Raw genomic sequence first — 142,364 nt, 5'->3', positions numbered from 1 at the left:
AACGGTCCAGAGGCAACCATGACAGAGACGTGCCTGCCTGAGAAGGCTGATGTTTTGATCGAACCTCGTGGCTTCCAGAGATCTCTTTATCCCAAAGATATGTGTTTGGCCAACAAAAACACTGAATGAAATCCATCGTGTTTCTGGAGCCAAGTCTAATCCTGCTGGGGTTGGGGGGTGGACAGAGTCAGACCCTGTGACGCTGCTTTGCTAGTGATTGTCCTGGGAGCGAAGCAGTGGACACAGTGCTGAGTCCTGGGATGAGAAGGAACAGAGGGACAGACTGACCAGTTGTGACCCCGCCACCCCCCCGTGTCCCACTTCACTGCGTGTGTGCTGAATTCTGGCCCGGCCTCTGATTTGCGGAGGGAGATGGTTCGAGGCCCCAGGGAGACAGGGAGTCCCGGGAAGGAGGGGACTGGCCAGCTGAAGGCCACCGTGGAGTAGGGCAGAAGGGGCTGCCAAGGGGGGACGAACAGGAGAGGGTGGGAGTGGGAGGAAAGGGGGCTTTTCCCTCACCTAAATTCCAGGTACGGCCCTTCCAGGCCCCTCCCTTCCGGGGGCTTCTCAGGGAGAGCCTTCTAGACGGAGCCAGCTCATACCCCGTGTTCCTCAAGGCCACAAGCCCCCTGCCCTGGTGACCCAAAAGGGATCTAGCCCAGGCGTTGGGCTGAATGCTCTACACAATCCCTCAGCCTGGCCTCCTATGTTATTTTCTTTCTGGCAACGACATTTTGGATCATTAAAAGTGTCTTTGAAATGCAACCTTCTAATTACAGGAGGAAGAGCGCCCTGGGAGGGGGCCTTTCCCCACATGCTCTGGGAACTCCAAGCAGGATACGCTTCAGGAGGAAGCACAGCCCAGAGTGCTGAGGCTGTGACCAGACTCGGGTGTCCTGTCGAAGCAGGAGCCTGGGACGGGGGCGCCATGGGCAGGAACGGGGGCCCCTGCAGGGAAGAGCAGGGGTCCCTGAGGCAGAAGTCCGTCCACTCCCCTGAATGGGCCCGACTTAGGACAACGCTCACCAGCTGTCCAGCACCCAGGTCCCCCGGGGGTTCCAAGGCCATAAGCCAAGGGATTCAAGCTCCGTGGACATAACCTCCCCACGTCAGAGTCCTCCCTCCACTGCGTGCAAATGGCCCTGTGCTCCCGGAGCTTCAGGGCCGGCGGGGTCAGCGACGGCTTTCCCACATGTCAGGCCGCTGTGCACAGCCTGTCTCTTTGTTTTCAGAAACCAGACAGAGCCAGGCAGGCCAAGGCCGGGGAAGGAAGCTTCCGGGAGACACCTGGGGCCGCTGGGCAGAGGTGAGGTGTGGCCCTGGCTCTCGGAGGAGCCCGTGGCCTGTGATGGCCAGCCTGCCCCAGGCTCCTGAGAACGCCACCGCCTAGATCTTCCCGGGGTGCCGCTTCCTCTCCCGCCCGGGAGTGTAGGCGTCTATTTTAACATCCAGGAATGCAAACTGAGATCAAAGTGACTGAAGCTCAAGGGTGTTTCCAACACAGCCCTCGTCAGCCCTTGCTGGAGCCAGCTGCAGGGGCTTCCCGCGAGGAATGAGCCACACCTTGATCTACCTTGGGCAGGAGAGTGGCCAGGACGGTTAATAATGGTGTCTCGTTATTTAGACATGTTCTCAAATTCTCAAATAAGTGTGGCGGAGACACTCCTAGTCTCGCTTTTCCAGTCTGCTGTACCTGCGGAGCCAGGTGTGGCAGGCGCCAGGTTCGGGGAGCTCAGCCGTGGGAGGAGCTTTGGGCTTCGTTTCTGTCCCACCTGAGGGTCCCAGACTCCTTGAGGGCAGCGAAGTTCTCCCAGCCCGGGCCCTCAGGATGCCTTCAATGTGACTGTCACAAGGTAACTGTCTTTTCCGGGCTGCGCCAGGATGTCCCAGCTCACTAAAGTTCAAGTATTTCTATCCTCAATCTGCACATCCCTCCTGAAACTCTGTGGTCTCTTCTCAAGCAATTTTCCAGTAAAAACAGTTTCCTGTTTGTCCCGTCCATGGTTTTGTTAGCACCAATTCAGACGGCGACCGCTGGCCCAGCAGATTTTCAGGACCAAGCAGGTGGACGGACAGGCAAGAGGGCTGGGCTCTCGCTAACCGCCGAAACGCCCTGAGACCCGGAGAACGGCCGCACAGGGCGTCAACGTCTGTCCCCTCCTTCACCGCACGCTGGCCAGTGTTGCTTCCCACTCGAGTCACACCAGAGAGCAGCTGTTAGTTTTTAGGGAAAGTCAAACTCTATTTTTGATCAAACTGTGTTCATGCAAACACTCTTCTGCCTGTCCCATTTTGATGACATGGTTACATTTTGGGAAATATTTGCCAAGTTTTATGGTTTTCCCAGCTTCCAGGATCCGGGCGCTTCCCGTGGAGGACCAAGTGTGGGTCCCCTCCTGGGCGGCCGGCAGTGACAGCTCCACTCTCTTCTTAACCTTTACCCATCAGCCTCCTGTAAGATAAGCTTCCTGGTTTTCACGTCGCAACATAAACCAAACCACAGAGGTCATGACTTCTTTGTGTTTCTCCTTTCCCGCCCCACCAGGCAGTGCAGCAAGCCCTGCCCACTTCCTGTTCACGTGCCCGGCCTGCAACGACCATTTAGTTCAGGATGTGGAGTCAAAAGCGAAGCCCAGACAATAGCGAGGCCCCTCCCGAGTCAGACTTTCCAGCCCTGCCAACCTGTCTTCAAAGTGAACTGTTACAGCTTATGTAACACGTTCCAGCCAACTTCACAGACTCCAGGCCTTCAAAATTAAATATGGGCCCACTCGACATTGACACATGATGTCAGTTTGTCATCTGTGGTATTTATTTCATTTTTATTTCTTTTGTGGTATAGCCGAGGTTCGCAGGAGAGCTGTTAAGAAAAGGATTTTGTGATAGAACTGAGAGTTGGGAGCTGGGTTTCTGTGAAGTCAGATACCCCTAGAGGGGCCTGGTTTTTAATTATTACAAAGAATATACAAAGTGTCTTAAAAGGACAACTGGCCAAACAGCAACGGGCTGATTGTGCGCATTCAGCACAACATGTGCGCAGCCCCGGGCTGGCACAAAGGGGACATTGAGGTCACCTGTGACAAGACTTGCTCTCATCGTGCTAACGGGTTAGGAGGCGGCAGCCACATTAAGCAACCCCCAGCACTGGCACATACCCAGGGGTCCCCAGGGGAAGGGGCAGACACTTCCCACCACAGAGACAACTCTTTGGGACCCAGGCGGGATTCCAGCCGGGACAGTCCTCCATACGCCGCACACCGGGGGCCCTGAGTCACGGGCCTCTGGTCTCGACCCAGCTTACCCACCCACTGCCCGGGTCATCTAGGGCCAGTCATTCAACCATCCTTTCAGTTTCTTCATCTACAAAGTGGGGATAAATGTACCTACCTCACGGGGTATTGGAAGGACGACTAGAGCTATTGCATGCGAAGTGCTGGCACCTGGTGTTTTAATAAGTGTCAGGTAATATCGGGCATCTCCGTGTTCCCAGACACCGGCTGCCTGCAGAGGCTGCAGCGTCGCCTTGGGCAGGGCCAAGCGTTGACACCTCCTCACATGTCCTTATTTTTCTGTCTCCTCTATTACATCCTTTCTACACAGTCATGCCGGGATGTGTGACACAACTCCTGTCCCGCCTGGAGCACTCCTGGGGGTGCCCTGGCTGAGATCCCGGCTTCCCAGGGGAGTTCTCTGTCACCTCCCTCCCCAGGTGAGGTCACAGCACGCCCCAGGGGAGTGCCACTGGGCAGGGACGCAGGCAGACCCTGATAGGGGACAGTCCTGTACCTCCCTGGACATGTCCCCATAACCACAGCAACTAGGTCACCCCTAAAAGGTGATGTTTTCTTTCTCTGTTCTTCCTCTTTCTTACCCTTCGTCGTTCCCCCGTGTGTGTGTTTTATCCGCCCAATAAATCTTTATTGGCGTATACCATGACAAGGACACAGAGACCACTGAGGCGAGGAAATAGCGCCTGAATTCAGTTTACAGTGAGAGCCGGCACGCATGTGTCACACAGACGTGGTGATACCGGTCACGTGGGGGACATGTCACCTGTCTTTGTTAGCCCGGCTGTGGCCTGCGGGCCGGGGCCACCCTTGGAGGGCTCCCGACAGGACGCCGTCTGCTCCCGAGGCCATCGTGGTCCAGGGCCGTCCCCTGCCCGGGAGCCTCAGGGTAAAGCTGTTGCCTAGATCGTTGTTGTCGTGCTCCTGTCCTGCCTGGGGTGATTCCCGTGTGAATCTAGCTTTTTCTTTTTCCATTTAAAAAATTTTCCTGTTTAGAAATTTGAAACAGAAAAAAAAAGGACGGGTCCAGATATTATTTTATTCTCTCTGAACTCCTTCAGGTGCAGAACAAACGGAAAGGCTTCCAGCCCCTTTGCTTTCGGTTTTACCTGCTCACAGAGATGAAGTTCTGGAAGGATTTCTGAGCGGCACCATCGGTCCATGCCCGGAGCAGGGCAGGCAATCCCGACACCTGCCTGGGAAGTACAAGACCTGCCCGGGACAGTTCACCGACTTTTAGCTACTTTAAAACAATCCTCTGTTCTTTGTGGCTTTCCTTCATCGTCTCTGTTTGTGGATTATAAATTGCTCTTTTCTTGAAAGAAATATAAACAGAAATATCCCCTGCTGCAGCTGCCAGAGGCAGGGCCAGTAGAGGGAGCTCAGCGTTGTCATCAGTGATTAATTCATGAATTCACAGTTTCTAACGACGGGCACCTGGGAGCAAAACTTGTCATAAGACGTTCTGGAGCCTGTGGCCAGACGGGGCAAGTTCATTTCAGCAAGGGCACAGGGGCTGCCTCTTGCCCAAGCATCTAATCGTGCTGCAGCCACGTGGATCCTTGTTGGAAAGCCTTGTTCACATAATTCCTCAAAAACAGGGCCCTTCATCGTTCCCCTCATTAACCTACACCCTATTTGGGTAAACATGAAAATCCCCAGGCACTCCGGGAATTTGTTTAAAAATGTGTTCTAAATTTTGTTTTCAAATTTCTTCCGCTGTAAGAGTTTCATACTTGTTTGCTATGTTAGTGTCTGTTCAAATCTTTATAGGCTGAGGGTGAAGCCCAGCTGAGAAGAGGCTCAGAGGAGCCTGGCTGGAGCCTGGCCGGGAAGAGGATCATCAGCAGTATCTGTGGACATTGTTGAGTAGGTGTCAAGGAGCAAAGTATTTTCAAAGTAACTGACAGGGATTTATGTCGTCCTTTGAATGTAATAAAGATTTATTATTAGTAGGAATCCCAGTTTGACTTTACAAATTGAATTGACAACGTTAAGAAAGGCACTGCATCCTGTTAGGTTCATGGTCAGAGCTGTAGAATTCTTCCATAAGCTCAGACATTGTCCAGCAGGCATATGGACAGCAAAAGCATGTTTAAGGATGGGCCACTTCTTTTTATTTGATATTATATTATTTTATTTTTTTGAGACAGAGTCTTGTTCTGTGGCTTGGGCTAGAGTGCCGTGGCGTCAGCCTCGCTCACAGCAACCTCAAACTCCTGGGCTCACGAGATCCTCCTGCTTCAGCCTCCCGAGTAGCTGGGACTGGGACTACAGACGTGTGCCACCATGCCCGGGGCCATTTCTTTGTAAAAAAAGAGCACAACAGGATCTGCCTGCCTTGGCCGGTGGGAGGAGCCCTGTCCAGACGCAAAGCACAGCTGGGAACCAGGCGTCTCACCTGGTCAGGGTGGGAGTCCTGGCCTTGACTTCCAGAGCAATAGCAGTTCTCTCTAGGGCTAGGAAAATGAGCACAGAGAACATCAGAAACAGTAAAATAGGAAAAAGAAGTGAAAATTTTTAGAAGAGGAGGAGCTATGTATTTGCAGAAATGACATTTTTGAAGTGTATTGCTATAATGCTACTTTGTAGATTAGTGCTATGGGATTAATAGCATTAATCTCGTACTCAGAGTTTTACCCATGGAATCTTTTTTTGATGACTTAAGATAAATCTGCCTTTTTTATATTACTTAGGGAAAATGTTATTTTACTGAGATTTGAGAAATCTAAGCATCCTTGTTTGGTGTTGCCATAACAGAATACCACAGGCTAGGTAATTTATTAATATAATGAGCAAAAATTTATTAGCTCACAGTTCTGGAGGCTGAGTAGTCCAATATTCAAGGTGCCAGCATCTGGCAAGAGCTTTCTTTCTTTCTTTCTTTCTTTTTTTTTTTTGAGGCAGAGTCTGACTCTGTTCCCCGGGCTAGAGTGAGTGCCGTGGCGTCAGCCTGGCTCACAGCAACCTCAAATTCCTCGGCTCAAGCGATCCTCCTGCCTCAGCCTCCCGAGTAGCTGGGACTATAGGCATGTGCCACCATGCCTGGCTAATTTTTTCTATATAGATTTTTAGTTGGCCAGATAATTTCTTTCTATTTTTAGTAGAGATAGGGTCTCGCTCTTGCTCAGGCGGGCCTCGAACTCCTGACCTCGAGCAATCCACCCGCCTCAGCCTCCCAGAGTGCTAGGATGACAGGTGTGAGCCACCCTGCCCGGCCCACAGTATGCTTCAAAAAGAAACAGTTACACATTCTGCATTTAGAGAGATGATGGCAAAGGCGAGGTGAGAGAAGGGCGTTTAGCACAGTTAAGGGCAGAGTCCCTGCCAGGGGCAGCAGTGGGTGGCAGGGGGCAAGACAGACACCCGAAGTTGGCCTCCCCCTCCACTCCGGCTGGTGGAAAGGTTAGTGCCACGAAGGTTCCACTGCTTCTTGCCTTCTTCATCCAGCCTGGCGGCAGCTCAGCAACAAGACCAAGAGGGAGACAGTTTACTACAGCCTGGCTTTTAGGAGAACACGTATGACTTAAATTCATGATTAACTAATCCATTCATTTACTTAACAGGGAGAGATACAAAGAGAAATAAAATATGCTTCCTGCCTTCCAGGAGTGCGGATGCCTTTAATGTGGGAACACAGTGACAGATGGTCGTGGGGAATCCCAAAGAGAACGATCCAGGAAATGTGTACCTCAAGGGAAACCCAATGAAGTGTTGGTTCCGGGTGGAACACATGAGAATAGAATAATGTAGCGCCAGTTGGCTACTAGGAATGGTATTTATCTCAGGTCCCATAGACCTGGTGTAGCGCCTTCATTTCTGTCATTTACTGCAAAACTCTGAGGCAAGGCTAATACTATCCTACCTTAAGGGTTAAGGCCACTGAGGCTGGGGGTTTGCCACCACCTAGATTTTCTGACTTTGCGTGCTATGTGCATTTCTGTAGCACAGAGTTCACCCAGGGCAAACTCGGTGACAATGATGACAATTCCATGTCAGAACTTGTCCCCACGAAATCTCTGATGAACTTGTTCACACTGGATATGAATGACTGGGAAAGTCCAATGTATTCACTTTTTTTTTTTTTTTTTTAAAGTAGTAAACCTGGGTGTTTTGTAATTATTACTGTAAGTGTGAGAAATGAGAGCTTTGGGCACTTGAAAGCTGGGATATAAATGAAAAATCCTATTTATTATTATAACTATTGTAATTTAACAGATAGGGCTTCCACAATAGAAATTCGCTTACATTTACCTAGCAGGGGTGTTAAGAAACACTTTGATTAAAACCACATTGCAAAATGGGGAACTTCAATGCTTTCAATTCTCGACCTCAGAGGAAGGAAACCAACTAACCGATAATGATAACTTGCAGGGGAAAAAAACAAAACCCGAAAAGGTTTAGGAGCCGTAACAGATTCTGAGTGAACAACGCAATGATTCAGCGTTTTGAGGGTCAACTAAAGCCCGGCGCCTCTCGGTCCCTGCTCCGCGTCGCCGAGCCCCTTCCACCTGTCCCCCGCGGCAACCTTCCACCTGTCCCCAGGGCACCTTCCACCTGTCCCTGCGGCACCTTCCACCTGTCCCCGCGGCACCTTCCACCTGTCCCCAGGGCACCTTCCACCTGTCCCCGCGGCACCTTCCACCTGTCCCCGCGGCACCTTCCACCTGTCCCCGCGGCACCTTCCACCTGTCCCTGCGGCACCTTCCACCTGTCCCCGAGGCAGTGCGCGAGGGACCCCGCGGGTCGCCGTCCCCGCCCCTGCCCGGCCCGTCGCGGGTCCAGGGCGGCTTCCGCCCCGCGAAGCGACCCCCGGGCGAAGGGCCCTGCTCGCCCGCGGGGTCCGGAGGCTGCTGCGGGGTTTTAAACACGCCGGGGAGAGCGCTCAGAACGTTCTAGAAAGAAGCATTTTCTGGCTCGGATATTTATCACTTTGCGAATTTATTATTATTATTGTTGTTATTTTCAATCTCTCTGCCCAAGCACCTTGTACCCCAAGCCCGCTCAGGCGAATCGCCAGGAGGGAAAGGGCGGGGGCCCGCCGGGCCGAGGAGATAAGGCGGCGGCCAACGCGGGTCTCCCGGCGCCGCCCGCCGCGGCTTCCCTCGTTCCCCCAGCCTCGCCGCGGGGCGGGAGGACGCGCCACCGCGCGCGGCCAATCGGCAGCGCCGAGGCGATTCAAAAGGCCGAGGAGCCAATGGGAGCCCGGGACGCAGGGGCGGGGCGGGGCGAGGGGCGGGGCCTGGGAGGCGCGCGTCCGGGCCGCGGCGTCGGGGGCGCGAGAGCGCGGCCGGCAGCGTCGCGCGCGCGGAACGCCCGCCTGGTGCAGCCGCCTCGCCTCCCGGCGCCGCTCGTGTTCCCGCGGGAGACCCGCGCAGGTGAGCGCCGCCCGCCCGCCCGCTCCCGGCTCTCCGCGGCGGCGGCGCCTCCGAGGGGCGGCGGCAGGGCGGGGGCGGACGCGGCGGGCGGGCCGGGGTCCCGGGCGCGGGCCTGGCGCGGCGGCCCCGCTCTCCCCTCCTCGCCCCGCTCCTCGCCCCCTGCCGGCCGGGCGGTCGCCGCGGCCGCTGCGGAAACGGAGCTGCGGGTTTGAAACTGCGCACGTTTCCCTCCGTGTGGACGCGGCGAGCGGCGGCGGCGGCACCGCGGGGGGCGTGCGGCCTTTGTCCCGCCCGCCCGGCCCGGCCCGGCCGACGGGGAAGCGGGCGGCCCTGCGGGGCGGGAGGCAGGAAACGCGCGGCGGCCCGGCCCGGCGGGGCGGGGACGCGGGCGCACGGGTCGCCTTTAATGCGCGCGGGTTGTTGTCACTGGCGTGGCGGGTCGTGGTCGCCGCGGTCTGTGTGACTGCTCGGCTGGCCGTGTCGGACTCTGTCGCCCGGAGGGTCTCAGAGCGCGGGCGCGGAGGCAGGTTCGCGCGCTCCTGCTGCGGCGCCGTCCCGTGTTTTCGCCTTTTGAAGGCTTGAAAACACGTTTCCTAATGACAGCGCGCCTCGCGCTCGGCAGCCTCGAGGGGCGCTTGGCAAGCGCTCGATGGCACGGGGCCTTGTTCCCGGAGCTCCGCCAGGTGGCCGGAGTTGAGAGCGGGACACGGCAGGTGGACGGGACCGCGCGTGGACAGCCCGGGGCTCGGGCCGCTCACCTGCCGCCGGGCCTCGCGCCTGGGCAGAGCCGGCTGGACACGGACCCCCGGGGACCTTGCCGTCAACGCGTGTAGCCTCGCGGTTTCCCAGGCGGTCACTGCTCTGCAGCAGGGGGGGGGGGGTGTCCTGATTTAGACCCGGCGACGAGTCCAATTTAAGTTTTGTTTCCGAGAGGGAAAGAGCGAGTAGGAGGGGAAGGATGAGTTGCCTTAGGTTGTTTATAAAGGCCCTTCTGCCTCTGCCTTTGCGGCCAGAAAGGTGGGGTGTCCGCTGCCCCGTGTGGGGGGCACCGGGTTTCTGCGTGCTTTGTGCCAGTCAGGCCCACCGCGGGCTCGGGTGTTGAAGGGAAGCTGTCAGACTGCATTTGAGTTGCTTGTTCTCTCCCACTTTTAATTAATTTGGAGAAGTGAAAGAAAGATGACCAAAGACTCTGGTAACACCGATGAGCAGGGAACTGTCATGTTGATGAACAGTGACATGGTGGAGCCGAAACGTGTGAGGGTTCCAGTGCCAGTTGACGCTGATGTCTTCGTAGAGAAAAGCCTGAGGGTCCCCATGTTTTTCTCTTTGTGGGGAATGAGGACACCGTGTTCAGTAAACACAGTTTTTCCTTACGCACTTGACTGAAACACTCCTTCTAAGGAGAGCCTGTGCGTGTTTGTCTGGCTCCTTTCGGTGAGCGTGTAATGACATGCACAAACGTGGGCTTCTGCATGCTGGCCTGGCCCGCTCACGCCTGCGGGAAGTTGTATTAGGATGTGATTGCACCACATCCTCACGTTGGACAACTGCGTGTGGATCTTGTGCAAAGTGCGGTGCGCATCCTGTTGGCTTCATCCTTTGGCACATTGTATATAAGGTGGTGGTCTCCTAAGGAGGGGGCTGGGATTGTTTCGTTTTTCAGCTCTTAATTTTTTTTCTTAAAATTAAGTTTAGAGGCCTAACAGATACCCCCAGATATCTTAATTGGTTTAACCCCAAATATTTTATTTAGTTGATAACAAAAAAATCTTCTTGACTCTGTCCTGTGTTCAGGGTTGCACAGATGCTGTGTGCGTGATGTGTAAACATACCGAATCTGTTCAAGGGCCTTTTAAAGCCGCAACTGGCCCCTAAGACCTGAAGAGCTTGTGTTTCAAAAGTTTATAAGGAGTTGTTGGAAACCTGAGTGTGTTTGTGTAGAAAGACGTAATTGCCTTTTTTTTTTTTTTTTTGAGACAGAGTGTCACTTTGTTGCCCTGGCTAGAGTGAGTGCCGTGACATCAGCCTAGCTCACAGCAACCTCAAACTCCTGGGCTTAAGTGATCCTCCTGCCTCAGCCTCCCGAGTAGCTGGGACTACAGGCATGCGCCACCGTGCCCGGCTAATTTTTTCTATATATAGTTTAGTTGGCCAGCTAATTTGTTTCTATTTTTAGTAGAGACGGGGTCTTGCTCTTGCTCAGGCTGGTCTCGAACTGCTGACCTCGAGCGATCCACCCGCCTCGGCCTCCCAGAGTGCTGGGATTACAGGCGTGAGCCACCGCGCCCGGCCAATAGCGTAATTGCCTTCTTCAAGCCCTGGCAGAACAATGTAGAAGAGCGAGTACTAGTAACAGTGGTTTGGTTTGGGGGGAGTCCAGGGAGGAGGAGGGGGTGCAAAAGAAGGGAGAGGAGGGTATATTTCCTTCCTCTTTCCTTGTACTTGGAGGCTCAGAGCTAAGTGTTGAAATAGGCAAAGCTGTTGTCACCTTCCCTTTTTGTGCCCCTCCTCATCCGGAGGTGTCCACTGCCCCCCCACTCACCCAGGGCCCCTCAGGTGACTCAGCCAGGCCTGACTTCATCCCCAGGCATGTGGGCTCTTCCCCACTATTCCCAGCCCCGACCCATTCATTACCCTGGTGATGCTGTCCCAGGTGGATGCTGAGAAGAAAGCAGGCTCTTTGACCTAATGTGTTAATTGACTGACATCCTCTAATCATCAGATAAGTACTGTTTGCTTTCATCTACCGTGATCTCTCTAAACAAGTGAAGCTTGTTAAGTGCTTTCTCAGGCCATTAGCAGTGAAGACCAGTGGTGTTTAGTTGACTTTTTTATGGGAGGAGTAGGTAATGCAACTTTCTCCTTAATTCCACAGTCTTCAAAAGTATTTAAATGTTGCTGTTGTTGTATCTTCAGCTCTTGATAGGAGCTGGTGAGGGTTTCGTTTGCTTGGACAATATATCAGGAATTGTTTAGTTGGTGAGATGAAGGTGATTTAGGGAGAGAACACATCAGTCGTACGGTATCTACCTGAACGAGGCCCAGCTGGCCGGTCCGTACGGTGTGGGAGGAGGTTGGCGGCACTGGTGGGGTAGTGTGGAGTCAGTGCGGGGAGAGCCGTTCCTACCTAGCGCTGGAAGCACCCAGCAATGGATTGATATTTCAAAAAGGGTGGCAGGCAGGCCTCATGTAAGTGGCAATTTTTGCGGATTGTTTGTGGCTTCTTTGAGTGCTGTAAGCTTCGCGGGCCATGTTTCAAATCCGTGGAAAGAACGCTATCATTGGGGGTTGACGCCTGCTGTGTGCTCGAGAGAAGTGAACCAGGTACGAGCTAGCCTGGGCGGCGGTTGGCAGAGTTGTCTGGTGTGCATTTGGGCTCCTTAGCTGGAATAATTAACCCCCAGATTTGCTATTCATTGTAGATTTGGAATTATTTTTTTGCGTGTTGGTGGGTGGTAATAATCGTAATGGTATATCCTTGATTTTCCCAGTTTGTTTCATAGTTTGTTTTTAATAAATGTGATCAGTTAAAAATATAATTAAATGCATCTTTAAAGGTTTTGTAAGATGATATGCAAATTTACACATTAGAAAATGTGTCCTTTATAAGATTATGCTTGCTTTTTTGATTAGCAAAAAATACGATCACTGTAGGTGAGTAGCATTTTGCTCTGTGCAAACTTAAATAAGTGCTGCCTATGGATGTTGTCATAATCCTTAGTGTCACATATGTGTGTAGAGTGGCTAAAGTGATTCCAAACGAGATACAGTGTAGCAGAACAGTTTCAGTTCTGTCCTGGTTCTGCCATTTCATGCCATCTATTTTTATGCCCTTGAACAAAATAGTTAACTTTAAGTTTTAGTTTTTTCATCTTTCAAATAAGCTCTCCTCCAGAGGCCTTTCTGGCCCTAAAATCTTGACTGGTTAATTCAGGTGAGTTGTATTTTAGTGATTAACCTGTGATAAACGACAAATACATAAGTGTGTATGTATATTGACTCAACTTTTTTTCTTTAAAACTGTTCAGACTAATTGTAGAAAATGCCGAGTAGGAAATTTGCTGATGGTGAAGTGGTGAGAGGTCGATGGCCTGGGAGCTCACTGTATTATGAAGTAGAAATTCTGAGCCATGACAGTGGCTCCCAGCTTTACACTGTAAAATACAAAGATGGAACCGAACTTGAATTGAAGGAGAATGACATCAAGGTAAGAGCTCCTTTGGTTGATCAGAATATCAGCTTACAGTAAGGGGGAAATGACTATGATTTGGAAGCTCAGTATTGTCAGCTCTGGCTCTATTTGGAGGCACGGGTTGAGCTCCTGCTTTGGGTCAGATACTGTTTTGGCTCTGGGGATGCATGAATGAGGCCTAGGGCTTTGTTCCCAGTGAGCTTGCAGTTTCAGGGAAAGACAGACGTTTATACCTGTTGTTTCCCTGGGTTCAATACATTCTGTGACTGGAGTTCGCGGTGGGTGGTATCGAGTATATCAAGGGTAGGGAAGGACCCTGGGTTTCACGGGAGGCTTTCAGAGGTGCGGACACCTGAAGCCAAGTAGTGAGGACAAATAGGAAAAACTCAGTTGACGCTGGGGCTGCTTCCGCAGAGAGGGCCTCGTGCCTAAGGCATGGGGGTTGGGTGACACAGCCAGCCAGGTGCTGGAAGGGTGGTGGGCAAGGGCCAGCAGAGGGTAAGCAGGAGCCAGACTGGAGGGTTTGACTTGCCAAGTCCTGGCTTGGTCCTGAACACCGGGGTTTAGTCAGGAGAGTGAATCTAACCCAATGTTTCTTAACCTATCCAGTTGGGGCCTGGGTTTTAAACTATCTGATCCATGGTGTACAAATACTTACATAAAATGCCATGAAAATGAATTACCAGAAAAATGAAAAAGAAAAAAAAAAGACAACATAAAAGCTTCACATTTTTATCATCAGATTCATAGACATAAAATTACTATGTCAAATGCTATAAAAATTTACATACACCTCTTCTCAATTTTGGTATTTGTTGCAGATCAGTGACAAACGGTTCCTGGACTCATAGCATATGGACCACGTTTTGAGTGTTTTAGACCAGGAGTTGGCAAATTATTTGATTAAAGGGACAGATAGTAAATATTTTAGGCGGTATGGGCCATATAGCCTCTGTAGCTTGGGAGCAGCTCCAGGCTGTATGGAAGGGAACGGACATGGCTGTGTTCCAATAAAACTTTATTTATGGGCACTGAAATTTGAATTTCAGGTAACTTCCAGGTGTCAGGAGATATTATTCTTTTGATTTTGTTTACAGTCAATGAAGAAATGTGAAAGCTCAAGGGCCACACAAAGACTGGGGCTGGGAGGACTTGGCCTGTGGCCTAGTTTGCTTTCCCCAGGTCTAGATGCCTGGAAGCAGTAGCACGAGTGATTTGGGCTGGGTGAGGTCATGGTAAAACAGTTTCCGGGAATCCAAACTCAGACTTTGTTTTCAAGATGTGCTTGTATGTTTTGTTCAGAGTGAAACTGTGGAACTCATTTTTTTAATTGTTTGTGTGCTGATTTCTATTGTCTTATCTCAGCTTTAATCAATGTTAATTATACCCCTTCTTGCATGTGTTCCTGGGAATATGTACAGCTAATTGGGTTAGACACATCCAGTTTATGGAAATATCTTCGAAGAATATTTAGGAATGGAAAGGCTGCATGTGTCTCAGGAGAGATGGGTCATTATTGCAGTGTTTTTCGTTGGCTTCACCTGGTCGGGTTCAGATCCTGTCGTTTCCCATGATGGTTTCAGAGTTAGGGTAGCAGTTCCCGCTTGTGGTGCCCTCGTCTCGTTTGGGTCTGTGCGTGCTATGATTTTAGTAAAGCTTTTTGCCTTTTTCCTTCCTTCTAGCCTTTAACTTCCTTTAGGCAAAGGAAAAGTGGCTCAACTTCCAGTTCTCCTTCCAGACGCCGAGGGAGCCGGTCACGCTCCCGCTCCCGCTCCCGGTCCCCTGGTCGGCCACCGAGGGGCTCCCGTCGTTCTGCGTCCGCGTCCCACCAGGCCGACATTAAGGAAGCAAGGAAGGAAGTGCTGGCAGTTAAACTGACTCCGCTTATATTGGTGCTTGTCTTCATCTTTGTACAGTATTTTGTCTTCCCCTTTATGTGCATATTTCCTCAGATTATTTGCAGTTAATAATATTAAAATGTCAGTGAAACATCGAATCTAACTTTGGAAGATTACATAAAAAATAAATGTTTGGAATAGCAAATGTAGTTGTTTTAAATATCAATGAAAAAAAATGTTCTTAATTTACCAGAAGTGCTAGTTAATATTGTAGTTTAAAAAAAAAGCAGTGTTTAAATTTGAAGTAGATGTAGCTTGTAGGTTGAACTAAGTAAGTTTTTATAGTGTATAAAAGATCATGTAGGAAATGAGACATACCTGTTATAGAAACATATTCTTGCTATCTGAGTATCATTATATTTGATCCCTTTACCTATTTGAAGATGATAATTTTAATGGAATTACGTTCAAAGTGCAAGGTTGGAAATACTAGGGTATGTGGAGCCTATAGACTTTGTACGGTGAGTATTTTAAATAGTAGACCAAATAGAAAATATTTTAAATAAAAAGAATTATAATAAAAGTCATCTTTTATCCTATTCACTTAATATTTAATTATCTCTTTTCTGGATAAAATACGCACAGACTTTTAATAACCTAAAAAACCTGTGTCATGTACATTACTGTTTTATAGTCAGCTTTTTAAAATGTTAAAACATTGGGAATAACCTTTTATTGCATATTTTTCTGCATCATTTTGTTGTATAGCATGGAAACGCCATCAATTATGTAGATATAACTTGTTAAAAGGCAGCTCCCTCATTGATAGACATTTAGTGTTTTTCCTTCTAAATTCCCACTATTATAAACAAGCATTTTTATGCAACATCTGATTATTTCCTTAGGATAGATTCTTACAAGTGGAGCTGCTAGGTTAGATATATAATACAGATTGGAGGCTTTGAATATATATTGCCAGGTTATATCAAGAAAGTTTATACTAGTGTCAGTAGTGTATGGATGTGTTTTCTCATTCTAAGTATTGTAGTAGTTTTTTTTGCCAGTGTGATTGTCAAAGATTTTCAGCTGACTTGCATTTTGGTAATTACTACTGAGTCTGAACACTTGAACTATTAGTGGCTCTCTTTACCAGCCAGTGACTCAGGATAAGGAACAGATGCTGCATGAGACTTTCTGTTACACTTTCATTTTTAATATTTAGGGACCGTTATAATTTTACAGTGTAAATCTCCTTACAGTCTTGTTGACACAAGAGCCAAGACTGGCTTTAGCTTCTTACCACAGAGCCCTGAGCCTGCCACATACTGCATAAGTCCCACTGTTTCTTAATTTGCCATTATTGGCTATTTTGGGGCAGTGAGTGTCTTTTCCTCTTTTTTTTTAGCCAGATAATGTACTGATTTATCAATTTTTACTTTACCTGCTTCTCATTGCAAATATTAATAGAGTGTCAGTGAAATGAAATTATAAACCCGTCTGCTTATATTACATGAGAGATGAAAGGTTTTATGTAGACATCTACATTAATAAAATTGGGAAATTCTAGTCAATGTTATTCTTTTTCTTTTTTAACAAAATGAGGCTGAAAAAGTCTTCAGAATTAAGGCTGTGAAAATCTTTGGCTGATTTTATTGATTGATTTCACAGTAGTACATTTTTATCGTGTTCCTTTTTAATAAGCTACAGTTCTTTTGATTAAAGTGTTTATATTCTTCAATTTAGAAGCCATTTGGAAACAGCATCAGCATATACAACGGGGAGCCCGAGCGTGTCCAGCCGAATGACATGCCTCCCAGACACACGCAGGTATGAGCTGTTCCGCGCTCATCTGCCGTGATTTTTTTTCTTTTGTTGAAGTGACTCTTCCTCCGGAAACACATTGCAAATCGTAATATTTAATAATCTGTTCTAAAGTTCTGTCCTTAAATTAAGACTGAATATAACTTAAGAAATGTATTAGCGTACGACTGTATTGAGACGCTGAATTAGTTAATGTGGTGGCATTAGTGGCAATTTTTGACTACAGATACTTACTACTTTTTAAAATTTCCAATTAGGAACAATTCCACTTGTCACAAGAAAGTAGTCACGTATCTACACAGCACAGCCTTCGTCCAAGACGAGAAGAGATCAAACTAAAAGAACTAGACTCTAAGGCAGAAAAACTTGTGACAAAAGGACCTGCATCGTTGCGAACCTCTGAAGTGACCCCCCCACCGACGGAGGACCTGGAGTTCGGAGGCGTGCCTGGTAGGCCCCGGGCCGGCGGGCGAGGCGGTGGGGGGCTCGCGGTAGTGGCATTAGGTGGACTGGAGAGGCCTCTGCGGAAATCTGAGGGAGGCGCGGGAGGAGCCAGGTGGGAACCCGGGAAAGAGCCTTCTGGAGAAGGAATAGTGCGTACAAAGGCCAGAGGTGGGGGCATTTTGGGGAATATGGAGTAGAAAGGATGCCCTTGCGGCTGTGTTGAAACTTGTGGCATCTGTTTGTCGGTTTTAAGCAGAGAAGTTGAAGAAGGTGGTAACGGAAGGGAGTCGTGCGTAGTGAGGCTGGTGACCCGGGAGGGGCAGGGGGATCTGCTCCTAAGCAGACGCCAGACGGCAGGGCCCGGTTTAGGCAGGACCCGTGGCACTACGCTGCCTGCACAAAGTGGGGTCAGGGTATCTGCTCTACCTGCTGGGCAGGTTGATTGTATGTGAGGGTCAAAGATCTGAAGTGTGCAAAGCCTTGGCGTGATTTAGTGGGTGGAATTGATGAAATTTTATGAGCTAGTAAAAGAAAATACTTCCTGCCTAAATGCCTCAAAATCCTGCTTAAATGCTTTGTGTTTTGTAAATTATAACCCTTGGCTAGCTGGTCTGTTACAGATAGTGTCCGGCATCACCTCAAATCTTTGCCCATGTTACACGAATGTGATGCTGTTTCAGTTCGTGGAAGCTTAAGAATATAATGTTTTTTGTTAAGATTGGAGTGGTAATTTTTAGATGTTCTGATCTTCGGTTTGCTGGAGTTTCAACACTTCTGCTCCTCAGTGATTGGAGGTTAAGTGTTGTAGAGCCCGGTTGCTGAGGTAGGACGTGGCTGTTCAGTGCTGGACTTGTCACTTACTCTCCAGATGCCCACCGTGGCTCGCTCCCTGCGGTGCCAGGTAGAGACAGGAGTTTTGGATGGTGCATTAGAAATTGGTCCTAGACAGCTAGGCAGACCTGAGCTCTGACCTTAAAGAAAAATCAGATGATTCTTAAAATAAATAACTAACTACATAGACTGGATCGGAGTTTGAGCCGTGAGTGTTCGTGTGTTGTTCGCAGGTGTGTTTCTCATCATGCTCGGCCTGCCCGTCTTCCTCTTCCTGCTGCTGCTGATGTGCAGACAGCAAGACCCCAGTCTTCTGAACTTCCCTCCTCACCTGCCGGCTTTGTATGATTTATGGGAAACCAGAGTTTTTGGGGTCTACCTCCTCTGGTTTTTTATTCAAGCTCTGTTCTACCTGCTGCCGCTTGGGAAGGTAAGTTTTTGTTACAGGGCGTGGTATTATGAGATTTTCCTCCCCTCTCTGCCACGTTTTACGGTTAGAAGCTGTTGGCTTTAATTCCCAAAACTTAGTTTGCTAAGCTATTTCTCCTGTGTCCTGTAGCACTTGTTTATTAGGCAGGACGTTAAAAGTCTGGTTGATATTTCTTGTGTAACTTTCCAAACCAAACAGAAAAGAGTAAGCTATTTTGCGAAGTAGCCTGACTCTCGGTAGAGGTTGCTTGGGGGAAAAAAGTTCCCCCTCAGTATGTGTCATTTCAGATACAGGATTTTAAATGGTTAATGGATAGGCTACTGAGCTCAATGGACTGTTTATCTTTTACTTTTTTAAAAAATGTGAGTTTATAATTTTCATCTCTTTCAAAAATGTGTTGTCAGGAACATTTTATGTTCTTTTCATATTCATACAATATCTTCACATTTGTCTCTATTGCTAAGTATAGTTTTTCCTTCTTTCAGTAGAATACTTTCCTTGGATATATTTAAAGAAACATGAGATTCTCTAAGCAATGAATAGTTTATTTAAAGATCTTATTCTTAGGGCTCTGCAAGTTTGCCAACTGTCTGTAAACCAAAGGGTCAGTTTTGCTGGGCGTGGCCAGTGCCGGTGCCGGGCGGGCAGAGCTGCAGGCTCCAACACTGGGGGTTTCGCCATCGCTTTAGCAGCTCCAGCAGGGTTTTGTTTTGTTTTGTAATATGGGCCTTGGTCATTTTTCTGGCAAGGCTCTATAGTTAAGTTCAGATTAAGTTAGGTTAAGGGTATTTAGCTAATACTTATTAAAAAAAGCAGTTTTGCTTGTTAAAAATCATATATGTATATATTCACAAAGTGACTAAAAATGTAGATATAAATATATATTATACAGTTTTCTCTTGCTATCCTTGGGGGCTTCGTTCCAGGACCTCCTGCAGGTGACAGGGTCTGAGGATGCTTAAATCCCTGATATAAGATGGTATAGTATTTGCATATAACCTATACACATCATCTTTGTACACTTTAAATCACCTCTAGATTACTTAGAATACCTAATACAGGCTGTGCAAGGTGGCTCATGCCTGTAATCCTAGCACTTTGGGAGGCAGAAGAGGGAGGATCACTTGAGCTCAGGAGTTTGAGACCAGCCTGAGCCAGAGCGAAACCTTGTCTCTACTAAAGATAGAAAAATTAGCTGGGCAAGGTGGCAGGAGCCCATAGATCCAGCTACTGGGGAGGCTGAGGCAGGAGGATCGCTTGAGCCCAGGAGGTCAAGGTTGCAGTGAGCTGTGATGGTGCCACTGCACTCTAGCCCAGGTGGGAGATGGAACGAGACTGTGTCTCAGGAAAAAAACCCCGAAAAACCTAATACAATGTAAATGCTATGTAAATAGTTATTACACTGCATTGGCATTGTTTAGGGGAATAATGACAAGGAAAAAAGTCTGTGCATGTTCGGTACAGGTACAATCTGGAGTATTTTTGATGTGTGATTGAATCCCTGGAGGTAGAACCCAGGGATGTGGAGGGCTGGCTGTGTATACGACGTACCTGTGTATTTACAGGCTAAGGTCCAGCAGAGTATTTTCCAGACGCCTTTACTAGATAAGGATCATTTGAAGTTGGCATGTGGGATTTTGCTAATCCTGTGATCTCAAACAGGTTTTACAGTTCTCCTCGGAGAGGAGAAAGTGCTGGCTAATGAAAGGATAAAGTCGTTTAGTCCAAGGCAGATGATACTGTGTTAGTATTTTACAGTTCAGAATGAATTGCTACATTTCTAAGTAGTTATCTTGGCGAGTAAAGTGTGGCTGTCATTGGGCAAGTGGACTTTTACTCAGCTAGTTCAGGTCTATGTTTCTTGAGGACTTTTCCTATGGGTATCACGGCTAAATGCTGTGGGTGAGGCCGGCTGAAGAGGTGACGTGGTTCTGATCCATGAAGCTGTCTCACATTCTCTTGCTGGAGGTAAAAGAATCCCCCGAAATGGTCAAACACCAGATGAGCATGTATGTGTAAATGCAGAGCGAGCACGTACTCGGGTGCAGGTCATCAGACAGCACGTGGCCTTGTAGATTGGGTAAGTGGGTGGAGCCCGATGGAGGAGGACCTGGTACGTGGAGGACAGCAGAGTCACACTCTGCAAGCAGCGGGAAGCCACTGCAGAGTTTTGAGCTGGGGATCCGTTAGGTACAAAGGTATTTTAAGCACGTTTAGTTTGGTGGTGGTACCTGGGAGGTTGGGAGGGAGGGCGGCTGTTGCAACAGTCTCAGGACTATACCGAGAAGTTATTACCAGATTTGTATTTAAGATAAATTCCTGAAGGTGGAATTGCTTCATCAAAGGGCTTGCAATTAAGATTTTTGAAACATGTTACTAAATTTCCCTACTTCAAGAGATCCTCCTCCTTGGGCATGTTGAAATTTAAATGATGTTAGACGATATTTATATATGAAATGGTGATGTGTTTTTTACATTAAAATTTTTTTTTCTTTTAAGGTTGTAGAAGGAATGCCTCTTATTGATGGAAGAAGACTCAAGTATAGATTAAATGGTAACCTTTTTTTGTTTATTCTTATATGAATAACAGCTACCTCTTTTCTGTGTTTGGCTGTTTGTTTATTCCGATGTGATCTGACGACTCACTTGGAGCTCTGTAGGCAAAACTATTTCTGCAGCCAAAAGAAAAAATGGGTGGTCCACTGAGCCTCTGTCTGTGTTGGTTGGTGGCAGCAGGACTGGCTGGGGACAAGAGCTCCGCCCTTGGAGCCTGTCGTGGTGCTTTTCAACTTGGCAGTGCCTGCGTGTTCCCACAGCCCCCGCCTGTCCCCGGGCTTTTGTACTGTGGCCTCTGCTCCGAGGTTGGGGTCTTGAGGTCTAGGTTCTGGATGGTAGAGTGTGACTAGAATCTTGAAACCATTATGGACAAGTCAGTTCGAGTATAAATATTTATAACTATGGCTACCTAGTTTACTCCATCATGAGGTAATAGCATTAGACTTTAAAATGTGCACTTGGCCCAGCTCGTTAACAATTAGTTATTTGACTTTGCCCCGAGAGTTTGCATTATGTAAATTTTGAGGTTCTTTTCAGTTTTTTAACAGTGAATTTCTATGTATATCCTTTCAGCTTTCCCTTAATTAAAAGCAGATAATGACCATTTGAACTGAAAAACAGTAACTTAAGTGACTTAAAATATTTGAAAAATTACATAAGAGACACGGTATCTGTATTGAAAATTATACATCGGGGCGTTGCTTATTTGCATATGCATGTGTATTTAATCTGAGTAATGAAACTAAGACTGTAAGAGTAACATTGCATTGTTCTGTAATGGTACAAGCCTCATGTGAGCCCTGGGTTAATGTTAATCCTCCCTCCTTTTTTTTGTTGTTTTACAGGGTTCTATGCCTTTATCCTGACGTTGGCAGTCGTGGGAACAGCTCTCTTCTGGGGCGTAGAACTGTCCTACGTGTACAGTCACTTTCTGCAGTTTGCGCTTGCAGCCACTGTCTTTGCTGTGGTCTTGAGTGGTTACCTCTACGCACGTTCTTCGAAAGCTCCCAGGAGTGAGCTGTCGCCCGCCAGCTCTGGTGAGCAGTGGTAAATCGCAGGCTGGACGAAGGCATCCCAGAGCCCTCCCGCACCATCTCCAGACTTGAGTAGATTGCTTTTTTCCTAACTTCATTTTATGGGAAATGAAGAGAGAGAAGAAAAAAAGATGAAGAAAAAAGTTAAAGAAAAATTAGTTTGTTTTTTTTTTTTTTGAGACAGAGTCTCACTCTGTTGCCTGGGCTAGAGTACTGTGGTGTCAGCCTAGCTCACAGCAACCTCAAACTCCTGGGCTCAAGCGATCCTCCTGCCTCAACCTCCAGCGTAGCTGGGACTACAGGCGTGCGCCACCATGCCCGGCTAATTTTTTCTATATATATATTTTTAGTTGTCCATATAATTTCTTTCTATTTTTAGTGGAGATGGAGTCTCGCTCTTGCTCAGGCTGGTCTTGAACTCCTGACCGCTAGCAATCCTTCCGCTTCGGCCTCCCAGAGTGCTAGGATTACAGGCGTGAGCCACCACACCTGGACAAAAAATGAGTTTAAAGGAAGAAAATATTTTTGATTTTTCCTTCATACTTTTCCTGTTTGTGTCTGTTCCTTTTTTAGTCACTTGATGACAGTCAGACATTTAGTAAACTTTACAGGCACCATGATTTATGACAAATAGTATTTTTTTGTCCAAAATAGCAAACACCTTTTAAAATACAAAAGCAAAACAAATTGGTTGATTCTGACCTGAAGTATTTAAACATTTAAAAAAAGTAGTTACTTTAAAAAATTATGAGTGTAAAATTAAAAAAGACTCCAGTTCCCTTAAAACTGGGGGGTGTAGGCCTCTGGACCCCCAAAGGGTATGGCAGCTGCCTTTCCACTGGGGCGGGCACCCTGGGGACCCCAGTCTGTGCCGTTCCCTCTCACCCGTCCCCACCAGCACTGCCCGCAGGCCCTGGCAGGCAGGCGGACTGTAGCCGTGGACAGCAGGCAACAGTGCAGTGTGAAAGCCTCATTACTGGGTTTGGAACGCTGTTTGGGTAAAAACTTTTCCCTTCTCAGGAAATGCTGTGTATGATTTCTTCATTGGCCGTGAATTAAATCCTCGAATTGGTACTTTTGATCTCAAATACTTTTGTGAATTGCGCCCTGGATTGATTGGATGGGTATGTCTTTTTTTTTTTTTTTTTTAATTTCAATTTAGTAGTTCAAATTAATCTCTGGGAAGAAATGTAGACAATTTAAAAATAAAGCAGCGGGAGGTATATTTTTAGGGATAATAGTAGCTTTCCATAAATGTATTTAGTACAAAATATTTTCTTATTGTAAGTATTTTCCAGAGGTTTAAGATGCCCTGTTACAGGTTATAAAAAATGAAAGTTTTTTTCCTGGTTTTATTTTTATTATATCAGTTTATGTTTATGTAGGAGAGTGATAGTGTGGATGAATTAATGTAAGAAAAAATGTATTTTCCCTTTCTTTTTAAAAAACCTTATTTTTACCTAATTTTAGACTGCAGGAGAGTTACAAAAATAGAGCAGAGAGTCCCCTTACATCCCTCCTCCTGCTTCCTGCAGTGTGAACATCCGCCCTGCCCGCAGCAGTAGTACAATGACAGGAACAGCAGAGTAACGCGGCTGCGGTGCCGACTGAATGCAGCGACTGGGAGTTTCCCCGGTGTGTCCACTGCTGCCCTGTCTGTCGCAGGAGCCCACATGCATTTAATGATTTCTTCTCGGTCTCCTCTAGTCCGTTAGAGTTGTTTAGTCTTGTCTATCATGACCTTGACACTTTCTGAAGTGTCCCTCACTTTGGGGGGGTCCGCTGTGTTCCTGTGACGGGTGTGAGGCTGCGCACGGCTGGCAGGGACCCCACAGCAGGGACGTGCGTCCTCCGCAGGACGTCGGATCCAGCGGTTCCCGGGGTCGAGGGGTCTTATTCCTGGTGGGGGGTCTGGCAGCCGGGCGGCCCCTGCTTCCCCTGTGCAGTCTCATCGCTAGGGAGGTGCCTGGAGACCGTACTCCGTCCTGTTACTTCAGGTGGTCGTCAACCTGGTGATGCTTCTGGCCGAAATGAAAGTACAGGGACGCGCGGCCCCGTCCTTGGCCATGATTCTGGTTAACAGCTTCCAGCTCCTGTACGTGGTGGACGCGCTCTGGAACGAGGTAACTTCCTTTAAGAGCCAAGGCCCTGCCGTCAGCCAGCCCCGAGTGTGGGTGAGTGAGTGAGTGACGTGACCTCTCAGAGCCCCAGCTTCTTCACACAGAGCGGGCGACACGGCCTGCCCCCAAGGCGGGTCGTGCGGGGCATGTAGTGAGCACTGACAGGTGGGAAGTTTCTAGGCGTTTGCTAGTGCTTCCGTGTGTATCAGCAGCTTCTTTATTTAAAAGTAATATTCTAAAGATGTAAGATCGGTGGATCTTGGTGTTATTTTTGTGAGTGGTAACCAATTCATGTAAATGAAATTTAATTCCTTATTATGGCACATGAAACCGGGTAGATCATCAAATGAGGATGGTGTTTTGGGATTGTCAAGAGGCAGCTAGTTCTTGAATAATGGGGAGATCTTTTATTGTTAGTGTTTCAGAATCCAAAGAGTAGCTCTAATTAGATGAATGTAAAATCATAAATCAAGATAATGCTGAGGAAACCAGTTTAACTGGAGCTGAATTTCCAACTTACGGCTTTTCTCATATGTTGATAAGTTGTTAATGTTTTCTACTACCTGAAGACTGGTAAATATTTATTTTCTCTGCCTCAACTAAACATACTTTTAAAAGCCATTTCTTCTTCAAGCCTGTTTTACAACTATTTTATCATATTTACTGTTATCTCTGTAATCATCTCCAAATTCCAAATCCAGTTTTCTTGGAATTTTAAAAACCAACTTGGCAACTCTACATCATAGTGTTCCAAAACAAGTTTTTATGGTGGTCTCCTGAGACAGCCTGTTGACACTGTGAGAGAAGGCCCCTTTCCTTTGAGGCTGAGGCATTTTTAAAAAACTGTATTATTTGGTCACTTTCTCTCCTGTGCCCCACCAGGCTGCTGTTCTGTGCAAGACCACAGAGCATATTTAGTCAGAACACCTCTGAAAGTTTGATACTGATATTCCGGTGATCTTCCTATTCTTTAGGGGAATTAGGACCTCTTTGGGGTAAACAAACATCAATTTCGAGTAGCTGAGGTAGTGTCACCGCCGATCGTAGGTTCTTGTTGTCCTCCTGGCTCAGCTTGGAAGCTGTGGTGAGAACCCCTGATGTTGAAGTCCTTTAGAAATTCCACATCTACCCATAATTAAACATGCTTTTGAAATTAAAAGCCAGCTCTTCTGTAAATGAATGTAGCGGGCTTATCTGCTGTTCCTGAGGAGCATGTAGATTACGTTTTACAAGTGATATTTCACTGTTGTTTTATCACCTCAGAGACATTTTAAAAACCTTTTCTTCAGTAGCTTTCCAGTCATCCGTGATTATTCCTCCTGGTTTCTTCCTTCTAGCTTTCTTTCATGTGATAGTCAAGTTCCTATTTTGTGTAGATTTAGCCAAACACTGACTTCTGTTAACAGAAAATGTTTGTATCTTAAGGCAAAGCTCCAGGCAATAGTAACATAGCCCCACAGGTAGAGGATGGGAGTTGGGACGTTTTTCTGTCTAGTCAGTATCTCAACCATATTATAATCTTCTTGAGGAAGAGATTTGATTTTATGATTTTTTTTAATCATCTGGCATGGCACCGGGCAGCTCAGTAGATGCTTAATAACTTTCTGTTAGGTCCTGTGGTAGAAATGTCCTCTGTATTGAAGAATGTGAGATACCTAAGGAAACTGAGAAGGCCGGTTTAGCTAGGAATGACCCTTCCCCCGAGCCTGCCCTGCAGACACCTTGAGGCTCCAGGAGCTGGTGGGGCTGAGGGTCCTACCCCCACTTGGCACCAAATTCGGACACTTTGTCCCTTCTCCCGCCCCTTGCCCTTGCTGTTCACTCTGTTTCTGTTTCACCTGCTGCTTTCTATCACCTCTGTCCTGTTTTGGACCAGGAAATCAGATCACAGGTTTTAAGAATTTATGTGCGTAAGAATAAGCACTCTCAGGAGAACAGAAAGTTCTCATGCATATTTGGAAGCTAAAAAAAAGTTGGTGTCATAGAAGAAAAAATATAACAGGATACTAGAGGCTGGGAAGGTTGGGGGAGGGGCATGCTAATTATCCTGATCTGATGACTGTACATTGTGTGTATTGCAGCATCACTGTGTGCCCCAAATATGTATAATTATCCTGTGTCAGTATGTACAATTAGGAAAAATAAGGCGTGCTCTGTTGTCCAAGGAGTGTGAGCCTAAGGGCCTAGGTGTTGTGACATCAGTTTTTCTGTTCTGTGTTACATGTGGCATCTGGTTTTCTGTTCTGTTCCATGCTCTATTTGCTTTCTTTCTGGAAAAAAATACTCTGGAGGTACTAATCTTTTTCTTCAACCTAGAACTTTGATTCTTTACCAGAGCTTACACTAGCTGATTTTTCTCCATCAGTGGCATCCACTGAAGTCACAGGCAGTGTAGACTCCTTCAGTCCAGGTCTTACGAGTTTTGACCATTGAGGTGTCCCCATGTTCCAGAGTCCGGCTTGCAGAGGTCCAGGGGCACAGGTGATTGGCTCATGCTAACCAGATCACGAGAGGGTGAAGCACTTTTATTAATGTACACGAGAAGTGACGCAGTTTACCATGTTGCCAGGTAGCTTATTTTCTTCTGTGGAAAATCTACATGAAAAGCCAGAGTGTGATCAGAAATTAGGTTGGTGCACATGCAATTAAAACAAAGGGAGTTGGAGGCCTCATTCCTTCAGGAAACATACTTAGAACACTTCTCCCACGGCAGGCAGTGTGCTGGGGTCACAAGGGTGAGAACACACGGTCCCCGTCTTTCAGAGACGTTTAGTCCAGGGGAGCGAGACACAGTTTCTGTGAGCCGCTGCCGGGTGCTGGCGTCTGGGAAGGGCCCAGGCCCGAGGTGGGAGGGGGCGCCAGGCGCGGGAGGACGGCCCAGCGGGAGGCCTGAGGCCTGGGGAGGTCTGTTCTCCCGGGTGCGTGGGGCAAGGGGCTGGAGTGACGGGAGAATGTGACGCGGAGGACCCAGTGTGATACACAGGCCGGGGCAACCAGCTCTCCCCCTCTTTAAAAAAAAATGTTGGTTGGGGACCTGTCGGTAGCCCTTGTACATTTGCTTCTAAACTAGTGCTGTGTTTGAATACTTTAAAAATAGAAACTTTTCCTCCCTTTCCGTATTTGTCTTTACAGGAAGCGTTGTTGACGACCATGGACATCATCCACGATGGCTTTGGGTTCATGCTGGCGTTTGGAGATTTAGTGTGGGTTCCGTTTATCTACAGCATCCAAGCCTTCTACTTAGTCAATCACCCAAATGAAGTGTCTTGGCCGGTGGCTTCACTAATCATCGCTCTGAAACGTGCGTGTCCGTTTTGTCTCTGGGTGTGAATGTGACGTGCCGAGTCTGTTGTGCTCTGGTGCCCGCGTATTTGTAACCTGCCACTTTGAACTGTCATGAGATTAGCTCAAGTTGGACGTAATTTGTGATGAATGAGTAGCTCATACTTGGGTTCTCCAGTAGTTCTCTAAACAGATTATTTTAAACAAACCGTCTTGTTTTTAAATTTAATAAGTTTGTTTTAGTAACGGTCCATCTTTTCTACCGAGTGCCCGCTTTCTCTGGTAGGCAGCTCACACGGCAGGAGGGTTGGTGTTGCCTTCGCAGAGCTCGCCCGTGAGGAGTGTGGGCGCTGGCGGGGGACTGAGATGGTGGAGGTTGAGGCAGAGAGAGAACTTCTCTCTGGGGCATGTCGGTGTAAACTGACCGCAGGCCATGGTGTTGGATCTGAGTTTTAGTGGCACATATGGGATGGGGAGACACCCAAGTCAGGCACAGGGAACAGCTCGGCAAGGGCGAGTGGGACACAGGAAGTGAGGTTGGACGAGCGTGAGGGGTCCAGTGTGGCTGCAGTGAAAGTCCACCAGGGTCATTTGTGGATTTTGCTTCAGGATGATTTTTCTTTATCCTTTTGTCATCACGCTGTTCATTAAACACCACCAGAGGCTGGGTAGGGAAAATTCGCATTGAACTTCACATACAACTAGTTTTGCTTTACTAAGTAGTATTTGTGATAGAAGAAGAAATTCAAATCACTGGTTGAAATTAAGATTTAGTTTCACCATTGGTTATGTTATCCGTGTCAGCCGTGGTCGGGTGTTATTCAAGACAGTGTAACTTACAGTTCAGCTACAAGTCGGAGGGTCGTAGTCTGTTCTGTGCTGCTCAAATAATACCTGCCTGAGACTGAGTAATTTGTGATGAACAGAAATTTATTTGGCTCATGGACCTGGAGGCTGGGAAGGCCACGAACATGGTGGCGTCCCCCCATGCAGAAGGGCAAGGGGGTGGGGAAGGGAGGGAGAGCAAGAAGGGAGGGCACCGTTTTTATAACAAGCCCACTTTGGAGATGACAAGCCCACTCCCGTGACAGGGACATTAATCCCTTCTCTTAAAGGGCCCACCTCTCAACACTGCTGCGTTGGGGATTAAGTTTCCAACACGTGGACTTGGGGACACGTTCAAACCACAGCAGGGAGTAGCGTTATTACTTTACTGACGACTGACAATGTAATAGTTACTAGTCAGTGATACCTATGCCAGGGCTTGTTGATTTTGACATTTTGATATTTGAATAAAGTTACAAACTTACAGGCTTGCAGTGGGACTCGGCATATATTTAAAGTACGAGATGTTCCGGTACTGCTGCTAAGCTTGATTAATTCTAGGGTTGATTAATCCAGTATTGTGCCGTGGCCAGTAGGCATCATAAATAGCGGATGAGAGGAATAGCCTGTAACTTTTATTATGCTGAGCTCTAGGATTGATTTTTATTGTATTGTGGCCCGTATTTGATTTGATTTTTTGCACAGATGTAACTACATTTGTTAGTTTTGCCTTCAAGGTATTCCCTAGGTGGATGGTGAAAGTAGTATGATGATAGATTTCAGAAGAGTTATTATCTTTTTACATTCTAGAATTGAGAGTTTTTGAATTATTAAGAATTAGAAATTATTTCAGAGCACAGAATAGTCTAAGAAATTACTGATGCTGTTAAACATTGGATTGTCTCTAAATTATTCACATAAAAATATTTTAAAATTACAGTTTGTGGATATGTCATCTTCCGATGTGCAAATTCTCAGAAGAACGCATTCCGGAAAAATCCCAGTGATCCAAAGCTCGCACGTAAGTGTTGATTTGTATTTATGTTATATATATTACATGAAAATTTTAGGTCTTTCTTGGTTTAGAGATTAAAAATGTATTTTTATTATATAGATTTAAAAATCATTCCTACTTCAACGGGAAAAAGTCTTCTAGTTTCTGGATGGTGGGGCTTTGTTCGCCACCCCAATTACTTGGGAGATCTCATCATGGCTCTGGCGTGGTCCCTCCCGTGTGGTAAGCATTTCAGGACAGTGCTCGTGTCCTTCAGCCACCTGAAAGGTGTGTGTGTGGGTCCTCTGTCGCCCTGCTGGCTGCAGGTGGGGTTGGCCTCAGTGGAGGCCTCTCCTCATCTGGGGGCTGTTTGCTTGTGTGTGTGGCACCTCATCTGTCCAGCTTCAGAGGGCAACTGGGGATTCTCGGAGCCGGAAGTTTTACTTTAAAGTTTTCGACTGTGCCCGATAGCTTTTTTCTAAGTAGGATTTGTAGAAATGAATTTTTTATTCATAACTAAGTGTATTTAGATTCTGAAACCTTTGGTTCTCAATAGGAAGAGAAGGAAATTCTGTCCCACCCTGCAGTGGAGAATGGCAGTTTTTCTTCTTCACTGGGAGGGCAGAAGGACAAGAAATTTGCGTTCAATATGAGGACGGATGTTCTGATGGTGATGGATTGTTACAATGGACTTACTCTTGTCTGAATTGCTTTTAATTTAGATACTACCCTCTGCCACACACCAGTGGCTTTTTATGGGTCAGTTTAGTTGCTTTCCCCGTTATTGGAGAAAATGAAGTAGTCTTGTGGTTCATTTTTAGGGAATTTGGGGGAAAGCAGGAAGGAAATACTGTGTAGTGAAAATAAAAATACCTAATACTGCTTTCTGTTGTTACCCCCAGGTTTCAATCACATCCTGCCTTATTTCTATGTGATTTATTTCACCCTGCTGCTTGTGCACCGAGAGGCCCGAGACGAGCGCCGCTGCCGGCAGAAGTACGGCCGGGCCTGGGAGCAGTACTGCCGGCAGGTGCCCTGCCGCCTCCTTCCCTGCGTTTACTGACTCTGCCCGGCGTAGTGTTACAATACTCCTAGTGTTCTGGCTGCCCTTTGCAAAAACAAGAAAAAAATCCAAAACTAAATTTCTTTTGTGCACTGACAGGATCTGTACATTTTTTTTTCTTTTTGAGTCAGGACTAGAGAGCCAAGGAGTAGATTTTTTAATAGAGCCCTGTTTATTTTTATTAAATTATAATTAACATAAGGAAAAATACAAATAAGGATGTTAGATTTTTCATTTTAAGAGGAAATTTTCAGTCCTTAAAAATCTGAAAACAAAACCAGTGTTTAAAGAATACTATGGATGTATATGGCTTTTGATGACTTTGCAAATTTTGATTTTTTTTTTCTCTTTTGCCAGTTGTTTTCTTGAGTGAAAACACTGGTATATTTAAAATGCATTTGTGTTTTATTGCAGTAAGAGAATCTTCATTTGCTTCTCTTTAAATCATTTACTAGTTACATAATTTTGAAAGTAAAAACTAGGTCTATATTAAATGCTATATGTGAAGAGTGATGAAAGATTATTAGCAGACACTGTTTAAGGGAGACCATTAGCAGCAGTTGGCTTAACTTCACCTTCTTAAACTACATTTGAAAATGTAAATACATAAGTTTACTTCTATGTAATATATGATGACTTCAGATTTTTCTGTACAGTATTTTGAATGTGAGATGATTGTCAGGACTGTCTTTTTAACAAAACCATTTCCAGTATTTTAAATTAAGTTTTGTAAAGTAATACATGTGAATTAAAAATTTTGAAACAATTAGAATTCCTTTAATATTGTATAGACTATGCTGTTAAAACATAGGAAGGATATTTCTCTTAATCCAAAGTTTGTGAATTTGGCTTTGCTACCTCAGTTGCAGGTGTTTTTTTGCCTTTATAAACTATTGAAAATAGAAAACAATAGAATAAATATATATTTTTGGAGTAACAGCAGTATTTAAACATTTTTACAGTAACAGCAGTATTTAAACATTTTTACACAGATTGGTGTTTGAAAAAATTTGCCATTTCAGGCTAATATTTTTATATATTTTTGACTTTTAAAAAATTCAACGTTTTTACTACTGTTTAGCTCATGCAGTTTATCGTGTATTTTTTGTATATCTTTTATATTTACAAAACTTTACTCCCTGTAAAGGAGGGCTGTCTAAAAACAAGGTGTTAAAGTCATTTCTTTCAGTTTAATAAATGTGCATAAGGTAGCTTTAGCCATTAAATTCTAGTGAAGTTGATAAAAATCTCATTAATTGTCCTATGATGGAACAGTAAGCAAATTCAGTAAACTTTTATATTCAAAGTTAAATTGTTCTCAGTACCTTAAACATGGTGTTTTCATTATACATCTTCTCTCTGAGCCATTCAGCTACTCGGTGTTCGGTCTGCACTGCAGTTGGAAGTGTATGTAACTTACCTTGTGTTAATGTGATCATGAAGTTGGTTTGCTGTAGCATTCCTCATCCTGTAATCTGTAAACATCATTTAGTGAAATTGTCATTGTTAGTACTGATGTGTGCAAGCAGAGTTTTTAATTTTGCTTTTCTCCGGGCATCAGAAAGTGGTGTTCTAGCACATTCTGTACTAGATTCACCAAGGAAGCTTCGGGGGAGGAAGGAAGGACGTTTCGTTCTTTCCCTGGTAATGAAAAGAGCCTGTTATCAATACATTGCTGCAATTTCTGGATATCAGCTACAATTGGTTTTTAATTTTGTTTTTGGCAAGTTTTATAGTGAAGTTTAAAGTTGGAAATAAAGTTGAAAATGTTACTTGGATCTCTTTGGAGCCTTTTTTTTTTTTTTTTTTTAGTTTTTTTGCCTGCAACTCTGGGATTATTAGAACCAAGACAGGAGTCCTCAGATTACTACTCCCACCCAAGCTCCTATTTTTTAGGATCATTTTCCTGGGACCCTCCTGGACCAAGGGAGCCCAAAAGGCCCACTGGGACCCCCTGGCTACCTGCTGTGTATACTGGGCTGGAAGGGGTTAGTTTGGGAGTCCCAACTCCCAGAAAATGGTCATATATTTAGTATTTGCTTAGTATTTGCTATTTGAGAAAATATAGAAATGCTAAGAAAAACTTAGTTATTTTTAAAACTTTCAAAAATTATACTTTCAAATGAATTATTAATCACAGAAACATCTATGTGCATTTGAAAGATAGTATGTGTGTGAGAGACATTTTTATGTCTGCTGACAGTGTGTGGTGCTAGTTTATCCTTAAGTCTGAGCTGTGGGATGAGCTCAGATAGCTTCGTCTGAATTTCCCCTCCGGGCATGATGTTACATGGGGGCATTACATCGCAGAAGGTGGGTGTGTCAATACGCACCAACACCCAGCAGGCTAAAAATAGACGTGCTTTGTGCTACAAACTCTACTTAGAAAAAAGCTATCAGGCACAGTTGAAAACTTAAAATTTTGCTTTCAGAAGTTTAAAGTAAAACTTCCGGCTCCGAGAGTCCCCAGTTGCCCTCTGAAGCTGGACAGACGAGGTGCCGCACACACAAGCAAACAGCCCCCAGATGAGGAGAGGCCTCCACTGAGGCCAACCCCACCTGCAGCCAGCAGGGCGGCAGAGGACCCACACACACACCTTTCAGGTGGCTGAAGGACACGAGCACTGTCCTGAAATGCTTACCACACGGGAGGGACCACGCCAGAGCCATGATGAGATCCCCCAAGTAACTGGGGTGGTGAACAAAGCCCCACCATCCAGAAACTAGAAGACTTTTTCCCGTTGAAAAAGGAATGATTTTTAAATCTATATGAGAATAAAAATACATTTTTAATCTCTAAACCAAGAGAGACCTAAAATTTTCATGTAATATATATATCATAAATACAAATCAACACTTACGTGCGAGCTTTGGATCACTGGGATTTTTCCGGAATGCGTTCTTCTGAGAATTTGCACATCGGAAGATGACATATCCACAAACTGTAATTTTAAAATATTTTTATGTGAATAATTTAGAGACAATCCAATGCTTAACAGCATCAGTAATTTCTCTTAGACTATTCTGTGCTCTGAAATAATTTCTTATTCTTAATAATTTAAAAACTCTCAATTCTAGAATGTAAAAAGATAATAACTCTTCTGAAATCTATCATCATACTACTTTCACCATCCACCTAGGGAATACCTTGAAGGCAAAACTAACAAATGTAGTTACATCTGTGCAAAAAATCAAATCAAATACGGGCCACAATACAATAAAAATCAATCCTAGAGCTCAGCATAATAAAAGTTACAGGCTATTCCTCTCATCCGCTATTTATGATGCCTACTGGCCACGGCACAATACTGGATTAATCAACCCTAGAATTAATCAAGCTTAGCAGCAGTACGGGAACATCTCGTACTTTAACTATATGCCGAGTCCCACTGCAAGCCTGTAAGTTTGTAACTTTATTCAAATTTCAAAATGTCAAAATCAACAAGCCCTGGCATAGGTATCACTGACTAGTAACTATTACATTGTCAGTCGTCAGTAAAGTAATAACGCTACTCCCTGCTGTGGTTTGAACGTGTCCCCAAGTCCACGTGTTGGAAACTTAATCCCCAACGCAGCAGTGTTGAGAGGTGGGCCCTTTAAGAGAAGGGATTAATGTTCCTGTCACGGGAGTGGGCTTGTCATCTCCAAAGTGGGCTTGTTATAAAAACGGTGCCCTCCCTTCTTGCTCTCCCTCCCTTCCCCACCCCCTTGCCCTTCTGCATGGGGGGACGCCACCATGTTCGTGGCCTTCCCAGCCTCCAGGTGCATGAGCCAAATAAATTTCTGTTCATCACAAATTACTCAGTCTCAGGTATTTGAGCAGCACAGAACAGACTACGACACTCCGACTTGTAGCTGAACTGTAAATTACACTGTCTTGAATAACACCTGAGCACAGCTGACATGGATAACCTAACCAATGGTGAAACTAAATCTTAATATTCTTTTAGTTTTGTAGTGTTTGGAAAAACATGATGAAGTATAGAATTTTAACCAGAGATACAAGGTGGGTTCTTAGTGGGTGCGATGCACTTGCACATAGACAGCACAGTTTCCTACGAGTCTAGTTCCGGGTTTAAGGCTCCCCCATCCCCGACCCCCTGTACTAGAATGAACTATTCCATCTCCATTTGTGTTCCTGTTCCGGGTTGTGCTGACCTGTGCTAGAACCCAACCATAGGGACCTCGCATCACGTCAGGTCTCACGTGCTTAAGATAAAAAGCAGCTGGAAGATTCCCCTACAGCCTGAAGTTTTCACATACAGATGAAAGAAAGAGACTACCTGTCCAGTCTGGCTCAACACACGGATGTTTTTATGAAGGGTCAATATCTAACATATAAATTTGGTTCGAGTCAAAAACTAAAATGCTTTGGTGTGGGAATTCATTTTTCATTCTTCTCACACAGCAACGCAACCTGCATTGTGATCCAGTGACTAGGAGGTTTCTTCGTTGCTAAGTGCACTGATGTTAAACCGTTTGTTGATAAACCAGTAGTTGCCAAAATTCTTGACCTCTCAGGTGTCTGATAAACTGGGCATTCAAAGGTATAGAGGTCTGAATCTGTCTGCTTAGAAGCATCTGGTGTTTCAGTAGAAATATTTTTTAAAAAAAATCCAAGAGTTAAATTGCATAGTTCAAGCAAATCAGTAGCTCACATTTTGTATATGCTGGGTTTGGGGGATTTGTTATGAATTAGACACCTTTAAGGTTAGAGGGTTAATGTAACTGCACATGGAAATCATGCCTGGGGAATTTAAAGAGCAATTATGGCACATTCTTGAGAAATAACACTGCATCTTAGTATAGCACCTATTTTAGATTTAGCACTGTTTAGGGTTGTTGTAAATGTTTGTTGTCTGAAGTGCATCATCAAACCTCCCTTGTGAAATCGGAGGGAATGGAGATAGAACAAACGGTTTGTATTACTGAGGGAAAGCTCAGACATTTAGGATGTCGTGACAGATAGCTGGGTGCTTACCTTGCTGGGCACAGAGTATATGACGGGAAAATCACAACACATCTCGAGAGGCAGCGAGTCTTCGAGTATTTTTTGTTCACAATTCCACCTTGCTCCCTCGATGAATAAGCCGAAAATGTAAACTCCAGCGTGTGAGGGGTCCAAGCCCTAGGATGGAAGAGAGGTGGGGTCAGCGGTCCCCCAGGAGGACTGGCCAGGGGCTCCACCCAGGGCCAGCCCAGCCAGAGGCTGAGCAGATGGGAACCTGCGTGGGGCCATCCCTGCCCACCAAACGTTGTCCCAAGTTCTAAGGTGAATACTTAATTCTTACTCTGAGCACTTAGAAAAGTTTTTAGGCTTTGGTCTATCTATATAATGATGAGCTTGAATTGACAAATATTACCAAACATAATAAAAACCCAAACTTCTACAATTAGAATCCTGTGGCTGAGCTTTTTAGGAGAGAGCCGGGAGAGTTCCAAAACCGTTAAGAGTCTACTGTGCTCAAACTGTGTCACCTCCCTCTGCCATGGTGGCTACGGTTACTCATTTAGGCCACGGAAATTTAAAAAAGGCCGGGAAGGGTTCTGTATGTCTTTGAATGATACGGGTCAAATAAATGATTAAATTTAAATGACAAAAGGTTAAATGAGTTTCTAATGAGTTCCGTGAAGTGGGGACAATTGAGTTGCCAGCATCTGCGATTCCGGGAACTTTGCAGGGCCTCCCAGCTGGCCCCGCAAACTCGAGAACCCACGTCAAGCTCTCCGTGTGAGTTTTCTCTAGGTGCGTCCTTTGTCTGTGGCGTAGGGTGACGGATTGGCCCTCCCCCCTCAGTCCCCCCGGGTGGGCAGGGTGGTGCACACTGGCCGCTCTCTCCTGGCCTCCCGAACCACTCAGAGGATTCTTGTCCTTTCTTACGTACCTGCCCGGTGGCTGCTGAGCTAGGGGTCATGGCTGGTGTCACAATCCCTGCGTTTTTAGCAGGGCACCTGCTGTTCTTGGCCTCTCGTGCTTCTGATGAAGCGTTTAAGATGATAGGACAAGTTGTGTTTAACACCCTGTTACACAGGCATGACAAAAGAGATCTTGGTAAAAATAAGCAACTCAAAGATACAGAAGGGAGGAAAATAAAGTGATCCACGAGGCATCAGCATCAATGCCATTTGTTGGGCAGGTACTCTGTGCCAGGCTGCACAGCAGGTTCTCTGCACGGGCTGCATCATTTAAGCCTCACGTCAACCCTGGGGGGGGGGTGTAGGTTCTATTATCCCTGCCTGCAGCGTGCAATTTAACAGATGACAGGAATACAGTTAATACTTTTCTTCAGAACACAGGCCCACGCCCACACACTTAACCCTTGCACCACACAGCCTTCGAAGAAGCTGGGAGGGAGGAGGACGACTCTCTGGGAACCATTAAGAAGAGCTACCCAGCTGTCTCAGACCCGCGGAGAAGGGCGGGAGTCCCCACTGCCGTGCTGCCGATTCCGTAACAGACAGATCTGGCATCTTAGGAAACTGTCACATCAAGTCTAAACTCTTCTGCGGCCATTCCGGGTCCCACCAGTTATGCCATTCACCGTGTCCAACATGGGCCCCCCCACTCTCACCCAGACAATTGCTTTCTTGGCCAAGAATGCCAAGCTCACTTCTCAACGCAGAACTTTACTGTGTCACTCACTCCAGCCACAAGAGTTCAACCAATTCTCCTCCAGCAATCTATGCTTGTTATTTCATTCGAAGATCCAACTCAGAACTCAAATCTCAGGTTGGCTATGCCTGCTTCATCCCATCCTCAGCATTCATTCGTTTCTATCTGTCCCATTTTCCCCAATGACCAAGGATGCAGGAGGGAAAGGGGGCGCACAGCCTTGCAATTGGCTGTTGCTACCACTAGATGGGGATCTTACGATGGTAAGATGAACCCAGGAAACTGATAAATTAGAGGCTGAAGTTTAGTTTATAAATGTCTCTCTCTCTCTCTCTCTACACACACACACACACACAGAAAACTGAATGATTGAATAGGTGGAAATGCAAGTTTGCAAGAAGCCGGGACTGCCTACATTACGTTTGCATGATAGGATCTCCTGTGTAGGATCCCAGCAGGCTGGATTGATCACGTGCTCCATCATCATCCTCACGAAGCAACTAAAATATTTACGTCATTTTGGAATTGTTTTATGCTATTCCATTATAACTATGGTGTATGTACCTATGAGGACTAGAGGTGACAGTGGGCTGGCATTTAAATTTTCTGATTCATTTGAATCTCTCACATCTCCACAAAGTACCCAGGAACAACAATATCCCAGCCATGGCAACCGGTTTTGAGCACCTACTATGTGTTAAGCATCACTCTAGGTGATGCTTTACATAGTCAGACTCGTGCAGGCCTCAGAAGAGGTCTGTAGTGTCGTTGTTCCCATTTCTGAGTTGAGAAAGCAGAGGCTCAGGGATGTTACTAGCAGGCACGGGGCTGATGAGCAAAGGCGCAGGGTTTTGACATACGTGTACAATGTGGAATGGCTAAGTCAAGCTATTTAACATACGTATCACCTCACATACTTATTTTTTTGTGGTGAGAACACTTAAAATCGACTCTTAGCAATTTTCAAGTATGCACTATTGTTTTTGACTATAGTCGCCATGATGTACAATCGATCTCTTCAACGGACTCCTGCCTAATGGAAACTTTGTACGCTTTGACCAACTTCTCCCCTTTCTCCACCCTCCCAGCTGCCGCCTCAGCCCCTGGTGACAGCCATTCTACTCTCTGCTTCTACGAGTTCCACTTTCGCAGATTCCACATACAAGTGAGATCATGTAGTATTTGTTTTTCTATTTTTCTGTGGCTTATTTCACTTAACATAATATCTTCCAGGTTCATCTATGTTGTCACAGATGACAGAAATTCCTTTTTCATGGCTGCATAGTATTCCACGGTGTATGCACACCACATTTTCTTTATCCATCCAACTGCTGATGGACACTTGGGTTGAGTCCCTATGTCAGCTATTTCGAGTAGTGCTGCAATGAACATGGGAGAGCCCACGTCTCTTCAACATACTGCTTTTATTTGGGATATATACCCAGTCGTGGGATTGCTGGATCATATGTAGTTCTACTTTTAGCTTTTTGAGGAACTCATTCTCCTCCTTTTGAGACCCCCATCTGCAAGACAGTTAAGCAGGTTCTGACAAAAGCCCACATGTGCAACGTCTCCCCTAAGGTAGCAGGCCCTACTTGTGATCCTTTTTCGTACTTAGCATGACTAAGGAGCATCATGCCCGCCCTCTGAAATGTTCTTCAGAACTAGAACCGTGGGGGAAGCAGCATTATCCTAACGTGCCATCTGTGGGAAGCCTAAAGGGAGTTCCACTCTCGCATGGAATTAGCTGCTCCATCTAACCAGCCGCTGGGCACGGGTTGGGGGTCTCATATGACATTCAATTCAGATGCGAAGGAAGAACCAACTCATATTGTGAAAACTTCAGCCACACTGAAGCATGAATAAGCCAGAGTGAATGTTTTCTGCTGTTACGTGGCCGCCAGGCCCCCAGCTGTGAGGCCCTTCTGCATTATCCCAGGTGAGCACTCAAGGGAAGAGCTGATTACCGTGTGTGCTGAGGGACACCAAGGGACGCCATGCGTGGAAAGGTACAGCCGTGCTTCCTGACTTTGAACACTGTCGCAGACATGGGGAGCCACATAAAAAAATTGAGTTCTGCAAAAACAAATGATGTTTATAAAACAATTATGTATATAAAAACAACTTGATTTATCCAAATGCTAATAATCAATTAGTAACAAATTGGCAACGGAATGCTACAGATTAAAAGCCCTGAGACTTTATCAGGGTCACTATAGATCAGAGTGGCCTGGCTTGGCCTCACAGGTGACGCGGGGTGGCAGACAGCCTGTGACAGTGGACAGGCTGGGGAACTCCCAGCATCCTTTCATCCCACCTATTTAGCCACAAAGGCTGAGTTTTTGATACCCAGAGTCTGACTCCCCCTGACAGGGCTGGTGCTGCTTGTATTGTGACCAGGGCCAGTTTCCAAGCAGAATGGCCAAGCTGCATCTGATAAGAATGTGTTTTCTGGGTTCGTTAGTGCCCCCAGCAGTTTCAGCAGGGCTGTCTGGGCTGGTGGAGCCTCCACACTCCCGGCTTTCCCCAGGGGGCTGCTCAGGCCCCCGCTGCGGCGTCTCAGCCCAGGGTCTTCTGCCAAACAGCACGACTCTTTCTAATTCCGTCCCGGACAGCAAGGACGTGGGCTGGTGTGGGGGCTACAGGGATGATTGCGACATGGCCGTGGTGGCCTGGAGGGGCACACAGTCTTCCTGTGAATTCAGCCTCATGTAGAGAGTATGACCACAGTGACAAGCGAAGGGAGCTGAGGGAACAGGGAAGGAGTTAGTGACGGCTTCCTGGTAAACAAGGCCCAGGAAACCAAGCTTGAAAAGGTAACCAAGCCAAGGCAGGGAGCCGATGGGAAGGGCGTCAGGAGAGGGGACAACAGCACGAGCAAAGCCGCCGAGGTGAGAGACCTGGGGCAGGCTCCTTGCTGGAGCTGATTGCTAAATGCCAAAGAATCTTCTATTGCTAAACCTCCAGTAGCTTGAAATTGGCCACAGTGGGAGTGTATATGCCACAGAAATCAGCAAATGCTACAAAATAAGGATTTTTTGTTGTGTTCTTTGGAGAGCCAGTTGACCAGCACGCCATGGGACCATATACGTGAGAAACCAATAGCAACTTTTTAATTTTGGAGGTCATGAGACTCGTGGTTAGAAGTAACCGAAGTTGGTGCTGAGGATGCGGGCTCCCATGCACACCAAGGAGGCTGCCGGCCTTCAGAAATGGCCGCAACCAAGACCCGGGCACTGTCGGCATCTGCAGGCTTTCGGCTCTGCTTCCTCCTAAAATCTCTCCTTCTCTCTCTCTTTCCCCTATTTTTCTCTCCCTCCTTCTCACCCTCTCTTTCTCCTAACGTTGTCTCTGTTCCAGACGTCAGGAAACATACGCAAACTATTTCTGCACAGCCAGGCCTTGCAACCCGCCGTCGTTGCCTCCCTTGGTAAGAAGAGATTTTTGTCCCTCAGACCTCCAGAGTGCTGTCCCTCCAAAGATTTATCACAACAGCTTGGTACGCCTTATTTTATCTCATGTTAATAAAGAAGCAGCATAGAGCAGTGTGAAGAATATCAAATAAGGAGGAGGAGAAGGGGGTTGAAATAGGACGGAAAAGCAAGAGGGAGGCAGGGGCGCAGCCACTTGGGCCGTGTGGCCTGGAGCTCCGGGGTGAGCTGGGGGGGAGGAGGCTGAGCCTGGGTGGACGGGAGGCTCTGGGCAGAGCAGGGGGAGAGGGGAGAGGAGAGGAGAGAGAAGCCCAGAATTGTGTCTTAATTATTGTTGGGGTTTTGCTTCTATATCTTTGTGGAACTGCATTGGTTACCCAGACTCATTCATCTGGGGCCCTGGATGTATCATAGATCCCAATTTGCTAAGTCTCTTTGTGACAGTTATTGTTTAAAAATCCCTCCAGGGAAGTCTACGGATTTTTAATTGAAATAAAAAATTGAAATAGATACAGAAAAGAACACTGAAGTGAACAGCTCAATGAGCTTTCTTAAACTGAATACGCCTGTCCAACCAGCACCCAAGGCCGGAGATAAAATACTGTCTGCACTTAGGAAGAACCCCCGTCTGGGTCGCCACTAAGCTGCAACGATAAGCAAAACCCTCGCTTCCAACAGGAGAGATCAGTTGTGCCTGTTGTTGTTTTCCACGTCTGTCAACAGACTCCCGTGGTGGATTCTCTTTGGGGTCCAGCTCCTTTGGTTCAGCATTCTGTATGTGCTATTTACCCACTTTGCAGCAAGAAGTTGTAGATCGCTGGTGCTCATTGGTATGCAGAGTTCCACTGGATGAACATGCTACAGTCTGTCTGTTCTGTGGAGGAGCATTTGGGTAGTTTCCAGGATGGGGTTACCATGTATTCATGGTGCTGCTGTGATACATCCGGTTAGTTGTTACTATGAAAACTGGTAGACTAAGTCCTTTATTTCCTAAACTGTTAACTTGCTTGGCATCAAGGGATTGGTCAAGGTTTTTAACCAGGCCTGAATCTAGCCAGTCTAATCTTGATCACAGAGGGCTGTGAAGGGCAGTGGAGAGAGAGAGAGAGAGAAAGAGAAACAGCAACAATAAAACAGAATAAAAATTTGCCTTAGGCCAAATGCAACTCAATGGCAAGGTAAGATCACAAAACTACAGTGCACTTTTAGTCTCCCGGGACACTCTGCTTCCACATAAGCTGGTCCTCTTCCCTCACATCCAGCTCCAGACGGTGATAACAGAACAGGGTAACATTTCGTTTAATCCATCATTAACATGCCGTGGTCACGCTTCCCTCAACGTCTGCCCATGTTACTATTTTTGTTAGAAGACAAATCTGAAATTTAATTATTCATTTTGCTGAGAAAGATACTGTCATGTTCTAAATTGCTTCTCCCTCTCGCCCCTTTTATTCTTTGCGTCTCCATATGCATTTGCCTTTGAGATTAGCACTGAGCCTCTTCATTATGCAGGAAACAAAACAAAAATGATCTCTAAATAAGGCCAGGCACAACGGGCCGCCAGAGTTTGGAGTTAGAAACACGCACACACGGAGTTGTCCACTGTAAGAATTTTCTACCTGATTAGAGTTGACATTTAGCTTGTCATCTAGATTGTAGACAATGACTCTTTTAAAGTATACTGGCAGAGCCCTGATGACCTTCCATCTGCACAAATGATTGTAACTTTGGAGTTTAATGAAAGACGTAGTAGCGAATGTTGCATTTCCATCTCATGGCTTTACCCGATGAGCATGTTCCCTCCATGAAACGAAAGAAGGACAGGGGAGGGGGGGGGACAACAGGGACAGAAGAGCCAGGACAGGAGTGGGCATTACATTGGTCATTAACCGAATCGTGACAAGGGCTTCTAGCAGATTTCACAGGTGCAGCTGCGAAGCAGGTGGAAACATTTATAATTTGCAGTAAACACTGTCATCCTGGCGATTGACTCTGTCTCTAAACACTGTGTTTAGGAGGAGAATTTTGGAGGAAAGTCCTGCCAACAAGCCTAAACAATTTTTCTGCATCATTGATCAGTTTTTCATTCGGAAAGGAAAATGTTTGATTTGAACAGCTCTGCATGTTAAAGTAGCTTTCAGCCCTTTAGCTGAAAGAACGCTGGATCAAGAGCCCAAAGACCTGGGTGCCAGTCCCGTCTCTCCCGTGTAATGAGCTGTGTGACCCTGGACAAGTCACAACCTCTCTGGGCCTCTGTTTCTTCGTCTGTAAATGTAGAATACTGCAGTTAGTATTGCTCACTGCAGCCCTCCTTGTTGCTGATGAGACGAGCTTATAACAAAACGTTTCCCTTAGGAAAATGAGTCTCGCAGAAATCATGCACCAGCTAACAATGTTTGTACTCTGTCCTTCTGCTACTATTTCTACTCTGCCTGTGGACTCCGGACCCATGTGGAATGGCCACATGGATGCACAGGTGACCTGTCTGGACACTACAAGCACAGTTGGATTTGTCCCCACCGTGGTCACGCTGTCTCAGTGGTAGACTGTGAAGGCCTCCCAGCTCTAAAAGATCCTGCGATCACTTCGTACCCCAAATTCCAACCTCAGGCCTTTTCGATCAAATGGAAGCCACACGGGATGAGGACTTTCAACAGTTAGATAAGGAGGCAGGTGTCAAGACATTTTTTTCCAGCATCATGGATGACCTTGGATAGCATAACGGGCCTGGGGCTTGATGGGTGTGGGGCAAACAGAACAGAAAAGGTGTCAGCTTTGCGGGAAGCCAGCCCATCTCTGGGTGCCAGGGGTACAAGCCAGTCCCTGTGCTCATGGGGGTCAGTCTAGTGATGGCCTGAGACCTAAGCAGGTAATAATGCAAGGCAGAAAGTGGAAAGATATGCAAATCCATAAACCACAAGCCCGATATTCTCTTTTCATAGGTGAGAAAACTGAGTCCCAGAGGGAGAGTGACTTGTCCAAGGCCACCTGGCTGGGGACAGAGTCACACCCAGGACCCGGGCCTTCCACCTCCGAGACAATTGCTCTGTCACCAACCCCTTCCCAGGCATTCTAGCTTCCTCCCTCTGCCCAGAAGGATGGCTGCTTATTTAGTGCCCTGAGCTTGCTTAGCCAGGTCTGGGCTGAGTGTCCACGTGGATATTCTGCTTTTAATCCTCCAAATCAATCTCATGGGTGATGTATGATCACTCGTAATTTTACAAGGGAGTAAACGGAGTGTGGAGGAGATCAAATCTACCCTCTCTTCTTTCCATAGTTATGGAATTGTGGCCAGGTGTAGACAGACAGACTACATTTCCCAGCATCCCTTGCAGCTGGGCATATGACTACGTTTCCTCCGGCAGAAAGGAGGTGACAGGTGCCACTTCCCGGGCAGAGCTTTTAAGAGAGTGAGGGTGCCTCCTTGATCTTCTGTCTCTTCTTCTACTGACTAGATGCATGTGATGTAAAGGCCCTTGGAGTGAGTAGAGACCCCAGAAGAAGCAGCTAGAAGGAATCGGTTCCTTGGCGTGGAAGAGACCCTCTAGCCTTCCCCAGCACCTGCCTAGACTGCTAACGGAGCAAGGCTAAGTTTCTACAGTCTTTCCATCATCATATAGTGGGGTCTGTCGTACAGCGGGGGGCTGTCCTAACTATGATAATGAAATGTAATCTACAATGGCTAATTTACATACACAAGACCACACAGCAATATGGTGTCCTGGTCATGATTTACTGAGGTCTAAGTCTAACGTCTAAACTCTTCAATCACTAGTCTCCAAGGCGGGACACAAGACAATGCAATGCTGAGGAGGACAGGGTTCAAATACGAGACATTCTGTTAATATTTGTATGTTTATTTTGTGTGTATTTTAAAATGTACACACTGTATCTGTACAGTTGTATACGAATATAATTTATAAACAAAATACATGTTATATATTGGTGGTATGCATTGTCTCAAACTTTTTTTTACTGATGGAGTGAACTGTCTCAACAGCTGGCCTGAGCTGTCCTGACTGTGAGGTGGAGGGGACCAGGCAGTGACGGTTTTGCCCCTGTGGTTTGCTGCCTGTGACATTCAGATTTCACACCAGAGGGACCTTGGTAGATGTTACCTCTTTCTCATTGTTACTGAGCAAGCTTCCCCGTCAAGCCTTTGTCTTTTGCAACATAGAAGAACAGAAAAAAACTTCTTTTGCATTTCCTACTTGGCCAATCCTCCCTGGAGCCTCTAGGTAACGTTCTTTCCGGAATCCGTGGCCAGTGGATGTGTGAAAATGGATGTGTGTCAGCAGGTGGCTTCACCCTCTCAGGCACCGTGAGCCTCGCTGCCCCGCATGCTCCTGTGCTCACACACGTGTTTGGGTTAAAAGGCTTCACCTGAAGTCTGCAAGGATGACTTTCCTGCCAGACTGCAGGTTCCTGGTGGCCCGGACTGCAACGCATCTCCTCTGAGACTCTTCCAAGTTTCTCACCTGCTGCCCGACCTCCTCAAGGCCAAGAATTCCAGCACTTACCGGCTCCTTTTAGCATACGCTCTTCTCTCGTAGGCATTAAGGGATTTACCAGTTCTTATCGCTGCATAATAAATTACCCCAAAACTCAGCTTCTTAAAATACCAACATTTATTTTGCTCATGAATCTGCAGTTCTGGCAGGGCTGGTTGGGGATGGCCCGCCTCTGTTCCACTTGGCTTCAGCCGGGCTGTCGGGAGACCGGGAGCCGGAATCGCTGCAGGCTGACTTACTCATGCGTCTGCTGCCTAGGGCCGGCGGCCGGCTCGCCTGATGCTGTTGGCTGGAGCCGCATGTGGCTTCTCCATGTGGCCTGGGCTTCCTCACAACATGGCGGCTGGGTCTTCAAAGGTCAGTGTCACGAGGGAGAGTGAGCCACAGGGAAGTCACATCACCTTTTATGACCTAGCTTTAGAAATGCCACGGTGTCACTTCTACTGCATTCTAGCAACTGAGGTATTTGCAAAGTCCTCCTGGCCCCAATTTCAAGGAGAGGGACAATAAGCTCCGTCTCTTCACGGGGGAGTGGCAATGTTCTGGGAGGACACGTGGACACAGGAATATTTCTGTGCCATTTGAGGAAGCTACATTCAGCCACAGGGACTCTGTGACAGTGACGTTGTAGGCCCCCCTGGTCAAGATATTTTAGTTCTTTGCATTTTTAATTATCGTATGCGTACTTAGGGTTACCTGAAATTGCAAACTTCACATGTCTCGCTCTTTGACTTAGCTGTTCACAATATAAACAAAAATTCCCAATAATTTACAGGCGAAGCACCACGCATTCATAAAATATTTATTAAAAGTATTGTTTGTCAGGAATAAGATTCTTGCTGTTTATGCCAGTGCAGAGCGTGATCTTACACCAATGCTTATTCTGACACTCATAAGAGACAAGATTTTTCAAGAGCTTTCAAAATAAATTCTCTTGCTGTCTGCACACACATTTCCATCTGTTTGCGGTTGACATCGGCGGCGCTCCCACTCTCAAGGTCATTTGCAGCAAACGCTTATTGCATCAAAGTAAACACTTGCACTTGATGAAATTACTCACAGAATTATTGGACGGGTACACTCAGTGCACTTCAACCAACGGTTCTCTTGGATCTGTCTAAAGCTTCCCGCCGAGAACGAAGCAGCGTTTTCGTTTGTGAAAAGGAAAGCTTTGGAAAGGAAGGAAACCTAAACTAATTAACCCACGAGACGTGTTCAAGATTGGCCAGTCCCACAGAATTGGCCTCGAACGCAAAGCCAAAACGTTGCTTTATGCTTCAAAGCTACGCGGTGGAATTGGAAGTGAGCTGTTTATCTCGAGCGGATGTAACTCTGCCTCACGAACTCATCCTATTGAACACTCCTGCTCATTAATCTTCCCGAAATAGATCCTGTTGCCAATTCCTACCATCTCCATCCCGGTAGAGGCCTCATTATCTCATGCCTCACCCAGTCACCTGACAAGGTGTTTGTTCTGTCTCTCTTTCCTAGGTTGCCTTTTTCCTCTGTTTTTTCTTTTGATATGCAGAAGTTGATTTAGTCCCAGTTGTCTATTTTTTGTTTTGTTGTCTGTGCTTGGGGTGTCACACTCAAGAAATGACTTCCAAATACAACGCCCTGAAGATATCCCCTACGTTTTCTCCTAGGAGTTTAATAGTTTTTAATAATAGCTTTAATCTACTTTGAGTTAATTTTTGTATGTAGTATTAAGTAAGGGTCCAACTATATTCTTCTGCATGTGGATATTTAGTTTTCCCAGCACCATTTGTTGAAGACACTGTCTTTGTCCCATTGCATAGTCTTGCTACTCTTATTGAAAATCCTTTGACCATATACGTAAGGGTGTATGTCTGGGCTTTCTATTGTGTTTCATTGGTCTATATGTATCTTAAAGCCAGTACCGATTAATTATTGTTGTTTTTCATTATATTTTAAAACTATGGAATGTGAAGCCTCCAACTTTGCTCTTCACTTTCAAAACTGTTTTGGCTATTCAGGGCGCCTTGAGATTTTTATATGAATTTTAGGGTATTTTTTTCTTTCTGTTTCTGTTAAAAAATCTCATTACGATTTTGCAAGGAACCTACAGATCACTTTGAGTAGTATGGACATTCTAACTGCATTGAGGCTTCCAATCTATGGCCACAACATGCCTTTTTCTTATTTCTTTTAGCAATGTTTTATAAGTTTTCACTGTGTCTTGGTCCATTTGGGCTGCTATAACAAGACACCGTAAACTGGGTGGCTTTACAAATAACAGAAATTTATTTCTCACAGTTCTGGAGGCTGAGAAGTCTGAGATCAAAGTGCCAGGACAGATGGTAACCGGGGAGGCTCGGCCTTGTCATTCGCTGGATCCTCGCGTGCTGGGAGGAACAAGGAGCTCCCAGGCCTCTTCTCATAAGTACACTAATCTCATCCATTAGGGCTCTACCCCGACGACCTCATCACCTCCCAAAAGGCCTCGCCTCCTAATACTCTCACACTGGGGATCAGGTTTCCACATATGAATGTGAGGGGGACGCAGACATTCAGAACTCAAAAGGCCATTATTTTGTACTGTTTTATTCCACTTCGTTTCATTTTTTAAGATGCTGTCCTTGACTCACTATTTGCTTTTTGCAAACTATAAATTGAAAAAAAAAAAAACAACCCACTAACATAGATGATTTCTAAGTTTCCTCCCAACTCTTGAGTCATCGCGACACAGGACTGTTATAAACCCTCCGTATCTGGATTTGAAATGCATAATGATGAACTCTCTCATTGAGGTTTTATCTCGTCGTGTGATATTCAATTTGACCTTGAAGCACAAGTGGTCTTCAAAGCCACACTGGACGAAGCCACACAGCAGAGTTACAGCGAAGCTCAAAGTAGCTGGTATCTGCAAAGAGGACGGCTCTCGTGTGCTCAGAAAGGCAGGCCTTGACTAGCAGGCTCTGAGCGGGAGTGGAGGCCCTGAATGGACAGACGTTGGTTGATGCCCAGATTCCGAGAAGATGGAGAAACCACCCTGCAGGGCGGAGTGTGGCTCTTACGAGATGGCAGAGGGATGTGTGTGCCCTGGGACGCCTCATCCGGGGCCCACAAATCTTCATGGAAACGAACGCACTCGCCCAGTGCTTGAAGCCAGTGGCTCTTTTAAATACCGGTAAAGGAGCCAGGTTTGCATCTGTTTTGATGAGGGGCAAAGTCAGAGGGGGACAAAGATGCTGCCCCCGATCTGTGGGTTATTTTCTGTTTCTCAGTCAACCGACAAAACCCCCCTTTTACAAGTGAAAAGTTCAGGTCCCCCCATCATTTAGAAGCTAACTTTGGAGTGAGAACAAAGCCATTCGTATTCTCTGCTGATATGTTCCCAGCGCCCTCCTGGGACGAACAGCCCAGAGTGGTAGATGAGCCAAGTCTTGGGGTCCAGGGGGAACGAGGACCAGCCTGGGGCTCCCCTGATTTCTGCTCTTCTTCACTGAGGCTGAGTTTCCCCAGGAGAGAGGAGCTGTGTGAGGCAGCGGAACGGACTGGCTGGCTTCACGCGAGGTTGGGTTTTGTGTCACCTGACCGTGAAGATGCCACACTTCTTTGAAGGAGCACATGTGACAATGGCCACTCACCCTTGCCTGCCTGTGAAGGCACGGAAAGTTATTCTCCCACCTCCACGAGTCGGAAACGTCACCACCCTGCCATTCGGGCTGACCTGGGAGAAACAAGGGGGATGGATCACCTGACCGAGTCCCTGTGCAGGCTGGCCCCAGCCAGCCCCGTGTCCTACCTCGTCAGACACAAGGGCAGGGAGACAGGGCCCTGCGGGTTTGCATCTCATTTCAGGATCACTTTGTCACACAAACACACCGACATCAAAGGGCCAGCACTCAACCAAAGGACGCGGAGGGCAACGGCGTCCGGCCACCTGACTTTACAGTTATAATCACCTCTCGCGTCGGCCGCCCAGCGGGGCTGATTGAAACCTGACACAAGTCCCCGGGTTCCTACCTGACATGGTTATTTTGGTTCTTTGTGGCAAATAATTGCTATTCTTTCGGCTACGTTTCCTATTGTCATGTCCCATTGGGTCCAGGACTGCATGTTTCGGTAACAAACTCCTGGGGTAAAGGCAGGTGACCTGGGAAAAATTCAATAATGCTTCTATTTATAATCCACGATGAATCCAGTGGAGCGTTCTCAAATCCCACCTGTCACGGCTGTAACAAAGCAACACGGACTCCTGCACAGACGGCTTCAGGCAGCAGCGGGGGTGGGGGGAGGTGGGTGCAGGAGGAGGGAGGGTGCAAGGGGGGGTGACCCCCACATGTGGGCGGTGGCAGCACACGGGAGGGACAGAGCCAAGTGACACCTGCTGTATGTGAAGAGCACGTGGCAACTGACCCACTTAACTTCCTCTAATCTTCTGAACTGTTCTGGGGGGAAATATTATTATTATTTCCACTTTACAGATTAAAAAGCTTCCAAAGACTGACAGCGAGTCAGAGTGAGAACTGAACGTGCACGTCAGTATAGACTCAAAACACACACGTGAGGGCCGCTCTGCCCCTGGGGCGGGCCGTCCTCGCCTGTCACACGCCTCCTCGCCCTGGTCCTCGGGCTCCCCAGGATGCCGCGCGGGACGGGACTGAGAAAGAGCCTGGCCAGGTGAGGGGAGCTCCCCTCCTGTGTGGCTCTCCCGGTCCCCGCAAGGCAGTTCCCTGTGTGGCTCCAGTGGACGCCGCCCTCAGACCCATGTCACACCCAGACCCTCGCCTGGCTCAGGCCAAAGGAGTGCGGCAGGCAGAGCACAGAACCTTCCGGTCCCTGCTCTGGCACTTCAGGGCCACCCCTGACTTTCAGGGGCCCCAGGTTCTGCCTTTGTAGGTCTCTTCCTCCGTTTGGAAATACTAATGCTTATATTTTACAACTGTATGGGTACAGAGATGAATATGATCTGCCTAGATTCCTCTAGGCCCAAAGTTCTGCTCACATCAGAAACTTGGTACAGCACAAAGTACTTTTCCCAAAAATTGTTGCTTTACATTTGGGACTTTATTACCAACAACCAAAGACAGCTAGAACTTTCCTAATTGGGCTTTGTTAAGGGAAGATTAATTTCATGCAGATATTTGCCTCTAAGTGCGACAGAGCCATGTTCCACACGGGCAGGTGTATTAACAGTCGTATTTCTCCTGCATAGGTGGAAACCCAGTGTGCACCGTGACTGCTCAGCTCAAGTTCATGGACCACAGTTTCTAGTTGCGCAATCTCAGCCATCAGCAGAGCTCCGGCTTTCATTTCAGCTGTGTTGTCCCGGAGGAAATTCTGTTTCTTCTCAACCCAAATGTGAATTCTCTGCCTCAGTCTCTCCATCTACAAAGCTGGCTGGCCTAACCCTGCCCCTGCTATGGAAGTCCAGAATAAATGAACTTGTCTTTTATGACCCGTTCCAGGTAGGGAAGTCCCTTTTGCCTTCAAAAGAGAGAGAGAGGGTGAGAGAGAGACAACGTGAGCCACTTTTGATCTATGCGTATCATGGGACCATAAATCCTCTTCATTGCAGCCACAGAGCCAAACCCTGCTACTTTTATTAGCAAGACAAACGCAGCCCACACTCCTGGTCAGACGGGGTGATGTCAGGGTCACATCTCTGGCACATCGGAAGAGTGAAATACTCACATTCTCATTCTGCATCGTGTTTATCCTATTGCATGAGTGAAAGTGAATGAGAGAGAAAACTGAGAGTTTCGATCAGAAAACAGAAACATTCTCTGTCCAGCTACAGTCTGGAGATAAAATCTATCCCCTTTACAACAATCCACGCCCCATTAGGGGAGAGGCAAACCACGAAATCGCTAAGCACTTTATTTGATCAATCACTAGCAAAGAAGGAAACACAACAAGTAAAAAACCAAGTATCCTCTTGCCACCATCACACTCATCACTCTCAGAGCAGTTCCATAAATTCCAGCACCTAGTGCCTGCGCTTCTAATGACATTTTAATGGCTCTGCTCTCAGACAGTTTTGTCCGGAACAGTGGGAGACAGTCAAGATCGGGACACGCTGATCCGTAATGAGGTGAGATTCCACTCGGGCTCAGGAGAAACGGAGGGGTGAGGGATCATTCAGAAGCGCCCAGCCCGGCAAGGCGTGCGGGCATCCCGCCTGCAGCCCGGGGTCCCCCCGTCGATGAACTCACTCAGACTCTTTGCCCTGACATTTCGTAAGGAAAATGAAGACACCCTGACTTGAAGCTTGCCTTTGGGGAGAGAAGAAGGATGCGGGGGCCGGCGATGAGAGTAGAAAGGCAGGATCTAGAGCTTATCTTGGATCCTACAGCATGTGCAGAACAAGGTGAAGAGCGTGTTGCAACCCCGCAGCCCTCACCACACACCGGCAGTTTCCATGAACTCATCCGCTCTTCCTCCAACGAGCAGTTGCGGAGGGCATGTTAGAAGATGGACTGTATCAAGATGAGGGAGTGGCCCAAGACACAGGACACATGGGTCGCCTCCAGGGACCGGGTGATGCAGCACAAGAGGCCAAGGGAATGTCCCCAATGGTGACAAAGAATCCCAGGGTGAGGCTGTGCGGCTGGACAAGGGATCGACCAATTCAAACTGGACGAGCAAAGAAGGGGGAGGGACGTGTTCGAGAAGGTGAAGTGGAGAGGGTGCCTACCGAAGGGGTTTTGAATATATTAAGAGGTTTACACACCTGGGAGAGAGTTTGGGGCCAAGTTAGTGATAAGTACCTTTAAAACTAAGCAAAGAAAGATAATTATTGACTCTAACCAAAAATTTCAAAAAGCTATGCCACAAAGGAAATAGAAGTGGCTCAGCTATGAGTGGCAAGTGTACGGTCCCAATCACAGAAACCCCGTGTGTGGGGCAGATCGAAACTGCCCCGCAGCTATATCGGGAGTCGTGGAGCAGGGACGTGAGCTTGAGAAGGGGGTGGCAGAAGCCGAAACTCGCATCCCCCGTAGAAGGAAGTCAGTAGACAATGCCTGCAACTGAGAAATCAAGATGTCGCCACACAAGCATGGCATTTAGAGAAATGCCAGGAAAAAATCAGTTAGAGGAGCTGGAAGTGGTTGTTTTTGGACTGTGGGGGATGAAAAGAAGGAATAACGGAAGCAGCACGGTTTTATAGCTAGCCATATGGAGCCACCTGACTCCTGAACTTGGTGCATCTAGAACATGGACAAAAATAAAATCTCACACAAGCAAAATAAAAGCAGCCTCATGAGTCTCGGTGTTGTTTTTATCTTAAGTCACGTTGCTAGATAAAATACAGAAATCCCAGTTAAATTCAAATTTCAGATAAACATCAAAAAAATTTGTTAGTATAAATTATGTCCCAAATCTTGCATGGGACATACTTATACTATTATTTTTTGCTTATCTGAATTTCAAATTTAACTGACATTCTGTATTCTTGTTTGCTCTGTCTGGCCCCCCTAATCATGAGAATACCGTATCACTAGATACAATGTGAATATATTGTCTGTATCATTAGATACAATGTGAATATATTCTCTGTATCATTAGATACAACGTGAATATATTGTCTGTATCATTAGATACAACGTGAATATATTGTCTGTATCATTAGATACAATGTGAATATATTGTCCGCTGTACTACAGGGGCTACTTTGTAAAGAACCACAGAAGAAATCTCTTTAAAGTCTCAGTTCCAGAAAAAGCGATGTTATCTCCTGAGCAACTAATTCACTTGTTTTTCCTTTGGACACTATGAAACATGTAATAAAATTTATCTGGATTGGAGAAATTGTATCAAAAATGTATCATTCTGATGAATTTGACTCATCGGTCTAAATCTAACAGAGCTGCACAGATTTGGTTGCACTGGCTGGCTGTAGGCGATGGGGCTACAGGAGCCCAACACACTCTATTATTAAAAATAAAACTGGAAGCAAACAGACGAGCAAAAGCCCACTGGTTCTCCAGCTAATCATTTCTGATGGTGTCACAGAAGAATCCAGGGCTGTCTGAGCCAGAGACGTCTTCGGAGCTGCCGGGCAGTTGGGTCTGTGCTCGGGGTGGTCCCAGGGGCCAGACCTTGGGCCTCAGAAGCCGGCGTCTTTCAGACAGCACAGAAATATGTCTGGGAACAAAACCTTTCCCGTCCCTTCTGAACGCAATGAGCGTCAGGCGTGAAACCCGGCCGGCCGCTCACTAGCATGCCAGATTGGCCGTTTATCCCTGCAGGAAGCGAGTGTCTGTCATCGGGTGGCGATATCCTCAGCTGCTGGAGAAGAGGAATAAATTATCCCTTTCGTGACATCCCCTGCCAGCTTGTTAGCATCACCGGCAGCCGCTCAAAGGCAGCTAGAGAGGTGGGAATCCAAAGTGGAAAAGGGAAGTTGCCACTTTCAAGCTCACGTTGGGCAGAGTCTTATTCAGAGCAACTAACGAGCCAGCGTGGGCTTTGCTCGAAAGTCCTCCCACCCCGGACTCCTACGTGGCAACGCAGAACGACGCCTGCCACCCGTGGCACTCGCGGCTGTGCGGCTCTTCCGCTCTGGCTCCAGCCACCTGGGAACAGCATCAAGACGTGTGTCACCAGCCTCGTGAGAGTTTCTGAGAAGCTCCTTAGAAGGCGAGAGGGCGTAGTGTAGGGGTTAAGGGGTCTCTCCGGAGTCAGAAGGGACTGGGGCTTAAAACCTGACTGTATCACTTACGTATTAGCTGGGTTCAACTTGGACAAGCAGTCTCTTTAAGCCTTCATTTTCTCATCTGTAAAATGGGTACAATGAGTCCATCATCTCCCCGAGATTATTGTGAAGACGGAATATAAAATGTCGAATGATGCTTGGCATAACGTCTCATTGAATGTTCTTATTGACTTGCAAACCTTTGAGCTGTGCAACCCTCTTCCTCCAACCATCCCATCCTCATTGCCTTCCTCGCCACACTGAGGGCAGCTAAATGAGCGACCCTTACACTCTGGGCCAGAGGAGCCAGGGGGGACAATGTCTGCCACAGAGGGGGTGTGAGTTCCAGGGTCCAGGCCAGCCAGGTGTGTCAAGAAGTGTCCCCGTGAGAAGAGCCCAGCAGGAGAATTATCAACAGCACTGCTGGTCAGGGCACTGGGGTAGCACCTGCCTTCTGGAACGCACCTGGCAGTGCCCCGGCAGGCCCTTCCCTTCTGCATCAGTGACTTGCTCACGTGACACAGGTGAGACTTAGAGATGCAGAGAGCTCCCCCCGAGCTCAGGGCAGGAGTTCTCCCAGGGCACCTGATTGGAGATGTCGCTGGGGGTGGGATGGCTGAGGAGGGTCAGGGAAGAGAATTGTAAAGGGAGGGGGACAAAAAAGGAAAGGCTTGTTCTCGGGGTCTGACGGTGACCTAGCCCGTAGTTCCCGCATTCTCACAGTAACATGATTACTTCAAATCTGTTTCCTTGTGGCTCAAACATTACATGAGGCAGAGACTACAATTTGCTTACTCTACTCTCTAGTACCCTCCATTTTCCCTTCTGCCTTAGTGACAGGATCCCTAATTTTTAGCTATGCACATTCATGCCCAAAGACCGATGTCCCGTTTTTCCTTACCAGGTGGCTAAATGCTGGCCGAGCAGAGGGAATCAGAAGTTCTGTGTAGCATCTTCCAGGAAACTGCCTTAAAAGACAGCTGACACATGTCCTTTATCACTTTCTCATTCTCGCAGACTAGAATGTGGACATGATGGCTGGAGCCTAAGCAGCCTTCTTGGGGTAGAGGCCACATTTTTTTTTTTTAACACCTGTGCTGTAGGATTTTTTTATTATTATTTTTTTATTTTAGAAGCCACATTCTGGTGGAAGAACAGCTGGATAGAAGGAGCCTGGGAGCCCAAGTCTTTGAGGCTTGCCCTGGGCTATTCCTCTAAGACTTCTTTTATCATAGAAAGAACTAGACTGTCTTGTTTAAGTCACTTCTACTCATCTATTATTTCCATCATACCCACTTGAACTTAATCTTAGCAGATACATGTTCTAACTCAGAAAGAATTATTATACTCATCAAACACCAAGAGAGAAGATTATCTGGATGGTCATAGGACCAAACATTTTTATTCTAGATAATCAGAAAAATAAAAAACCATTTTTGCATACCCATTCCGAACATGAGACAACCTCTCCCTTGGCCCAGCATCCCTTTCTTTTCTATCCTGTTACTATTTCTGAAAGGTCTATTATCTGCCTGCAGATAACCATTACGATTTTGTTTAGTCCTTATAATTGCTTCAACGTGAAAGACTTCTCCTAAGTTTGGATTGAAAGGCTTTTCTAAATCTTATCTCTCGTCCTTTCCATTGTTGAGATAGCACAGTTCTCGTGGCGTTGGCAGCCCCCCCAGAACCACGTGCATTTGGGGAGACAGTTTTCCTACATAAGGGACGCTCTGCCCCTCTCAAAAAAGCAGCAGCAACAACAATAAAAACAGAAACAAAACACAGATGTCCACTGCACTGTGTTTCCAAGCAAAGACTTTCTCAGGCAGAAGAGACAGAGCCGATCAGGATGCCCTAGGCATGTGCGTGAGGCACAGGTGAGGGGGTCGGGGCAGTGCCGGTCGGTGCTCCCGACTTTCCCAGCACTGGCTAAGGCGGCAAGCGTGTTCCACGGTGTAGACGTAACCGGTACCCCGCCCCCCGCTCCACTCAAGAGTCCCACTCTTCAACTTACAGACTCTCATTTACTCACGAGTGCCCTGCACACGGGGTACGTGTTTCTGATTATGTCCATTTCACGGACGTGGACACTGTGACTCCACCTTGGTGATGTGTCACTCACGTACCTTGTGTGGGAGGTGGGTTGTGAGGTGGATGTTTACAGCTTCAAGCCCACACTCTTTGATGGGATGGTTGAGAAGAGAGTCCCTCATCGTATGGGTCACCTGAATACCCCAGACTCGTCTGTCCTAACGCACCGTCCCCCTGAGCCCCCGAAGTACACAGAAACTGGTCCTTTGAGATCGGCCCTCACTGTCTCTGGGCCTCCCTGGAGAGGGTCTTGCTTGTGACTGGAAACGGCTCTGCCCGTGTTTTCTGCCACACTTTGCTCATGGAGGCTCCCGGCCCCTCCCAGGAGGATTTAAAGACACCCCACAAAACTCAGCCCTCCGTCCCTGCTGAACCCAGAGTCCTACGGGTGGGCCCAGCATCTGCAAGAAGGAACGGCAGTTATAAGGCAAATGTTAGACATCAGCTTTGCTCTATTTGAGTTGTATAATGAAAATCACCCGAGCAAATTAAAAACTAGCCACGCCCAGGACCCACCCCAGATCGACGAAACCAAAATCTTTGTAGGATGGAGCCGTGGGGCATCTTTTAAACTCCCTGGATGATTCTAATGGTGGAAACCGTGAGCTCTAAACATCTTCCTAACAAGAAATCCCTTTATAGATTAAGGGTATGAATACGTCATCGATGTTACCCGTGCTGGAAACAGTGGAAAGACCACAGGTTGCAATTTTATCAGCCCTTCTCTTTGGGTTCCACGTAGCCTTAAATGAGACGGCTTACGGGAAGGACCTGTAGCAACAGCATCTGAGTGTGGTGGGTGAGGCTTTCGCCTCGTTCTGCTGAACAGAAGATTCCTCGAGTGTCAGAGTCGAAGCTATAATCCTTCGAAGTGAAGGAGGGCGAGCTTTCTAGAACTTGCAATCGAGGCAACAGTGCGTGTCAACTCAGGATGGCCTGGTTAGGACCAAGCGCTTTTTCAGCTGAGACGAAAATTAATTCAGGAATCGATACAGGGTCCTTGCGTTCATCGTGTGGGAAGATCTGCTCACTCATTTCATTTGGGGCTTAAATCTTTAGTATCTACTCTGCATTTCAATCTGTTTTTGGGTTTTTGTTTCGTTTTTCTGCTTCTCTACTGAATTTCAGTCGGCAGAGGAAAGGGCGTTGCTACGTCCTGTCTGTTTCTCCTCTTTTCTCTTGCAACCGTGTTCAGCTCCTCCTGCTCGCCCCTCACCCCGGCCCCCGCGGGAGCTGAGACACACCGCGCATATTTGATGTGAAGTCCACATCCCTGCGACGGCGACTGCCTTGTGCTCAGACCACTGGCAGCGACCTCCAGCCGTAACTGCCATCATTAGATGCGATTACCTGCTAAGCGTGCTCACGAATCTACCGCAGAGGCCGCATTAACTGCTGTCACAACGTCCCCTCGCCTGCCATCACGTGAAGGCCCCTAAAGCCTTCCCTCCTCTACACTCATCACCCACAAGCAGCAGAGCCCAGCAGTCTCCGCGCCATCACCGGGCCGGCCCAGGCTGCCGGGCTCGGGGTCCCTGTCCGCGGAGCTGCCCCTCCCCGGCGTCCTCCTCGGCAGCAGGGGACCGAGCCACTGCCCTCCCGACAACGTTTTCCGGAAGTTTCTCTGCTCTTTTTGGAACCATAAGAGACATGGAAGCAGGAGTAACCATCGCTCCTGCAAAGCCACCCTTTTAATGCCTAACGTTCAACTGCGCAACCGGCGACAGGGACGCGGGGCGAGGAGGGGGTGGGAGCGGGGACTGTCCTGGAGGCCACGTTGAATCCCGTGCTGTGCGCCATTAGACAAGCAGTGCGCGTGCGCGGATTTCTGCACTTAGATAAGCAGCGCGCGTGCGCGGATCTCTGTGATTAGACAAGCTGTGCGCATACGCGGATTTCTGCCATTACACAAGCAGTGCGCGTGCGCAGATTTCTGCCATTACACAAGCAGTGCGCGTGCGCGGATTTCTGTGACTAGACATGCAGTGCGCGTGCGCGGATTTCTGCGCTTAGACAAGCAGTGCGCGTGCACGGATTTTTGCCATTACACAAGCAGTGCACGTGCGCGGATTTCTGCCACTACTCAAGCAGTGCGCGTGCGCGGATTTCTGCGATTAGACAAGCAGTGCGCGTGCGCGGATTTCTGCCATTAGACAAGCAGTGCGCGTGCGCAGATTTCTGGGCTTAGACAAGCAGTGCGCGTGCGCGGATTTCTGCGATTAGAGATGCAGTGCGCGTGCGCAACTTTCTGCCATTACACAAGCAGTGCGCATGCGTGAATTTCTGCAATTAGACGTGCAGTGCGCGGATTTCTGCGCTTAGACAAGCAGTGCGCGTGCGCGGATTTCTGGCATTAGACAAGCAGTGCGCGTCCGCGGATTTCTGGCATTAGACAAGCAGTGCGCGTGCGCGGATTTCTGGCATTAGACACGCAGTGCGCGTGCGCGGATTTCTGCAAAGGCCGCAAGCCCCGCTCTGCCAACTGCCCCACGCTCGCAGCTTCCTCCCGGCCCGCGCGCTCTCGCCTCCCCGGGCCTTGCCCTGCGCAGCCCTGGCCCGGCTTCCCGCGATGCAGGAGATGCGCGTGCATTTGGTTCTCCAAGCACCTGCCGTCTCATTTCTCCCCGGGAACAGTGAGGTTCTGGGAGTTTTACCGACTCGCCCCAGACGGAGCTCAGACTCGAGCCTCCCGACTGCGCCCGCACCGCCACGGGGGGTCCACGCGACCTCGAGCGGCACTTTAAAGGCTTCTGGAAAAACGTCCTGAGATCTGGTGCGCCCTGATCCACCAGCCTCATTGTGGAAAATTCCAGATTGAGACACTTCCTTTGCCTGGGGCGCTGGCCCCGAGTTAAAAAGCGCCGCCCTTGGACGGGGTGGCAGGTCGAGGCCCCCTCCAGCACCGGCGCCTTGAGCAGCGCAGACTGCTCCTTACGAAGGGAGACTGGGGGCCCGGGAAGGAAGTCGGTTTTGTCGAGGAGGGGGAAAAGAAAAGTGGGGTGAAGCAGGAAGCTCTGGGAACTGGGGGGCTGAGAACACGCTGAGCTCTGGCATGGGGGGCACGAAAGTGGAGAGAAGTCGGAGAAAAGGGAGACCGGCGACACCAACTCCAAACTCACCACTCAGCTTTAGAGCCACCCCCGGTCTCCGTAACCCACAGGTGCCACCTGGCTTGAGTTCCCCTCTCTGCTCGCCCACGAGGCGCAGGCAAGACAAGCAGGAGCCCCAAGCTCGTCTGCCCCCCCTTTGTCCCACCCTGACTGCAGAGCTGTCCCCACACGGCAGAAACCCTGGATCCGGGTGGCCCAGGTGAGGAGTTAAGTCACAGCCAGTGTTCTGTCGTCAGGCTCATTCAGAAAACCGTGGCATCCTGGAATATTGGAACCGAATCTCAGCTTCTGCGTCATGTTCTATCTTATTCCCCTCCTCAAGCAAGTACTCGATTGGAGAAAAGACAGTTTTCTCTTTCCAGACTATTCCCAGGTGAATCCTCACCTTCCACAGTACGGTGTGAAAAGATACTGTCTCTAAAATATTCCTGGTTTTCAGTATTAGCATGTTTTTTTAGTTAATAAATTTTTTAAAAGCCAGAAGAATTGTAAGTGGCTGCCTCACAGTAGCTGGCAGTCGTGACAGTGGTCACAGCCAGGGCCCGTTGTTTGTGGTGACCCTTCTAGAACAATCGAGAGTTTATCATCACGTGTAACTTTAGTAAAAATAAAAATTAGATTGAAACAAAAAATAAAGACCCAGCGTGCTACACGGAGTCAGCGGAGGCTGTGATGAGACTGCACACTGCGGAGCTTTTCCCTCTGCCAACCTGCTTTCCCTGCAGAGGACCCCAGAGAACCCCCCCATAAACCTCCGCACACTCATCTCCACCTCGGATTCTGCTTCCTGCCGAGGAAACCCACTTTGCTCCCGCAGGGAAGCAACGTTCTCCCACCTCGGCCTTATTTGGAACTAAGATGGTACTCGACCTACATGCTCCTCACTCTCTGCCTTATTTCTGACTCAGACTCTGGACGGGGAATTGGGGCGCTATTTACTGGCTGCTTCAAAATCCCAATGGCCGTTATAATTAGGAAATCCAGGAAGGGCCAGTGCACAGAGGCCTGCAGGGCACACACAATGTCACCGCCGTGTCATCACCATTTACGGTGCAGAAACCCTGCCGCCAGCCCCGTGCGGGGACGCCAGGGGAGGACACACCCACGACAAGAGCGGATTTAATTTAAGGCTTTATCCTCCACAAGCAGCCTCACCGCAGAGCACCTTTCAGCCAAGGATCGGACCGAGAGTCACTTGACGATAACAAGGGACACGGTCTCATTATGCACCTGATAACCTCATCACCAGGGCCCGTCCTTAGCTGTCGGGTCCAGTGGCGAGAACATGGGCCTTGTCCCAGCAAGAGTGACGACGTTTGATTTCCAGCTTCCCTATCGCTGTCTGCGTGGTCCCGAACAAGCCACTTAACTCCGCTGAGCCCACTCTCCTCGTCTGTGAAACAGAAGAGCCTTGCCGAGCCGGTGGGAGGATTAAGTAAGATAATGTATGTAAAGCCCCCGGCACAGAGCCTGGCGTTCAGCAGCTCGTAGCTTCAGTACTTTTCACAGACAGAGGTTCTGAGCTTCTCAGCGTGATGAGTTGTGACTGGCTTCTCCCAGCCAAGTCATTTACCTCCCACTGCGCCACTTCTAAATAGGGAGACTGTTTACACTTGGGCAGAACGAGATGTGGGTTTTTGGGCGGCTATATAGGGCAGGGAGCCATCTAATGAGCGTGGCTTATTTTTATCCACCACTTCTGCAGTTTAGACGCGGCTATTTTGATACCGGCCAGCCCCTCCGGTAACAATGTTATTTCTGCTCACCTGCAGCGGGGTGATTTATGTAACTGCACTCGGCCTGCAGGGCCAGGAAGGCGATCGGCTCCCAACGGAGGGAGGGGCCCAAGCACAAGTGCCGGCGGGATGGGCATGGCAGGACCAGAAGGTCGGGGCTGGGGACCGGCAGCGTTGGTGACATGGCAGAACCAGCATCTTTGCTGGGACAGTGCCACCGAGAAATGAGGTCCCCTCGGTCCAGCTGCAATTCCTGAGTCACTGGCCGTTACCCCAGAGGCCGCTGCAGAAAAGCAAAGCTGATAATTCGGGGAAACGCATTACCCCAAGAGGAGGAAATGCTGGAAGAAAATGTCACAGGGACTAGATAAATGGATGTTCCAGGTGGCGTCAGAGAAAACCCAGCCCCTGCCCAGCACTGGCACCATAGCCTCTGGCTTCTACTGGCAACGGCATCTTTGGCTGAAGAATCCTCTGTCTGACCCAGTGTGTCCCCACATCCCTGGGCTCCAGCTTCGAGCAAACAAGGAAATGGGCCTGGCCGAGGGCTGGAGCAAGACGAGCAAGGGAGGGACCTACGGAGCCGGACCCCAGCCCCACCTGAGCAGGCTGCTTGGTGTCTGGGCGCACAACCGCCCCCCCAGCCACCAGGAGGTAGCCCTGCCAGCTGCCCTGGCCTGCTCTCCCCCGGGCACACGCCACCAAGCACGCTCCTGGGCAGATCCAGGGAGCAGGGAGTTCGGATTCTGTACCCGGCAACTTTCTTTCTCCTCACCCTTTTCTCGTCTGCCCACCCTCTGCCACAGAAACTGCTTTGAGGAAAAAGCCTGGAGTGGATTTTCCCTTCTGAAATCACCTCCTCCTGGATGGCTTCCTGGTTGACGCTCATCGGATTGCACCATGGAAGCCCTCGCCCTGTGTCGAGGGCGTTCCTACAGGGACAGAGACAGAGGCGGGATGGGGTGTCCAGAGGGCTCCGGGGGCCCTGACTCTCCTGCAGTCACAGCCCCACCCCCCACACAGGGGACTGAGCCCACCCCGCCCTCGCGGCCCTTCCCCTTCTAATGACATCTGTGTATGTGTCACCTGGGGCCACCGGGCAAAACTAGGACAATAATAATAACGCCGTCGATCGAGTACTGGGAAGCTAAGAGCTTCGCACACACTATTGAATCCTCACCATACCCCTATGAAAGTCGGGATTATCGTCTTCCCATTTCACAGATAAAGAAACCGAGACTTAGAGAGGACAAGTAACTTGCCGGAGTCACATAGCTAATCAATGGCAGAGCCAAGATCCAACCCAGCTCCAGCTGACCGCAGGGCCTTAGCTCCTTCGGTAAGGAGGGCAAGTGCATACTTCAGAGCAGGTGGTCTTCTTCCAGAAAGCTCTCGCTAATCCCACCCTCCCCCACCTGCTGCTGCCCACCCCCCCCCCCCCCCTGGGCCTGGCCCGAACCTCGTCACAGCTGTGTTTGTTCCTGTGCACCTTCCTCAGACGCATGAGGTTCTTACGTGGTTCTGGAAAGCAGGGACCGTGTCTTCTTTGGGTTTATGTCCTTGTCCCCTGTATACAGCCTGGCACTTAGTAGTGCAGAATGTCAAGACTTTTAGGCTCTTCCAGAAACTCGTCTGTTTTAGGCAAGCTAGTTAAGTTTTATCAATAGGAATGTAACCTGGGGTGCCTGGTTTGGCTCAAACCATTTAAAATTCTGCAAGATAAAGGCCTGCAAGGGACAAACCCATTCTCTCCCCCATCCTGCCCGGGGACTTGGAGTCTCGGGAGCGGGGAGGAAGCTGTGTGTTTCCTGAACTGAGCGCTCGAGCCCCAAATCCTCTCTCGTCTCCACTGACAGCCTAAGCTGGGTTCCTTTCAACTGTACGCAGGAAAAATTGCATTTAAACCGGTAAACCCTCATCCCCAGTGTAGTCTCAAATTATTCCAAACCAGAGTGATGATCCTTTAAATAGTGTCATAGATTTGCCACCTTTTGTCACCATGTCCTTACCTTTAAAAATGAGAATGAACATCGCGACCAACAGAGACTGTCTTGGGGAATGCCAATAGTTTCTAATGCAATTAGCTAGATGCAAGTGCTCCTGGTAATTAACTTGATCACCCACGCCAAGCGGGAGCGAAGGGCATCTCCTGGCACCAAAGGAAAATCCAGAATCTGCAAAACTCATCTCAGCCGACAGCCTAACCCGGGCCCGTGGCACGGTTCAGAGCAGGGCTCCGGAGCCAGACCCACCGGGTGGTCCCCAGCTTCCCGGCCGTGTGATCTCACGTCCCTGACCTCGGTTTCCTCACCTGAAAATACGGGGACTGCGTTGGCACCTCGCTTGTAGGATCACTGCGCGGGTTTAGCAGAATAATCCCAGTGAAGTACTTAGCACGGTGCCAAGTGGGTGGAATTGCTTCAGCATAATTAAAACCACTCGATTTTTTTAAACCATTCCTGTTCAAGATAAAATTAAAATTACCCCCCAAGACATTTGGCCCCTGAGAAAGGAAGCTCTGTCGGCAGAAAGTCGGTCGGTTGACTGTGAGAAGCCGAGGGATTGGCGAGGGAGCTCCCTGCCGGAGGCCGGGGGACAGGGCGCCCGGGATCCGTCCACGTGGTCGGCCTGTTCCTCCCCGGACACAGGAATGGACGCGTCACCGCAGGGTCACCTTCCTCGTGCCCAGCGCTCCTGGCCTCACGCCTTGCTCACACTCCCACTTCTGGTCCCCACGGGGTCCTCCGGGCCCGGTACGTGGCAGGGAGGTTCCAGCCCTGACCAGGATTCTCCTCCCATCAACCAGCTCTCGCGGTCCTGGGTAAACTCGCCCGCAGCTCAGCCGGGCCCTGGACTTCCCTGCCTCCCCTCTGCAGCTCCAAAGTCCCCTTGTCTGGGCCGTGCTGGAGGGGAGTGTCCCCGAGCCTGGGCCAGCGTGAGCGGCAGGGCCAAGCTGGCACGTCCCCAGCAGAGGTGCCCTTGGTCCCCGGTTTGCCATGCACATCCCAGTGTTGGCACTGAGTCCTGGGCACACCGATGGTCGGCCACCCTGGGAGAAGCCGGGAGGTCCGTCACAGGCAGTGCCTGTTCCCGGGTGTCGGGTCCTGCCAGGGTGGGGAACAGTCCAGCAGTGCCAGCCCCAAAGCTCCTGTGTTCAATGCACTTTTGATGCATTCAGATGCCATCAGAGAAGGCAGCCCTGGTCACCACCCTCTCTCCGTACAAGAGCTTTGATGCACTGAAGGCTCATGTTCATCCCACCCTCTCCTTTCTCCAGGCTGAACAACACAAGTCCCTTCCGGCTGTGCTCTCTTGCCACATCCCGTCACTATGCTCTGACCCCACCATGGCCCCGGCCCTGTGGTTTAGGACCAGAGAAGGATCCAGGGCTCCAAGGGTTTGGCTGCTCCTCTGGGTCGAGTTCTCATCTTAGAATCCAGGAGGGAGTGTGGGCTGCAGGTGGGGAGCCACACGCGGCCCCTCCAGATCCCCAAGAGTGGCCCCTTGACCACGTCCAAACTTCACAGAACAAATCTCTTTATTCTGTAAAATTTAGATTCCATCAAAAGGCTGCACTCGAGGATCCAAACGGCCACATGTGGCCCCGAGGCCGCAGGTTCCCACCCGGGAATGAGGTTCTCACCTGGCCTGGTCCAAACCTGAGTGTTCATCACAGACATCCGGCTCGGGATGGGAAGGTGAGACGTCAGCAAAATGTCAGACTCGGGGTGAAACCAAGTCAGAGTGCTGGGACTTTTCCCAGAGCACCCCTCTTCTTCCCACCCCCTCTCTCCAGCGCTCTTCAAAGCAGCCCCCTGTGGGAGCAGCAGCGGGGTCCGCGTGTTCCCAGAGCCCTGCTCCTGTGACGCCTCCCCTGAGAAGCGCCCCCAGCCCTCCTCGGCCTCTTCTAAAAACTCCAGGTGCTCCCAGAGATTGTACCACGGACTTTTGCCCTTAATGACTTATCTTATTTCATTCCTCAATTGTTTCATGTTAATTCTTTTTTCCCAGTGATATGTGAAAATCTTTTAGGAACAAGAAGCTTGTCTCATTTATCTTTTATTTTTTTTTTTTAAACCATCACAGCAGCCATCAGGGTGTCAGGGAGCTAAAAAAGTCCTCGATAAATACTACCAGGGGACGGTGAGTGAATTGTGAGCACGCCACCCCCCAGCACAACACCTCGCGTACCAAAGCTCAACGCGGGTTTGTTGAATGAACGAACGAACGTCCCTCTGTCTCCTACTTAGCCACCTTCCTTGTATTCACCAGCCTGGTTTTCTGAGAAACAAAATAAAAATAAAAATAAAAAAAGATGGAATGTGTCAAAAATATAATACAGTGGGATGAAGTGCTTGGTATTTAAACGATTTCTCTCCTTCCTGTGGGGAAAACCTGGCTTCTTATCCACTCCTGGCAAGGAGAGCTGGGTTTATATTTGAAAAACACATCCACCACGGGCCCATCCTCTAGGATTTTACCTCGTGTCTCCTTTCAAAACCCCCTGCTTCTTCAGTTGCTGCAGAGCAAGCCACGGGATGGAAAATTTGCTCTGACAAAATGGTAGCATTCATTTAAACTACTAATATTCTGAGAGAAAGTCTTCCAGGGTACTTTCATGCTTTTAGCTATTATCTGCACACTGCACAAGTAGGTTTCTGTTTACTAATGGTGGCAATTAAGGCAAAGTCTTAGGCGTAACAAAGTGATTGCTTACTCCTGCAGATATGCTCGTCAACTTTCCCGCCATGCTTAATTTTTTCCTTCTAGCTTAGTATGTGGTGCCCACGGCCGCAGAACCGGGCAGCCCATGGGCCACGACATCCCTCTTCCTGGCCACGTGCGGAAACTTGAGGGGATGTGACCAGTGAGATTGTGCCTAAAGAAATCCGAAGTGAACAACACAGAAACTCTAGCATTATAACCTTCTACGCATCGCTCATTTTCGTTTGTAAAATAGGCACATGATTTCAGAATTAAATGTAATCATTTACGTCACGCACTTAACACACTGCGTAGAGTAACAGCTGCTCGGGAGATGTTAGCCATTGCAGAAATGAGAATGGCAAAGCACGTTATTGTAAAACTCGTTATCAGTGTTGTTAATGCCGAACTGAAAAGCAGGTGAAGTTGGACGCTGAGTGGCCTTGGTAAGCCGGGAGCTCTCGTAGAAGGAAAGGAATGAGAAAGAAGCAGGGGTGGGAGACGGCACATTCCCGTCTTCCTACTCCTGGTCCACAGGGTTTGTGTGCTCAGGGGCTCGTGAAATTGACTCTGGTACCCGTCAGCTGATGCCGTGTGGCAGCCGGCCTCCAAGATGGCCCACGTGCAGTGCCCTCTGAAACTAGGGCATAAAACACCCCATGATTTCTCCCTCTCTCTCGGATCACTCTGGTGGATGCCCCGTGCCGTGTTGTGAAAAGAGGCTGATGTTAGGAGGAACTGAGGCCTCCTGCTCTCAGCCCTGTGAAGGAGCCGTCTCAGAAGCAAACCCTCCACCCCAGTCCAGCCTTCAGATGGCTGCAGCCACCACGGACACCTGGACAACCTCTAGAGAGCCGGAACCAGAACCACCCAGCAGAGCTGCTCCCAGACTCCTGGCACTCAGAAACCGTGAGATAATGAATGTTTGTTGTCTCATGTAACGAAGTTTTGGGGCAATCTGTTACACAGCAATGGATAACTAATGCATGCGCCTTTGCTTAAACTTGATTGAATGCATTCTGCACCTTGTGGACTATTATCTCAGGCCAAGATTCTTACTTTAAAAACATTAAGAAGAAATGCAAGTAGAACTATCATTGCTAACGTTTCTCATTTTCTTTTTCTGAGGTATACAGAAGTTGACCCTAGTTTTAAGGTTTACTACTCATCTATCTTTCTGCCAATCACCTGTCTTCCTGCACACGCACTCATCTACCCATGCCACGTCCTAAGCCTGGGGCCTTTGTGTCCACACAGATGTATTGGAGTAGGACTGTCCAGGCAGCCCCAAAGCACAGAGGCAGACAGCAGTAAAAGGAGTAAACCTCACACACACAGAAAAACCATGGGGGGAGCTTGGGAGTTTCACAGAGCCATGCTATTAAGGGTTTGAGGCTTGGCTAAATCTCTTGAGGGCTACTGAGGTCCCAGTGGGCACCTTGGATGGATGGATGGATCAATGGATGGATGGATGGATGGATGGATGGATGGACGAATCAATGGACGGATGGATGGATGGACAGATCGATGGATGGACAGATCAATGGATGGATGGATGGACGGATCAATGGATGGATGGATGGATGGATCAATGGATAGATGGATGGATGGATGGATCAATGGATGGGTGGATGGATGGATCAATGGATAGATGGATGCATGGATGGATGGATGGATCAATGGATAGATGGATGGATGGATGGACGGATCAATGGATGGATGGATGGATGGATCAATGGATAGATGGATGGATGGATGGATGGATGGATCAATGGATGGGTGGAGACAGAGGTAAAGAAATAGACAGGTGTCAGCCCCTTGAGGGCTGAGAGCAGCAGCCTCATCTTGTTCATGTATGTACATTCCATGTTACATGTGGCAGAGGGCTTATAAACTTTAATGGCATAAATTCACGAGTGGATAAATAACATATGAATGAATACATAGATGAATTAACTTGCAAGTACTAACCTTCTAATGAATGACCATCCTGCAACGTACATGTTTATGTCATAAGGTTACACGTATTTCAGGGTTGCAGAAGATGTACTATCAGCTTAAGCATCCTTCCCATAAAGAAATGCTTTACTGCTCACGACAGACAAAATCTTTCCCCTGGTCCATCATACAAACATTTATGTCATCTCCACTTTCTGCCACCCACCTAGGGGCAGTGGAGAGGGTTGGGGGGTAGGAATCACAGGACGAGGGTGACCAGCGAATGCGTCACTTTAGCTCCAGCCCGAGCAAAGCAGGAGCTACGACAGCAATTGCGCTTGCTCGTGCAATCAGCGTTTTCTGATTCCCCTCTCTAAGGTTGCTCCAGGATTCCGGAACTGAACATGCCATTGTTCTCTGCATGTCTGAACTGCTCTTGTCATCGGCGAGATGTGAGAATCCTCTGCCTGTGAAGTTCTCAATCAGCCACCAAGACTGACACCTCCACACACATCAGCTCCGCTGGTCTGCACCGGAGTAATGCGGGTCTGCCGGCTGCTGCAGATTAACTCAATTGAACTGTCATCTTCCTAATCACACAGAGACTTTCAACAAAAAGGAGATCATCCCAACACCAGCTGTCAGCCCCAGCGCAGTCCTGGTAATTATCACCTTGTCAGACCTTGAAATCCTCCCACGTTCTGTGTCACGGTTCTGAGTTCATCTGAATTTATGAATTATTTGCAGAGATAATGAAACCTATCACATTACCTTCCAGCTTCATTCGGAGGGAAATTAACTGGCAAGGAGACCATAATGGCTCATGGGGAGACTTTCATAGCCTTAAAATAGCAAACCGGTTTCCTCTCTCCTTTACCCTCCCTGCCGTTCCCTCACTGCTCTCTCCAGTGAGCCTGCCACTTCCTTCTTCTTCTCATTGGAGGATTGGGGGGCAGAAAGTGGAGGGGCCAAGTCATTTTTGTAAAGAGCACATACACGTGTGTACACAGCGCTCACTCCGACTCAAAGGGAACGGTATTTAATATCCTCCTCCTCGATTCCCCGCCCCACCTACCCTAACATCCACCACCGCCGGTGAGGTTCCTGAGAGCAAGCCTTGAACATGGAAATTAAACAAAAAGACATTAGGAACAGAATTATTCTTTTTCCTTTTCTTTACTTTTCTCTTTTCATCACCTAGAAGGCGATTTATAAATGGGCAGCCGAAGCCCAGAACTCTCTCCCTCTACCCTCCTACCTTCTAAACAGCTCATCCCCATAACCGAGTGACAGTCAATCGAACTCCACGTATCCACGGCGGGGGCCGCTACACGCTCACCAAAGCCCACCGAGACTGTTTCCCAACCTGCTGTGTGGGTGGGCCGTGGTGGCATAACCGAGCGCCAAGCAAAGGGAAGTGAGCAGAGGTGCCGTTTCCAAGCCTGGCCCATTCAGAAACCTTTCCCTGCTCTGTTCCCCTCTACGGACTGAACGGAGAGAGAATCCTGAAGACCTTGAGGAGGTGGAGCAACAAGACGGAGGGAGCCCGGGTCTCTCCCGCACTGGACTGTGGCACGAGTCAGAAAGAAGCTTCTATTGCGTCCGAGGTTTACCTGTTGCCATGTTCTGATCTCCCTGGGATGGGGCTGGACCAACCCTTGACATAAAACTCGGTTCGGATGTCGAGACTGACGACACCACACATGCACCTGGAGGGTGCAAAGGGATTTATTACCTGCATAGTGAGGCTCTCAGGGAGAGCAGGGGAGGCTCCCAAGCAGCTCCAAAAATGGCCCGAGAGACCAAGGAGGGGTGACGAGCTCTGGCTTTTAGTGTGGCTACGGGTCGAGGCCAGGTGAATGTTCTCACCCTCACAATGGCAGAAGCTATTGTTTTTAAAAACTAATACATGTATGACCTTCATTATAGAATTTACACGGGAAATAACTGATCTCAGGGAAAATAATTTTAGAAACGTGAAAATGGGAACAATTGGAAATGGTTTAATGATACTATATTTTAAAATTATCCAAGGAATTAAAGTGGTCCGATGGGGTCCACTCCAGAAATCTCTTCCTCAGTGAAAAGCTATCAAGATTGATAAAGTTCTTATTTACACATTTGTATCGTTAGACGCAGAGTAAAAATGTTGACCTGGGGGTTCAAAACTGCAGGGTCAAAAACATCCTGTCCTCCCACCAGTCACCAGCCTTTGCAGGGGCCGGGGACGGTTTACCAAGGCAAGTTCAGCCTCTAACGGGGAAAAGCGAGCAGTGGGCAGCAGTTTCTCTCCCTCTTGTCCTAAAGGCCAAGTTCTTTCAGCCGTTCCAGCCCATAGTCTCAGATGCTTTAGTTTAAGCTTCGTGAATCGTTAGAAAAGCCAACTCCCTCTGTGACCACAAGAGCGTCACCCTCGTCTCTGCACTGCATTCTCCGTGCTGTAGGTTGAGTTCACCGAGGGGGTTCTCTGTACCCTGCAGAGTCTAGACAGTTCCCTCAACAACCAGTTCATTCTGAGTTCAGCTATGGAAACAAGAACAGCACCACGAGACCCGTCCTGCGGAGCCACTCACAAAATCTCCTCCAAAGCCTCCTGTGCTGCCCGCTGTCCTCATTGCTGCCATCAAAGCAGAACGTCCCGGGCCCGGGCTGACGGGTTGCATTACAGTCCGACGTGGGGACTGGCATTTAACCCGACTCTCATTTTCCCTTCCTTCCCTGCTCTAGAATATCAACAACATAATCCTGCCAGAAAGGTGATATTGTTTTTCTGATGTTGTCAAGCATTTCCGAAAAGGACAAAGTTTGCTGCTCAGACTCCCGTCGGACGTTTGAACAGAAACACCGTGGTGGCATTTGAGTCTCTCTGCTGGCTGTCCGCTAGCCAAACTCCGGGAAATAAAACAACCTCCCCTGACTGTTGCTTCTCTAAACCAGAAGGTCTGCGTCTGCCCTTGAGGCACCTTGGGGACAAGCGAGGGGGCTGGCCTGCCTGGAGGAGACACGCTTGTAGGGGACGGTGGCCGCAAGTCGGGCTAGGGAGGGGACCCACCATGAGTATTCCCGCCACGGCCGATTCCAGGCCACTGATGCAAAACCACTGAGCGCAAAGATGGGAAGAGGAGCACAGTAGCATAGTATCCTGTGGAAATACAGTGTTTCCACCACGGATGCCGCAACATAACCGCAAGAGCACAGATTATAGTCAAATGTAGTAAGATGATCAGGAGGGGATGAGTTTTGCCTACATATTACTTTTATTTTTAATATAACTTAACTGTACGTTTACATAACTTCCGTTTTAATAATGCCTGTGTTTAACAACTGGTTAGCAAACCCCCTAAAAAACAGAACGATTGCCTCTCGTCACCCTACATGAGCCAGCTCTGGAACACCACTGGCTGGGAAGGAAGAAAAGCCGTGAAAACAGTCAAGGCCCAGGATTCACAAGACCTGGGCTGACACCCAGGCTCCGTGACTTATTAGCAATCGCGACCCTGGCCTGTTTGCTCGGCCTCTATACGCTTTGGTATTTTCCACCACAAACCGAAGACAGTGACAGTCCCTCCTCCATCACATTGTTGTGGGATTCAATGAGATCACGTTCGTCCCAGAGGCCGGGACCCTGCCCTGGCGTGGGCACAGGGCAGGGATGGGGAGGAGGCCCCCCCTCCCACAAAGTCACGCCTGCCCGCCACACACACGGCGCTGCGCCAAGTTACTTGCAGATGCAAACTCGCCCAGTCCTCCCACCAAGCCGGTGTGGCCCTGCTGTCCCCCTCCCACCTCAGAGAGCTGAAAAGCCAGCTCAGGTGACTCTCCCAGGTCCCGCGATGACCCTGGGAGCGCAGCCGCGCCAGGCCTGGGGCTCTGCCGCTCTAAGAGGGGGGGAAACCAATGCACCAACAGCACCTTCGGGGGACGTCCCTGCGCCCCGGGGAGCTCTCTCCTGACCCCTGCTCGGTAAGGTGGGTTCTCCACGTGCAAGCAAAGTACTCACTGCGTGCTCGCCGGGGCCCTGGGAAGCTCCGCTTTGCTCTCTTCCTCGCCGGCGTCATTTCTGTGGGAGAAACAGCCAAGCGAGCAAAGCCAGGTGAGAAGAGGCAGAGCGGGTGGGGGGCCCAGCCGCGGCTGCCCACACCCCCCACCAGCTGGGATCTCTGCAAGGGACCATCGTCTCAGCTCTCCGCACCCACAAAACAGAGGTGACATCTCCCCGGTGGGGCACATGAAACGTCTAGAACACCAATGGCTCGATTTATAACTATTGTCACTATCTGGCCGCTTATTCACAGCATCGAGCCCTTGTTCCGAGCCAGTTCACCCAGGAAGAGCTCACCTTCCCTGAGACGCCCCGGTTTCCGCACAGGTGAAGCGAGGGTGGAGTCTCTCACCTGCTTTGTAGGCTCATCGCGAGGGCGGGGTGAGATCACGGGACGCACACTTAACTCAGCGCCCCGCACGGCACACGTGCCCCGTCACCTGTGTGTGTTCCTTCCCTTTTTATCATCACGATTAGCTTCTCCCGGGAACTGAAAATTCGCTGAAACTCCCCGCAGATCCCTGGAATCGTCTCCCAGCCACAACTTGCGGGAGGGAAATGCCTGGATGTTTCTCTTCCATAAACATAAGAGCTACCTAACCTCTCAGCAGCAAGGAGCTTTTAAAACTTTTAAAGAATTGCCTTAAAGAAGCTGCCAAAATAAAGCAGATCTGAAGCCGGTCCACGAAGGAAAAGAAAACCAGGCTGCCGAAGCCCTTCCTTGAAAGCTCCATTTTTTAAATTTCCTTTTCTCAAAAAGCCAATGCTATAAAATCTTCTATTTTTCTCAAAAAGTCAACACTACTAATCAAACCTTAACAGGCCCTTAAGCTACTCTGACAACCTCTAGGTGTAATAGAAAGCACATGGGGTTTTCTAAGTCGTATGATCTGAGTTCAAAAGGTAGGTCTGCCGTTGCTGTGTGACTACACGCCAGCCCCTTACCCTCTCTGAGCCCCAGCTTCCCTGCTTACAAAATGGGAAAAAGAATAACATCGACTTCATAGGACTGTGACGAGGGTCCAGTGAGAAGATGCAATAGCAATCTGTAAAATACACAGCACTACACAAATGTGAATTGTTATTATTTACTACTAAGAGAAACGACATCAAATTGAACGCTCAATCACAATAAACAGAGAGCCTTAGGAAGGTGGTATCTCTGTGTCCTCCTTTATAAGTTTGAACTTCCTATTTCCATTTTAACAGTCTTTGGTGTACTTGTGTCTCCTATTATGAGCCACTTCACATCTTTTTGGAAGGAGTCAAAGTATAAAAACAAACAAGTGGCTGGGCACAGTGGCACACACCTGTGATCCTAGCACTCTGGGAGGCCGAGGTGGGAGGATCGCTTGAGGTCAGGAGTTCGAGAGCAGCCTTAAGACCCCGTCTCTACAAAAAATAGAAAAATTATCTGGGTGTGGTGGTGCCCACCTACAGTCCCAGCTACTCGGGAGGCTGAGGCAGGAGGATCGCTTGAGCCCAGGAGGTTGAGGTTGCTGTGAACGAGGCTGACGCCACGGCACTCTAGCCCGGGTGACAGAGTGAGACTGTCTCAGCTGCAGCTTCTCGACAGCCGTGGGGTTGGCTTTGCCGTCTGCAGCCGGCAATCCAGGGCCCGTCTCTCTGGACGAGGGTAACTGGCCCCCTCTGGAAGGCAGCCAAAGCCACAGCCAACCACCCCAAACGTGACTCTACTCCCGGCAATAGTCACCCAGCCAGGAGAAGGGCCACTGGCCGAGGGGAAGCCTTCTTCTGAAAGTAATCACCTCAGTTTCTCCAGTTTTATGCCATTAACCTCAGAGAGGACGTCTAGATTTTGTTTGCCATGGGCTTTTTAGAAGCTCAATGGCTTTTTGAAAATTTCCCTTTTCCACCTGCCAGTTTGCAGCCATGCACAGACGCACCCCGCCTGCAGTGAGGTGGAGGTGTGAGCGCCGGTTACGTGAGACATGCCAGTTGTCGCTGCATTTTAATAAACATAGCGCACAATGTGTGACACAAACGCCACCCAGACCTGAGTCACACGTTTCAGACGAAGCTGGGTACATGTATAAATAGGCTGTACACCTTAAACAGCAGAAAAGAAAGGAAGTTGGGGGGAATAAGGTCAAAATCATGGTGCCCGATTTAGACATCACAAAAGTCTCCGCCTGGGCATTCGTTACAACCCAGCACAACTCCCACCCGAGAGAGAGAGAGAAGCCACGAGGACAATTCCAAACAAGCTGGCGTCCTCACGTCGAACTAAACAGTTCAAATGACGCGGCGTCGTAAAACGAAGTTCCGCTTGTGCCGTCCGGCTCCCTGGCTGCAGGATGCCGACAGCACCCAGCGGACGCCCGGAACTGCTTTGGGGTCTTTGTGGGAAGGAGCTGTGACTAGCGTTGGCCAGGGGATTTGCATTAGATGACTCTGTGACAGGTTTGGGTAGCAGGACAGGAACACCACTCGTGGAGGTGCGGAACGTGAGCATGTCGCAAACGCTTTAAATCCGCTTTCCCTCTGTCCCCGTCCCCGGCTGAGCACGCGCTGCAGGCTCCAGGCCGGTTGCAGCCGAGGGCTGACCCCTCGTGCCCCCCAGCCCTCCCATTCCAGGTGCAAGGTGTGGCCACAGCTCAGCAGAAAACAATGCAACGAGAGTCTCGGGCGGTCCAGGACATCCTTGAGGCCTTCAACGGTCCCGCAGACTTGGCCTTGACCCCAGGCCACTCCTTTCCCTGGCAGGCACTTGCAGCCCTCCCGCCTCCACGCCACGGTCCGTGAGCTCGCAAGGCGCTGTTCGGTGCAGTGGATTCAGGCAACGGCGACTCTCTCTCAGGAGAGGTTTAGTGTTTCGTCACCTACTCTCCCACGCCCCGACGCCCAGAGGGACTGGACAACCGTGCGTGGGATTCGGACGCCAAAGACCGTGATGCACGGGCAACAGCAGACACGCAGGGTCGACTCGGCCCCCCGCCGCCGCGTGGCTCCAGCTCTTGCGTCCGGTGACACCACTGCCCGGTCTCCCTCCCAGGTCTCGCTCCGGCCCCTCCTCCAGCCTCCAGGGGAAACGGATCCGCAGCCTCCGGCCGCTCCCTCCCAGCCTCTGGTGACAAGCGTGGTCTCTGCGTTAAGAGCTCACTAGCGTGTAGATCATGCTGAATGCAGAAAGGAAAGGAACAGACGGGTTAGTGGGAGCCCACGAAGGACCCGGCCCCCCAAAGAGGGACCTTCCCAAGGCCAGACCCCTGGGCTTCCCCTCCTTCCTGCCGCGAGTGCGTCTTGCCCGCCCCTGCCCTGCCCCTTCTGCTGCCCACAGCACGGGCATGAACGCCTGTCCGGAGAGCGGACTGCGACCGTGGATAAAAGCTGTGATTGCTCTAAGTGCCTCTCACTGCTCTCATCAGGGTCATCACTACGGTTCTTATTCCTTTTTGTGCAGTTGCAGGGCAGGTCTGGGCGGGGTGGGGGGGGTGCAGCACATTCTTTGTGCCACCAGCTGCCACGTGCTTGTGTGACAACTGTGTCCAGGGGCTCCCAGATGATGCTGGGTAACTCCCTAGTGCTGGAGAAATGACCAGCATCACCAGCGTGAAGGCCAATGGCTGAACACGAGCCCTCAGTTCTTCACCGGGTAACTCCCTGGCCCTCTGGCTTTCAACAGGCTCAAGGAATTAAACGTGCACGGGGCGCAGGTGACCCCAGGTGCTGCCCCAGCACTGCCCAGAGGCAGGGACAGCCGGCCCTGTGCTCTCGGAAAGGGCTTCAGGCTAATTCTGCAGGGCTGAGGAACGAGCCACACCAAAATCTACTGTTTTGTCTGTTTGGCAGAAAGAGAAACCACCACCTTTTCCCGCTGCAGAGAGAACAAAGGACAGTCTAAGAAGTGGGACTGAAGCACAGATAAAAGGTTCCAGCCCTGGGCGGCTGTGACGGCCCAGCAAGCTCTTCTGCAGAGCTGAGTCGTCTCCAGAACCTGCCACACCGCAGGCCCGCAGAGCCCCACCGGCCGGGCCCGGAGCCCGGGGGGCTTGTTCCCCGGGGGAAGTGGAGGGTCCGGGCAGAGGTGGGTAGCTCCAGGTCACACGGCTCAGACGGCAGGGTGAGCACCAGAGCCTCACTCCAAACCCGGTGCTTTTCCATGACGACCCTGAGCCTCGCTGTGGACACCCCCACTGACTCACTTTGATTCCTTCTTTCATTTAACATTTAGTGAGCTCCTACTGCATGCCAGGAGCCCCTCTCGGTCCCCGAGCGGACCTGCAGCCGGGCTGACTCCCCTGCTCACAGGCCACCTCCCGACAGCCCGGAATCCCCTCCGTCTTCCCGGAGCCGGACCCGCCGGCGGACTCACCAGTACAGGTAGTAGAAGAAGGACAGCAGGTAGAAGGCCAGCTTGCACCAGGCCTCCTTCTGGCAGTAGCTCAGCGTGTCGGCGTTCATGACCGCCGGCGGGTCGTAGGCCAGCTCCGAACTGTCCGCCGGGCAGTGGAAATACCTGCGGGGAAAGAGGACACGTGTCACCGGCCCTGAGGGGCTGGGACTTGTGACGTCAGCTGGCCGAGCCCTGCCGGTGCAGGACGTCCACCGGGCGACCCCGTCCTGCCACCACCTGCCGTCTGCCCGGTCGCAGTCCAGGTGCCGGGAAGGGCAGCTCAGCCCCCGTTGCCAGCAGGTAAGTCCCCAGACACTCGGCTCTGCGGGCGTCGTCGTGTCCTCGCCCACACGCAGCTGCTCCGACAGAGGGAGAAGGTGTCACCTGGCGTCACCCAGCAGGTGCCAGGAAGAGCCTCCTTCAGAGCAGGTGCAGGGGCAGTGAAGACAGGGCCACACGGCGCCACCCGGATGCCATCGCCCCCACATTCTACCCGACAAACGACTTTGGGTTAAGTGTTCGCTCCTACCCAGACCCTCACTGAAAATCCTGAATCCTCCGGAAGGGACATCGTCTTCCCGCTTGAGTGTAGAGTAGTTTGCAGGTACTTTTCTTCTTGATAGAAGGACCCAGAACAGCACAAAGAACCTGGCCATCCACGGGGAGAGAGCAGCCAGGAGGGAAACCGAGTCAGCAAGAGAACGTCAGGGGGTGAGGTGGGGGGGAGACGGCTGGAGCCCCCCGTCCCCCTCACAATTCCTCACCCGCGTCAGCCCCACACGGCTACGGAGGAGGAGGGGGACTCGGGCTTGGTGGAGCCAGGGCGGGAGCCTTCCCTCCTGAGCCCCTTGGTGAGCTGTCCCCAGGCGGCCCCAGGACACTGTCCCCAGGACCTGGCCACAGCCTCCTGGGGAGCCCAAGAACAAAGTGCTGCTGACATCGCTCAGCTGGCTGCTTTTCGGTCACCCAGGTAAGGACATCAGGAGGATGAGAGTGCTAATGAGTCACTCCGCTGGGCTCTGGGGCAGGCAGTCATTCTCAGTCCCGAGCAAGGACCCAGAGAGCCGGCTCTGACCGGGAGATGAATCTCGCTGGTTTGAAGAACAGCCCTACAATGTAGCCAGAACCCTGCACCCAGCCCCACTGAGCACCTACTGCTTCCCAGCACACCGAGCGCCCTCGTACCCCGGGGCCTTTGCACATGCTGGTCTTTCTCCCTGCAATGTGCTTTTCCAGGTTTTCCAACGTCTCTTTTCAGTCCCATGTAAGTGCTTCTTTCTCTCTGCTCCTACATATATTCCTCATATGGTTGTTAGGAATATAGTTCCCTCTCCCAGTAGGGTGTGCGTTCCTTGAGGTAGGGATTATGTTTTACATTTGTGTTGAAACTCCTCACGGTGCCTGCGGTGACGTGTGTGTTCCGTATGTTTGCAGCGTGCAGGAGTCAATGCGGAATGCTCTAGAAGTGACTAAATACAGGCTCTATTTTATGCTAAAATGACAATGCTGAAACATTTTGGGGGGACCAGAGCTCTGGGGGCAGGGGGTCAAGGGCTTGCGATTTGTCTGCACAATTACATTGCTGCTCCTTCAGTGTTCTCCACCCCTGCCTCCCGTATCCATATGGTGACTCTGTTCTACAGAAAGCCCAGACCATGTGATCTGACGCACGGCCTTAGCAGGGACTAGAATATTTGAAACCATAACTGGCCCAGAAAATCCAGCCCATCTGGTAAAGCGCTTTTTTTTTATTAAGATATAACTTACATACCATAAAACTTACCCTTTAAAGTGTACAATTCAGCGGTTTTTAGTATATTCCTAGAGCTGTGAACTGTCACCACTATCTAATTTCAGAACATATTCATCCCCCCAAAAAGAAAACCCCACACCCATCAGCCGGAACTCCCTACTCTCACTTCCGCCGAGACCCTGCAAACGCTCATTTACTTTATGTCTCTACAGACTGGCCTGGCCTGGGCACTGGACCCAGATGGAATAATGCAATATGTGACCTTTTGTGTCTCGCTTCCTTCACTTCTATTTTCTAGAAGGTTCATCCAAGCTGCGGCGTGTATGGGTATTTCGTGTCTTTTTATTGCCAAATAATATTCCATCGTACGGATACACCACATTTTGTTTGTCCATCCATCACCCGATGGGCACTTGGTTCGCTTCTGCTTTTTTGGCTGTTGTGAAAGCTGCTATCACCGCGTCCAACACGGGCCCGTGAGGGTCGGGGCCGTGGTTAATGGTGCCAGCCAGAAAGGCCTCCCCTTGCTGGACTTGCTGCCCAAGAGCAGCTGGAAAGGGGGCTTTGGAGAGGCTTTGGGAAGACGGCACTGGGGGGCCGTCTACTTGGGGACCATCGTCACCGGAGAGCCGGCTGCTCGGGCCGAGGAGAGGCCGGCCGGCCGGCCCCGCAGACTCACCTCCAGAAGTGGTAGAACAGGAGAGGCACGTTCAGCCCCAGCGTGAGCCACTCCTGGGCACACAGGAACATGATGCAGAAGAGGCTGTGGATGGAGTATTCGGGCAGCACCAGCTGCGGAGGGAGCAGAGACATGGCCCGGTTAGGGGAGGAAAGGCCACCGCACGCCCACGGCGGCTGCCTGGACGCCACCTCCCAGTGCTGGGGCCACCGAGGCCCTCCCCACAGCTGCAGAGTCACCGCCCCAGGATGGAGACCCACTTCTGGCAAGCTCTCCTCCTTACGATGCCCGGTCCCCAAAGGACACAGCCCCCCGGCACCCTGCTTACCAGGGGACTATCCTTGCTCCCAGGCTCACCTGTGCATGACCACTGTGAAGACTGGACTAGCTGGTCCAGCCCGTGTGACATCTGGCCCAGGGCAGAACAAATCCTGACAGCGTTTCAGTGATGCCAGACTGCCCTGCCTGCCCTTGCTTTGCCAGCCTGTGTATCCCCCTACTAGGGTGACTCACAAACCTACAGTGAACGTGTGTGTCTATCACAGATACAGGCGGGTCAGGGAAAAAATTGGGAAACCCGCATTTTGCTGGACGCTGGGTGGATCAAGAGGAACCCAAGAGAAACAAGTAGTGACGGTAAGGAGGGACATCGCGGCCTCTGGGGAAGGTGGAAGAGACCAGCCCAGACCTGGGGGGCCGGATGGGGGGGGAACCCGCAGGATGACTGAGCTCCTGTCCCCACCCGTCTGCACAGGACACACTGGGAACCGCTGTGCTCCCAGCAGGGAAGAAACGCCCAAGGAAGATACCACTGTTGTGACGAATGTGATCGTTGTTATTGTTAATAATCACATACCGGCTAATCACCAACCTCAGGGGGATCACTTGTCACTCTTACCCCGGAAGTTCGCAAAATGACCCAGAGCAGAATTTGGTTTCCTGATTCTCAATCCAGTCTCCTGACTCCCTCGGACTGAACCAAGCTTCCAGCTTTGCCAAGCGGGAAGAGAAGCCAGGGGCTGTTTCACAGCCGGCCTCTTGAACCCTAAAAACCCCAGTCCTTGCCTGTTTTCAACAACACTATTCTAGTTCCCGGCATGTCTGCCCTGAAGTTTATCTGCCCCGGGAGCCAAGGAGCGTGAAGAAAAAGAAAAGGATGATGTCTCTTTCCTTTGATTCCCCAGCCCATACGAAACTAGCCCTAAAACAGAGGGTCCCCTCTGGGATGTGCAGGATGAAGGCAGTTTTCTCCTAAGCATGCGCCGTGGAGATCGGTGCTCCTTTTGCTCCCAAACGAGCAGTCGTGCACACGCACACGCAGCCAGCCTCTGCTGACTCATGTCTGGGTGAGGGTGGGGAGGAGGGGGGGAAGATGGCACGCGTGGAAAACTGGGATTTCGCTACGCCCCAAGACTATGGGAAAGGCGTCTCCAAGCACTGTCAGGAAACCTCACTCTGAGCTCCTTTGCTCTAAAGAGGCCACTTTCTCTTTAATCACTCGGGGTGACGGTCGCCTTGGGAGAGCTGTGGCAGCTTGGGTGTCGGGGACCCCAACCCCAGATGGCGAGATAAAGCAGGAACGTCCACCAGCTACCGGGGCTGGGTTGACTTGAGCATGGCCTATTGGATGGTGTTGGCATATTAAATATTTTGACCTTCAAATATGCACCAAGGTTTATCAAATATTTTTAAGTGGTGAGCCGGAGAGTCTGGTACATAAGTAACTCAGCACAGAATCACCTATTCTAGAGCGGTAATTTTAAAAGTCACCATAAAATTAATATGACACTTGCCAATTTTACTCATACCGGGAACTGTGGGTGTGTCTCAGAGCCCTTCACTGCCAGCAGCTGTCCTAAATGCCTGGACCGGGTATCGCTTTGACCTTGGCCATCTATGGCCAGAATCAGACCCTCACAGCTGACCCCAGGGGACAGGGCCAGTCTCGTATTCTGCCCATCCTCACGAGCCACCACTTCCTTCACCCTCACAAGCTCCTTCCAGCCGTCTCTGGCCTTCTTGGCGTCCCAGTGGGCACCTTCTGGAGCTGGGAGGGGACCGGTCCCGTTTAGGACCAGACATTTGGGTTCCAGCCTCCCTCTGCCCACTCCTCCTCCCAGCCGGCCTTTCCTAATTGTTATCACGCCGCATCAAGACGCACTTGACTCCCAAAACCCTCCCTGTCAGTTTCCTCGCACACTTGTTAAATTACTCAGCCACCTAGGAGCCCACTCACGGAGCAGGCGAGAATAAAAGTGCTCTCTCCAACAACGCCGTGTTCTGAAAGGGACGAAATTCTCCTACAACTTGCTGGCAACCCGGAGCATCTTAGCACTTGTAGCTGCCCACTCCTTTTCTTCTTCTCTTTCAGCCAGGGAACATGGGAGTAGCAATCGTGTTCGCGATATAGGGAGCAATTAGGCAAAGACTCATACCGTTAGAGAGAAGAGGCACTCACTGAAGTGAAGGAATGTTCCGGAATGAGGAGGCCGAGGGGTTAAGGGACACACCTGTTCCAGTGCTGGAGAGCCCCAGGTGTGCTCCAGTCAGCACTCACTGTAACAGGCAGTGAGCGCACGGCAGCCTGGCTGGGGGACGCGACAGAGATGCTCACATGCACCACTGATTCTACAAAGAGCAAACGGGGAAACTGAGGCAGCACGGGAGCAACCGGGCGCAGGCGGAAAGGAGAGAAGAAACCGTTCATTCTGAGCGAGGACCTGCAGGAGGGGCCCCGTGAATGACTTACTCTCAGTGGTGACTTAAAGGACATTACAGAAGGCAGAGTGTGGTGGCAAAGCGGGGGGACATTCCCGGGGGGGACACCAGCACCATCCTCTCGTTGAGGCGTTTGAGAGAGTCACTTCTCTCCTTGTGTCCTGGGAAGAAAATCTGTCCCATCGCGTGGGCCGTCCCTTAAAAATCTTCTACAAAAACGACACGGAGACCAGAAATCCCTTACGCCGGCTTCTTGTCAAACCTGGGGGACTTCCGGGGAGGAGTCATGACGATTCCTCCTGGCCAGGGAAGCCGCACGGTGACAGGAAGGGGGCCAAGAGCAGAAACACGTCCTCTCCTGCCTTTAGTTACTTGGCACTGGGCATGTGACAGTGAGTCTCGACGTGGGACCCGCTGTGGGCCCTGCTCTCCCCTCAGACCTGTCCCAGCCGCGGCCCCTCCCAGGCCAGCGCCAAGGGGAAGATGCGGCTCTTTGTCCCCACGGCCACACCTGCTGCCTCCACTGCCCTCCCAGGTGTTTTCCATGCAGTGCTCCTGCCACCAGGTCTCCTACGTAGAAAGAACCTGCCGTTTCCAGAGCAGGGAGCGGATCTGACCGCACCAAGCCGCTGCTCTGTTTTTGTTTTGTTTTGTTTCAGCATATTGTGGGGGTACAAATGTTTACATATATTGCCCTTGCCCCCCACCCCCAGTCAGAGCTTCAAGCGTGTCCATCCCCCAGACCGTGCGCATCGCACCCATTACGTGTGTGTGCACCCATCCTCTCCTCCCCCTCACATCTGCCCGACGCCCGGTTAATGTCCTTCCTGAATGTGCTCTTAGGTGATGATCGGTGAAACCAATTTGATGGCGAGTACATGTGGTGCTTGTTTTTCCATTCTTGGGATACTTCACTTAGTAGAAAGGGCTCCAGCTCTACCCAGGATAATACAAGAGGTGCTAGATCACCTTTGCTTTTTGTGGCTGAGTAGAACTCCACGGTATAGATATACCACATTTTATTAATCCACTCATGGATTGATGGGCACTTGGGTTGTCTCCACATCTTTGCAATTGTGAATTGTGCTGCTATAAACATTCGAGTGCAGATGTCTTTTTTATAGAATGTCTTTTGTTCTTTTGGGTAGATGCCCAGTGATGGGATTGCTGGATCGAATGGTAGGTCTACTTGTATCTCTTCAAGGTCTCTCCATATTGCTTTCCACAGGGGTTGCTCTAGTTTGCAGTCCCACCAGCAGCGTATGAGTGTTCCTGTCTCTCTGCACTGCTCTTTAATAGAGTGAGCACCACTAGCTTCTAAAGGAGAACCTCTTTCAGGATAAAAACATGATTACCCTAGTTAACACCCATTAAGTGGTGTTAATTACCTGTTACATCCACAAGGTTGGAAAAATTTTGCTCCAACAAACCAAAGCGGGTGGACTGAATGAGACCGCAAGCGCTGGCATGGGGGAAGGGAGGGCAAACTGTCGACATCGTCATCAGTCAGTCTTTGCTGAGTGCCCCCTGGCACACGCACAGGGAAGCAGGCAACTTGCTGAACATCCTGATGGAGGCCTACGTGCAAAGACGCGACAAGGGAACAAGCCCTCCCTCCCGACGGCCCGTTAGAGGCGTTGTCTGAATCGACCACATGCGTATGTGTTAGTCCAAGTCTGGCTCCCATGAGCAGGATTGTGCTGACCTTTTCCAGGAGTTTGACTTAGCAAATTAACCTATTGAAGAAAAGACAAAATAGTACCGTAACATTCGCCTCCAGCAAGGGCTTGAGTGTCTCCATGAAAATCGTCCTGGATTAAGGAACTAGAGACTTGGGCTCTCGCCCCGGCTGGTAAGAAGCAACAGAACCCTGGGTAATGTATTTAGTCTCAGTGGGCTCAGTTTCTTCATTTATAAAATGAGAATAATAATAATAGTATCTAATTCATAGGACTGTTATGAGTATTAAACAAGTTAATATGCATGAAGCCCTTAGAATAGTATCTGGCGCACAGTAAGGCCCCGTAAGTAACGACTCCTCTCTGTGGGGGGAGGCATGTGACCACAGAATCTCTAGTCCCTTTCAGCTTGAATATTCCACACACCGTAGAAAAAGCAGCCATTAAACTCCCTCGAAAATTAAACCAGTATATCTTCCCTTTCATCGTCCGATCTATTTGCGGCGCTGGCAAATTTTTGAAAATCCTCTTCCTCCACTAATTTCTATCCCCAGAAATACCACGTGTTTCCAGAGAATCTGATCATTCTGCATGTCAACAGCTACTCCCGAGCAATGAAGCTCCCCGCGCTCCTGAAGATGATTTTTCTCGTCTCTCCTGAGTCACGGCCGTGCGTGTGTGTGTGCGTGTGCCGGTGGTTTGTCTGTGTCTTCGTGGGTCTCTCCGTGAACTTGTTCTGTCACCACAGGGACTGGCACCACAGTAAACACTCAGCAAACTCACCACTGAGTCACTCAACAAACATATGCTAGGAATCGACCGTGCAGTGTCAGAGGCCGGGGCAGGCCCGGGAGGAGCCGGGATGAGTCCGACGGGCCCGGAGATGAGGCTCCAGGCATCCCCAGGCTGGTGGGAGAGGCTGAGGACTGAGCAACGTCACACCCTGCAGGCAGCACTTGCACACAGCTAAGCAGCCAAGGGCTCAGAAGCAACAGCCCACACTACAGGGGCGGCGGGGAAAGGGACCCCCCTGCAGAGTCACAGAGACACCTCGGGCCACCTCTGAGTCTTGAGAATCACTATGACAAACTACAAGGGGTTCAGTGAAAACCGTCTCCCCAAATTAAAGAACAGGTTTCACGTGTGAAGAAGGACCTGCCACGCTGGCCTGAAGTTCCACCCTTCCTCCTCCTCCCCTCCCCGGTCCCGGCCCCCATCCCCTCTTCTCCCTGAGAGCACCCCCAGGTCGCTCCTCGAAATCCCCTCCCTGGGCTCCCAGCCTGCTGTCTGAACCCCGAGTCCTCACTCTGCACCCCTTCCCCAGAGCTCCACGCCCACTGCTAATCCCAGGAGTCTTGTCCTCCATGCATCTGCCCCAGCCCCAACCGCCCCCATGCTTGGAGCAGGTGACACTTACAAAAGTATATGCTTTTGTGACACTGTTCTGATAGAAAACTCCAGAAATGTTAGACTAGAAGATAGGGGGTCCTGGAGCCATCCTGTCTGGAGGCTGCTCTGATTCCAGGGAGCCCAGGCCTTGCAGAAGCTGCGTAGAAGACACATAACACTAACGCTCTATGTTACAGACCAATTAAAAATGGCACTGAAACCAGAGGAGCCAAGCCCAGTGAGGCCAAAGTCCTAAAACAGACAGATTTCATCCTGGGCAGAAAATAGCTTATGCTTTTCTCCTTTCTTCCAATACAACCAGGCTGTGTGCACATAAGCTGGTTAATGATAATAATGGCTAATTCAGCCCCAGCCACTGTGTGTCTCATTTCTTCCTTGCCATGAACCTATGAAATAGGTGCTTTTATAATCTCCATTTCATAGAGCAGGAGACTGAAGTTTAGAGAACTCACAGTAACTTGCCTACGGTCATATGTGGCCTTTTAGTGACTCAGCCAAGACTGCAACCCTGAACTCTGGTACCAGAGCATGCGTGCACTTACAGAATCCAAGCCCTGGGCCTGCACGCATCCACAGACACACTCAACAGTCAAAGCAGGCGAGAGCTGGGGCTGCCAACAACACCACTTGGAACTATGCAAGGACTTGGCCGTGACGATCAAAACCACACATACTTCTCAGCGCATAGATGTTTTCTCTGTCTGGCTTTTCAATAAAACCAGAGACACCTTCCGGAAGTCATAGGGGCAGTGATTACGATTTAAAGACACGATCAGACTGTGGTGGTCTCCAAGCCCATGCGTGTTGGATACCTGGTTACCACGCTGCCGAAGACCGTGTTTCCCGGGAGATCAGGGCTCAGGACCACCACTACGATCAAGAAACAGATATGCAACCGACACGGAGGTTCAGCATGCCGGGGAGGTTTTGAAAGAGTTTTAGGAGGTTTAGCTAATTAATTGAGATTATTTAATGTTAACATTTCGGGCTGAGCACTGCTGACAAAATGCTGTGGCAGCTGGAAAATCTGAGAAGTTTGGAAACTTAGGCTAAAGCTCTCCGGGAGTTTTCAAGGTGGTTGCCACGGCAACCTCAGGGACCAGATTCTGGAAGAGCCGAAACGTTCTATTTCAGAAACACCCCGGCGATCAGCAGAGAGCCAGACTGAAACAACCAGATAATAAAGGTGGCCGTTGAAAATCCTTATAAAGATGAGCATCTTCCCAAACTGGAAATAAATCAAATCTGTGACGAAGATTTTTTTTTTTTGAGACAGAGTCTCACTCTGTTGCCCAGGCTAGAGTGAGTGCCGTGGCGTCAGCCTAGCTCACAGCAACCTCAAACTCCTGGCCTTAAGCGATCCTCCTGCCTCAGCCTCCCGAGTAGCTGGGACTACAGGCATGCGCCACCATACCCGGCTAATTTTTTCTATATATATATTTTTTTTTAGTTGGCCAGATAATTTCTTTCTATTTTTAGTAGAGACGGGGGTCTCACTCTTGCTCAGGCTGGTCTCGAACTCCTGACCTCGAGCGATCCACCCGCCTCGGCCTCCCAGAGTGCTAGGATTACAGGTGTGAGCCATGTGACGAAGATTTTTAACCCTGGAAGCAAAGCGACTCCCCAGAGAGCTGATTAGCACCTGCGTCTTGCACGAAATGTTGAAATTAAAGGATCCTGTTTCCACTTGAATGGCCTCTAAACTCCTGGCGACATTAAAAGTTCCCGCTGCCCTTCGAGTTCCACCTCTCCAAAGAAGTCTCTCTTGCGCGTATTTATGCGTTCAACAAACACTTGTCGAATAATGCGTCACATCGCTGCGAGCGGGATGTCCTGCCAGGTGATCCCAAAGAGAGATACGTAGTGCCACGGTCCTGCCTTGAGGAAGAAGAAGGTCCAGAAAGACACACAAACACCCACAACACATGTCAGCGTGAGACCGTCCCCCACGGCTAGAAGGTTCCAAGAGGCACTCGTTCCCCAAGCTGCAGAGCATCAGAATCCTCCGGTAAATCTTTATAAAGATGCAGATCTCCAAGTTGCACTTCAGAGCTTGCAGAGGGTGGGGCCCAGAGAGCTGTATTGTCAAGGCTGTTTCGTACACAACCAGTTTTGGAAACAGCTGCTAACGGTGAGAGGAAGAATATATTCCCAGCTGAAACGGTCGTTGAAGACTTCGTGGACGTGGGTGGGGTTTGGAGGAGCCTTTATCATCCGGGAAAGATGTGGCACCCAAAGGGAGGGGACGTTGCCTGGCTGGCCCGGGTTTAACACACTGACTGCCACACTAAAAAAAAACAAAATTGTTCCTTGGGGCCACAGTGTTTGATTAGCAAAATAGAATAAGATAGATAAAAACTTTGAAAACAAAACGATCCTTTCTAATTTCATGAAAAATTTGTTATTTTTGTTTGTTTGTTTTCTGTGTGTGAGTTATATGCAACTTGAAAAATAGTTCTCTTGGCTCCCAAGGTGAAGAGACGTGAGTTACATGGCTTCACGAGCCCCCGGGCTCAAAACCAGCATGAGTTAAATACAACTCACAGGGCAGTTAGTGTGTGAAGTTGGGGAGAACCAGAACAGCCGCCCGGGAAGGGCCACGGAGCTCAGGCTGAGGAGTCGGCACCTGATGCCACAGGCCACGAGGGACCATCACAGGCCTCTCCGTACAGGAGTGACACGCACAGCAGTGTCAGCAGAAGTAACTTCGAGGAGTTGTGACGAGTGGATTGGCCAAAGTTGGCTTCTAGCTTTAGGGAAAACACTAAGGAAACCTCTGTTTCTTAAAAGCAAAGAGATTAAAAAGCTAAGTTGGTTACAATAGGAATGAAAAGGAAGAGATGAAGAAACATTATTTAAAATGATAAATACCGCTTTGTTTCAGAATGGATCGTGGGAGGCTGGCAACTGTGTTGTTAATTAATCATGACATTTGTCTCTAGGCGGCTATATTTAGTGATACCTAGGATCATGCTTAATTTATTTGTGTTTCAAAGCATTTTTCTCTGGGGTTTGTTTCATTTCCCACTTCAGAGAAGATGCAGTTTTAGAGACACCTGTCTATTGAATGCACGGGCACCACAGGGGACTCAAGGTGGAAGACGTGGCCTTGGCCCTCGGGGAGAGAGATCAAACATGTAGACAGGACATTATGCAGGAGGGTGGTAAAAAAATCCAGCATTAATGAAATAGAGAAGGCAGAGATTATTTCTTGTTTAGTGGAATAGAGAAGACTTCATAGAATAGGTGACATTTGAGTTGAAACTTAAAGATAACGGTTTGGAAACAGAGAAAAACATTCCAGGTGAGAAAATAGTGTTAGAAATGACACAAGGATCAAGAATCACAAAGCAGAGACTGTGCCCTGTGTATCTCTATTCCCAGGCCTTGGTGCAATTCTTGGCACATAGTAGGTGCTCAATAAATGTTGGCTGAGCAAGTGGGTTTTTGAAAGGAAGAAGAGTTAAAAGATTGGGGGAAATCACAGAGCACCTCAGAAGCAATGCCAAGCCCCTTCGTGGTCACTTATTCTCCAACACTGGGATCCAGAGAAGGTTCTGGATGCAGAGGTTGTATGTGATCAAGGTTTGCTTATTGCCCAACAATGCGCAGGGTGAATCGAGGAGGAGACTGGGGAACAGACCAAAGACCAAAACAAAAAGCTAACGGACAAGCGAACAAACTCGCAAGCCCCTGTAAAAGTCCAGGGAAAAGAAATACACGTCTGTGGTCTTTGAGCAGTGGTCAGGAGAAGGTTATAATTCATGAAGCACCTCAGAGACAGAACCCACGGAATGACAAGAGATGTGGCATCGAACCTGGATAACACGGAAGCAGGGTCTCAGTTAACCAAGAGGCTGAGAGAGCACAGTTGTATAGCAATAGTCGTCCCCGCGACCCACGGGTTCTCTCTCCACGGTTTCAGTTATCCACGGTCAACCACATCCCAAAATAGGTGCGGACAATAAGATATTTTGAGAGAGAAAGAGACCATATTCACATAACTTTTATGACAGTAGATTGTTATAACTGTTCCATTATTAGTTATTATTAATCTTTTGCTGTGTCTAATTTATAAGTTATATTTTATCATGGGTATGTATGTATAGGAAAAAACTCACAGTCTGTACAGGCTGCTCTCTGTCTGCAGTTTCCGGCATCCACTGGGGGTCTTGGAACTTATCGTCCATGGAGAAGGGGAGAGTATTATAATGAGTTTCTGGCAGGTTGAAGGAAGGGAGAACCCTGGTCCCTCCTCTTCCTCTCTCTGCATTCCTGCTTCAACCCACAAAATAGGAATTTCCACCAACTTTCCCCTGTCTGGGAGGTATTAGGGAGGAAGCCCACGGCCTGGCTTCTCTTCTGGGAGCTGCCCGCCCTTAAACGGCAAGCATTCTCCTCCTCGACCCCTGCAAGAGGCGGCAGGTTCACGTGGGCAGGGGCCAGAGCCTGCCTCCTTGGCAACACAAGCCTGGAGCCCACCCCTCCTCAGTAATCACCTTCTCTCTCCTGCCCTGGAAGGTGCTGGAGTCCCGCCTTGCCCCTCCGGGCAGCGGGCTGACGTGACACGGTATTTTCAGCCCACCCGGACACTTGTGTCGGTTCTCAGTTGGTTCAAAACCCAAAGAGGTAGAGAAGTGTGATTCGTTAGCACTCCTAACCCCAAGACCGTCCAGGAACCACAAAACAGCCCCCTACAGACAAATCTGCCGGTGCCCCGAGCTGGACGTCCCGGCCTCCAGAACCGAGAGAAACAAATCTCTGTTGCTGAAGCCACCCGGCCCACGGCATTTCATCACAGCAGCACAGATGGACTAAGACAGCCACCGAGAACCTAGCTTTTGGCTGACGTCACTTCCCGCGGCAAACACAGAGAGCCCAAGCCCCCCTTTCACTCTCCGCGTAGCCCAGCGACGCCCCAGGGCGGCCCCCCGAGACCTGTGCACGTAACGACTTCATCTGCACGGCCCACCCAGCGCTGCGGTGGTCGCTGTTCTTCATCACTTCCTTCAGCCCCAGCACGGGTCGCTCTGTCCTGCTACTAAGTGGCAACTTCTGGGCAGTGAAGTGCGTGGGATCCCCCGGGAAGGGATGTCCTATAAACAAAAATAGCTACAATAATTACATAACTTCAGCCCCACTCAGCAACTGGCACTTCTGCAGAGTCTCATGTCACAGATGTGGCCCTGGCCCTGACCCTGGGCCTGCTGGGGAGACAGGAACCGGAGCTAATGAGAATGACGGAAGACCCGCGCTTTGTCCAAAATGCACCACGTCTAGGCTCGGGCAACTGGCTCTGCACCCCGCTGTCCGCAAGGGGCGTGGTGGCATCAGGAGGCGGCTGAGCACCTTCTGTCTGGGTCACCCCCCACCCCGGAGAGTGATGGGGGAGACATCACACGCTTCACCGAGACCAAGTTTGCTTTTTATCCTGACAATAAAACTCAACTCAAAGAGGATCCAACTCTTGCCCTCTCTTTCTCTGAATTACCCCTGTGATGATGGGAAAATGCTAGAAAAATCCAAACCCAGGGGCTCACTAGTCACTCTAGTTGCTGTTCACCAAGGCACAGGATTCAAGGGTAGGTCAATCATTTCTCCTAACCAAGGAGATGCTGTTTCCATGGAAACCCTCCTCCCGTGCACGGATCCTGGCACAGGCTGAAGCATGGTCCACCCCCAAATCCGTACGTTGAGGTCCAAACCCTCAGTACCTCAAAACGTGATGGTATTTGGAGATAAAGTCTTTGGAGATGGAATTAGGGTTAAATGAGGTCATCGGGGTGGGCCCTAATCCCCCACGACTGGTGTCCTTATATGGAGAGGAGGTCAGAGCACAAACACACACAGAGGGGGGACCACGGGAAGACGCGGAGAGAGGACGGCCGACTACAGCCCGGCAGGGAGGCCCCGGAAGAAACCAACTCTGCCGGCACCTTGATCTCGTCCCTGCAGCCTCCAGAACTGTGAGAAAATAAACGTCTGTGGGTTAAGCCGCCCGGCTGCGGTACCCTAACCCCAACCCTAACCCCAACCCCTAACCAGGGCTGTTACGGCAGCCCCGGCTCACCATGACGGCTCCCCGGGGGGCCGGCACGAGGGGGCACAGCGTCCTCTGAAGGCTGTTTCTCCGGAACCTTCAGTGTCCCAACGGTCTCCTGAAATTGAGAAGATGCTTTTGGTCCAAACCTCAGGCCGTGTTTGACTTGGAGGGTGAGAATCAGCGGAGAAGGGACGGTGCACTCGGGCCCACAGAGGACCCCGTGGATGGGTGAGTGCCGGCGTGTCCGGGACGGAGCCCGGGTGTGCTCCGGAAACCTCGGTGGTGCGGAGGGGTCCCGGGAAGAGGAGGGAAGCACAGGGGGGGTGAGAGAGGGCGGGGTTTGGGGATGGGAAGATTTGAATCCAGACCCTGCACTCTCCGCGTGGCCTAGGCAGGGGAATAACCCTCCCCATCTCCACCCTGCACAGCGTGGTAGGAATGAGTGAGACGCTGCAGGTAACGTACCCGGCAGCCACCTCGTCACCGCGGAGCTTGTTCCACTCATTCATTCATTCATTCATTCGTTCGTTCAATCTGTCAGCAGAGCATTACTGCCCATGTGCTGTGAGATCCAAAGTTAGTGCCCTCACCAACTTTCTAGCCTGCTGGGGAAAGCAAACATTTTACAAATTATTAATATTATACTTTCCGACTTCCCCTCCCACACCCACCTTCCTTTTTAAAGCCCAGATTATTTGTGCTTGAAATATGTCACCAATAACTCCAAACAGCCCAGTGCCCATCGCTCTTGCTTGCCGTGAGCAGGTGACATCGCCACTGTCAGAAACGTCTGAAGGGCCACAATGGTGCACACAGAGGACGGCCCTGGCCCTCTGGGAAGAGACATTGTTTGTCATTTCGTCAGTGCGTCCTGCTGATGTCATGTGAACCACACACTCCCTGGCAGCAGGAAGCTGCCTAAGTGGCTCCTTTATTCGGTTCCCACCAGGACACCAGTGTCACCAGCGCTACCTTACGCGGATGCGCTGAGTGGCAGCAGCAGTGATATCACCCCTCGGAGGCCACAATAGCAGAGCTGTTCTCGCTGCAACCTCCCCGCCCACCCCCCTGTGCTATAATCGGGGATCATTGTCCTCCAGGATTTCATCACTGCTGGGACCACTTGGCAGATACAGAAAGGGAACAGTACGGCTTTTCTGTCCCTTTGTAATAACGGCACTTTGCATTTGTATAGAACATTTCACTTATTCAGTGCATTTTCTTGTCTATTGCCCGGCCTTATCCTAGTGAAACAAAACTCCATGTGTTGTGTAATTGTCTGTGCCACAGAGACAGCTTAGGAATCGGAGCCAGCGAAACTCTGCGCTGGAGCAGAACCAATGCCCCAAATTGCTTAAAGGATAACGAGCCCCATATAAGTTGCAAATGGAGCCGGCGTGGTGACCCGGGACTGCGGCTTGTCTGTGGCGAGAAGATACATCGGGACCACGCAAGTCAACGCAGCACAAGCCGGACCCTGCACGAGTTCCCGTCCTCCCCCCGGGCTCTCCCTGCTGCCCCCGCCCGGGTCCAGGCTGGCACCAGCTTGAACTTCAGGGAGGGCAGCAGCAGTTGGAGAGACTGGATGATACCGCAGAGAATAAGAAGCTCTTAGGGTTTGGTGATATCGGCCCATTTCGTGGCCTAGAAACGCGACCCAGAAATGTTTCTTGCTTCTTCGGCAATTTGGAAAAGGGCAAGAATGAGCGCCTGGAAAGGTGAGCATTCTGGGGGCTGAAAAACAGAATTTCTACTTCTCAGCACATTTTGGAAAAGGGAGCATCCGGAAGCAACGTTCCCACCAAGAAAAACACGTCCTCGGGTTATGCGCAATGAGCCACCCTGCGGGGCTGGCTGTCTCCCTCCAGCCTGCTTGGGCGCCCACTGGCAAATTAGTGCTTTTCCCCGGCGCCATTTTGAAAACGATGGCTTTGCCAAACCACACCCTGGGGAACAGAGAAGGCGCGATGCCTCCCCCCCCCCCCCCGCCCCCGCCTCACCGAGCCCAAGCCAGGCAGCACCTCAGAATCAGCTGCTAAGAAACCCGATGCCCAGGCTGCTCCAGGCCAACGAAATTGAAGTTCTGTGGTTGGGACGGAGGCAACAGTGTTGTTCAAGGTCCCCAGGTGACGCCAACGTACAGCCAAGGTTGAAAACTTGCACTCTAGCTCTGCTACAGAGTTCACCCACGGGGCACGGAGGGTCTGTGACATGACAGAGCACATCACACACCTGCCACTGGCCTTTCTCTGGTCTCCTCCACATGCCTCAGTCCCAGGTTCAGCAGTGAGAATTCCACCTCACGTGTTATGAAAATGACAGTCCGTGGCACCGTGTGGTCGCCGGTCTCACATTCACTAGTCCATGGAGCTAATTAACATGAATGAGACCCCATGCCAGGCAAGGTAGCAGGTACAGAAATTACGGCATGATCCCTGCCTTCGAGAATATCGCTGTGTAAGATACGTGTACAGGCAACTATAATATACGGTTTTGTGTGGTCTGGACTTTGCTGCGGGACTCTCAGGCAGGAATGCAGAGCAAACGCAAGCTCTCGTTTAGCTGGACTGAGCATGTCTTCACAACGGACGCATCACACCCACACACACTTGACCTTCCTCAGCACCTAACCCTGGACTATGCACATGGCAGGTGCTAAATGAATTCCAGTGCCATTAATCAATCAATTTCCACTGGTACCCACTGGGTTCCACCCAGGCCGACACCAACCCCTGCCACGCCCAGCCCCCTCCAGGTACCATCCACGGTCTCTCAACCCGTGACACCTTGTCTCACTCCCCCCCACCCCACTCTGCTGCCCTGGCATTCCGGGTGCACCTCGGCCGCTGTGAGCCCTGCACTGGCCGCTCTGCTGATGTCAGGGAGGGTAGTCCTCCCTGAGAGAGAGACCTGCAGCCGTCCTCCATGCCCTTCTCTCTGGAATAAGATCCCTGAGGGTTTTTATTATTGTTTAAATAGATGCAGAGGGTACAAGTGGTTTTCTGTTACATGGATGAATTGCACAGTGGAAAAGTCTAGGCTTTTAACGTACTCATCACCTGAACAGTGTACATTGTACCCAATGGGTAACTTTTCGTCCTGCACAGCCCTCACCTCCTCCCGCGTCTGAGTCTCCAGCATCCATCAAGTCACTCGGTCTGACCACGCACACATTGCTCAGCTCCCACTCGTAAGTGAGAACAAAAATCCCTGAGCTTTAACTGAGCACACAGGTCCCCAGAAGAAAGAGTAAATGTGGCCATTTGCCTGAGATCTGACAGTGAGTTGAGAGGAGGTGGTGTGTGCAACTCCTGAGTCATGGCCTGTCCCCTTCTCTCCTCCATCCTGCTGCTTGACGGAGGTCATGGTGTGATGTCCTCGAGGACCATGAGGACAAGGACATGTCCTAGCAACGACCGAGCTCCAAAGGCAGGAGAAGCCTGGGTGTCTGGATGACCCTTGGGGGGCACAGTCCCGCCCAGGCCCCCGCCGGCCCAGACAGGTTCCCCCAGATGGAATGAGCTCTGCCGTGTTCCAGCCACACCTATATTGCGTCTCTTTACTCCCAGGTGAACCCACATCCCAGGACACTTTCCCACCTCCCCTGCACCCCACAACACCGGAGCTCCTCGTGACATTCAAGACAGGAGAAAGATATTACAAAAACCCAAACTGTTTCTATCAGAACGGTCAATGATTTGGTGACTTCTCATGGCAAAACTGCCAGGAGTCTATACATCTTCACGGCTTAGGAAGTTGGCTGTGACAATCTCCTTCGCCGACGAGTGCAGTGCATGGACCAGCCCACTGTCTTCCTGTCCGCACAGCTGGTGTGGACTACAGGGGAGACTGAGTGATCACCATTCTGTTTCTGACCCTGCAGAGATTGGCTCCCAGGGTAGGGCCAAGCGGCTCTGTGAAAACATGGAAACTAGCTGCCTCCTGCGGATGTCGGCAAACAGAAGCAGCAAGGGGGAAGGAGAAGGAACTCGAACTTGACCTTGAGCAAAGTCTATATACCTGTGAACAGATAATTTCACCCAACTCACAGGGTTGCTGTGAAGATTCATTTCACAGCAGTTCCAGGCCTCTCTGCAAACCCAGTGAACCCGAACTTACCAGGATGGAGGGGGGTGTATTAGTCAGCGCTCTCTGGAGAAACAGAACCCACGGGGGTGGGGGTGTGTGCAGGGGTGTGTGTGTGTGTGTTTGCAGGGGTGTGTGTGTGTGTGTGTGTGTGTGTGTGTGTGTGTGTGGAGAGAGACGGAGAGAGACTGATTCATTTTAAGAAGTGGGCTCATGCAATTGCAGAGACTTGGTAAGTCCAAAACCCGCGGCGTGGGCTGCGGGCTGGAGACTGGGGAAGAGTGGCCCCAGCTGACGTCTGCTGGCGGGACCCCCTCTCACCCACGGGAGGTCCGTCCTTTTCTGACAGGACAAGGCCCACCCACATCGGGGAGAGCAATCTGCTTCGCTCAGACTCTACCGATTTAAACGTTCATCTCATCCAAAAAACACCCGCACAGAAACAACCGGAATAATCTTTGACCACACATCAGGGCCCGGCCAAGCTGACATAAAATGAACCATCCTGGGTGGGGAGAAATCGACATCTCAGGAATCCGCTCGTTGAATAATCCACCCAGACGTGACATGTGGCACAGCCAGGTGTGAGGACGGCTCTGGAAGGCGAGTCCTGAGGTCACTGGCGGCCTCAGCGTTTGTCCCTGCGCTGCCGTGAGGGCGGCTGGGCTTCCTCGCTTTGTGGGGCTGGTTGTGCCCCAGGTTTACCCCCAGACCAACCTTCTGTCATGTCTCGGGCCAGGATATGTTCTGTCCACGCCCAGCCAGGACAGCGCAGGCTGAGGGGATGTCCCCGAGTCCAGGGCTGTCTGCAAAGGCGTCGGCCACATCAGCCGGCTGACTGGCAGCTCTTCCGGAAGGCAGCTCTTCTTCCTTTCGCCTCTCCCTCTGCAGACGGAATTCTCCAGAACCCGAGAGCCACAGCGGGAGCCACTTCTGAATCACCAGCTCATCCACCAACGTTCTCATCACCAAACGTCTCCCTGGGCGCTTCTCCACCCCGGCCACCCGTGGGGCATTTTCAAAATACAGACGGCTGGACCCTCCCAAGAACTCCTGCAAGTGGTTCTTAAGCAGACAGATGCTGAAAAATCTCCACCGGGGATTTTGATTTGCAAAAAGATTAGAAACCACCGGTTCCACCAATGACAAACACGAAAGACCAGGAGACTCTAATGATTGCTCCTTCCCGACACGACGTCAGCGTGGGATTTGCCACAGTCGAGGCGGCAAAGCTGGACTGAAGAACACCCACAGCCTCTGCCTCGCGACCTTCTAGTCTCTCCCACGCCGGCCCTGGGCTCGGCCGCGTGACTGTCATCAGCTTCTTGCTCCCCTGTGGCCATGAGAACGGGCCTGGGCCAGTGGCCGGAGGACCAGACATGGGGCACAGCCAACCGCCCCAGCTATGGCCGACTGGGCTTGGCTAAGGGGCTGCTGCCTGCCAGACATGCAGCCTCCAGCCGGGACCGGAAGAACCTCGCCCCGCCCCAGCCCCGCCAAGATGGACAGAACCGACCAATGACCCATGAACTCATGAGAAAGATAAGAGCCGGTCGTCGTAAGCTGGTGTGATGCCTGGTCCTCAGGGCACTAACAAGGACAGAGCCAACCAGCTGCCCAGCTTCAGGCGAAAGGCCAGCACCCACGTGTCACAGACTTGCTCCTAACGTTCGCCCGCTGCAGCCCTGGGGCAGGGGTGAGGCGAGGACGGGGCCCTTTCTCCAGCCCCTCCATCTCCCTCCCGGTTCAGCAACCCCACGACGGCACCACCCTGCACGCAGCGAGGAAAAGGTTCCATCTTCCCCCTGACTAACGAGCAGTTTGCCACAGAAAGTGTGTGAGAATAAATTATACATGAGACACGGTTTCTGAACTAGCTACAAGTTTTCTTCCAAGATATTTTTACTTGTCTTCAAATATTCCCTCCAGGGGTGAACCACCCTACCAGGAAGCTAAATGGAATTGGAGAAGAGCCTCAAAAGAATCCACGTGGCCCCATCAATGGTGAGCCATGCATAGCTTAGGGTCCCCGGGGCCCTGTGTGGCTCTCGGTCTTCGTGTCTTCCCTTGAAAACAGCTCAGCCGAAGGGCCGCGGTGGTCCTGAAGCAGCGTGTTCCAGAAAGAGCCAACCATTTCCCCTATAACGTGGTGATTAAAAATGTAGACTCTGCCCAGATAGACTTGCCTTCAAATCACAGCTCTACCGCTTCAGAAATGTGAGACCCTGGAGTAAGCTCTTAACCTCTCCAAGCCTCAGTTTACTTATCTGTTACGTGGGGCTTTTCATAGTGACTGTTTCATAGCGTGGTTGTGGGATTAAAAGAATTAATGCTTGCAAATGCATATCGTAGTCACGCAAGAAGTGCAACCATTATTACCGTCACACTTCAGAAATCCCCCAAGCAACAGAGAATTCTGATCTGGAAAACTCCGCGTCAAGGATGGTCTGTCTGAAGCATTCCACACAATCGCCTCGAGTCTATGTGTCCCTTTCCACACAATCGCCTCGAGTCTATGTGTCCCTTTCCACACAATTGCCTCGAGTCTATGTGTCCGTTTCCACACAATCACCTCGAGTCTATGTGTCCCTTTCCACACAATTGCCTCGAGTCTATGTGTCCCTTTCCACTGTATTGTATCTCTCAATTAAAATACGCCCTTCCCTCCAGAGCCCTGCAGGAAGAACTGCATTAGCAGCTAAAGGGACTTGAAACCAAGTCGGTCCCTTGCGGCAGGAATGCCACCAAGGAGAGAAAGCACCGTCGTCACCAACCAGCCTTCCCAGGAGCTGATGCAGGACAAGTACTGTGCACCAAAGCAACACGGATCTTTCTGGAGCTTCGGGGATATAAATGCGTGTTGTAGCCCTCTCTCAGGTCGTAGAAATTGGGACAAAGCACGAAACCATCTATTTGTAAATTTGTCGAGTCGGAAAATGGCTGAACTCTGGCAAAGAGTAACATCGGTTTTAAGAAGAAAGATTTCTTCCCCCTTATAAAAGTGGCACATGATTATGGTATCAGTTAGCGATGGCCGTAATAACGTTACATAACAAATCACTCCAAAATTCAGTGCCAGAAAGCAACAATCATCTATACGCGCTTATGCATCTAAAGGATGGCTGGCAGTCCCGGGGTCTGGCAGGTGGGCTCTGAGCTGCAGGTGGGCTCAGGTGGGCTCCCCCTGCCTCTCGTCCTCCCTGCACCGCGGGCTGGGTCTTGCCAGCGGCAGGATTTCGGGAGGGAGAACAGCCTCCCACACTCGCACGCCTGCCCACATTCCAGTGGACAAACCCCGTCACACGGCAGAGCCAGCCCCCGTGGGGAAGGGAGATACACTCTGCTCCTAGCAGGGGGAGCTGCAGAGTCCTCCGGCAGAGGGCACGGATGCCAGGCAGCGCAGGTTCAGGGCCGCAGGACCCGTGCAGCCGCACCGGCCCTGGGCTGAGAGGGGCCCCGCCTTCGGTCGGACGCTCTGCGCTCAGTTCCTAACACGGAGCCTCACGTTGTCATTTTTCACTCGGCCTCGGGAATCACGTAGCCGGTCCTGGACACGGAGGAAGGTGAAGAGCTGGGAATAATAACGCGATCTTCTCGTTTAAGGAAACTGACTTCTCACTGCAAGTGTCATCGCCGTTCTCCGTCTCCTCCGAGCCCTGCTTTCAGAAGCACCTCAGGAATTTCTGCAGAGGACTCAGGCTGCTCCTCACAGCTTCGCTCCACACCACGACGCCTCCCCGAGACAGAGGTGTGGCTCCGAGAAGCTTCAAAGAGGGAGAGGAGTGACAGGTGGCCATTAGGGGGACCCCCGCCCCGTGGTCTTACGACCCCTGCATTCCTTCCAATATGAAACCTGGAACACCTGCCCCCTCCCACCTGCCCCCCAATGATCTCAACACCCCCCCCAACCCCCCACACATCCTCTTCCTCCACGTCTCAATGAGCTCGCTCAACGGGAGAAGGAAAAGTTTCCATCCACAGAGCTTTCTATATCCACAAATGCCAGAACACCTTCGGTGGGACTGGACTTTGTCTTGGGGACATCAGGACGTGAACTGGAGAATCACAGAATAGGCCAGCCAGAGGGGACAGCCCAAACTCTGCAACTAAGTCTCGCCCCGTCCTCGGGCAGGCTCAGTCCAACTCGGCACCACCCAGACATGTGCTTGTCTAACGTGGTCTAAGGAATGTGATCGTTTCATGGCCCCCAGGGCAACCAACCCCCAGCTGCGACAGCCGCCGCTCATGGAGCAAGTTTCTCTTTATTTTCACGCCAACCTCTTGGGCTCGTACTTCTGTTCACTTCCTCGAACCACTCACTGCAGCTGCAGATGCAACAGGCTCAGCCTCGTCCCCGCGAGAACCTTCCGTGCCTGCAAGTGGCCGCGAAACCGACCTCCGCCGTCCGCGATGCCTCCGCTCCCACACCCGCACTTCACAGCGTCCCCACGGGGCCCACGACGTGTGCCAGTGGCAGAGCCACACGGGGAAGCGAGTGACTCTGGCCACAAAAACATGAATCATGAGCACAAGTCGACACGAGCATCCTGCAGTTCAGACAATTACCCCAAGAACACATTTTCTGATAATTACAGAGCTAAAAACGGATCCACTTTGAAAACCCCTTCCTTTCTCCTGAGAAAGCTGAGGAGGTGGTTTAACAACAATCGGCTGCTGAGATGCATCACACTCTGGGCTGTTTAGGAGGCTGGTTCCAAGAAATTTCTTGGAAGGTGCAGTTCCCAGAAGGTGGTGACGCTAACGAGACCTGTTAACCCGACCCCGCCAACCCGACACGTGCTCAGGGCTTGGGGATCTGAACTCAGAAGCCCAGTCACAGTGGGAGCGACCCGGGCGTTTTGGGGACAGGAGGGAGGAAGAGGCCCCCCAGGCTGGCCCACCTCGTGACACTGCTCAAACCTCAAATGACACTCACTTAAGAAAATAGGAGGGGACACTAAGGGTTGTTGCCACCAGCCAAGCATCATCTCAGCCGATTCATCACCAGGTGTTTGCTTAGGGATGTTATAGAGGGTTTTAGGTAAGACTTAAGGGTTAGGGTGACAATAATAACATTTCACATGCATGGAGCACTTACGTGCCAGACGCACACACATTATCCCATTTAATTCTCACAACACCTCTGTGAGCGGGACACTTTTTATTATTACCCATACCTTACGGTCACACTGGGACACACACTGTGGATTACACAGATAACGGCAGAGGTGGGATCTGGAAGCAGCAGAGGTTTGCAAACTTCACCACCTGCCGATTCGCAAGGGCCCAGCGTTGGCTGAGAGCAGGTGTCAGGGAGGATGAAATACAGACCCCAAGAGGACAGAGGGCACAAGCATGAAGGATCAGGACGGGAGAAACCGTAGGTTAGAGATCTTCCGTGTGAATAATGAATACCACATAGCGTCAAATTTGACTTTAAAATACAAATCTCAACTAAGTAGCAAATGTAGTAAAATACACAAATTTTGTGCTACGCCATGGACACTGCTGACAGGAAGAAACACAGATTACTGCCTAGCCCAGCGTCCCCAACAAGAAGGATTCAGATTACAGAAGTGCCCAAACGTCAGCACTCACTCATGCACTTGCTTAATAAATATCTACTCAGCACCGTCAACGGGCTACACATCGTTCTGCATGCCACGTCTCCAGCCACGAGAGTGGACGGAACAAAGTCAAAATCTCCTGGAATCGGCCTTCTACCGAGAGGAGACAGACCCACATGCAGGACCCGAATGCTTCTGCGAGAACACAGACTGTTACCAAATGAAGCTAAAGAACACGTGAGCCACAGCAAGACCTCCGGGCCAGGCGGAAGCACCTACAATCTGAAATCGCATGTGCAAAGAAATCACGTGGACATCACTGAAAATGATCTCAGGTATTCAGGGCGCACAGAAGAACTAACAGGCACGTGTTAAAAGTAGACTTGCTTATGGCAAGAGGAATGGAGTAGAAGGAAGATTCTGGAAAGAAATAAAGCTGCAGGCACGGGGCTCGTTAGTGAGGGGTGCCGGCTGCCCCGTCAGCTCCCCCTGGGAGCTAGAAAACCTTGCAGCTGCGGAAGGTGTGATCACACGCAGTTATAGCAACTAGAGTCTTGAAGTCCGGGTTTCGGGTCCTCTGATGTCTGTCTTTTCCCCCTGGTATTTTCCTCGACAGTGAGCAGCAATTGCTTGGAACTTGCCAGAAGCAGCAGAGGCAGTGGCAGGTGGCAGGGAGGAGCACGGGTAAATGAAAAGGGCAAAAAGCAGGAAAAGGCACCTGGAATACGATGTTTCCTGCCTCCGTCTACTGTCTGTAGAAACGTATGCTAACTATATGCAAATTTGCAAGCAGTAAATGCTAACGCTTGTGTGGCATGCTTACTTTCGTACCCTTGCTCTGACCTTTGAAAGGCTTAGGGTCGTGAGGTGGTGGCCGCAGGACCTTGGCCAATGCCCGCTGTGTGGCCAGAGCCCGTGGCCAGGCAGTACAGGGACAAGCAGGGCTAAAACGTGTTGATACGGAACATCGATCGCTCTGCCAAACAGCACAGGATGGTACACTCAGGATGGTGGAAAAAACCCTTTTGGAGTCTGAAAGACAAACTGGTTTTGTCTTGATCCATTCTATGCCACTTAGGTGTCAGTCTTAAAGGACAAACCAGAGACTTTAATAGAAGTGCTGGTTGGAGCAGGTTATGGATATCCAAGATATCATCTGGGAAAATAATTTACAAATTCGTGAATTCATATTATAGGTCCATTTTTAAATCATTTTTGATTCCTGGGATCACTGGTATTTTCATATAAAGGTCTCATCTGAGCATACTTCCCTGCCGTGTGATACCAGATATGGAATTCTAACATACTGAGTTTCTTAGAAGACATCAGAAGACAGTAATTAGCTAGAAAAATAACTAGCTTCTTGGTTAAACTTCGGAAGCTTGCAAAACATTTTCCCCTTCTATCAACGTTGGCATAACATTTGATTTCTGTCCTAGTCACATAAGGATCAAAATGCCTTTTGGACAGGTAGCTCTCCTATGCCCTGCAGTCCTTGCAGTCTGTACGTAGGTTAGGTATGTCCTTTGGCTCAAGGCTAGGGACGTCACTTATGTTGCCTGCAAGCTGCTGTTCTCTACACCTTGCTGCAAAAAGCACACACTTTCCTGACTAGAAAGAGACAGACGGGTGTGTCAGCCACGGGAGCCCCAGCCACGTCGCAGAGCCACACGTGCACACATGTGTGCCCTGAATACGTGTGGGGAAGCCGTGACCAGCGGCCCATCCATTCAGAGCTGCTCTTCGAGTGGCGGGGCTCCCCCTTTAATAACCCCTCCTATTCCCACCCTTCCAGCTCTCCCAATGATGCTGCCAATCAAATGGCAAAGCTGAGGGACAGGCTGAAAGCTCAAAGGAAACCCGGCATCCAGTTAAAAACTTCCCAAGGTCAGGAGAGAACGTTCCGGAGCCCAGCGCCAGACAGGCACAAAGGCGAGGTGGTGACAGCAGCCGGAGATGCCATCCATCATCGTGCAAAGACAAAGAGCCTCCAACTCCAACCAGAGGGTGCTTTGGTGCCACGATGACACCTTGATTGATGGCCACCCCTTTTCATTCGCTCCTCTCGTCTCTGGAAGTTTCCAAAGAACCCATAGCTTGCTCCCCCCTCCCCCTCCCTGCCACCCTTTGCCCACACTGGGCCCCAGCGGCCCCTTCTCCTGGGGTCCCCCCACCGCCGCGTGGGCCTCCGTCCCCTGCCACGCGGATGCCACACTGACCTTTCGCAGAAGGAAGCAGATGCGCTCGATGTTCCTCAGCCGCTCCCTCTGCCAGGAGAGAGAGAGGAGAGGGGTTAGGGGTCCCGGCTGAAAGAGCAGGAGAAGCCCCCTGAGTCGGCCCCAGCAGCGGTGGCAGAACCCACCAGAGACCCCTCCTGGGCACACGGCTGCCAGCTCCCACCCAGTGGCTTTTGCCAACAGAGTTTCTGACTTTCTTCCGTCTGCCTTGTTAGAGTCATTTGCTCTTAAAAGGACTCTCCCAGCAAACAGCCGGGCCCAGCCTCAGCCCTGCACAGGCTTCCACTCTTTTTCCTGCGGTCTCTCAGCCCCCATGCACACATAAGGCGGTCAAACCGCAGAGTGGGCACGTGGTATCCACCGAACGTCCTGAAGCCTGTGGCCGGCTCTCCCAAGGGACCTGCCACCTGGGTCTCGAAGAGCAAATGCATCCTCATTAGTGTCTACGGTAGACAAGTTCTCCGCCTGCTGGTTTTATTTTTCTAAAGCGAGTGTGCTTGGAGGAAGCGATCTCCCTGCTAAGTGAGACACCAACAGCGCCCCGGGCGAAGACTTTTCCCGAAGCCCGAGCCGTCTCTGAGAGCTGGCCCGCGGCCAAGGGAAGACGCCCACATCGGGCCCTGAGTGCTGCTGCCTCCCTTGCTCTCCAGCGACTTTAACGACTTCCAAAGACACGTCGAGCACAGCTGTGGCATCTCCCGGTGCTTCATTACCGGGGCAATTTGGGTGCTGTAGATGGAATGGTAATGAGATGCCTCGTGGATTCGGACAGGACAGGCGGCTGGGACACTTCATTTCCCTAATTAAATCACGAATACGGTGAGTCCTGTGCATCCCACAAGCCCAGAGGAAGGAGCCCACGTCAGGACAAATCAGTGGCCACGTGGCCAGGGAGACAGACCATACCCTCCTCAGCATGTGTGTGTCCGTGCATGCACACACATGCATACACACGCACACACACATGCACACACGCACACACACGCATGTGCACACATGTGTGGATGAAAGATGGTGCTATAAAACACACTCTCTCCTCTCTCCAGCAAGTAAGAGCCTCCAAAAGACAACACCTCTCATTACTTTAAGGGATATTGAATGCTCAGCTGGTAAAAGGAAGAGAAAACACAAGAAAAGAGGAGTGAAAGAGACCGTTCCTTTTCCCTTCCATCCCAGAGGGTCCAACAGTCTTTGGAGCTTTGGGGCATCTTAAATCCAAACAGGCCTCAGCCCCCGTTGAGAACGGCAGCAATTATTTGTAACTCAAGCCCTTGCAGGGCCGGAGCCACCAACCAGCGAAGGAGCCTCTTCAAGCCACCTGAGCCCGAGATGCCGCTCTGGGGGGCCCTACAGAGGCCTAAAGCACTTGAAGATGCGTCCAGTGAGGTGTCCAAAGCGTTTAACTTCCTGCCAGGGAGTAACATTGTAACAACTAATACTCTTCCGTTTAGGGATTTGATGTTGTGTTCTTGTTTTTGTTTTTAATCCCAGACAAGAGTCTTTTATCCCAGGGGCATCTAGAGGCTTTAGTCTGTCCCTGAAATTGTCTGGACTTCACATTTCAATTCTCATTCCTTCTTTCATCAATAAATACTGAGCACCTGCTACGTGTAAGTTCTGTTCTTACACCGGCCTTTCACAGATGCTCCCCAGGGAGCTTATACTGGTCCTAATTTTCTTTATTCTGCCTCCATTAAGGGACTTGCCACGATGAGATGGAATGTCCCATGGCTTCACCAATTCCCTGCAGGGCAGCAGGACAAATTTCCTCGCTAGCATTTGTCCTGAACCACACAAGAAAGCTCTGGGCGTTCTAAGTGAGCCGCTTTTTAATTCTTCAATTTGAGCCCGAAAAACCAGGAGGATCCAGGTGGGCTCCTGAGTGGCTCCATGCACCTGGTAGGCACTGACAGGCCAGGTGTGTGAAGCTGGTGCCAAACCCAGAAACATCCAGAAAGATCTGAGGCTTGGGGTGAAAGAAACTCTTTCGGGCCTGACGGATCCAAGTTGTCACAGGGGGATGGGTGAGGCGGGTAGACGGAGACAAAATGGATTTTAACAATTATACGTTTCATGAAACACAGTCCTTGCAACAAGATTTGCTCTCCAGAGTCTACTTTGGAAGGGTTTGGCTCTGTTTCACAGGATCAAAGAATGTGGGGCCAAAGGGTCCTTGGATATTATAAAATCAAGACTCTTAAAGAGACAACACAGACCGGGAGGAACAAACCCAGGCTCTGGAGACAGACACACCAGGCTTCTAGGCCTAGCTCCACCGGTGGCTCAGGAGCTTTGGGCCCCTGGACAAAAGAGCCAGTTCTGCGGTGTGAAAATCGGGTTCACGAGGCCTGTCTCGCAGAGTTCTGGGGGTTGCAGATTGTGTATATAAAGTTCCCCGCACATGGTAAAAACCGAAAAAAACAATGACAACTCCGATAACTGCCCTCTGCTTTACAGAGGGGGACGCTGACGTTGGCTTCCACCACGGGGTCTTTCGGTGCCTCCCTAAAATCACATCCTTCTTCAGGGGGCAGACCCTTCCCCTGGGTTACGGGGACGGTCACACGTGACTTGCAGGATATGTCAAGCCCTCCAGTCAAGGGAGGAGGCACGGGAGGGCAGGGGTGAGTGTGTTCTTTACTCATGGCGCTCATTCAAATAAATTCTCATCCTTGTCCCAGTTCCTGGGGAGCCTGCGGCGGCATCACCTTCCCGGCACCGGCACCGGCTACTTACCGCGTGAACGGGGTTGCACTGGTCAATGGGGCTCTTAAAATCCGTCCTCAACTCGTCAAAGGCGATTATCTGAAACGGAACACACGGAACGGAGATGTTAGTGCCCAGGTGAGTCGATGCACCTCGGCAGACGCTGCCTGTGGATTTGCTTCCAAATAACACAGGGGACAGAGGCAGCCGCCGGCCACACGAGACTGGCCGGGAGTCGGTCACTGCTGAAGCCGGCAGTGGGCACGCAGGGTTGATGATATCCTTCTGTCTACTGTAAACACTTAAAAATTTCCCAAGTGAGGTTTTTTTTTTTTTTTAAGTATCCTGTGCTTTACAAAGACTCAGAGAGACTCTATTATTGTGAGAGCAGGTTGGGGTTTAGATCAAGGCACAAAAAAATTTAAAACCTAAAACCAGCACTTTTCACGTCTTGCCTTACGGGAAGGGCTGTTTATTACTTATTTTTGTATATTTTGGCAGAGAGGCTGATTTGAAGGAAAACCGACAGACGTCAAGCGAAAGGGAAAACAGGGAAGGAGAGTCGACGGTTACAGAAATGACCAAATCTCTGGACGTCCACAGGCGGGACGGGCAGCTCCGTGGGCAGAGCCTCCTCTCTGGATTTCTCCCTGCTGTGTGTCGAACAGGGACCCCAAAACTCATGTCCACGTGGAAACCCTCAGCGTGTGACCTTATTTAGAAATAGGGTCTCTGCAGGTATAATTAGAAAAGGTGAGGCCATACTAGATTAGGGGTCCTAACACCAATGACAGTGTCTTATAAAAGATAAGAAAGGACACATAGAGCCACACAGAGGAGGCACGTGACGATGGAGGGGCGACTGGCGTGACACGGTTTTACGCCAAGGACACCAGGACGGCCGGAGCCACCGTTAGCGAGGAAGAGACGGGGAAGGGTCCTTCCCCGGAGCCTTGGGGGAGGATGGCCCTGACGTCACCTTGACGTCGGACTGCAGCCTCCAGAACTGTGCGGGATAAATGCCTGTGTTTAAGCCACTGGCTTGTGGCAATTTGCCAAGGTAGCTCTAGGAAACAAATACGCCCCGTGTGCAAAATACCCGAAACTACCGCTGCCGTCGTTTCCGATGTTACCTGGCAGGAGCGGCTGTCGGTACCACCTGAGAATGTCAGCAGGAAAGAAGCAAACAGGAGCGTTTCTGACCCAAAATAAAGTCCTCCCCAGGGAAAGCGGGCTTTGCTACGCACCCGAGCCCTCCTGGGAGTCCCCCAAACCCACGTTCAGAACGGAACTCCAGCTTAGAGAGACGCCCGCTTTCGACCTCCTCTCCGTGTCTGGTCCCAACAAGGGCAACGCCTTCAAGCCACAGCCTGAGCTTCGTGTCCCTTCCCCAGCGTCCCGGTAAAGCTCAAAGACGTCACTGGGTGGGAGGAAGATGGGGCTGGGGAGGATTTTATTGGCTGTAAAACACATCTTACGTCCAGTCCTGGTCTTATGGCTGAACCTGAGGTCTCTGTGTGCTGATTCTCAGCCGCTACCGGCAAGTGTCGGCTTCGTCACGTCTGAGCCCCCGAGAGGAAAGTGGCTTTGGCTCCACACTCGAAAGGCCTTTGGGGGCTGCACGCGGTGCCAACCACCTGCTCCCGTCCTTGGGGGGCTCCGTCGCCATGTCGCCATGTGCTGCGTATTGATAAAGCCTCAGAGTCTCTGACTCTCAACCCACCGCCCACCCTCGCTCCTAAAAAGCAAAGTGCCAGAAGTCACGGTGTGGCTGGAACTTCCTGGACTATTTCCACGTCTTATTTTACATTCATTTGATGTAACGTCCCAAATACGATGTGACACCCAGTTTCCAAAGGAAGACGCAAGGAGAACGAGAAGTCGTTAGGAATGTCCCAGGCCACCCAGCGGAAGGGGGCAGAGCTGGATGCAGTAACTCCCGGTCCCCGCGTCCCTTCCCTGCGCCTTCTCCATGGGCCGGGTGGTCCTGCCCCTGCTCCCACGGGGGGTGAGGGAGGGTTGTTACCATGCCCGTCACTGTGGGCACCACTCGGTGGGCACCCGAGTCCTCCTTCTAAGGGCTCCCAGGCAGATTAATCCCTGCAGGGCCGAGAGCTCAGGAGAGGAAGTTCAACTTCCAACCAGCACGGAGCCCTGAGTCTTGCCCTCACCCCGCCCCAGTTCACCTGTTCTAGCAGCTTCTCCAGAGCAGCAGAGCCGCGGGGCGTGTGCATGTACACGCATAGGTCCATTTTAGGGAACCGGCTCACGCGGTGACGGGGGTGGACGGGCAGCTGGAGACCCGGAAGGAGCCGCCGCTGCGGTTGGGTCTAGGGACCTTCCCCCACGGAGCCCCTCTTGCCGGGACGGGTCGGTCCCTCCAGGCCTTCGACTGGCTGGACGAGGCCGGCCAAGGTCAGGGGGGCACTCCGCCCGCTTCACTCACAGTCTCCCGACGTAAACGCCAGTCTCATCCAAGAACACCCTCACAGAAGCATCCAGAACAATGTCTGACCGCACATCTGGGCACTGCGGCCCAGTCTAATTGACACATAAGATTAACCATCACAAGCCTCCAAACCAGGGATTGTCACAGGCTGCCATCGTCTGTGCCAGAACGTGCAGACACAGCTGGTTGTGACGTTGCTTCCCGGGTCCCCGTCTAGTTCACAGAAAACAAAGATGCCCCAGAGCCGCTCTGGGACAGAAGCCAAGTGAGCGGGACACCGGGCAGCCCGAGCCCGGCTGACTTGCTCCTGCTCAGAGCAGAGCTGTCCAGGCCGCCACTCCGGACGGCACAGCGTGAGGGGGGGGATGCAGCATGGAGGGGCCTTCCCGGTCACAGTCAGGCCACAGCCCCCCTGTCCCACCCAGCCCAGCACGTGGGGCACCATAGGAACCACAGAGCCTGCCCAGGTGACTGTCCCCAGCCGCGGGCTCCCCTCCTCCCACTGAGCTCCTGCTTGCGCCGGGATCCTCCGTTCTCAAACAGAAGCAGTTTCTGGGTCAGGCAGTTTGGCGACCTTCCATACGCCCTTTCGGGGTCGTGGCCTCCAGCCTCCCACCGTCCTAGGCAACTACGGGTCTATGTTTAACGTATATTTTTCTGTTTGTTGTGTTCTTGCAGAACGTGTGTTGTTGTTTGTGTGCATATGTTTTGCGTTACCTAACTCATCTCTCATTCTCTCTCTTGCCTTTTGCACTCAGCAGTGTAGCTGCGGGCTCCAGGAGTGGCCGCTCCACTTTGTCTACCCACGGTCCCAAAGACTTGGCCCTTGTCACCTCACGTAACGTCACAGAACCCTCGTGCATGCCGTCGTAGGGGTTTCTACCAAGGAACAGAACTGTTGGGGTCCATGAAGTTTATGGTTTTTTTAAACTGGACTAAGCACAGTTACAATAGCCACACTGTAAGCGCTGAGGACTCTGTACCCCACATTCCCGCCGACACCCAGCAGCACCCAGCCTTCCGGTGTTTGCAGCCTCACAGGCAAAACACGTCTCTCTGTTGTGCTAGTCTGCATTTCTCCAGTGATGAGTTACAGAGTCTCTCCACGCAAGGGTTGGCGCTTTGCGTTTCCCGTTCTGCAAACTGTTGAGAGGTTTGCCCGTTTCTCAGCGGGGTTTGTACTTGCTGCTGGTGGGTAGATGTGAATCCTCTTTTGCTGCAAGACATGTTTAATACCTTCTCGCATCTGTCACCTGTTAATTAATTAACTCCGCGGCTGTGATTCCTGCACTGAGTGAAAATCCATTTCATCTATTTTTATCTCGTGTTTTATACTGTTTGAAGTTTTGAGTTCTTCCTTGACCCTGAGATGCAAAGATAGACTCTGACGCTATTGTCTATTTTCTTTATGACATTTTGGGACTCTAATTAGTCCTCTCCTGTCCTCGGATGCCGGTATCCAGGTCAACTCACAGGTCAGTTAATTCATTCACTGAATATTTAACGAGCACTTATGCGTCAGGCACTGTGCTGGGAGCTGCAGACAGAAGACAAGAAACGGTCCCTGGACTGCATGTGACAGGAGGTGACAGGAGTCAGGAAAGGGCAGCCTCAAGTAGGAGGGAAATTTCAACTTGCAAACGGCCCGGGAGGAGGAGACCCCAGTCTGAGCAGACACACGCAAACCACATGCCAGTGAGGGGACACGGACCACGCAAACCTCTGGGCAGCCCAATAACAGCCCAGAGAAGACCATCCTCGGGGATCTAGAATTCATCTCCCATTCTAGAAGAATCTGTACTAGGACTTGAATCTGTACTAGGCTTTTAACATGGAATCAACTCCTAAGAAAGAATTTATGAAATGCAACCGGCTCAGCTTCCCACATGGGCAGATTCCTTCCGTGTACAGACATGTCTTGGCAGCTGCTTCCCCCAAACCTGCACGAACCCACCAGCTGGCGATGCAGAGCTGAGCCGCAGCGCTCTGGAACCCACGGGCGCCTACAACAAGCGCCCACACTAACGACCTCCTGCAGAGAGACGGCCCCCACCAGGGGCTACCCAGGCATTGGCGAAGATTTTCTAAATAACAGCATCTGCTTTGAGAAGTTTCAAGAGCTCGGCACTGTAACTTTATTAATTAAGATACTTCAATGGAAGAACAGCAAGCACTGTATCACGTCAGAATGAACCCACAGGTCCCGCCCCTGCTGGATCCCTTAGCAGACCGGGGCGGGGCCAGTCAGAAACCGGGATGGATTGTTGATGTCACAGCTCGTCCACACTCCTCCTCCCAGCACCAGCTGTCTGCAGGCTCAGAGAAAGGTACTGACCTGGCCTCACGGCAAGGGCACGGTGTGGGGTCGGGAACTTGAGTCTGGGCTCTGGCTTTGCTCTTGGTGATGTGACTTTGAGCAATCCCTTTGCCCCCTTGTGCCTCAGTTTGCTCATGTGCAAAATCAGTACAGCGGATTGGATCAGCATTTCTGGACATGAGGCAGGGATGGTAAACATTTCAGGATTTCTTTGGAAAGCTGTCAGAATACAAGGCAGCATGGGCCCTGCCCTGCCCCTGCTAAACCGAAACTGGAGGGCAGCTTCCCCGGGGCCACCTGACGGGTCTCCCCAGCTCTAATGGGTTATATGTGACTTGGGGGATGTTATCACATCACCTGGAGTATCCCTCGGGCGACAAAAACCCAGCACACTCGCCTCCTTGGAAACCTACAGATAGAATCCTTCAGACTTTAGACCCACGTTCCCCGGAAGCTCCAGTGGAAAGAGAAATCAGTTACATAGTTGTCTCAATTACGCCCTTGGCACGTGTGGTCTGTTTTCTGCTGGGACCTAACTGACACCTGAGTCGACGAGAGACCAGAAGGTGAGGCCAAGTTGCATTTCCGAAGTGCTCGGGAGACGTTCCGGCAGGTGAAGAGACGGCTGGTCGAGTCCTCAACATCCTACCATGGGGAATGGAATTGTTTGGCCCAGAAAAATTTCAAAGCAGGTGCACTAGTGACTAGTTACTGGTTAATTAGTAGCGGTATTAAATAACAAAATCTCTCGGTAATGCTCCCATGGAATACCTGGCTTTGAGCAAGCAACGCAGCTGCCTAAGGAATTCTCCAGAATGAATTATTTGCAAATTGTGCCCCTGAGTAACTACAGGAAATGACCTGCTGTATGGATTCACTGGATATAACCAGTTAAATTTTGCAGGGAATTTCCCTTCGCCCACCGTCTACGGGAAGCCCGAGCCTCCCCCACTGAGCCACACAGAGAGCTGCGGACTTGGGCCGGGGGCCTCCAGCAAGCCAGCGTCTACACCGAACACATGGGCCACATACACCTCCCGCTCCTGTCCTTTACCCAAGGAGCCCGATCGTACGCTGGGCTTGCGAGGGGTCCCTGCTCGGACTCCAGCAGCAGCAAGGGGGCGGTCCACAAGCCGGCTGAGGGGTCGTCATCTCAGGAGTTGGGTTCTGACGACTCTTTCCCAACTTCTTCCTTCCAAGAAGGGAGTTTCCAAAGCCTCTAGATGCCCGTGTGAATAGGAAGCCATGTGTGAACAGCGTGCCAATTTGCTAAAAGAACTTCTGTTGTCATGGCTGTTTACATAGGAACAGTCCTTACTTCCCCTGCCCGCCCCTCCACCCTTGCCAGGTTTTGCCAACACAACAGCCCCAGAGGCCCAGAGCCGAGAACAAACTCGATACGAGGGTGGCAGGTCAGCGCTGCTATCCTGTGCGGGGGAACAGAGCCAGGCTCCGGCTTCACTGCTCATTTACATTCTTTTACATAAATTTACATGCTGGCCTCCAAGTCCTTAAAATGAAATTGGTTACGTTGTGCAACCTCCTGGAAGTAGGTGCTCGCTGCTTAGAGTCCAGGGAAACTTCGAGCACATTGAAAAGCACTACTTAGGCAGGGAGTGCCCAGTCCCCACCCCCCTGAGATCTGCACAGGGGACCTTCCTTCCTCGGCCAGAGCAGCTCACCCGGCCCCCCAAGTCACCCCCAAAGCTGCTCCCCAGCCCCAACAGCTACTTCCCGAGTGGCTGCAAGGCTGGTTTGGGGGAATTAAAAAGCAGAGCTTCAGCTATTGTCCCTGACACACAACCTTCTGTGCCCAAGGAGAAGCACGTGTGTAGATAACTGTGCGTAACACCTCCCAGCCCTCGTGAGCACCTCGAGAGGAGAAACCACACCTTGCTTCCTCAAAATTCCTGCTATTTCAGAGGAAGATCTCTAAGGCTCCCTTAAGGACAACAATTATGCGCAGTTGTCATCCCACCTGGCTCTCTAAACTTGCAAGAATTCTCCTTGACTTGGATTTACGATAGAGAAATTACAAAAGCAGTGACAGGCAAGCTGGAGTCACAGCAATCCAGTTAGTCCTCGCAGGGATAAACACTGCACTGGCAGACACTGCATTTTGTGGACCGGGCAGGAGAATTGATCATTTTGCAGTTTGCAGACGGGAAACCCCCGGAGATTTCTCTGCTTGGGCAGAGTTTTCCCCGCGTTTCTAGCTATCCCAACGAAGCCAAGTAGATGTCAAAAAGCACTGCAGAGAATCCTACCTTGGGGGTTAGAGTTAAATATGGGATTCGTAATTCATCCAATAAGTTAAATTGAGCACCTATTAGGTATTAGGCTGCAAATCAGGTACACGTCATAGTACTAGTTTCCTGTTGCTGCAGTGATAAATGACCACAAATCTAGTGGCCTCAAGCAACACGAATGTATCACCCTACATGTCGAGGGGTCAGAAGTCCACGGTGGGTCTCCCAGGGTTAAAATCAAGGTGTCAGCAGGGCTGTTGCTCCTTCTGGAGCCCCCAGGGCAGAAGCTGTTTCCTTGCCTACAGCTCTCGGAGGGAGGTCACCGGCATCCCCCGTTGTCCCCCCCGCAAGCAGTCACGTCACTCTGACCTCCGCTTCGGTTGTCACCTCTCCTGCTGTCCCTCCTGCCTTCCCCTTTCACTTGTGGAAACTTTTGTGATTACACTGGCTGCCCCGAGATACCAGGATCATCTCCCAACTCAAGACCCTTGACTTAACCACCTCTGCTGAAGTCCCTTTTGCCACCTAAGGTAACACAGTCACGGGTTCCAGGGATTAGGACGTGGCCATCTTCTGGGGCCATTGTTCCGCAGTTGGTGAGAGCCACAAAGAAGGAAAGACCTTGCCCCAATTAAACTCTCTATATTAATTTTGCCTCAGTTTCTTTCTTCAGGTTGAGAGAACTAATCCCTCTTTCTCCTCATCTCTGCTAAAATGCTCAGGCCCATGTAAACGCCACCTCTCTGCGATGCCCCCAGTCAAAGGTGACCTCGTGGAGCCTCCAGTGTCAACCTCTGCTGCCTTATGTTGCCGTTGTTATCTTAGACGGGGCCTTTAGCTCACTTTTTATGTCCCCTGTAAGTCCGGATACAGTGGCGGAGGAACGGGTGTTCAATAAACATGAACACAATTAGACACCACTGGTTTCCCTCAAGGGCTCCCCAGCACAGGGCCAAAAATAGCCCGCACGTTGCCAGGGGCAAGAGATTAGCCAATTTATGAATTAAACATGGTCCCTGCTTCCCTCCTGCGTCTCCCCATTGCCTCCTGCCAGACGGCCAGAGAAAGAGAACCGGCTGCAACTGAAATCCCTCTTTTTGGGGAGGGGGTGGCAGTGGGGAAACGATGAGATGTGGGTGTGATTTTCGTTAGATTTCTAGGCTATGCTAGATGTGAGCACCTGCTGGCCACGACAGGTGCTGCCACGGCAGAACCTTCCAGATTGAGCCTGCTCCACGTGTGACCCCGAATGGGACCAGGGCCTAAACCTCACCACCCTCCGTGTTCTGGAAAAAGGCACGTCGGGAGCAAAGAGGGACATCAGCACCTTCCGGGGAGCTGCACGGCCCACCTTCGGGGAGGCTGAAAACCTCGAGGCTGCTGCTGGGTTTGTCTTCTGCAGGCGGCTTTGTAACAGGCGACGACTCAGGACTCGCTGAACACGGGAGCAAGGGCAGAGGGGGCTGAGCAAAGTGTCCCTGTCACTTCTTGGTGGCCTGCCCTTTGAGAGCTGGGCCTGCCACCTTTGGGGGCCTGAGGACCCCCTGCAGCACCAAGCCGTGACCAGACACCAAACGAGGCAAGACCCAAGAAAGCAACTCAGGAGGGATTCTGGGGGGCGGGGCAGGGGGAGGCAGTGAGAGAGAAAGCGAGAGCAGATCAAACACAGTGGACGGGTGCAGAAAGCAGGCATGCTGGTGTTCCTGCTGTGCATTCCTGCATCTTTAAAGCTGGAAGAGAAGCAGCCAGCGCTGGCAGGGAGAGTGAGCACAGGGTCCCACTGTCCCCTGCTCCAGGTGGGCAGGAAGGCTGCGCCCCTCCCGTCAGCCGCCCTCACCCAGGACTCCAGACACGTCCACTTCCCCGGTCAGCGTCTGCTACGAGCACAGAAACCATCGTCCCTCCCCAGCCCCCGCTCAGTGGCGCCTGCTCTCGGGGCTGCACGTCCACTGCTTGAGTCTCCAGGATCAGGGCTTGCCGGGGCCTCTGCAGGTGTCTCGGATTCATCAAGAAAGTTTAACAAGTGGCAACATCCGAGTCACCTGTGCACCCGTGTGCTTAGGGCTGTGAGCCGTCCCTGCTTCTGTCCCTTCTCTGATGATGGATCATTGGCGAGAGATGGAAACTTGTCTTTGTAAAACAAGACCTTTGAACTTGGAGTCGTCCTCATGGCTGTGGTTGAGCAAAACCTCGGCCCTCTGGGGACAGCGGCTGAGCGTCACGGCAAAGACAAGCCGGTGCAGAACACGGAGTCGGGGATCGGGGACAAAGGACGGTTCTGCGTGCGGCCGCCAGGAGAAGCTTAGCTAAGCTGGGTGAGAGCAATGCTAAGTGGATAAGAGTCATCGGGACACTCTTTTCCTCCCTAGAATTGCAGAATTTGTTCCCATTCCACAAATACATCCCGAGGTATGCCAGGCAGCATGACAGGGCCCTCACGACCGGCAACCTATTTATTTCGCCACTAACTACCAGTAGGAAGGTGGGGGCCCCGGAGCTTCAGGAAAACTGTGGGTGTGATGACAGGTCATTATCGGCATCTTATGGCAGAGATGCGAAGGAACCAGACCATGACAGAGGAAAAAGGAAGCGGGCTGTGGGCAGAGGTGCAGCCCCTGAGAGCTGGCTGTCCTTCCTTTCAGAAATGCACCAGTGCTCAAAGCAGACCCCGGAATCCAGCTATGGCTGCCTGAGCAGAGGCCTTTATGCTCTTAGCAACGTCTTCTACTCGGGTATCACGATGTTCATTAGTCCCACGGCTGGTGGTTCCTGGCTTCCTTTGGGGCCTGGGTTGCTGGTGGCTGGAATGGGGACAGACAAGACCCCGATTCTCCCCTGGAAGAGTTCCCTGGACATGCCTCCAGGGCTGTGCAGTGGGTGCCTGGGAAGAGGGGAGCATCGGTGAATAAAAGCGGGAGCCCCGAGAGGCCAGCTGGGGAAGGAGGGCGGGGAGGACTCTGAGCCCGGTCACAACGGTCACATCCGGGCACTGTTCCCAGCAAGGGACCGGTGGTCAAGGAGGGAATCTTCTCTTCTGCTCCCCTAGGGTGGGGCTAAACCGCTGGCCACCCTGCAGGTGCCGCAGCTCAGCTCGGCAGGGGACCGTGTTCGTGTCACTCAGGAGCTTAGCCCAGCACCTCCCTCAGTAGCTGCCACCACTGAAGTCTCCAGCTGCAATGACACATCCCGATTACTGCAACGAGCCCAGAGGCCCCGGGGAGTTGCACTTCCCCGATCAGGGAAGCAAACACAGCACATGCAAAGGAGAAGGATTTGGTGTAGTCTCTGCTGAATGTCAACTCGTTCATGGAAACGTCTCACCTCCACTCACCTCCACACTCACTCACACTCAGGTGTGCCCGTCCCTCACCCTTAGATCTGTCCCTTAGAGCACAGGCAGCGGGTGCGAGCCCACCCCAGACAGCCCCTGCCCCTTAACAACCAACCACCCGCCACCTCCCGGGGGCTCAAGCCACAAAGGGAATCTTGACAGACGGCGGCAGAGACCCCCCCTCATCACCCAGACTTCTCGTCCCCGTCCCCGGGTTCAGCGCTGTGCACCCCCCCCCCAGTTCACAGCACGGTGGGCAGGGCCAGGGAGGCAGCGAAGGGGTTTTCATCTCACTTGCCCCTCCGGTCCCTGCCCTGTCGGCTCCGGGCACAGACACTAATGAGCAGAGAACAGCAAGAGAGGAAGCGGGACGCTGAGGGGTGGATAAATTATTCAGATATCACAGGAACGGGAGAGACACAAAGGGCTCCGGGAGTCTGGGGAGCTCTGAGTCACCCCAGGGTGCACGTGGCTTCTCTGGACAAACTTGATGCGACATCTGGGGCAGAGAAAGGGCTTTTCTAAGCAGCACGTTTCCAATCGCCTCTCGGGGTAACGGTGCTGCAGGGCCGAGGGCAGCGAGGGGTGACGCGGGGGCTGGGAGGGGCTTCCGCGGCCACTGTGCCCAAGGAGCCTGGTGCAGGAGCCCCCACCCGGCATCCCAGAGCAGGGTGTCCCTGCATGCTTGCACATACGCATGAACAGAGAGAGGGAAGGGAGGTCACATGACGGGCACCAGGTATTGCCCCTTTTCGGCCACATCCCTTAGGAGTGGGGGACACGGGGACCCCATCCATGTCTGAACGATATCATCGTCAGATAACGGGGCTTCTTGTGCTGTATTTGAAAATCTGCATGACAGGGAACATTGGGCAGTGGCTGTCAGTGTCCAGCAGAGACAGAGCCCGGAGGTCAATGGTGTGTCCCGAGCCTCCCGTTACCCCAGGCTCCTGCCAGGAGGGGAGAGGGGTACTCAGCAATCTACCTTCTTACTGGGGAAGAAGAATTTGCAGACCCAACCAGCATGAGAAAACATTTCCTGAGCAAAAGAGTAAGGCTCGCTCTGCTCTCCGCAGTGAGAGATACATATGCAAAGGAACCCCTGAGTCAACAGGGAAACCAGGAGGCAAGCAGCAAATCCTGGGAAACTTCCCGGAGGAGGAAGGAGATTGGAAATAAGGGTTGGTAGAAAACAGAACTGCAAATAAAGGAAATAATGACATGTTAGAGGTACGGATGTGGGAAGAAGTCAAATATAATGATAAGCTGATGAACTGTACGTAACGTGGAGTCCTGCAGTGGGACGACAAGGGGATAAGGCTCAGAGTGTCCCGGGATGTCACAGTCCCCTGCCCCCTGCTTCCTGAAGCTTCCTCATGCTGTCTCAAGAGCTAAACACTCAGAGTCCTGAACCCACCCAAGACTTCTGAGAAGTCAAGGAGTGAGCAGGCTCTGGGGAACCACTAACCCTGCCTCCCCTCCTTTTACAGACCAGGAAACTGAGGCCCAGAAATGGGGCAAGGCTGGTAAAGTCGGGAAAGGCAAAGGCCAACCAGAGGAGAGTTCTCGAGCCCAAATTCAGAAAGTCAGGCCTGCCATGGCGCGGGGAAGGACGGACCACGAGAGAATCCGCCCCTCAGCATGCGCGTCCTGGGGGGAGAGGCCCAGAGGAGGTCCGAGGGGTCTCCCGGAGGCCCCGGGGAAGGGCTGACTCCGTCCAGCCTGGAGGCAGGGCCGGGCCAAAGCCGTGTCAGTGTCCCCTGCCCCTTGGGTATCTCCGTGTGGCGTTCAACGCCTCACCTACATCCCCGCCGACACTGCCCGGCCTCTCCCCGGGCGGCTGTCCACACCGCGGGGACGGACTGTCGAGGCTCCCAGAGGCTGGGTCGGACACCAGGAGTGTGGCGTGCGAGGCGCACTCCTCCCCGTCCCTGCCTGCGGCCAGGTGTCCTCCCAGATCTCACCGCGTGGGCCTTTTCTTCCCCGTGTTGCTAAGGCAGGAAATGCTTCAGGCACACTCGGCAGCAGGGATTCTAGCTTGGAGTCGCCGTAAACAAGGAGTGCCACTTGCTTAATTTTCCTGTCTTTCTTATTCGACAATTTTAAAAGCACCGAAGCCCGGCAAATCTGACTGTCCTCTGCGAGGCCAGGGTCACAGGTGCCAGTGGCAGGGAGGGGGACCCAGAGAGAGGGTGGAAAGTGCAGACAAGCTGTCAATCACCCAAAGCATCACCGAAAGGCTGGGAAGGGCCTCTGAGGGGCGGCCCACAGTATCTGCCTCTGCCCCGCTGAGAGGCCGGCGGCCGCGTGCTGGCAGCGTGACCTCAACTGGTCACTTGATGACAAGCCAGCTGTGCCTTGCTCGGGACCTCCTGTCGGTACGACTGTACGGAGTCAGACGACACCCTGGCAGAGGGACAAAGGGCCTGGCCTCACTGCTGGTTTACAAAGACCTTCCGAAGGCCGGCCAGGGCCCAGTGCCAAACTGCTCCGGAAATGCATGCCCTTCAGCTTGCACAAAAGCTGTGTCGAGGTGAGAGAGAGGGGTGACCCCCAACTCAGAACACCGGGAGACTGAGCAACTCTTTTGCCCCTTGTTTGACAGTGAGAGGGACAGCGACCCAGAGAGAGGAGAACTGACGTATCAGGGTGGCTCGGGGACAGGCCTGCAGGTGCAGGACATTCTCTGTCGCACAGCTCCGACTGCTGGCTGTGCACACGTGCCAGGCTCTTAGACGGAAACCTCTGTTCACAAGTGGAGAATGAATCTCTCAAAAATAGACAGAGAGATGAAGTCAATAGGTGAAAAATTTAAAACAACCCTCTAATTCACAGGGCTATCAATACCTTAAACACGGGGACTGGTTGAATATTACAAGTGCGCACCTTTTCGTTCAATCAACATCTTTCTCTTTAGCCCATCTAGAAAGCAGCCGAACGTCCCAAAATCCGACCACGAGCTGTGGAGGAAGTACACACTTAGTACATACTTAGTACTCACAGCTGGGAAGATCCAGTAGCCCCATTTTTATTCTTTACTGGTGTTGCTATAAAACACAATAGCCTGTCCGAGGAAAGCCGGAACCGGAGAAAGAATGCTGGTCTGGGAATTAGGGCACGTGGCGGTCCCCTCTCCAGGTTAAAGTGTCCTCATTGCCGAATGAGAAGACAACTTTAAAAACCTGCTAAAGGCAAGCCAGGGGCAGGTGCTAACCCTCTCCCGAAAATGCACGACCCTCACTCTTGCACAAAGGCTGGGTCGAGGCAGGAGATGGTGTCAAATTAAAAGGAAACAAATCAGCGCACAGTGAGCCAAACCTGGCCCAGCCCCCCACGCTGTATTTTCCTCCCTGCAGCTCCGTGGCACTCACTTTTGAAAATGCCACGCTGTGCCTACAGTCATTTCCCTACTGGCTTTAATAATCTCGCCATGCGAGACTTCATCTGGCTCCTTTAAGGAGCTGTTACAATTGTAACAGAGGTGCCAGCCCACAGCACAGCTCCAGCGGTGACGGTGACGGTGGCGTCACCTCCCACCCGGGGAGAGAACCGATGCTGCCTCCCGTTTACAGAGCAGAGCGTTGTAACTCACTCTGCACCGCGGTGGAAGTCGCCAACTTTGTTAATCACAGAGACTGGCTCCTGGCGGAGGGCAGGGGGCATATTCAGTGGTGGGGACAGGGTTGAAGAGGGACCTCCTGTCCCCAGCTCTGTGTGAAGCTGGGAGTTCAGACTGGGCACATCTGCTCTGCACAGGCTGGACGGGGGGCTACTGGGGGCGGTTCTCAGGAAGAGGGAGGAACTGGGGGCAGGGGTTTATGCTCCAAAGAGGGTGGTAAGAAGAAGAAGGAAGGAAGAGCTGGGTTCCACTCTATCGCTTATCCTCCAGAATCTGGACCTGCACAGACTGGAAGACACTAAATTGGCAAGAAAACTTTTTTCTTACTCTTGATTCACACAACTGCCATTCAGCTGCCATCTACGCGAGGGTGTGCTTCGCTGAAGTCCCGCGAAGCCCTCTCCAAGCGGACTCCGTGAGAGCCGCAGGCTCAGAAGGACACGTGTCATGCAGGCGTGTCGTGTGGCCTCCGTGGCCACGGCATGTTTTACGGATGGGGACACTTTACCCACGGGCGGTGGGCAGTCGTCACCTCGCAGGGAAACACGCTCGGGGCCGGGAGTCCGGCAAACCCAGCCTCCTGGCCAGACCCCAGCTGCTCCTCATCAAGCGAAGGGAGAAGAGAAATAAGACCTTCTGCAGCTCACAGGGGTCACTGAGCATCAGAGGGTCTATGGCGGTAAGACCTCAACCTTGACTTCAGAGAAAATCTCGCTTTCCCGGAACACAGGTGAGGGGACAGGCCAAAAAGTTACACTGAGGAGCCCAGGCTGTGAACATCTGGCATTTTTTGGTCATGCACATCTATGGCCTGTCTCTACACCAGTCTGATTGCCTCTGGAACATTCTCTGCCCCCTGTGAGTGCAGCCCTGGTGGGAGGGAAACTCGGGGACCTGCCCTCACCCTGGGGAGGCCAAGGGCAGCTGGAGACCCTGCCACCTCCTCCTCCCCGCCCGGCACGGCCAGCAGGCGGCATCCCCACCCCCCAAGCTCGGCCTCAGAAGTTCCGAGTGATTCGAGGGTGGAGATCTAAATAAATCTGGTTACTCTGTTGTTCCGAGTCTTGTTTTCCGGACTTTCCATCCATTCGATGAGCACTCCGATTCCCTTCCTACAAATCCCTTTTTTGCTTAAGGTGGCCAGAGCTGATTTCTCAGACCCTTAAGTGACACACTCCGTACTCAGAGACCTGACCCCAAATACCCAGGGAGGCCGTCGAAGAAGAGAAACCGCGACGGAAGAAAGACAAAAGGTCGAGAGGCAGGTAGCCAAGCCGTGGCAGAACCACAGGATTGTGGAACCAGACGGGGTATTCCCAATCACCTCGTCCACTCTTCATCTCACACACAAGGAAACAAAAGGCCCCGGGGGACGCGGGGACGTGTCTAGGGCCACAGGGACGCGTGCTGGAGAGCGCCACTCAGCACCAGCCCCCGACTAGGGTGTGGCTTTGGGTTCTAAAACTGCCAGCCAGTAGGAGAAAAGGATGTCAGGACCGAAAACGTCTTTCTCCAATCGGCACACACGCTTCCCTGGCCTCGGCTCAACTACCCATCACCCTCCAGAACCTGCGAGAAAAATTATCCCAGGACAAGTCACGGGCCCACGATGATGGAGTGGCTTGAGGTCCCGTAGCATCTGGTCCGATTCCCAGCTCCAGGTAACGTGTGCTTTGCCACACGGTCTAGGGGACACCTCTCCCCGCCCCCACCACGCACACACGCCTCCCGGTGGCTCTCACAGACCCCCCTAGCCGGACCCCCTCGTCCTGTGTCCTCTCGTGAAGCAGCCACTGCAGTCGGACTCCCCGTCAGACCGGGATTTCCAGCCCCACCCAACGAGTGGCCTGCTGATGACACAAGACAGGGAGAACAAGGAAAGTCTGCTCAAGATCTCGGGCCAGGCCCGTGAGACTCACTGCAGCAGAATGTGGCCTGTCCCACGTGACCACAGAGAAAGGAAGGAACAGAGAAGCAGGTTGATCTATACACGTCTGTTCGGTGCAGAATTTAGAAACCGTTGGCACAAACCGGTTCTTTGGCCCCGTCTGCCCGAAGCTGCTGTGAGGCCTCCCCAGCTTGCAGACCCCCTGGGCAGAGAGAGGAGCCCCGACACGTGGCTCCACATCTGCATGCGTGTTCAAATGGGGCCTCTGAGCCCATGACACGCTCAAGGGTGAGCATCTCAAACAGACGGACGGTGCAGGGCAGTGCCCCTGCCACCAGCTCTCCTGCCCTGGCCCCGGACACGGGTCCTACTTCCTGGTCTTTGCAGTCTGGGGACGAGCTCATCACTTCCACACCCACACCCCTTGAATGCAGTTGCTAATCCCTTTTCTTAATAAGGTTCACAGAACACATTTAAATTTTTTTTTTTTATCCAAGATACAAATGTCTCTATTATATAGGGGACCATCTGGGCTGCTACAGCTAGCTGGCTATGCCGCTATCAGCTCTTTTTTTAGAGTTCATGAATCAGTTGCCAATAAGGGAAAAAAAAAAAAAAAAAAAGAAGTTATTGCCAAGACTCTGCTTTCCTCCCCTGCGTTTTTCCCCGGCAGCAGAACTGTATCCCCCTCATCAGAATGGACCCTGTGAACACAGAAACAGAAAAGACACCTCAGACGGGTGCTCTGGAAATGTCAGCCCACGGTTCCAGACGCGCGGAGTCGGGAGGTGGTGCCGGCTCGACTTCCCAGCCCTGGGCCCACCAGCTGGGCCGAGTGACCCCGTGCAGCCTCCACAGAGCCCAGACATGTGCAAAGGAGAAGGAATGAAAGGAGGTCAAAAGCAATGGGGGGAAGGAGAGAAGAGGGGACAATAGTGAAAAAGGAAAAAGAGAAACAGTAGCCAAAGCCTGATGACCCCTCAGGCCGAGGACTCACTGACAACCACAGGCTTTTCCGGAACCAGCCAGACAGCCGGAGAACCTGCAGAGCAGGGGGTGGGGAGCTGAGTTCTAGTGCTACGTGGCCACAGAAAGGAAGGAATGTAAGTGGGAAGCAAGGCCGGAAAAGACTAGGAATGGAGACGCTGGATGCAGAGGAGAGAAGTAGGCGGATTCGCAGTAGCCTGGCCTGGGGTCCCCCCTGCTGGGAGGAGAGGGGTCCAGAGGAAGGGATCAGTGGATTGACCACGCCGACCCGTGTCCTGAGCGTGCACCTGCAGTTTCTAGCCACTGCCAAGGATCAGAAGTTACAGCTCCATGTGGCCAGGTGGCAGCCCCTGCCCCCAAGGACACAAACCACCTGCCTCACCCACCGAAGGGTGGTCCTGGGTGTCAGTGACACTCAGGGCAGGACCACAGACTCAGAGTTGGGAGCCCCTGGCCACGAGCCTCTGGGTGGTGGGAAGCAAAGACTGACTGAGCAAATGTGTGTCGTTAATTCTCACCACTAAGGCACTCAGCCCAAACGATGCTGACTGCGAGGGGCACGCAGCCACCCCCCGCTGCCACCACCAACCCCTGTCAGGAGGAGGGAAATAGCAAGGCCACCCCCACGACATCCATGGCCGGGGGAGTGTGGGCCGTGCACTGCCACGGGAGCTTTTGTCACGGTGGTAACTGGCATGTGCCTGTGTGTGAGAGAGAGAGAGAAAGAGAAATTGCCGTTTTTACAAATCCAGTTTCTTTTTAAACCACTTTTGTGACTCAAGGCAGGCTAAAGAAACTAGAAAATGAAATCACCCCCCAAATTGTTTCCCAGTGAGCTGACAGCCCACTTCATTTCCATGCACCCAGCAGTCCCCAGATTATGGGCAAAAATCGAAACGTGAGGCTTGGGGAAGGCTGCCCGGTCCCCGCGCCCCCTCCTCGGCACCACCCGGGGCGAGCCGGGCCTCTGTGCTGATGTGAGAGCAGAAATGCAAATGAGGTTTTAATGAACAACAAATTTTTTTGGCAAGATGCCGTTTGATTTTAATGGCGGGTGCATTTCTCAGCTCTCCCACACCCAAAACACTCTCGGCCCTGAAACCGTGGCAAACACTGCTAACCTCTTCCCGGTGGAATCTCCTGGAAGAAATGGCTGTGAGCACGAGGCAAACTCCCTGGCGAAGCCCAAGACTTGTCTTCAGTAAGATCTCTGGGACCCTCCAAAACTCTGACAACCAGAGCTTAATGCTAAGACCTGAATACAGATTTTAGAACTATTTTGTTCACTCACAAGACGTGAGGGTTCCACATAATGTAGTGAAACAGAGCAGATATTTAAGCAAATGCGTTAACATCTGGGATGCTGTTGCTGCTCCATTCTAGAGGGGATGGCCAGGAGGTGGCAACTGCCAGGGGCCAGAGGGTCAAGAAAAAGCAGAGAGTTGGGGCAGCAAAGACTGAGGACCAAGAGAGTTTCTGCTTCCAAGATGAGAGAAGCCATGAAAACATTAAACGTAGAATTACCACCAGGGATCATCCTAACCAAGACTCTCAAGTCTTCGAACACGCAGGACACTGTGCACACAGCCATGCTGGTGGCCCCATTACAGCCTATCAGCCTAGTCTCGACTTGGATACCTTTTTTAGTTTGATATTTGGGCTTTGTTTTAGCAAACGTAACAGTGTCTCACGTTTGTTTCTCTTTCTGTGCCAAATGAGAAATAGTTGCCGGCCTGATCATTAAGCCCCGGATTGGTGCTCAGGGACCCATTCAGGATTTAATTGTGCACTTGGAGTCTTCCGTGACCGTTACGGGAGTTAATCAGGTTCTGAGCACCATTTAGGAGTGCAGACGGGTATCAGCTACCTGTGTGAAGACGCACACACTCTGCACAAATGATCCCAAGGAGTGACCACCTCCGACCCTGCGGATCTGAGCTTGTTACTCGTGCGTACAACCTCTCTGTGTGTAGCAGGACTGACCCAATTCCTCTTCTCTAGATTAACGTAGTTCAGGGTTTTTGCTTCCCAAGGATCCTTCAGCCACTAGACGAGGAGGTGACTCAGACGCGTGGTGAATGGCAACCACGTCAGCCTCAAACCTAGCACCTGCCGTGGCTAAGGTACAGGGGACTGTCCACCCCCGGTGGCCAGAGGATGGAAGGAAGGTACTTTCACAGTCACCCATGATCAGACACGGGTGCCACCAGATACCAGCGGGACCACTGTCTTGAAGCATGAAATCAACATACGTGATGCTGGAATGACCAGCGTGCAGCCCCCGTGCCACCCCCAACATGTCCTCTGCTTTCTGGGACGCACATGTCACCATCTGACAGCCCTTTCCTGCCACAGCTCTTTCTCTCTGGCATTTGTTGTTCCGGCAGCTGAGTCTCAGCCCAGCAGGGCCCTCCTCACTTTCTACCTGGTGAGGTAGACCTGTCCCACCTGGTGCCTCCCCCACCCAGCGATTCTGGCCTGACGCTCGGTTATCCTCCCTGACACGGAAGTGCCACCAGGCCTGGGATCCCATGGGCCGCCAGCGGAGCCCAGGAATGTGCATTTCTAACAAGAATCCGGATGACAGGTGTAGCCAGGTAAGTCAGGGAAGCTATTCACTGAGGAAGAGTTTGTCAAGCTTGGGTTGGCTACAAGGAATCATCCAGATCCTGAGTGCATTTCCTCCGCAACCACGGGCTCCAACCCCGTGCTGCCCCTGCGCTGGGCACTGCGGCTGCGACAAAGGCGGCAGTTCCGCCCTCCAGGAGCTTATGTTCCAAGCAAGGAGACAAACACAACACTGTGACTGATCCAACGGTGGGACCAACAGAGGGAAGTCCACAAGGGAAATGAGGCCAGGGCAGGACACCCAGAGCACGTGGACACACGGAGGGGAAGGAGGCCGGGCAGCCAGGGGGGCCGGGCATGAGGCAGGTGCCCGGCCTGGCGCCAGGGCCGGTACAGCTGGAAGCTCCAGTCACCTCCCAAAGGCCGCACAACACTTCGATGTTTGCTCAGTGACTCTAAAGTCAAAGAGAGGTCGATTTAGTGCTTCTGTGACATCCAGCCCCAGTGAGGCCTGGAACCCTCGCCAAGCAGCTGGGACTGGGGCCGGTGCCTGCGGTTTCGGGTGATCTCTGAATTCCACACCTTGGTCTCCTGTCTCCCAACATGACCATGGTAGAAACACAATGACGACAAAAGTCTTGTTTCTTCAGAAGCAGTTAAGGAAAATGGCTGAGCGACATCTCAACGCAAGCAAGGGTAAGGTGGCACGAATCAACCAAAACTACACCTTCCAGAAGGTTCTCTCTCGAGGAACAGCCAGCCTTTCTCCCCACGCGGTCCCTCTCCCCGAGAACTAGCTCCACCATCATCACGCAGGGCCCTGCACCCATGGTGACACCAGTCTTCTTTGCAACAACTGCAGTCTCCAAGGTTCCACAGTGCCAGGGTTCCAGGAAAAACGCACGTGCCCAAACTGCAGCCATCCCTGAGAAGCAGCCAGAAGCCAAACCAGAAAGGAGTTACCGCGTCAGCCAGGAGCGTGCCAAGCCGAGGTCACGAGAATTTGCTCCGCAGGTATGTACCAAGCACCCCCTGCGTGCCAGGTGCCGTTCTAGGCTCTGGAGAAACAAGAGTAAAGCAGAAGGGTCCCCGCTGTCCGGGAGCTTCCGTCCACTCTAGGCGTGAGTCAGGGACAGTGACGGGGGTGGGAGGATGGGGGGTGGGCAGGCTGGAGTCGCAGACACCCCGTCTGCAAGGGAGATGCCAGAAGGGACCAGGTGTCTCAAACAGAACAAAAAGTGGAGACCGGGGAAGGCCCGGCAAGGACCACAGCTCCGCACCTGTGCGGGCCAAAGCAGGCCTTAAAAATCGAGAATCCCACCATTCGGCATAAACCCATCTTTTGTTTCCAGATGGATAATTTGAGAAACTGAGACGTTTACTAGGTTTCCAGCGGCTGAGTCCGTGACAGGATGGCACCAGGTGAGAGGCTCCGCCACAAAGCACTTTGCCCAGCAAAACTGCCTCCCAGTAAACACGTATGTCAACGTCCATTGGGGTCCGTTAAGACCCTCTGACAGCAAATGCTGCTACGATCCAAAGGAAGTTCAAGGTGAGGTTGAATCTTTCTAGGGATTACTGGGAATTAATTTTATTTGTAAGTTGTCAAAACTCGGTGACTCTAGATATAAAAACTTCAAAAGCTAAAAACCTGAAATAACCAGTAATGAATCTTTGATCTTTTCAAAGAAGGGCTTCATCTGTGTTTATATAAATAAGGCAGTCTGTGAACAGGCTCGAAAGCTGGAGCTGAGAGGGCTCTGTGAGTAAACACCGTTCGTCTACGTTGGCTGGAAATACACATGACTTCACATCCGAAACCCTTTAGAACACGGTTTTTCCTTCTAAACATCCATATGCAATTTTTTTTAAATACACAAGAGACACCCAGTCTTTGCTGGATGGTAAGATTAGTGGTGATTTTGTTTCATTATATGTCATTGTATTTTCAAAATTTTGGGCAATGAACCTGTATATTTTACAAGCAAAAGCCTAATTTTTAAAAAAATGAAATAGAACTTCCTCTACTAAAAAAGGAGATGTAGTATGTTTTGAGCCTTATTGCTCTTATTAACTCCAATCAGAAATTCCAACTCTATTTTATTTATACAGAGAAATATAATCCTTTGGATAGAAACTATTATCAAAGTTAACGATCCAAAGACAATGACTACAGTTAGAGAAAGGGCTTGGGCTTAAGAGTCTCCCAGACTCAGCTCAAATCCCAGCTCCACTACACCCCAGCTGTGCAACCTCAGACAAGTTTCATAACCTCTCTGATCCACGGTTTCCTTACCCGTGAAATGTCAGTTGTGAGGACTAAAGGCTACCATGTTCCTGAAGGTATGCAAACCCACACAGAAACTCAGTTTTACTCTGCTTCCTCTAAATGGGACAAATGTTCTCGGAGATGGTGGCGGATGTGAAATAAATTAATCGGTAATTTGAAATATTTTCATTTGAAAACCAATGCAGATCATTTTCAAAAACCAGACTGGAAAGAAATGTTGTACTCGGGACTGACCACACTCATCCCTGCTCCCAGACATCTGGTGGGAAGGGGAGGCAAACAACTGACAGTCCCTCTGAGAGGTCCTCTGGAAATGCCTAAATCAGAGCGTGGCCTACGGCGGTCACTGAAAAGTATTATAGCTACCGTCTTCACCCCTAAGTAGGTGTGTACAATCAGAAAAACGTGCCAAATCCATCCCTTACAGCACTGTGAGACACGGCCGAGTGGCAGGCATGTCAACTGCTGTACACTGTTAAGTGCCTCATCATTATCTGGGGTGTCAACATACGCCATGCAACCGACATGGCTCATTGGAGCAAGAAAGACGCCAGGAATGTAAGAAGCTGGAAAGACGACAAACAGTCTAACACAGAGCCCGAACTTTGGTCAAAATCATTACCACCAGGTAGCCAGCACCTACAAGACACAAAGTGTGCCCTAAAACTGGGACGTCCCCTGATTTCAATGTCCAGGAACCAAATCAATGTGATGGGGTTTGGGCTGTTTGATTTGGGGAGAGAGAGAGGAGACGTCCAGGAAAAGAGGGGCTGAGACTTGGGAACTGTTGTTGTAATTTGAATTCCAAGAGCACAAGTTCTTTTTATTGCTAGAAACAAGAATCTCGCCACGTCCACAAGGAATCTGCACAGAACCTGACTTCGGGTCGCACTGTGCTCAGGTGCCCCTAGATGAGAGGGGGGCGTCGGTAACCTGGGGAACAGAGGCCAACGCAGGGTCGCCAGGACACCTGATTTTCATTCAAACGTCTATTAGTCAACCAGCTGCACAAGCCACTCACTTCATTAACCTGCCCTTGAATTATTTACCATCTTCCCTGGAGTGAGAGAAATTATTCTTTCTGGTTACTTGCTCTGTTCCAGGGGGAGTTCAGGGAACTCCAAGCCTGACAGAGTAGGATGGAGCTTTCTGGGACCCGGCACCCTCTGGCCGAGGCAAAAACAGAAAAACAGCAAATGAAGTAATTTCTGGGAAAAGAAGTAGTGAGCCTTCTAGAATTCAAATAACTCCCCAAGTCCAAAGAGGCTGAAAAAGTTCCCTTAAAACACACTAGCAGACACAGGCCCACTGCACAGTGAGGGCATGAGCTGTTCCCCTTTTTATTCTAAATTAGATGACATTTCCTTTTCCCTTAAGAACCATCAACACTTTAAGGCTCAATTTTCTACCACAGATTAGACCCGGTATTCCAGGGTCTCATGCTGCTATTTAGAAGTGGTGGAATGTTGTACCCTCCAAGGGTGCAAAATTCTAGATAGCACGATTTTTGATCAGCCCCCAAATTTCTGTATCTGAATTCCTTCTCTCTCACCCCCAGATTCCTAAATCAACCAATTCACAGATTTACCCAGGCTTGGACACAGGGGAATCATCAGGTCAACTCTCTCACTTTAGAGGTGGCAGGACGCCCAGCCAGCGGCTTTCCTAGGGTCACAGGGTTGGAATCCGCCCTCCTCCCGGGGCTCCCCCCGTCCCCGTCAGAGAGCCTTGCGGCAGGAGCTGCTCTCGCGGCTCAGTTCTATTTTAAGATAAACTCTCATTCTGGAAACCACTTACACAAAACACTGGCATCTCACCCCCCCTGCAGTTGTCTTCAGGTCATTTCCCACTGGATGCCAGCTCTCCGGCGCCCACCAGAACCATGCTTCCAGGGGTGTCTCGGGGTCCCCCTGTCACCCAGACTTGCTGGGCAGGGCCAGGCTGTTAAACACGGGAGACTATGCACTGTGGCACTCCTTCTAAAACACCCGACCTCGGCCATCCGTCCCACCAACCCGCTGAAGGTGAGGACAGGGAGCTTAACCTCAGAGAAGGAGGCCCCGAGAGCTCCGTCCACTTGCTAAATGTGGCACAGTCTTTCGAGAGCAGCTTCTTCAGTCCTGCAGTGCACAGCCCTGTGCACCTAACAGCGTGGAATGGACAACGGAGGGTTGTCTTCACCTGACCTTGAATCACTAAAAGTGAGGGGGTGATTTCGTGGTCGTATTATTGTATTTTTTCTTTCTCAAAAGCGCAGAAAGCAAATATCAGTACAGCAGACGTAACCCATTAGGATTCCCAGCTCTCTCAGTACTTCGGTTCAGAAGCTTTGGGCCCCTGTTCCCACCCCACACCTACAGAATTGGGACCACGACTACTGTCCACCTGCCATCGCCCCATTCCAGGAAGCTTGTGCCAGCTGGGGACGCCTGGCCAGCGTCTGACACCTGCAGGGAGTTGGATGTTGGAACCCAGGAGGGCAGAGGAGGGAACTGTGGCCCATCTCCGTGGTCACTCTCTGCCTGACTTTCCTCCACGCCTCGTTTATCCCTGTCCCCTCTCTCTCTCTCTCTGTCTCCTCCTTGCCTTTTCTCTCTGGTTTCTCTCCTCTCCCCACAGTGCAATTTACCCGGCGCTCCCGTCCTGTTTCCACTTTGTCTCCAGTGACGTCTACACACGACCCACCACAGTCGCTGACATGTTCGATGTTTAGTTGTTACAGTTACTTGACTAATTGCCGCGACCTCCCGCGGCGCTCCTCCTCTGCCTCCCTCCTGCGAGCGGGGAAGGGGCGGGGAGGAGGGGGCTGGATTGGGTCGCAGCGGCCACTCCCCGGGGTCCGGGACTTGGGGTCAGGCCCTAGAGACGGTGTCCGGCCCCGGCCACCAAAGGCCCCTCCGCCTCCAACCCGGGCATGGAGGGCGCGCCCAGCTCCGCCTGCCCCGGGACGCGGGGAACTGTCCCCTGCCCCGGGACGCGGGGAACTGTCCCCTGCCCCGGGAGGAGGCAGCGGCGGGGGTCCACCCCGCAGGTGTGCGGTGGCTGCCCCCCCTCCCCGCCCCTCCCCGCCCGCAACGGGGAGAAAGTGAGTAAAACCCGAGCAGGAAGGGGCCAGGGGCGCATTTGGGGCCGGAGAAGAGACTTAGGAACCGCGGCGGCTACTCACGTGCCAGATGGCGAAGAAGATGAGCGCAGCGCACAGCACCAGGGACAGCATGTAGCAGAAGGCGGCGAACGTGAAGGCCATGGCCGGCCGACCCCGATCCCGCCACGCGCAGAAGCCCCCGGAGGCCGGCGCCTCCCTCGAGGCCCGACTCCCTCAAAACGGGGAGGCAGAAAGGAGCCACGTCTACACACGCCTCTCCAGGCCAGTGGCCAGGCGGGCGCGGAGAGACTCCGGGTCGGCGCACAGGGGCTGGATTCCGCAGTCTCGGCGACCCGCACCCGGCCCTCCCGCGAACACAGGGAACGCCGAGCAGAATGCCGTTGGCGGGAACCGTCCCCAAATCGAAGAAACCGAATCAGCAGAGAACATCAGATAAATGGCAACCAGCGAGGCCCCGGAGACCAACACGGCGACGGACGCGAGGACTCCAGGAGAGACCGAGTGTCGAGGTCCCGTCCCCGGGATGCCCGGGCAGCCCCCGCCGAGCCGGGAGAGCGGGGAGCGAGCGCTCCGCTCGGGACCCTCCCGCGCCCCGGGGCGCACACGGACTCCGAGCTCCTCCCAGGTCCCAGGGCCGGCAGCGCACTTTCGGGGACACGAGGTCTCCGGGCGGCCAGGAGAAGGCGGGTCCCGCAGGTCCTGCGCCCGGACGCGGCTTCCAGCGGGGCTGTGCGCTCCGAGGCGCACCCGGCCCGGCCCGGCAACCCAAGCGGTCGGGAACCTGGGGGTCGGGCCGGGGGCGGGGGGCGCACGGGTCCAACCCAGCGGGCCAGCTCTCGTCCGGGCGGCTGTCGCGGCGCGTTCCAGGCCAAGTGCTGCTCGCACAGGAGCTCGCTCCACCTGCTGCTGCCGCCGCCGCCTCCGCCACTGTGACAACTGTCGCGGCGCAGCCCGGGATCCCCTCCCTCTCGGCGCCCCACCCTCGGCTCGGGCTCTGCCGATCACGCCCTCCCCGGCGGGCGGAGACTGCGGCGGCGGGGGCCGCGGAAAGGTGGGTGGCGAAGCGACACTAGGCGCTTGGTGACCGCTGCCGCCGCCACTGCAGCTGAGCGCGCCAGCCGCTCGGGGAACTCGAAGCCAGCAGCGCAGGCGGGGCGCGCGGCCGCGCGGAGGTGGGTGGGGGGGTGGCAGCAGGGACTCTTTAAACACGTGCGCCTGGAGGGGGTGGGACGCTGCGGAAGGGGATGGCGAGAGCCTCACGCCTGGACGCGACAGCTGTCCCTCCCGGTTCTAGCAGTTTCGCCTATCGCAGCAGGAAGTGTGGGCACTCGGCGTGGGGCTGCCTGGTGTTGGGGGGGCGGGTACAGGACGAGCCCTTGTGCCCCGGGGCTGCTCGGTGGCTTTTCCTAACCGCAGCAAACTCAAGGCTCGGGACCGCGTGTCCAGCTCTGCCCCCAGCCCCTGCAAAATCCCCAGGAGCGCCACTCCCGCCTCTCCTCCGCCCTCCCCGCCGCGTGACCTTGGGCTCCAGGAAGCGTGGACTTGAACCACTCGGGGCTGGCGAGGCAGCACGGGGGGCTGGTTATTGGTGTGGGTCAGAAACCCCACCAGCAGTCAGGGGCAGCTTCTGGGCGCAGACCCCTTTCTCCTGCAGGTAACTTCACCTCCTTAAACCTCGGTTTCCTTATTTGAAAAACAGAGATAAGAGCAGGACCAAACCATTTAAGAGGATTAAATGGGAACATAAGTTAAAAAAACAAACACCCTAGCATGAAGCCTGGCGCTTGGCACACGTGCAGTGAGTGGTGGGATTATCCGCACGCTCCGCTCGGGCGCCCCGAGCTCTTCCACCGCGCCGGCTTTGTAGGGGATTTCGGATGCCGCAGTGAACGCGGTTCCGGTCCTTCCAGATAGAACTTGGGTTCCAGATCAGTCGAGTCCAGAAAGCAAGGGGAGCCACGCTGAGAGACGAGTGGCCGACCTGGGTGAAGCGCAGAACCGCATCACGGTTTGGACCGCAGCTCGGAGCATCTGGTACCTCGCACGGGGCGGGCACCAGACAGTCGCCGTGTGATGCTCTCCCCGCTGCGCCCACCGCCCTGTCGGCAGCTATGGTTCCCAGGGCTTTAGAGCTGGGAGGGAGGGATTACAGACAGCCAGTCTTACAACGAGCCAGTGACGGAACTAGAATCCGGGCCTGCAGCGTTCCTGCACCTGTGTGGCCACGTCTCCACCGTAGACACGAAATGCCTTTCCGCAGGAAGCCGGGAGACTGGAGCGAGCCCAGACGCTGTCGATCAGAGCAGTCGACACATCAGCATTTAATTGCCTCTGGGCCCCGACTAGCTACATACTCTGCAGGGCCAAGTGCAAAATGAAAATGTGGGGCTTCTTGTTTAAAAATTAAGAATTTCAAGAGAGCGACAGCAGAGCACTGAACCAAGCCCGAGGCCCTTCTGAGCACAAGACCCCTGGCAACTGCAGAGACTGCCTGCCTGTGAACCCAGCCCCGATCTGGGTTACACCCCGTATCACCTTCTCTTTTACATAAGTATTTTCTCCAGTAAAAATTGTCACTAAAGAAAATCTCGAAAATACAGAAACTACGGAAGAAGTTAAAACAAACACCATACACAGTTTGCTATTCTCAGACACCACCAACACAATAGTGGTGGATTTCTTTCTAGCTGTTTTTTGCTTTTTACTTTATATAGATTGTTTCTTTTCCTTGTCGTAATTATACTGCATACAATTTTGTGACACAAAAACAATAAGATACTATCAAAGGAGAATTCAATAATCTAAGCATTTTGGGACTGATCTGGTCTTTTGTTTCTGCTGGCTCTTGCTTATGGAGTCCTAGTTCCTTAGGGGTCTGATAATTTTTTATTGCATGCCAACAGTGTTGGAACTGTTTTTGTACAAGTATTATCCTTCTCCAATGAGGATTTTCTGCTTCTTTTGCCAAGTGTCTGGGGGAACCTAGCATTCCGGAATTGCCTTAATGAGAATTCAGCATGTGAGATTTTCTGGGCTGACCAGTGACGGTGGTTGGTGTCACCTGGTTTCTTTCTAGTTCACCCTTAGTCACATGGAGGGTCCTCTGGATCCCAAGCGAGGGCAGACTGCTTATCGAGGCCCAAGCCTTGCTGGGCCTTGAACTCTGACTTTTGCCCCCAGCTCCACAAAGCACAGCTCAGTCTCTCAGCTACCTCCTCCCAATTCACAAATGCCCCTGGGGAAAAACTGGCCCCAAGTGCCAGGCTGACCTCTCTGGGTTCTGAATCACTCTCAGAACTTGGTCTCAGTAATCCCCTACTCTCTTGTTAGATCTTTGATTCTTTTCAAGAAGACGTTTTTTACATTTCATTCAGCGTTTTAAGTCGTGTTCAGTGGGAAGACTGGTCTGAATCATCCAGCCCAACCTCACCAGAATCAGGAGTCTCAACATCAAAAGAAAATTTCAAAGAAAAAAATTGAATCCATTATCACACCACTGTGACTTTCAAGTCTCCATCCAGCCTCTGTTTTCCTTGCCCTCTCCCCAGCCCTGCTTCCCGTTGTTTTATCAGTTGCAGAATGATCTCTCGGCAAAGGTGACTGTGACGTGTCAGAGAATAAGAACCCCAGGCAGGGACTGCTCGTTAATTCAAAAAATGTTAGTACCGTGGTGCTGGCCACTGTCAGGATCCGTGAGGTCTCCAGTCTAATTGGTGAGGTAGTAACTCCTTCATACGGCAACGTTTAAAACAAATGCCTGTGACACAGTAGAGGAACACAAGGAGAGAATGATTGGGAATGGGTGTTGAGTGACCAACCTACATTGTTTCCTCTACTCTAGACACTGAAAAGCCAATTACTTGATTTTTTCCCCCTATCCACCATACCGCCAGGAATGGCCATGTGACAAAGTTTGAACTCATTAAAAAGATTATACTTCTTTTTACCTGGAATGTAGACTTGATGCCTGGAGGTACAGCAGCCATCTTATGACCATGGGAAGAAAATCAACGCATTAAGAATGCAAAAGCTAAGAAGATAAAAGAGCCAGGACCACTGACAACATAATTGAGCCACCCTACCGGCCCTTAACTTCCTGTTCCCTGCCTCCTTGTTGAATTGGCTCCAGCCTCCCTAGCACCTCTTGTAGGAATCCCCGGCGCAAAGCAGCCTATGGGTCCCTTCTTCTCTAGAACCTTGACCTCAGCCTCTTTCCAGTCTGCAGAAAATCGCTTCTTGCTTCCCTCTGGCTGTAGGCAAAGGTATTCTCTCTCCTTTCCCATCTCACTCCCTCAAGGACATCTCCCATAATCTCTTCAAAAAGCTAAACCGTTCCCCAAACCAGAAAGAATCTTTATCTCCAAAGACCTGCTTTCCATCTTGTAATTCATTCAGCCAACAGTCATTAATTTAACTGCCGTGATTTTCTTACACTATTGAAAGATTTCTATTGTGATTGGTAAACAGTATAAGGGCTATTGCAGTAAGTGGTAAAACGTATTAATAATTAAATTCTAAATTAAGCTCATTCATTCAGGCTAGTTGTCATAGGATGTCACAAACCATTGATAAATGGGCCTCCCGTGTGCTTATTAATCACAGAGCTCTCTGCGCTGCGTACATCGTGGTTTTATCGCTGTACTGAAATCATGTGGTTGCCACAGATGCTAAATAATTGTTACATTAGTCGTATAAATAATTGTTACATTAGTCATATTGTCTGTGCGTTGTAATTCTTGTGTAAGTCGTAAATGCAGTGTTTCAATATTTATACATTTAAGAATTGATACATAAAATATTAAAAACGAACTCTCAGAATAACGAGACAAGCAACTGTGGACCTGTGTATTAACGTCCCATTAAAGCTCATACGCTTCAACCTTCTGAGTCTGCGGAACACAAGCGGCGATACTGAGCCTGGCGCACCTTCCAAATGACCCGAACGGCTTCTCCACCGTGCAAGGATCGGTACAGAGTAACACAATACTTTGTATTTCTTCAATACAAAATAATTTTATTGTTTTAACAAAAAACCCGAGCGTGTCACCAGTGCTACTGATGTCAATATTGGATGCAAATGGTGCTCAAAGTTAATCGTTAAAAGACTTTGCGGGAGACCAGAAGATGCCACTCCAAAGTATGAAGGGTTGTTGAGCTGAAGGCGATTAAGAAGCAGATGCAGGAACACTCTCTGCCCTCCCGCTACTTGCCTAAAAGTAGGACATAGATTTACAAAGACTGAAGGTGCCCTGCTGCCCCTTCTAGCAGGAAGAACAAAGCACGACCACTGAAGACAACTTTGGACCCTTACTGCCCTAGAGATGGTACCAGAGGAATCTACAATAACGAGCTTTGCTAACTAGCGTTTATCTGCCATTCCCCAAGTTGCCACACCTAAAGACTCAAAGTCCTTTTCCTTTGTCTTGTCACTTCCCTAAAAATGTACTGTTTTTTGCTGAAGATGCTACATAAGTTGGAATTCGAAGCCCCTGCTCTGAGAACTACTCATTCCCTGAGTGTCTCCCGTGTGTACCTAAAATATATATGTTAATAAATCTCTGTTTGTTGTTTTTCTCTTATAAATAACGTCTTTTTGTTACAGGAATCCCTTCCAAGTAAGAGCTTGTAAGAGTCGAAGAAAAAATTATTATTCTTCCCAAAGAACTTCAATATTTATCAGAATGGCAATCACTTGCCGTCAAAGCTCATGGTTTCATTTTTAAAAATTGTGATTATCAATGAGAAAAACAGTCAAGAGGTCAGTTTCCTAGAATCATGCACGTGAAAGAACGAAATATTCTAAATTTAAGAAAATGTTGATAAAAATATTACAAAAGCACCCTTTAAAATGTTAAAACTATCCAGCATATACTTAAACATATTCAAGCCCTTTCAAACATGAAATATTCAATAACTGTTAAAAAAATATCTATATCAGCATACATTGCATTCTAGATTTATGGTCCTACTTGTTGGAAGACATATCTACTGGAATGAGAAAGCAACTTATTTGAGAAGTTATATATCAAGACAGGAAAATATCATTCATTTTCTTCTATGAAACTGTTTCCCATAAAAGCACTTCATTATTTATTTTATACGAGAAATTTAAAACTTTGTTGATCTTGTGGAGTTGGAAGGAATAATATCTGATAATATCCAAACTTTCTTGTCCATGCTTGAGAAAAATGGCATCAGTAAGAAATATTTTCATGGAAACAGTTTGTTCAGACAGTGCCAGCTACAGAGACAGTGCCATGCTACAGAGAAACACCAGCATTTCAGCCAAAGATTTAGAAACACTTCTGAATGTTTTTAATTTGCCACTAAGTCACTGTATTCACTTACCCCTGGATGATGCCATGAAAGATGTTAATCTAGTAAAACACTTTAATTTTTTTCTTCGTAAGCTTTATATTTACTGCTGTATTAGTCCGCTCAGGCTGCCGTAACAAAACACAGACCCGTGGCTTAAACAACAGAAATTTGCTTTCTCATAGTTCTGGGGGCTGGAAATCCAGTATCAAGGTCCTGGGAAATTTGGTTTCCAGTAAGAGCTCTCCCCCTGCATGCAGACGGCCACTGTCCCTCTGTGTCTCCACTGTCTTCCGTGCACACGTAGGAGGAAGAGAGACCCCTGGTGTCACATACGGACACCAGCTCCACCAGATCAAGGCTCCCCCTCATTACCGCATTTCATCCTTACCACCTCATTAGGTCCCTTCTCCAAACACAGTCACACTGAGGGTTGGGGCTTCGACACGGGAATGTTGAGGGAACACAATTCAGTCCACAAAAACAACCACAGGTGGGGCTGGGCGCGGTGGCAGGAGCCTGTAGTCCCAGCCACTCAGTAGGCTGCAGTGGGAAGATCACCCAAGGCCAAGAGTACGAGGCTACAGTATCGCCCGTGAACAGCCACTGTGTTCTGCTCCAGCCTGGGCAGTATAGCAAGACCCTGTCGCTTAAAAGAAACTGCTATAGATGAAATAAAAAGAACTGAATAAAATGGTATCTCTGATCTCAAAATTGAAATTAAAAATTGAAAGAATATTTGAACCCCTATGGACAACCTATAAAGCTAAAATGCAAAGAGAAGTTAGAAATTCTATACTCATTTTAACAGAACTTGTGAAATGGGAGTGAACATTTGGAAAATAAAGAAGGAATTTAGAGAATTAGTCTCAATAAACAATACTCCAATAGTGATGCCTATACTTTCTGTGACTTTACAGGGAATGTTTCTGTTAAATCAATAATTTAATAACAAAAGTATTTAAGCATATGAAGATAAAATAAACTACAAAAGCAAAGAAATACATCACTTTAAACAAAACAAATTGTAAATTCTAAGGAAGCTATTAGAATATATAACAAATTATGTATAATGATTAATTGATCAAATAATTTATGAACTTATTTATGTAAATCTATAGAACAATATAATTATTTATAATTTAAATGACAAATTATTAACTTACCTAATAAATTATGTAAAAAGCATAATGAATTTTTAAGTTGTTTCTATTTTCTATGCATATTTAAGTTGCTTCTAATTTGCCAAAAGCTATTTGCAAACCTCCATGGATTGAAGGTCATCAAAAATTAATAAAGATTAATCCAATTCATTAAATATGACATTCCACACAGAGCGGCCCAGCCAGGCCACAGCTGCCCCGGTCGTGGTTCCAAGGTGCCACCCATGTGAGGAAGGCCACCGTGGCTCTTCCAGCCCCAGGGAGGCTGCCAACCGAGGACAAACCAACAGGGGACCACGGCCACCTGCAGAGGCGAGAGCCCACCTGAGCCCAGGCTGTGGTGCAGAACCAGGAGCAAATAAAGGGGGGTGGGTTTAAGCAACTAAGTTGCGGGGGTGTTTGTTAGGTAGTAACAGGTAACTGCAAACGTTCTTTATTCAACAGGTGACCTTTCCGTCTGGGACCTGTGTCGTTTATATGGGCACACCTCAGAGATACCACACGTTCGTTTCCAGACCACCACAGTAAACAAATATCACATCGTCCAGGGTGCTGTCTGACAGCATTTTACCCACCATAGAACTTCTGGCAAAAGAGGAGTCAGTCCTCTCAAACCCTGCTGTTGCTTTATCAGCTACGTCTATGGACTGTTCTAAATCTCTTGTTGCCATTTCAACAACGTTCACGGCGTCTTCTCCAGGAGTTGTTTCCGTCTCAAGCAATCGCTTTCTTTGCTTATCGGTAAGAGGCGGCTCCTCATCTGTTCAAGCTTTATCACGAGATTGCAGAAATTCAGTCACAGCAACCCTCACACCATCCATCCCCGGAGCTTTTTCCTCTTCCCAAACGGAAATGGGGTCCCCGTTAAACAATAACTCCCCGTTCTCCCCTTCCCCCAGCCCCCGGGGGGCTTCCACCTTCTGTCTCTTTGGATTTGACGACGCCAGGTGGAATACCATGTGAGCGGAATACCTCCCTGTCGTATCATTCAGGTCCTTACAAGTCTATCTCCCTCTACAGCCTGGGAGGTTCTTGACCTTAGAGACTCTTTTTCATTCGTCTTTGAATTCCCAGAATGCCTCCCCGTGTCCGGCATAAAGCAGGTGTCCAATAAATGCTCAGTGAATGAATGAATGAATGCAGTGATCATGGTCTGACTGCTGTTGTCGCTGCCTTTAATGAGTCCGCCCTGGGACGACGAGCGCCGTGCAGACAGGGACAGTGTCTGTCTACCTCTCATTTATTTACCGTGGAGCCCTTGTCACTCTGCAGACACAGTAAACAGAACACAGTCCCCACCTATAAGGAGTTCGAAATCTAACAGCCATGCACGAAGCCACCTACGACTTTGATAAGAATGGCAGCAGAGGAGAGCCCCTGTCCCTGCAGGCACCCAGCACAGGGCTCTGGATACAATGTGTGTGCAACAGAGGTATTTTTTTTTTCTTCTAAATTTGCTGACTTTCTGTGATGACAGGTGGCCGCGACAGTGTGCTACTTAGACGTTGTTCTTATTTTTTTAACTTGTTTTTTTAGTTGACAAATAATAATTGTACATATTCATGGAGGTTCACAGTGACGTTTTGATACATATAAGGATAGTGATCAGATCAGGTAATTAGCATATCCGTCGTCTCAGATATTTATCATTTCTTTGTGTTGGGAACATTCAATATCAGTGGAGGTATTTTTAACCGAATTGAATCAGATGACAAGCTAGTTGGGGAGCTCTGAGCTTCCCACTGTCAAGCTGTGTGACTTCAGGCAAGTCCCTTATTTGTCTCTGCCCTGCAGATGTGTATCGGTGCGGACCTGAAAACCAGGTCTAGGCCAGCTTGGCCGTGCCGACAGGACACAGCGGATGAATAAGCCGAGTTTTCACCAAGAAAGTCGTTAACAGAGTGGAGCTGGGGCTGGAAGTGGGGGGCGGGGACGTGCCTCTAACCACAGAACTGACAATTCCAGAGAGTCCTCGAGCCCGGGAGGTGCAGGGACGGGATGCAGCCTCCTGCCTGCGTTTCCCACTCGTCTGAATGTCGTCTTCCTGACAACACTGGCTTCTGCGGAAATTAAGTGATTTTTCTATTATTAGCGCCACTAAAGAGGCACTGTAAACAGATCGCACACGATGAGGCTTTGTGAGAAACGCCCCACTCGGTTCTGGGCCCTGAATCCTTCCACACCTGGGGATGTGTCATCTGTCTCAACAACGCTGTGGAAGAGGCGGCTGTCGTGTCAGGGGAACCGTCACGCCGAACCCGCGGAGCTGGGGGGGGCGGGTTGCTGGCGTGTGCTGGGTGTCGGAACGCCCAGCCCTCCAGCGTCAGGGCTCAGACCTGGCCCCCCAGTGCGGCCCTCTGCCCTCCTGAAGCCACGGGCAGTCAACAGACAGGGCTGGGCACTGTTATGAACGAGATAATTCCTTGATGCCATGTTTTTTTTCTGATTTGCTAATTCCAGTAGGAAAGTCAAGGGCCTGAGCTTTTCGGGCAGATGTGAAGTATCTTCCCGCTCTTCCGTGGGCCATGAGCGGGTGCACCATTCTCCCCCCCCCAGACTATTACGGGGATGCAAAGGTTTGGGGTACATGGATTGCTTTAGTACCGGGTGCACCATTCCTCATAACAATTTCAGGCGTCCTGCAGAAAATCTGAGGCTACTAAGTTTAACCTTCCAGCTAATGAGTCTGTAACTCACAAGATTAATGTTGAATCTAATTTTACAGAGTCTATTACTGCCATGATTTCCTCTCCTTTTTGCACCCCTCCCAGGCGCTGACTTCAATATGTCCCAAGAGTCCCCTTCCTTCTCAGTGGCTTCTACTCTCCTGTCTTCCACCCCTCTGTGTTCGACCAGAATCTCAGCTTTTAAAAGCTGTGAGGGACTTAATTATTCCATTTTCTCAGTTCACGTAAAGGATGCCTGAAACCAACCATAAAGATCAGAGTGTCTCTGTGCACATGCGTGCACGCACACAAACACACACATACACACAGGAAATGAAGCAGCTTCCACCCTGGGACAAAAATAAGTCCTGGAAGACTCATCTGAATAAGCATGGGATGTCATTATGACCCTGCCAGATAATGACAGCCCCTGTGTATGTGTTCCACAAAAATAGTTTATAAATAGCGGCTATTAGTAATCAATGTTGATTGCTTCCCGGGTACCAGACCCTGTGCAAGCACTTGCCTTGCACCGTCTCCTTTAATTCTCATACTCTGCAGTGCGGGTATCGTCCTACCCATTTTACCAATGAGAAAATGGAGACTCGGAGAATTAGGCACCTGCCCAAGGTCACACAGCAAATAGCAGGGTCAGCTGGGATTCACGCCCACACCTCCCTGACTCTAAAGCCAGAGCTCTAAACCTGCCTCCCTGGACCCCCGAGGGAGAGGCCTGGGGATGCTGGCTTCCTGGGGAGAGAAAAGGAAGCTGGCCACGTCAGCCTCTGAGAACGAAATGTGCTGTTTTACAGCACAGCATCTGAGAGTCACAAAGCAAATTCTCCAGTTGGACCCGATCAGTCTGCGGTCGCTCCTGATCCTTGGAAATGGGCCCCCAAGAAACTCACCTCCTCGGTGAGACCAACCTCTTCCCATACACCATTTGTAAGGCCCAGAGGGTACACAGAGCAGCTAAATAATTTTGCCGAGGACACACAGCTAGCAAATGGTGGGGTCAGGATTCAAACCCAGGCGGTCCCACTGCAGAGTCGGTTCCCAAACCTTGCACTTCACCAGGGAGCCTGGGCTAAATGCCCCAGAGAGTGCAGACATAAATGACTTCACAGTTCCCAGGAAACAGTGGCTGGCGTAGAGGAGAAACTTTACGGAGGAGTTGACCAGCCAGCCGCAGCTAAAGAGCAGGAAGGATTTGGAAGGATTTAGACAAGCGAGAGGCGCAGGGTGCCGAGGTTCGAGTCTCCACGGATCAGTGAACAGACCCGTCGGGCGACAGTTAACAGAGAACTGAGACAGAAGTATAGTTGGAAAGGTAGATGGAGCAGCCTTGACTGCCATCCTAGATTAAATAAAAACCAGTCTGAGAGAAGTTTGGGTCTGCCTTTTCCAACTTCCTCCCACATCACATTCCCGTGCACGCAACTTTAAGGGTAGGAGCTGTTTCTGACGCAAGATCCCCATAAATCTCACAGGAAAAAAAAAAAGCTATGCGGAAATGAAGCCCCAGAAGTCCCCCCAGGCCCTGGACACAGCAATCCCAAATGCAACCAAAACCCTTCCCTTGGGTTGGGGGACAGGGAGGAGAAGGGCGAAAGGCATGAGCTAGGGTTTGAATGTGTCCCCCCAAAAGCCCGCGTTGGGAACTTAATCCCCAACGCAGTGGTGTTGGAAGGTGGGAACTGAGAGGAGGGGTTTGGGTCACGAGGGCCCCACCCGCGTCGGTGGGTCAGTGCTGACTGTGACAAGGACTGAGGGTGGAGCTCCCCCCTTGTCTTCTCTCCCCTCCCACCTCTGCCGGGAGGTGACCCAGCAAGAGGCCCTGGCAGAGGCTGCATCTGCCCTTGCACCTCCCACCCTCCAGAACCCTGAGATGATGCATTTCTGCTCTTCCTGAATGACCGGTCTCGGGTGTTCTGTTACAGCAGCACAACCCAGACTGGGACCGCCCGGCAAGGGGGACTCTCGGCGCACACACCTGCGCTCAGGTTAGGACGGACAGTCGTCACAGCGGGAGGGTAGGGAGTTATCCAGGTAAAACAGCCCAAAGGAACCAACAATCCAAAAATCTTTCATAAGGTCGCATGGTAGAATCTGGGCTTCGGTCATTCATCCATTTATTCAGCAACTATTTACTGCATCGGGATTTAAAAGTGAACATTCTGAGGCCTCCACACAAACAGCAGGGTCCCACGGGCCGGCCTCCACGTGGCCTGCAGCTGCCCCGGAACAAGCCAGGCCTGCCCGCACGCGGAGGGTGCGTGGCTCACCTTCACCTCACCCCCATGTTCCGTCCCCGCTGAGCAGACGCAAGCCGCTCTCCCGATGCAGAATGCAGACTTACAGCAGTAACCATGTCGCGTGTTTCTAGAACCTGTCACATCTCCAAAGTGCGTCAGATTCCGGAGTCAGACCCGGATGGGAAGTGAGCGCAGAGGTGCTGGGAATTCAGTGACTGTCTGTGGCAGGGCCCGGGCCTGGCCACATGCTGCACTTCTGTCCCCGAGACTTGCCCGGCTGCTCCGATGTCCGGGTGGCGGCCAGGCAAGAGCAGGCCCAAGCTTAGAAAATCTCCACGCAGGCGTTTTGGATTTCTTAACAGCAACACTTGTGCTCACTTTGCCACTGTCTTCCCCGCAGCTCAGGCGCTTTAATCAATTCTCCCAGGATCTGGGAGCTGCCGGATGTCATGATGTTCAGCAAAACGGCTCCAAAACCCATGGGTCAGGGAAGAGGGTCGGCCGAGGCTGACGCTAAATCCCCTTCTGAACTGAGGACAAGGATGTCCAGGGCCAGCCCGGGTCCCAGAGCCGGAGAAGCTGCCCCCAAAATCCAAAGTCTTTTTTTAACTCCCGCAAACGGCACCACCAAGTCAGAGCTGAGAAAAAGCGTTGCCTGGAGCTGCCAAGGAGACGGGAAAAGTGCAAAAACCCAGCTAATTACTCAGGACATGTTGGCAGACACCTCTGCTTGTCAAACTCCCGGTTGTCTGAGTGGTTATTTACATCTGAATTAATTACACTGTGGGAGTTTTAAATACTTTTTTGTAATAAAGTAGCAACAAAGATCCTACCAGGAAACTATGCTGTTTCCAAAACCTTCCTCTCCGCCTCCCTGACTTGCTCACAGGCACAGGCGACCCTGCCGGGGCGGGGGGCCACGACTCCTGGGCTCGGGAAGGTCCTAAATGGGAACGCTCAGCCGGACGGACGTCATCGTGACAGCCG

General features: G+C 50.7%; 2 protein-coding genes and 1 long non-coding RNA gene across 5 annotated transcripts in view; 2 read left to right on the top strand and 1 right to left on the bottom strand.

The window, feature by feature from the left end:
• LOC123627517 overlaps window positions 1-5,292 on the top strand; it is a 16,302-nt gene extending 11,010 nt beyond the window's left edge. For both annotated transcript variants that reach the window (XR_006731319.1, XR_006731320.1), the window contains exon 3: window positions 4,349-5,292. This is a non-coding gene — a long non-coding RNA (uncharacterized LOC123627517). The remainder of the gene's footprint in view (window positions 1-4,348) is intronic.
• Window positions 5,293-8,570: 3,278 nt separating this feature from the next.
• LBR (lamin B receptor) lies at window positions 8,571-30,991 on the top strand. Of its 2 annotated transcripts, none has more exons than XM_045537115.1 (14): window positions 8,571-8,665; window positions 12,694-12,872; window positions 14,540-14,749; window positions 16,439-16,522; window positions 16,774-16,966; window positions 18,025-18,221; window positions 20,721-20,775; window positions 21,623-21,814; window positions 22,832-22,935; window positions 23,809-23,934; window positions 27,064-27,232; window positions 28,979-29,059; window positions 29,153-29,275; window positions 29,935-30,991. In XM_045537115.1, exons 2-14 carry the CDS (start codon window positions 12,708-12,710, stop codon window positions 30,093-30,095), a joined length of 1,860 nt encoding a protein of 619 aa, XP_045393071.1. In that variant the 5' UTR covers window positions 8,571-8,665; window positions 12,694-12,707; the 3' UTR covers window positions 30,096-30,991. The 2 variants fall into 2 exon arrangements, with proteins under 2 accessions (XP_045393071.1, XP_045393072.1); XM_045537116.1 differs by lacking the exon at window positions 8,571-8,665 and adding an exon at window positions 10,901-12,599.
• Window positions 30,992-72,906: 41,915 nt separating this feature from the next.
• CNIH3 (cornichon family AMPA receptor auxiliary protein 3) lies at window positions 72,907-129,146 on the bottom strand. Its single transcript, XM_045537114.1, has 6 exons — window positions 129,039-129,146; window positions 104,205-104,273; window positions 101,451-101,498; window positions 77,729-77,841; window positions 75,276-75,419; window positions 72,907-74,079 (listed from the first exon to the last, which is right to left on the bottom strand). Exons 1-6 carry the CDS (start codon window positions 129,117-129,119, stop codon window positions 74,052-74,054), a joined length of 483 nt encoding a protein of 160 aa, XP_045393070.1. The 5' UTR covers window positions 129,120-129,146; the 3' UTR covers window positions 72,907-74,051.
• Between the last annotated feature and the right edge of the window lie 13,218 nt (window positions 129,147-142,364).

This window comes from Lemur catta, chromosome 25 (genome assembly GCF_020740605.2).
Source record: "Lemur catta isolate mLemCat1 chromosome 25, mLemCat1.pri, whole genome shotgun sequence".
NCBI classification, from domain to species: Eukaryota; Metazoa; Chordata; class Mammalia; order Primates; family Lemuridae; genus Lemur; species Lemur catta.
Note: the sequence above shows the minus strand (reverse complement) of the source record. Positions and strands in the feature narration are given on the sequence as shown.

Bases quoted from the DNA above. Each gene is read 5' to 3' on its own strand.
- LBR (XM_045537115.1), top strand. From the start codon at position 12,708: ATGCCGAGTAGGAAATTTGCTGATGGTGAAGTGGTGAGAGGTCGATGG. The intron at 16,523-16,773 runs GTATGAGCTGTT...ATTTCCAATTAG, and splicing joins TGCCTCCCAGACACACGCAG to GAACAATTCCACTTGTCACA. The intron at 18,222-20,720 runs GTAAGTTTTTGT...TTTTCTTTTAAG, and splicing joins ACCTGCTGCCGCTTGGGAAG to GTTGTAGAAGGAATGCCTCT.
- CNIH3 (XM_045537114.1), bottom strand. From the start codon at position 129,119: ATGGCCTTCACGTTCGCCGCCTTCTGCTACATGCTGTCCCTGGTGCTG. The intron at 104,274-129,038 runs GTGAGTAGCCGC...GTTCCGTTTCAG, and splicing joins TCTTCTTCGCCATCTGGCAC to ATAATCGCCTTTGACGAGTT. The intron at 101,499-104,204 runs GTAAGTAGCCGG...CTCTCCTGGCAG, and splicing joins AGTGCAACCCCGTTCACGCG to AGGGAGCGGCTGAGGAACAT.